The following is a 124,676-nucleotide window of genomic DNA, read 5'->3' as shown; positions in this document are numbered from 1 at the left end:
TCTCTAAGGTACATTAAAAGAACGCATTTCACATAACTGAATACAATTCAGGAGCTAAAAACAACTAGCAGCGCCTTCCCCTTACCGGCTCGGGTGCTCGCATCCGGTTTCCAGGAAGCAGTGGCGGAAGCGCGTTAATGACGTGGTGATTCAAAACATGACGCCTGACGAGCGGTAACTGCGCTGCGGTTTTAAAGCCCAGGAGCACCGATGATTGGATAGACTGGCCATCAATATCAATGATTAAAACAAAACAAAAACGCCCTCCCTGCCACATCTACCCCATCATTCTGCATCGGCGCCCCGACGATGGACTAATGTCAATTACCAAGACACCCCTCCAATTTACTAACTCCAAGGTCTAAACAAGGCTGAAATGCTATGGGTTACGATCCCAGGAGCACCGGTTACTCGATTCCTTACCTCTCCCACAGCCCGGGGGAGACGATGCAAATTCGAATGCTGACCTGCTCCGGCTCGGCCCGAGCGCCGAGGGGAGACCCCCCTCTCATTATGGAAACTGGGAGGAGTTTCACTTTCTCCCACTATAGGTTCTACACCCCGTTCCTCTGACTCCCTCAAAGCCACACCACCAGGAGGTGGGTCCATAGGCCATCGCTCTTCCTGTACCTCAAGCTGTGCTGGGCGCCCAACACCCCACGGTCCCATACCCTGAACAATCTGAGGAGTCTCTGGCACCAACAACATAAAATCGTCATCATACTCTTGAGGGTCATCTTGGGCTTCCACAACACCTGTAGGCTGATTGACAGGCGTAACGTCCTTCCGGACACAAGCCTTCAACAGAGAACGATGCACTCGGCGTACCTTGCCCAAATCTGAAACTGGCGCAATGGCATACACAGCACCTCCCTCCTCAGGGGACCGGATCACCTGATATGTCACCGAACTCCACAAGTCCTGGATCTTGTGGCGACCCCGCACTGCATGATCTCGTAGGTAGACTAACTGACCCTCTGACAAAGGTAGATCGCGAACATGTTGGTCGTGCTGCCTCTTGCGACGGTCAGCCGCAGCTTTCAGGCGCTCACGTGCTCCCTCAAAGGCAACTTGCAACCGCCTACGATGTTCTATGACCCAGCTGTGTACGCTTCCGGCGGCCGGTTCTGGCACTCTACCAAGCAAGAAGTCGATCGGCAACTGAGGTTCTTGCCCAAACATTAAGTAATGTGGAGACTCTCCTGTCACTTGATGGGGAGTGGTATTATAACAAAATATCACTTGAGACAAACAAGACACCCAGTCCCTCTTCCTAGAGCCCGGCAAGGTTCGCAACAAGTTGTACAAAGTGCGATTAAATCGCTCACATTGCCCATTACCGGCCGGGTGGTATGGGGTGGTACGAGATTTCCTTACCTGATAAAGCTCGCAAAGCTGCCGAATAAGAGCGGACTCAAAGTTCCGGCCCTGGTCTGAATGAATTCTGCCCGGAACACCGAATTTGTAAAACCACTCTTCAACCAAAATTTGGGCTACGGTCTCAGCTCTTTGGTCTCGTGTAGGTACCGCCATAGAAAATTTACTAAACACATCAGTCATCACCAATATGTTTTCCTGTCCGGAATGTGAGGGCTCAAGCACAGTGAAGTCAATCGCAAGGACTTCATTAGGCCTCGAAGCCAGTAAATGGCCCATAAAAGCCCGAGCTATTGGCCGATTATCTTTGGCGAGCTGACAACGTTCACATTCTTGACACCAAAAGGTAATATCAGCCAACATATTTGGCCAATAGCACCGCTGCCGAATCAACTCACTGGTGCGCTCCACCCCTTGATGCCCATGTTGTTGGTGGAGCTGCATCAAAACCTCTTTCCTCAAAACATCAGGCAACACTAATTGGTAACATTCTTCACCTCCGTCAGGACGAAATACTTTCCGATACAACACTCCTTCCCTCGTCTCTAATCGATTCCATTGTTGGAGGAGAGTCAAACATGGTTTAATCAACTGATGCCGCTCCTCGGGCCCCGGCCGCCGGCCCTGCTCCCAGAACTTTATTACCGGTCCGATAACAGGATCAGTCTCCTGCATAGATCGCAGGTCATGAGTAGAATAGCCTGGCAACGCACTCACTGCCCTCACATCTACCTGTGCTGCACATCCTATGCCAATGGCCTGCTGTAACAACTCAGGGACTACGACACCTGCAGCCAAACCCCCAAGCGGACCTCGAACCACCGGGTTCTGGCGAGAGAGAGCGTCTGCATTACCATTGCTCCTTCCTGACCTATATCTCACCTCAAAATCAAAAGCGGCTAGCTCTGCAGCCCAACGTTGCTCTGTAGCTCCGAGCTTCGCTGTAGCTAGATGACTTAAGGGATTATTATCCGTGAACACAATACACTTGTGCCCTAGAAGATATTCCCTGAATTTTTCAACCATGGCCCACTTGAGCGCCACAAACTCTAATTTCATTGAGCTGTAGTTGGTCATATTACGCTCAGTGGGCCTTAGGCTACGACTGGCATATGCTATGGGTCGGGTTTTCCCTTCAAATTCTTGGGACAAAACCGCCCCCAGCCCCCCATGACTAGCGTCTACTTCTAGAATGAAGGGTTTGGAAAAGTCTGCGTAAGCCAGTACTGGGGTGGATGTTAACCTTATTTTTAAGGCCTCAAATGCTGTCTGACAGTGCTCGGTCCAGACAGAAATCAGACTCTGCCCCCTTCGCTTACCTGACTTACCTCCCATCACCTCAGCAACTAACTTATGCAGAGGGGCTGCCAATTTGGCAAACCCCTCCACAAAGCGCCTATAGTAGCTCGCAAAGCCAAGAAACGTTCGTAACTCGGAAACGGTCTCAGGGCAACGGCATTTTGCAACAGCCTCGATTTTACCTGGATCTGTTGCCACCCCTTGCGCCGATATAACATGCCCCAAGTACTTAACTTCTGGCCTGAAGAAAGCACATTTCTCCAGCTTTGCCTTGAGTCCTTCCCTCTCCAACCGACTCAAGACCATCTCCAATCTCTCTAGATGCTGGGCAACGGAGGAGGAAAACACAACAACATCGTCAAGATACAGAAGCAGGGACTGACACCGCTGATCCCCAAATAGTCTCTCCATTAACCTCTGGAACGTACTCGGAGCGTTGCAAAGTCCAAAAGGCATACGGTTCCATTCAAATAATCCAAACGGCGTACAGAACGCAGTCTTGGACTTATCTGGCTCTGAAACAGGAACCTGCAAATAACCGCTGGCCAAATCCAGTGTAGAGAACCAGCGAGCCCCCCCTAGTGAATCCAAAGATTCCTCGATACGAGGAAGAGGAAATGCGTCCCTCCTAGTCTTGGCATTCAGGTGACGGTAGTCTACGCACATACGCAGACTACCGTCCTTCTTTTTGACTAGCACAATCGGCGATGCATAAGGGCTACAACTTTCACGAACTATTCCAGCCTCCAACAACTGGTGAATATGGGTTTTTACCACCTCATATTCAGAAGGGGGTATCCGTCTGTATCGTTGACGCACTGGGACATTATCCAATAAAGGAATGTCATGGGAAATGAGGCGAGTACAACCTAGATCGTTCTCATGACCTGAAAATACTGCTTCGTATTTCTGCACCAGAGCTCTAACCTGAGCCTGTTCTGATTCTGACAAAACCGATAAATCAATAGACTCCATCTGTTGGGACAAGGGACTCTCCTGCACACTATGGGACTGGACAGTGGCAATTACTGGCTTTATTTCAACGACTCCTCTTGGCAAACTGACTACGTAAACCTCCCTAAGGTTACCCACCACCGTGGTAGGGCGAAGCATCACATCCACGGTGCCGACATTCACTACCGGCACATAGACAGTCCCTTGAATTACACTTACCAAAGCAGGTGATGCTAAAAGCCCAGCTGGGAGGCCTGACTCAGGGGGCTCAAATAAAACGGTACTGCCAAAATATTGGGCCGAACAGGTTGCCGCCACTAGCTTGATAGTGCCACCTGGTATGCGACACACCCCGCGTCCACGCACCCGTACACACCCTACTTGATCTAAGCGCTCTCTAGCATTTACTTGCTGGCAATATTGCAGTGCACTCGACACACTTGGTAATTGTGTAACTACAGGTAAGTCGAAGAGGGAGGTGCCATGCTGCCCAAAAAGCTCCTTATAACACCGGCCAAGAATGTTCATCCCCAGTACCCCAGGGACATCCACACTCATGCCTCCAGGAGGATCCCGAACAACCAGTACACCACAACCAACGACAAGCCTGCCACAAATCTCCACATCTAGCTCCAAATATCCCATGTACGGGATAGTAAGCCCATTGGCTGCTCGAAGCTGTAGCCACTGACAATTTTGAAGACGATCCTGACCCCATGGTTCAAAATGTTGTCGAAAGCAACGTTCAGTGATAGTTGTTACCATAGAACCAGTATCCACCAAGCAGGACACTGAAACACCTCCCATAAGGGCAACCACATGTGGACAAGAGGAGATTAAATGGGGGACTGAACTGCGTACACCTATCCTACTTGAGTCAATTACTTCCCCACCCAGGCGGTGACTCTGCGACCTGGTGGGAACTAGTTTTCCGATGGCCGGGAGGGACGTAGCCGTCCATTCTCAGCTGTAGTGGGACCTGCCACCGGCTGGGAGGGATTTGGGAAATTACGTTGCCCATCACACTCACGAGCAAAGTGGCCCGGTCTCTGACACCGCCTACATATAACTGGACCAGAACGAGGGGAGCGACTACGTGTATTAGATGGATGGAGACGGGCAAAGGTTTGAGTAAGGTGATTCAACTGCTGCTGTTGCTGTCGTAACATTTCCCTCAGCTCACCAAACTCTGACTGCTGTGGCGACCCAGCTGTTTCAACTGGTGCTCCACCATGTACCCCATATTGAATACCATATGCTAGTGGGACCGACTGACTACGCCCTCTTGACCCTCCAGGCATCCCCTCCTGTACCCACCTAATTGCTTCACCGCGAACCTCCAATAAGGTAGCAGTGGGCTGGCGGCGAACCAACTGCTTCAGCTCTCGCCTAAGGGTGCTGTCAGCGACATGCTCTACAAATTGGTCCCGCAACAAATTTTCTGCATTTTGCATGACATGCGGCGCCCGATTCTTAACCCTTTCTAAAAGGCCCATAAGCGCAAGAGAAAATTCTAGCAGAGTCTCACCCTCCTGCTGCTTCCTGGAAAAGAAGGCCTCTTGTAACGCTACATAAGACCGGGAACACCCATAAAGATCACGCAGCGCCTTAATAATCTTATCAGGGTCTCCGCGTTCTAGATCAGGACGATACCTTATCTCTTCTCTTGCCTCTCCCTCTAAGTGGTCAAAAAGGAAGAAAGCTTGATCTGCATTTGACATGTGGCGCACCCTCATACACGCCTGTGCCTCCTCAACCCATTCGTCAACATCCAAACCCGATTTGCCATTGAATTTTGGGCAGCGTCGATCTCGCGGTACAAAAACAAATCGTTCAGGTGCAACCGTACCAAGTGGTTGAGGCGTCACAGGCGGAGCAGTAGAGGTACCGGGCAAGGCTGCATCAGGACCAGGCAATCCAACTGGTGCCTGTGCCTGCTGCAACCTTACGTTGTCAGCTCTCAACTGGGCTACCAAATCTCTCAATTCTTGTAATTCATCCTCCATTTTGATGTTAATTGACTTTTTCCTTTTTAAAGAAGAAACTTACCACTGCAAGGAAGAAGACACCAATTGGAACAACTCCGGCACAATGCACTGCTGTCCTGTTTCAAAAAAACAACCCACAAAACACAGAAAAAAAGAACATACAAAAAAAACCAATGTCTCTGACTCAAAGTTATGGTGAACCCTGCCGACTACGCCAAGATGTGGCGTGTGACACGAGGGCAGTGTACGGGGGCTTCTTAAAGAATTATAATTAATAAGATTGTATCATTCACATTCCGACTACGCCACTCTGGGAATTTCACCCAAAGAATTAGAATAAGCCCAACAAAAGGCACACACACAGGTTCGTATCACCTAATGAGGTCAGAGACATGGGTCATGGTACAAAACTTTTATTGACAATTCTAAAAAGGGAACAATAAAAAGGATATCAGGCACTTCGTTCAAATTCAATGAACCCCTAAAGGTTTAGAACCTGGTCGAGGCAGGGGCAAGAGGCACCGAGGCAGGGAGTCGTAGCATGCCACCCGCAGACGCAGCACCACTGCACTTCACTGTGCGCGCACACACACACACACACGCACACGTGTTAATATCAAGCACTGCACACGGTGAGAAAGATACCGTCACCAAAGGAGAATCCTCTGCCCCTGGTGCTCAGGCCCTGCCAACACACACACAAAGAATATACATCAAATACAGAAATAAAATAAAGAAAGGCACTTTACTAGTTGGAAGGATTATAAATGCTCAAAATCAAAGTAACCAAAACACTATAATTAATGAATTGAAGTAAACAGTTGGGCAAAAATAACCAGATGTCAATGGCAGCAAAACATATAGAAATCAATAAAGGAAAAACACAACTTCCAGCAAAATGGTTAAACAAACCGGTCCAACAATTTGGAATGAGTTAAAGAAACGAACTATTATTTCAGAAAATAATAAGAAAATAAAGAGTTCAACTTTAAAGCAAAATCAAATACAAATAAAAAAAACAAAATAGAAAGAACCAAAATATATTAGAATGAGAGAGGAACAAAGATGGCAGTTCAGATGTTAGCACCAATCTCTGTAGTTAATCTCAACTCGAAGAAAAATGAAAACTACATAAAGTCAAAGCGAAACTAAAAGAAATCAACTAAAGCCCCAACGTGCAGTTGGATCAGTTGACAGTAACAGTTGCAGCCGAATTGAAACAGGACAGCACTGCGGCAGTAAATGAACACGAAGAACCCCGTCTGGAATGAGTTATAGCCCTTTATGGACCTATAAACAACATAAGATTGTTACTCTGCTAGATAAATTCTCCAAATTAATACGCACGTAAAACTAATACATACCGATCGTCGAGGAAACAGAAACGTAGCTTTCTCTAGAAGGGAACTCAGGTTCTCACAACTGAGAAAGGGTAAAGATTAGGACATATTCTTAAATACGACTAGCACTTCAAAGGCACGCATGTCATGCAACAGCGCACGATTAGCAAACTCTCCCTACCTTCTCCAGCATCCAGATTCCGTACGCGCATCCAGTACACGCAAACAATAACAATCCTAACGAGCTTGTGCAGCGGGGGACAGCAGCACACTCTTCAAAGCGAAGCGGTGTCTCTAAGGTACATTAAAAGAACGCATTTCACATAACTGAATACAATTCAGGAGCTAAAAACAACTAGCAGCGCCTTCCCCTTACCGGCTCGGGTGCTCGCATCCGGTTTCCAGGAAGCAGTGGCGGAAGCGCGTTAATGACGCGGTGATTCAAAACATGACGCCTGACGAGCGGTAACTGCGCTGCGGTTTTAAAGCCCAGGAGCACCGATGATTGGATAGACTGGCCATCAATATCAATGATTAAAACAAAACAAAAACGCCCTCCCTGCCACAGTTGCATCACATGTTTGGGGTGAAGCAGCTTTTAAGGATAGTTCATGTTCTCATTGCGAGAACATGACTATCGCGGTGTTGAGATCGAGACTCGTGACTCGAGACTCGAAGGTGGAGTCCCCATTACCCCGCCCCACCCTAGGGTACCGTGTGGGATGGGTGATCAGAGGATCATAGTGATAGCTTCCCCGCCCGGTAACCAATTCATGTGGGCCCTTCACTCCTCTATCACACATCAGCCGGTGGAGCCCCCCTTTGAGTGTGCTGGTCCCTCTGTAATGGACTGACCAGCTGTTTCATTCGGGGCCCCTCCAGAGGACAGGATGCCGATTGCAGCATCGGAGGGTGAGCTGGCCTCTGGAGATGATGACTTGGCTGCGTTATCTCCCTCTGGGAGTGTAACGTTGCCCAAGCCAGATCCAGAAATGTCAGCTATGCTGAAACGGGCCGCCGAGGCTGTTGGGCTCATGTGGAATCCTCCACCATGTCCTGAACAGTCTCGGATGGATGATTGGTTTCTCAGGGCGGGCCCCTTCAAGCCTTCTGAGCCGGGTCCCTGTCCTCTACCTCGCTGCACCACCCCGGGTACGTCCCTGGTCCCCCTGGCCCGCTTCGTAAAAGCTTAAGCGGTGGTATAATGCCATTTTCACAAGATGTAAAATAAGTCTCTGATGTTCCCAGAGTGTGTCTGTGAAGTTTTAGGTCAAAATACCCAACATTATTTATATAGCATGTTAAAATTGTCACTTTTTGAGGGTGAGCAAAAACACACATTTTTTGTGTCTGTCCTTTTAAATGCAAATGAGCTGCTGCTTCTGTCACAGAGGGCGGAGCTTCAACATCTTGTGTCCTTTTACCTCACATAGACATGCACTGAACATTTCAAAAACTTTTAGCCTTTTATGTTCAAACCGGATTCAGACAATGATGGAGAGACTCAAGAAGAAGTGACAACAGGACATTTCTGAATGGTTAGTCAAATAATTTATGGAGCTGATGTGGAGTGGAACTATGTTCTAGTCATTGATTAGCATATTCTGTCATGATAATCTATAAATCGTGTTCCGGGGGCGGGCTTTATGTAAATTTTAGGGTTAGTAATGTCTCTATCCCGGGAGGAATGTCGTGTAGTCCCTACCAGCCGTTTGTTGTAGTCCTTAAAAACCAATTTCTTTAAAAGCAAATATCTTCCTTTGCTGTGAACTTTGAGCCTTGTATCTTTGCAGATGTTGTTTAAGCTCAAACAACAACATTACACACTAACTAAAGTTAAAAAAGTGAAATCATAATCAACCACCCCTTTAAATTGCTCCCAAACGGTCCAGCTGGCTCCTCTGTACCAGCATACTCGACTTACCATTCAGTTCGGCGGACGTCCGCCCAAGTCAGCACTTTCTACTACACTTCGGTGTTGAGCGAATGTGCCGCTGTAATAAGGATCCACTGGAGGCAAGTTTTTAAGAGAACCCATGTGCAGCTTTAATTAAACAAAACATGACAATAAACAAAAACCATGGCGTGGCATGAAAACAGGACATGGACAAACACTTACTCACAGTGGTTTACAGGAAACAATACTTGACACAGACACAGGCAAACATGAGGGCTTAAATACATACAAGACTAACGACCAGACAAGGGACACCTGTGAACAATGATCAAACAATCAGACACTAAACTCATGACAAGACACATGGGAGGGTCACATGACTACAAGGGATCACATGACAGACAAGGAAGCAGACATGACGTGAACAAAACCGTGACAGCCGCTGACAGGCGCGCAGACATCGCAGTCCTATTGTCGAAATATGCTATTGAGCCGGTCCCTCCAGCCAATATGAAGACTTGCTTCTCTAGCCAGTACTTCATCATACCCAAGAAAGGTGGTTAAGGCCAATCTTGGACCTGCGAGTCTTGAATTTTGATTTTCGAATGCTCTGTCCCCGAGATTGGTCTGCAGCGTTCGGCCTGAAGGATGCGTACTTCAGATCTCTACCTCACGACAGCCTGTGGCCCAGGGAGAGTGGAGACTCCCTCTCCAGGCGGTCCAGCTGTTCAGGGACCACTTCGGGGCCGCACAGTTACATCTGTTTGCATCTCCGCACTCGTCCCATTGCCAGTTGTTTTACTCCCTGACTCCGGAGAACCCTCGGCACAGAGACACTGGCACACAGCTGGCCCCGGGGCTTCCACAGAGTTGAGCATTGCCCCCCCCCCCCCCCCCCCTGGTGGCTGAAACGGGTAATTGCACTTTTTCAACAAAAAAAAATGCATTGTTTAAAAGAAAAAGATATATTATAAATATTTTAAATAACACAAAACAACTAAATGGGGGTAGGTAATACATCTGATTTCATATACTGCTTTAGTAAAATAAAAATATATCAGGGCTCTGGGTCATGTGACAAGTGACAGGCTAATGTAAAGTCCAGCAATTCTCAGCTAGTAATAGCTTTGTAGTTATCTGGTCGGACTCGTTACACCAAAATATGGGCATAAGGAGATTTTTAAAACGTCGAGCTCCAAATGACACAAATAGTCAGTCATAGGGATCTAAGGATACAACACAAACAACAGTAACCGATGATGACAATATGCAAACAGACACTGCTGTGAAAATGCGAAATATAACTTGTTTTTTAATCGCTCTCATTGCCACAATGTGTTTCAAATGTGGAGTATTGTGTGACTGTTCATTTTTCCCGTGTCTCAAAATGTTTTAAATGTTTCATGAAGTAGGCTACAACAAAATGCGAAATATAACTTTGCCACAATGTGTTTCAAAAGTGGAGAGTATTGTGTGACTGTTCATTTTTCCCTCTCAAAATGTTTTAAATGTTTCACGAAGTACCGGTACAACAAAATGGGACATATAACTTGTTTTTTAATCACTCTCATTGCCACAATGTGTTTTGAATAAAGGAAAGAAAAACTTTAAAAATCTTTTCGTTTTGGTTAAAGATAATATTTTAACAGTGCAAAAGTGTTCAACATTTCATTGATCCTAATTGTGTCTGAACAAAGATATGATGCGAAGTCAAGTGGTTGTTTATGCGAAGTTCTACCTGTTTACAAATATGATTGTATTGTTGTACCTTTTTTTTCTTGGGTTTAAAATAAATATGTGTTTATTTACATCTTTGTTTTGTCCATATGTGCTAGTGCTGAGTTCCCCAATTGATAGGCCATGCAGGTCCCAGCTGCTACAATGATTTTTTTTTTTGCCCCCCCGCTGGTTCGAATGTCAAACTCCACCTATGGCGTCCAGACCTCTGAAAACTTCATGTCTGCTCCCGAAAGAACAGGATGCAGAGGTTCTAGGTATTTACCACAAACATGTCGTAGATACCATCACTTCTGCGAGACCACCCTCTTTGAAGCATGCTTACGCCCTGAAGTGGAACATATTCGTTGAATGGTGTTCTTCTCTAACACTCTTCGAGAAGACCCCCTGAAGGTGTTCGGTCACTCCGTGCTGCTTTCCTGCAAGATGGCTTGGAGCAAGGCCTGTCTCCCTCCACCCTCTAAGTGTATGTGTACGCCTTGATCATCAGGTTCCTGAGGGGAGCGAGGATACTGAATCCGCCTCGCGCCCCCACTTTACCTTCTTGTGACTTATCTCTGGTGTTACTGCACGGCAGAGACCTTCCCTTGAGCCACTGCAGGCAGCTGAGTTAACCCTGTTTTTAAAGCAACAGTTCTCCTCCTTGCTTGCCTCTATTAAGAAGGTAGGGGACCTGCATGCATTTTCAGTCGACGAATCGTCCCTGGAATTCGGGACAGCCAACTCAAGTGCACCGTGCCTGTGTAGTGAGCCTCTCCAAAGAGAGAGTGTAGCTCCTTCCTGGGCAAAGACACAGGGTGCCTCGCTGACAGATGTTTTTAGAGCTGGGGGCTGGGAGACACCAAACACGTTCGCTAGAAAAATAGCCTATGTGTCGAGCCGGTTGCTTCCCATGGCCTCCCTTCATATGAAGCCAGTTTCACTGTAAGCCTGGTTCGAAGCATTTTCACAAGATGTACAATAAATCTATGATATCCCCAGAGTGTGTGTGTGTGAAGTTTTAGCACAAAATATCCCATAGATATTTTCATATAGCATGTTAAAGTCGTCACTTTTTGAGGGTTTGCAAAAACGCACCGTTTTGTGCATGGCCCTTTAAATGTAAATGAGCTGCTTGCAGAGGGCGGAGTTTCAAGAGCTTGTGTGTGTTAGCAGCTGCGATTACCTCACGCAGACACACTAAAATGACAGAAACTGTTCTGCCTTTAATGTTAAAACGGAGTCAGACAAAGATGGAGAGACTCAAGAAGAAGTGACAACATGTAGAAAGCAACAGGACGTCACTGAATGGTTAGTTGATGAATTTATGTTGCTGATGTGGAGTTAACTATCTTCAATTAGGATATTCTGTCATGGTAATCTATAAATCACTCGTATCGGAACTGTTGTGAGATGCACACAGAGTGACTTTCTATTGCATGTGAAAAGATGGATGCTAAAGTTTGAGCTGACTCACAAATGTACTCTTATACAACAACTCTCCCTCTTCTCAACATGGACTGTGTGTTCCCGGGGGCGGGGTTTATGTATATTTTAGGGTTGCTGATGTCACTAACCCCGGAGGAATGTTGTGTAGTCCCTACCAGCAGTTTGTTGTAGTCCTTTTCTTTAAAAGCAAATATCTTCCTTTGCTTTGAACTTTGAGCATTGTAACTTTGCAGATGTTGTTTATGCTCAAACAGCAACATTACACACTAACTAAAGTTAGAAAAGTGAAATCATACTTTACCACCCCTTTAAGAAAAGTGTTGGGTAATAGACCGTGTACAGGTGTAGCTATAGAATATATGTATAAACAAAACAAAAAAGGGACACTCTGTCATTGATAACGTATTTTATTTGAATACAAACAACATGGCAAAAACGTAAAATTGTTCAACAAATGTCATGGCGTATGTCTGATTACATGTAATAAAATCAGCATATTATTTGCAGATAATAGTAATTAGCGTTTAGTATATGTAAAATGCATTTTAGGTGCATGTTGTCAATAGCATGTTATCATTCAATGCAAACGTACGAGAGTGTGTGCTCTAACTATATTTTACATGCAAATACATACAACTTTTTAATAAGATCACTGACTTGCACATATAACTTAACCAAAATCACCACATCAAGCTATAACTATAAGTCAGTGAGCAATTGTGGCCCTTTAAGGCTACACAGGAAAAATAAAAAAATATTATAGATTAAATAAAATTTAATCTCAGCGGTGCAGATAAAGAACAGGCTGAACAAAACCAGCCAGTATATAACAAATCAGACCAGTGATCAAAAGTGTATGAATATGGTGGTTTGTTAGAATGGTAAATAATCCTGTTGTAGCAAATTGGACATACTGTATATAACAGTAGTAATAAGAACTAGAATGTACATTTCCAGAAGAAAATGTGAATGGTGCTTGCAGTGGCAAAAAACACGACCCGGTTGCACATGATTGTGTACGGAACAACAACCATGTCTGTACAATGTACTGGTGCTGAGATATGGCTTATTCATGTGTTTGTATGGTTACTAGGGTACTCTATATGGTTGCTATGGTGTGCTTATACAGTTTATGGGATGATATTTAAAGAGTAGTTGACAGTCTGAGTCAAAAAAGCCGAACTCCATGTTTCTCATGCATTCAGCATTGAACTCAGCATTTCCTTGGCATGATTTAGCACTTAGCTAATCAATATTAGCATGTAGCTATTCAATGCTAGCATGTGTAGCATGTAGGAAGTCCTGTTTGCGAGCATGAGTCGAAAGAGCCAACCCCCATCTCTATTCGATGTTCTGATGCAGAGATATACGTCTTGCTAAACGGTTCAATACTTGTTGCTAAATGTTCAATACAAAATCGCCTATGACTATAAATCCATAAGTCAATGGGGAAACTTTGGGCCGCTCCTGCCCCCCAGGGGTGCAACTTTTACCCCATTGTGAGGTATGTTCTTACAGAGCCTGCCAGTTTCTGCGAAATCCTCGCTCTGAGCCGTGACTCGTCAAAGTTTGTCACAATGTTAAGTCTATGGGATTTTTCGGCGACTCTTCCGCCCCTGGGGCGAACACCGTACCCCCGATCTCTTATAAGAGTCATAGCACACCATTCCAAACGAGGCCGCACGTTTTGACACCTCATTCATGGGTCTGTGACAAAAACTGCGGGTGGAGTAGCGCGTCAAACTTTCGGCGGGACAAAAAGAGCAATAGCAATACTGTTACTTGCAAAAAGCAAGCACCATTAATTATTTGAGACGCTCTTCTCTTCAGTTGATAGGTGTCAGGATTCCACCTTCACATCACTCTCCATTACCTCCCAGATCATCACTGACTCCTCCCACTCCTTCAATCACCCGTTCACACTCCCCTGATTACTGATTCCCATCACCTGTGACTCATCACCAGTTCCCTTTATAACCCAGCATTCACCTCACCTCCGTTGTCTGATCTCGTCATTACTTGACCACAGACCCACCGTGAACACTCTCCTATGCTAACCCGCTACTTACCCGAGCTTACCTGCATTCCTCCTCGGATCCCATCGTCTCGTCTCAGTCCAGTCATCAAGGCTCCTTCTCTTCAACTCCCTCTCCTGGATCCACACCTGAATACACATCACGGAATCAATCATTCAGCTAAGACTCTCCATATTTGCCATAGACTGTCTCACTTACCATTCCACTGTGTGTCCGCAACTGCATTGTTCAATAAAAGTGTGTTTACAACTTACGTCATCTCTCTCCGTGTTTCAAACCCTGACAGAAGATCAGACCAACAACATGCAATCGGATACACGAGACGCTGTTCCTCACCCAGTGCCCACCGCATCAGCGTCTGCTTCAACCAGTCCATCCCCGGATCCACTTCCGCATTCACCCGCTGCTTCGTTCACTGCCTCTTCCAGTCCCATGGCCAAACCAGCGCCTTACTCCGGCGAGGCGGAGGATTGCAGTGGGTTCCTCCTCCAGGTATCTTTATATTTCACTATGAATGAACAACAATTCCATAATGACGCCGCCCGCGTGGCTTTCATCATCTCGTTACTCACCGGTTCCGCCCTCCAGTGGGCTCAATCTCTTTGGAATTCCAATTCTCCGACCATTCGTGTATGCAAGGATTTTATTCAACACTTTAGGGATGTGTTTGGACAGTCCGTGGCTTCCCTCTCTATCCACGATCAGCTGTTCCATCTAAAACAAGGCCGTTCTTCGGTGACTGAATATTCCCTTCGATTCAGAACCCTCGCTGCTGCTAGTGGATGGAACGAACCCGCTTTAATTACTGCATATCGTCAAGGATTAACTCCGAAGATCCGTCAGCTGGTCGTGGTTTACGATGACGTCATGGGCATAGAAGCGCTCATTCAGAAAACTATCAGAGTCTCTCAACTACTAACTGCTTGTGACGTCAATATACCCACTGCACTTCCTCCGCCCCCGGCGTCCCAACCTGCTCATCTTACTCCTCCAGCACCTATTCCTATGGAAATTGATTCTTCTCGACTAACCCGTTCTGAACGACAACGAAGAATGCAAGCCCATCTCTGTCTATATTGTGCTTCTGACAAACATCTACTCAACAGCTGCCCCATTCGACCTCCGCGCCTTGCGGTAAGCTCAATCTACCATCCTCCTAGCGTTGAACATCTTATCAAAACTCAAGTCCATCTAATAACCCCTAAATTCTGTTTCCCCGTACAAGCCCTCATTGACTCCGGTTCCGCGGGAAACTTCATCTCCTCCCAATGTCTCCAGAAGATGAATCTGAACAAGAAACGACTTGAGTACGATCTCGCTATTCATACCATCCAAGGTAAACCGCTAGGAAGGGGTCGAATCCGTTACAGTTCTCCCATGTTAACTCTGCAGATTGGATGCTTACACACTGAGGAGATCTCTTTTATGGTGCTGGAGGAGTCTACAGCCGAAATCATCCTGGGACGCCCGTGGTTAATACAACATCAACCCCATCTCCACTGGAAGACCGGTGAAATCCTCCAATGGGGTTCGGACTGTCATTCTTCCTGTCTAGTCACTATCACCAAGGTTACCCCTTCTCCGTCATCCGCTGAAATAGAGAGTCCTTCCTCAGAAGTGTCTTCGGATATTATCCCTCCATCCTCGTCTGATGTCTCCGAAGTGTCACTGCATTCCACTTCTGTGGAGAGCCCTGAGACTCAACGTCAGTATGAAATTCCAGTGGAGTACCGGGCGTTCCAGGACGTATTTAGTAAGGCGCTGGCCACCAAATTACCACCACATCGACCATGGGACTGCGCAATCGACTTGCTACCCGATCCAACTCTACCTAAGGGCCGTATCTATCCTTTGTCCATCCCGGAACAGAAGGCCATGGAGGAGTACGTAGAAGAGGCATTACAGCAAGAGTTCATCCGACCATCTATCTCCCCTGCCGCTTCGAGCTTCTTCTTCGTGGCCAAGAAGGACGGAGGCTTACGGCCGTGCATCGATTACCGTCAGCTTAACTCTCAGACAGTGAAGTTTCGGTATCCTCTTCCTCTGGTCCCGGCTGCTCTGGAACAGCTCCGAGGCGCCCAAGTCTTCTCCAAGTTAGACCTTCGAAGCGCCTATAACCTCATCCGTATCCGCCACGGAGATGAATGGAAGACCGCCTTCGTGACTCCCTCCGGTCACTATGAATATCAGGTGATGCCCTTCGGACTGTCAAATGCTCCAGCAGTATTCCAGGGGTATATGAATGAGATCCTTCGCCCCTTCCTCAATCGCTTCGTGATCGTCTACATCGACGATATACTTATATACTCATCTTCCCAGGCTGAACATCATCATCATGTCGTTCAAGTGCTCCAGAAACTACGCGAGCATCAGCTTTTCCTCAAACTGGAGAAGTGTGAGTTTAACATCACTACTGTCCAATTCCTCGGTTATATCATCAGCCAAGATGGAATCCAGATGGACCAGAGGAAGGTGGAGACCATTCTAAACTGGCCCTTACCATCTACTGTAAAGGAACTCCAGCGCTTCCTAGGATTTGCCAACTTCTATCGACGTTTCATTCAAGATTACAGTCAACTCAGCTCTCCACTTACCACTGCTCTGAAGGGTCGGCCCAAGTCTCTGTCCTTATCACCTGCGGCTCTACAGGCCTTTCAGTCGCTCAAGGAAGCCTTCTCTTCTGCTCCAATACTCACTCACCCTAATCCTGATCTACCATTCATCGTGGAAGTCGATGCTTCATCCTCAGGAGTGGGGGCCGTTTTGTCTCAGCGGCAGGGGGATCTCTCCGTACTTCATCCATGTGCCTTCTTCTCCAAAAAGCTTGCCCCGGCGGAGTTAAACTACGATATCGGGAATCGTGAGCTACTGGCTATTAAGTTAGCCCTGGAGGAATGGAGACACTGGCTGGAGGGAGCTAACCATCCGTTTGAGGTCATCACGGATCATCGAAACCTGGAGTATCTACGAGAAGCTCGTAGACTAAATCCGAGACAAGCCCGTTGGGCCCTCTTCTTCACTCGATTCGACTTCAAGGTGTCATATCGTCCAGGCAGCAGGAATTGTAGAGCTGATGCTCTTTCCAGAATTCATCAAGTCCCTCACGAAGATAGTGAACCTGTGCCTATCCTCCCTCCAGCCTTATTTCTCAGTCCGATTGTGTGGGACATTGACAATCAGATCCACCAAGAAAACCGTCTCCATCCTGCTCCGCCGGGAGGTCCAGAAGGGAGTATCTTTGTACCGGAACATCTAAGAACTCCTCTTCTGGACTCAGCTCACTCCGTACCGGGCTCTGGACATCCGGGTAGCAAGCGTACCCTCTCGCTTCTCAGTCAACGGTACTGGTGGCCAACCATCTCCGAGGATGTAACAAGGTTCGTCAAGGGTTGTTCAGTCTGCGCCATTGTCAACACCCCGAGGAGACTGCCAGAGGGTAAATTGGTGCCCCTTCCGATTCCTCAGCGTCCTTGGTCCCATATCGGTATCGACTTCATGACCGACCTTCCTCCATCTGATGGTTTCACCACGGTACTTGTAGTCGTTGATCGTTTCTCTAAGGGCTGTAAATTAATCCCTCTACCAGGACTGCCAAAACTCTCTCCGACAAAGCACCACTGGTCTTACTCCCTTCCAATGCATTCTCGGTTACCAACCTCCTCTGTTCCCCTGGTCTGGGGAGTTATCTGAGGTTCCAGCTGTCGACTTCTGGTTCCAGCAGAGCGAGGGGGTATGGGACTCAGCTCACGTTCATCTCCAACAGGCAATAAGGAGACACAAGACCCAGGCTGATCGTCGAAGACTACCAACTCCCTCTTATCAGCCTGGGCAGAAGGTGTGGTTGTCCACCAGGGACATTCGTCTCAAGTTGCCATGTCGTAAGCTGAGTCCTCGATTCATTGGACCTTTCCCCATCGAGAGGCAGTTGAACGAGGTCACCTACAGACTTACACTCCCAAGGCAGTATCGCATCTCACCATCCTTCCATGTGTCTTTGTTAAAACCGTACGTTGACCCTGTCCTTCCTCTTCCTTCAGATACACCTGCCATTGACGTACCTCCTCCTCCTCCGGTGCCTGTGGAGGATGAGCCCATCTATAGGATCCGTTCCATCTTGGACTCCAGGCGGCGAGGTCCCCGTCTCGAGTACCTCATTGACTGGGAGGATTACGGGCCGGAGGAACGTTCTTGGGTGCTGCGCGACGACGTAATGGATCCCACTCTCCTTTCCCAGTTTCACGAGGAACATCCCAATCGACCAGCACCCAGAGGTCGGGGTAGACCTCGCCGCCGACAGCATCCTTCACAGGCGTCAAGAGCCGCTTCGGGAGGGGGGGGTACTGTCAGGATTCCACCTTCACATCACTCTCCATTACCTCCCAGATCATCACTGACTCCTCCCACTCCTTCAATCACCCGTTCACACTCCCCTGATTACTGATTCCCATCACCTGTGACTCATCACCAGTTCCCTTTATAACCCAGCATTCACCTCACCTCCGTTGTCTGATCTCGTCATTACTTGACCACAGACCCACCGTGAACACTCTCCTATGCTAACCCGCTACTTACCCGAGCTTACCTGCATTCCTCCTCGGATCCCATCGTCTCGTCTCAGTCCAGTCATCAAGGCTCCTTCTCTTTAACTCCCTCTCCTGGATCCACACCTGAATACACATCACGGAATCAATCATTCAGCTAAGACTCTCCATATTTGCCATAGACTGTCTCACTTACCATTCCACTGTGTGTCCGCAACTGCATTGTTCAATAAAAGTGTGTTTACAACTTACGTCATCTCTCTCCGTGTTTCAAACCCTGACAATAGGAGTGTATTATAAGACTAAAAACAAATTGATGCTGTACACACAGATGTCCAGACAGTTCATTAGCCCAGTGGAATGAGTTGTGGAGTTTGTAGATGCTTCAGGTGTGGTGAAGTTCACTGTAAAGTTATTCATCTCCTCTGACTTTTTCTTATCAGTTCAGCAACTTACAAAATATGGTAATGTAACCATGATCTAAATTTAAAATGTATACAATAAAAATATGGATCTATATTCATTAGAAATTGGGTTCATATACATTCAAGTGCAAAATATAATTGTGTATCATATTTCCCATGAATGGATTTCATTTAAATTGTTACTTCTGTCAAAAGAAGTGTCATTGTTGCAGTTTTGTTGTGGTTGAAAACAAGAAATTTAAATAAATAGAGTTTGGCACCTACAAAGTGAAAGCCCAGTCTCTCTGCATGTATACATCTCTGTGCTGTGTTATGTAGACTGACTATATATATATATTTATGACTTATGCTGCACGAAAACATTTACCGTACATGGAAACCAATGTATCAAACACTTAGCATGTTATATTTAAAACACAAAAAATCTGTGTTAATTCTTGGACACAGCTAAATAAATATTTGGAGGCATCATTAAGCTGCTTTAACTTGCCCGTTCTGGTAGAAACACACTATCATTTCGAAGAAAAAGAGAGTTTTACAGCCCGGTGCAGATAAAGAACAGGCTGAACAAAACCAGCCAGTATATAACTGATCAAACCAATGGACAAAAGTGCCCTAATAAACTGTTTTTTCAGAATGGTAACAACTCCTATGACTATAAATGGGACAAACATAATAACCATGCTCACAGTAGTTATTAGAATGAGATAAAATGCTCTTCTCTTCATGCAGTTTTCCTTCTCTCTCCCTCTCTCTCCTGGTCCTGACTGCTTCAGAGCTCTGAGAACAGCCACAAGACAAAACAACTGAATGGAGAGGAAGATGAGGAACTGCACTGACAACATGAATGTCATTTCTAAGTTTTCAGAAAATAACAGGCACAGAAAACAGGAGCCAAGAATAGATATCCAGCTTACAGTGCAGCAGATCACTCTATATCTGAGAGGTTTGTACTTCAGAAAGTTTACAGGATGAACCACTGCCAGGTAACGCTCAACACAGATCAGACACTGAAACACAGGACGGCCAGTGGCGACAAATCCTATTAAAAAGAATCTTACTGTTAAGAGACTAAAAAAATAAAATGACAGTGCACTGATCAAACTAGTCAGACAGACACCAAGCTCACAAACAGAGAGATTGAGGATGAAGAACTCTGATGCGACTCCACTTTCTGGTCCTGTGATGATGAGCCATATAACATAGGAGTGTGTTGGAAGACCAAACAACAAACCAATGGTGTATCCACAGATGTCCAGACTGTTCATTAACTCAAAAGATGTAGAAGAGTTTGTAGATGTCTCAGTTGTGGTGAAGTTCACTATAAAGTTATTCATCTCTGTGTTTGTCTTCCTCAGTTCAGCAGCTGACAAAACATAATAATGTAACTATGATTTATGAGAAGAGAGAAGTGTAAATTAAGTTCACATCCAATCTGTAAATCTACAAATTTTCCAATTTAAACTCAAAGAACCAAGAGCACATCATTGTTAAATCTGCAAAAAATGGTTATACAAAGGCAGTAGCTATTTATAGCCTACAAAAACAACCTCTTTCTATTCTTACCACTTGTATCACTTGAATGAATTTTAAATCAATTGTTATTTCTTTTCAGTGAAGTACTCATTAAACTTGCCCTACAACAACACCGAATCAACACATTTAAATGTTTCTGCTTATTAATTGTAAAAGCATGTAACTGACTCAACAATTTGAGTTTATCACCTGAAGAGTGAATGTCCGTGTCAGGACAAATACAAAAGGATCCAAAAGCAAAGGTAAATCAATGCAAAGTCTTTAATGTCCAACAAAAATCAGCTCATAGGTAGATAGCTCAAAACTGGAACTCAAAAGGTGCTCTCCAGGAAGACAGCTTCACAGTGGATACTTTGTCGGGAGAGATAAAGATGAACAGAACAAACTCTCAGATAGAATGGTCCTTGTAGAAGGCAGTCGGGCAGAGATCTCGTCACAACAGGTAACAGGAAACAGGGAACAACAAGGCGAATACTGCTACACAAAACAAGACATAGTAAGATATCCTTTAGCTGACAAACAAAAGAGAGCCTAACTCACACAATAATCCGACACAGAACAGAGAGAACAAACACTAGAAGTAGACTGAGTAATCAGACAAGACAAGACACAGGTGTGAGCGCAAAGCAGCGTGAGCGCTGATGTTTTAATTCCACTAAATATCACTGACTTGACTTGACATTTTACACAACATTTTTCATCTGCTCCTCAATGTCCGACAGCAACTGGATTATTGTTTTACATTGCATTTTATTTTCAAGCTTTTGGCAGACCTTTTTAAGCAGTGACTTATCGCACATTCAATTTATACATTTTGCTAGTATAAGTGTTCAAATCAATAATCACTCAAATTTGTAAAAAGGAAATTATCACTGGAACAATTTTTTGTTCAGTCCTCCCAAATCATATTAATTTATCTGACACTAAACAACACAGGTGCCACTTATTCAACACCTAAAATGCAAATTCTTAGACTGAGAATATAAAAGTTATAGAGAGGGAATAAATGCTTTAGACATTTGTGTTGACAGGAAGTCAAGATTATTACTATAATCTCTGTGGCAACCATCAATAGGGAAAAGGCGACACTGGGTCATGATGTGTTTTATTGGAATAACAATCTACAAAAAGTACATCAGTAAATCAGTTTGTAACATTGAACACTAAACCTGTTCTGAACCACTTTACACGTCCAAGACACATAAGCCACATTAAAGGTACATTTACACAGACTTTTCATTGTGAGGAATCACATTTAAAGCGGAATCACAATGTAACTTATGTGTTACGTTTATGACACAATGTTAAATCTAGTAAAACGTTGTCAAAAGTTGTAAAAAGAAACTCATATGATGGTTGTTGTGTTCATAAGAGAAATTGTGTTGTGGCCTACTACTCTGAAAAAGAAGTCAGCAGTGAGAACCCATTTGCAGCTTTATTCAAATAAACATGAACAAAATAAACAAGGACTTGAACAAAACCTAACACTCACCGATAGTGGTTACAGGGAACCACTGTAAAATGAGGGTTATATATACACAAAGACTAATGACTTAAGCTTAAGTTGTTATGCATTCCCCTGTGTGCTCCGGCACTGTTGAGAGTTTTTCATTTCCTGAAAGAGCAACATGGGTGTTTTTCAAGATGTCATTCCACCGGTGCGTTTCTGGATGCGGTCGTTCCCTGTCCCCCTCTGACAGTCACATTAGTTGCATCACATGTTTGGGCTTACAGCACGCTGAAGCAGCTTTTGAGGATAGTTCATGTTCTCATTGCGAGAACATGACTATCGCGGTGATGAGATCGAGACTCGTGACTCGAGACTCGAAGGTGGAGTCCCCATTACCACGCCCCACCCTAGGGTGCTGTGTGGGATGGGTGATCAGAGGACCTGCCCGAGCCAGATCCAGAAATGTCAGCTATGCTGAAACGGGCTGCCGAGGCTCTCGGGCTCGTGTGGAATCTTCCACTGTGTCCTGAACAGTCTCGGATGGATGATTGGTTTCTCAGGACGGGCCCCTTCAGGCCTTCCGAGCCGGGTCCCTATCCTCTACCTCGCTGCCCCACCCCGGGTACGTCCGTGGTGTCCCTGGTCCCCCTGGCCCAGTTCGTAAAAGCTTAAGCGGTGGTATAATGGACTTTTCACAAGATGTAAAATAAGTATTTGATGTCCCCAGAGTATGTCTGTGAAGTTTTAGGTCAAAATACCCAACAGATATTTTTATATAGCATGTTAAAATTGTCACTTTTTGAGGGTGAGCAAAAACGCACAGTTTTTGTGTCTGTCCTTTTCAATGCAAATGAGCTGCTGCTCCCGTCACAGAGGGCGGAGCTTCAACATCTTGTGTCCTTTTACCTCACATAGACATGCACTGAACATTTCAAAAACTTTTAGCCTTTTATGTTCAAACCGGATTCAGACAATGATGGAGAGACTCAAGAAGAAGTGACAGCATGAAGAAAGCAAAAGGACATTTCTGAATGATTAGTCGAAGAATTTATGGAGCTGATGTGGAGTGGAACTATGTTCTAGTCATTGATTAGCATATTCTGTCATGATAATCTATAAATCGTGTTCCGGGGCGGGCTTTATGTAAATTTTAGGGTTAGTGATGTCTCTAGCCCGGCAGGAATGTTGTGTCCCTACCAGCCATTTGTTGTAGTCCTTAAAAAGCAATTTCTTTAAAAGCAAATATCTTCCTTTGCTTTGAACTTTGAGCGTTGTAACTTTGCAAATGTTGTTTAAGTTTAAACAGCAACATTACAGTTTATGGTAACTCGATCAAGAGAGGTACTACTGTACAGAAACTCCAGTGACAGCAAGGTCTCTTCGGCAGGCATAGAGGTCAGAACCGGGCTGAGTCACGGCTGCAACACAGTGAGCTGGTGGGGGCAGTGGCATCTGGACGGGCAGGACTCGGGAGCAATCCAAGACCTCGGTTTAACAAGGCCCAGGGAAAGGAAAGGCGACAGCTGATCCAAGATGAGGTCCGAGCTGGGGTGGAAGAAGCCCGCTGCAGTAGGACAGTAGGGATGCGGCAGCAGGGGGCATGGACCCGATGGGAGCAGGTGGTAGACCGGAAGATATCGTGGACAGAATTGTGGAAGTCTGAGCCACACCGGATCAAATTCCTGGTTCAATCTGTCTATGATGTCCTCCCCAGTCCATCCAATCTCTTCCGCTGGGGCCTGGCAGACACACCACTGTGCCCACTCTGCCAGAGAGGAGGCAGAGTGGAGCACATCTTGAGCTGCTGCCCAAAAGCACTGGGAGATGGGCGCTACCTTTGGCGCCACGACCAAGTACTGAGGGTCATTGCAGAGGTCATCAGTACTGGGATCGCCTGCAGTAGACACCAGCAACCAGCAAGACAGAACATCGCCTTTGTTAAAGCCGGGGAGAAGCCACTTCAGCGCCTGAAGCAATCAGGGGGGCTGCTCGCAACAGCAAAGGACTGGCAGCTGAAGGTCGACCTAGTGAGACAGCTCAAATTCCCAGGAAACATCGCAGTGACCACGCTCAGGCCAGACATTGTTCTGGTGTCAGAAACAACAAGGCAAGTGGTCCTGCTGGAGTTGACTGTTCCCTGGGAAGACCGGATGGAGGAGGCATTTGAGAGGAAGAAGGCCAAGTACGAGGAGCTGGCAGGCGAATGCCGAAGCAGGGGGTGGAGGACCCGATGCAATCCCATCGAGGTCGGGTGCAGAGGATTCATCGGCCAGTCACTCATCAGGGCCCTCAAGATGCTTGGAGTGAAGGGACTGCACATCAGGAAAGCCGCCAAGAACATCACGGATGCCGCCGAAAGGGCGTCAAGATGGCTGTGGATCAAACGGGGCGATCCGTGGATCATACAAGCTACTCAGACACAAGCCAGGGTCTGATCAACCCTGGCTGGGTCGCCTGGGTTAGGGTGTATGATGTTGTGAGACCCGAAACACCCAATGAACCCAGGATACATCACTGATGATGTGTCTGAGTTGCACCAGAGGTGTATTTCAAGAACACACTAACTAAAGTAAAAAAAGTGAAATCATAATCAACCACCCCTTTAAATTGCTCCCAACCAGTCCAGCTGGCTCCTCTGTACCAGCATACTCGACTTACCATTCAGTTCGGCCGACGTCCGCCCAAGTCAGCAATTTCTGCTACACTTCGGTGTTGATCGAATGTGCCGCTGACAGGCGCGCAGACATCGCAGTCCTATTGTCGAAATATGCTATTGAGCCGGTCCCTCCAGCCAATATGAAGACTTGCTTCTCTAGCCCGTACTTCATCGTACCCAAGAAAGGTGGTTAAGGCCAATCTTGGACCTGCGAGTCTTGAATTTCCCGTGTCTCAAAATGTTTTAAATGTTTCATGAAGTAGGCTACAACAAAATGCGAAATATAACTTTGCCACAATATGTTTCAAAAGTGGAGAGTATTATGTGACTGTTCATTTTTCCCTCTCAAAATGTTTTAAATGTTTCATGAAGTACCGGTACAACAAAATGCGACATATAACTTGTTTTTTAATCACTCTCATTGCGACAATGTGTTTTGATAAAAGGAAAGAAAAACTTTAAAAATCTTTTCGTTTTGGTTGAAGATAATATTTTAACAGTGCAAAAGTGTTCAACATTTCATTGATCCTAATTGTGTCCGAACAAAGATGCGATGCGAAGTCAAGTGGTTGTTTATGCGAAGTTCTACCTGTTTACAAATATGATTGTATTGTTGTACTGTTTTTTTCTTGGGTTTAAAATAAATATGTGTTTATTTAGCATGTTTGTTTTGTCCATATGTGCTAGTGCTGAGTTCCCCAATTGATAGGCCATGCAGGTCCCAGCTGCTACAATGATTTTTTTTGTTGCCCCCCCTGGCTCAAATGTCAAACTCCGCCTATGGCGTCCAAACCTCTGAAAACTTCATGTCTGGTCCCGAAAGGACAGGATGCAGAGGTTCTAGGTATTTACTACAAACATGTCATAGATACCATCACTTCTGCGAGACCACCCTCTATGAAGCATGGTTACGCCCTGAAGTGGAACATATTCGTTGAATGGTGTTCTTCTCTAACGAGAAGACCCGCCGAAGGTGTTCGGTCACTCCGTGCTGCTTTCCTGCAAGATGGCTTGGGTAGAAATCCATGGGTAGCACGCCTTGATCATCAGGTTCCTGAGGGGACTGAATCCGCCTCGCGCCCCCACTTTACCTTCTTGTGACTTATCTCTGGTGTTACTGCATGACAGAGACCTACCCTTGAGCCACTGCAGGCAGCTGAGTTAACCCTGTTTTTAAAGGAACAGTTCTCCTCCTTGCTTGCCTCTATTAAGAAGGTAGGGGACCTGCACGCATTTCCGGTCGACGAATCATCCCTGGAATTCGGGACAGCCAAGTCTCATGATATCCTGAGACCGCGGCCTGGATATGTGCTCAAGGTTCCTACCTCCCCCTTAAAATGGGACCAGGTGGTGAGCCTGCAAGTGCTGTCCCGGAGGAGGCAGACCCAGTCCTTGCTTTTTTCTGTCCCTTCCGCTCCTTGCGGTTAGAACTGGACAGAATGCAAAGCTTCGGGACCGCAGACCAGCTCTTGTCTGTTACGGAGACCAGCAGAAGGGAAGGCTCTTTCCAAGCAGAGGTTGGCCCACCGGATAGTGGTTGCCATCATCTTGGTGTGTTTACCCAAGGTGCACTGTGCCCACCTGTGTAGTGAGCCTCTCCAAAGAGAGAGTGTAGCTCCTTCCTGGGCAAAGACACAGGGTGCCTCGCTGACAGATGTTTTTAGAGCTGGGGGCTGGGAGACACCAAACATGTTCGCTAGAAAAATAGCCTATGTGTCGAGCCGGTTGCTTCCCATGGCTTCCCTTCATATGAAGCCAGTTTCACTCCAAACTTTAATCGAGAATAGTAAGAAGAGTGCTAGAGCTTTAGATACTATTTTGGATGCGCCTAGCCTAGTGAACTCTTTACATGAGTCGGTTCCGGCTGAAGTAGAGCCCGTGCAGCAGGGCAGATGGGTGACAGTGAGGGATCACTCTAGTCGCGGATCAAAAAACCACTTTTCCGTTCCGATAACAAATCGATTTGCCCCGCTCAGTGAAACACCCACTGAGAATTATTCTGATTGTGCCCTAGTTATTGGCGATTCTATTACACGGAACGTGAAAATAGAGACACCAGCCACCATAGTCACATGTTTGCCGGGAGCCAGAGCGCCTGACATCAAAGCAAATTTGAAAGTGCTGGCTAATGCTAAACGTAAATTCTCTAAGATTATTATTCACGTCGGCACTAATGATGTTCGACTCCGCCAGTCGGAGATCACCAAAATTAATATTAAAGAGGTGTGTGAACTTGCAAGTACGATGTCAAGCACTGTAATTTGCTCTGGCCCCCTTCCTGTTCGCCGGAGTGATGAGATAGTTAGTAGATTGTGTTCACTCAATGGCTGGCTGTCTGGGTGGTGTCCACGAAATAATATAGAATTCATAGACAATTGGAAAAGTTTTTGGGGCAAACCTGACCTGTTGAAAAGAGATAGTATTCATCCCTCCTGGGATGGTGCTGCTCTTCTCTCTAGTAATTTGGCTCATAGTCTTAGAGATAAAACATGACAATCTGGGCCTCAGGTCAGGAAGCAGACAGACTGGCTTAACCGACCGTCTGCTAGCGGCCTCACGCCACCAAGGTCAGATAAATCCCATCACATAGAGCCTCTTTCACCTAGATATCATCATATAGAGACTGTGTCTGTTCCCCGAACTTGGAAATCAAAAATACGTTCAAACCCATCTAAGGTTAAAAATTTAATTGATCTTCAACAAATAAAAAATAGATATAATACAAATGAGCAAATGATAAAGCTTGGGTTGCTGAATATTCGATCTCTTACTTCAAAAGCGCTAATAGTTAATGATATGATTACAGATTATAACCTAGATGTGCTGTGTTTAACAGAAACCTGGCTAAAACCAAACGATTACATTGCTTTAAATGAGTCAACCCCACAAGATTACGGTTATAAACATGAACCTCGTCTGAAACGCAAAGGAGGAGGTGTTGCTGTAATTTATAGTAATATTTTCAAAACCACTAAGAAATCTAGTTGTAAATATAATTCTTTTGAAGTGTTGGTGCTTAATGTAAAAATATATAGTGTAAACGATAAATCACGTTTGAAAATTCTGCTGGCTACTGTATACAGGCCACCAGGGCACCATACAGACTTTATCAAAGAATTTGCGGACTTTCTATCAGAATTAGTATTGGCTGCAGATAAAGTACTAATTGTTGGTGACTTTAATATACACATAGATAATGAAAAAGATGCATTGGGATTGGCATTTAAAGACATTATAAACTCAATTGGAGTTAGACAACACGTGTCAGGACCGACTCATTGTCGTAATCATACTCTAGATCTAATACTATCACATGGAATAGATGTTGATGCCGTTGAAATACTGCAACAGAGTGATGACATCTCAGATCACTATCTAGTCTCGTGTAAATTACATTTAGCCAAGGCTGCAAAGCCGACTCCGTGTTATAAATATGTTAGACCGATTACTTCTGCTACTAAAGATTGCTTTATCAATAATCTTCCTAATCAGTTTCATCATCTCAGCATCCCGGATAGCTTAGAAGAACTTGATATTGCAACAGAAACTTTTAACTCTCTCTTTTCCAGCACTTTAGACACAGTTGCTCCGCTGCGCTTAAAGAAGATTAAAGAACATAGTCCAACGCCGTGGCACAACGAGCACACTCAGGCCCTTAACCCTTTATGACCTGCCATAGAACAATTCCGCCAGATTATATCTTAGTATTTTTACATGCTGTGCTGTCATTCTTTAGAGCATTTTCATATGCCATACATCAAAACAATCCTCACACCCCCAATTTGAAGGCTATCTTTGTAATAAATCAATAGTAACTAGATAAAAAGCTGAAAAGTGCAATAAACCAAAAAATGTTATTAAAATTGTTTATTTTTTCTACATATTTTATTAAATACAGAAATATCGCAAATGTCAACCTCAAACTTGTCAATGTAAAAAATGAGCATAAAACACTTTAAAACTACACACAATTGATTTGAACTGTTTACATAAATTAGTTTGTAAGATACACTCATTCATCGGGCGCAAGTAGCAGCTAGTGTGCCAAAACCTCCGCGTCCGTGTACTTCTCTAGTCGTGCAGGCATGACGTTGCGCGTGCGTGTGTGTGAGAATGTGCTTGCATTTGTAAATGTGCGTTTGTATGTATGTGTAAAAGAGTAATAAATGATAAAATGACGAAGCAATGATAAAAAAGACAATAACGAAAGTAAATCGCATCAGAGTAGCTATCAGGTAGCAATGGGAGTCAAATGTCGCATGTTGTGACGTCACAACATGCGACACACTCTGGGGTCATAGTGCATGAACGTGTATGAGCGTATGGGAAGACGTGACTGTAGATCGCAGATCTATATAACATGTGTGCAAAGGACATGCAATGCGTTTTAGTGTTTTTATTTGAAAACGCATAATATGCTATTTGTGCAGACTCATTAGAGGGTGAAAACAACGCAACAGGAGCATGTTGGAGGCTCGATCGGAACGTGTAACGTCTCTGGTTTTGTGTGCAAAAATAATTATTGAGCTAGCCACTTGGTTTCAGTTTCTATCGGCTCTTAAACAGAGACGCGCAAACGGGAGCGCCGACGCCCTACCAGCCGTTTGTTGTAGTCCTTTTCTTTAAAAGAAAATATCTTCCTTTGCTTTGAACTTAGAGCATTGTAACTTTGCAGATGTTGTTTAAGCTCAAACAACATTACACACTAACTAAACTTAGAAAAGTGAAATCATACTTTACCACCCCTTTAAGAAAAGTGTTGGGGAATAGACCGTGTACAGGTGTAGCTATAGAATATATGTATAAACAAAACAAAAAAGGGACACTCTGTCATTGATAACGTATTTTATTTGAATACAAACAACATGGCAAAAACTTAAAATTGTTCAACAAATGTCATGGCGTATGTCTGATTACATGTAATAAAATCAGCATATTATTTGCAGATAATAGTAATTAGCGTTTAGTATATGTAAAATGCATTTTAGGTGCATGTTGTCAATAGCATGTTATCATTCAATGCAAACGTACGAGAGTGTGTGCTCTAACTATATTTTACATGCAAATACATACAACTTTTTAATAAGATCACTGACTTGCACATATAACTTAACCAAAATCACCACATCAAGCTATAACTATAAGTCAGTGAGCAATTGTGGCCCTTTAAGGCTACACAGGAAAAATAAAAAATATTATAGATTAAATAAAATTTAATCTCAGCGGTGCAGATAAAGAACAGGCTGAACAAAACCAGCCAGTATATAACAAATCAGACCAGTGATCAAAAGTGTATGAATATTGTGGTTTGTTAGAATGGTAAATAATCCTGTTGTAGCAAATTGGACATACTGTATATAACAGTAGTAATTAGAATTATTTGAGACGCTCTTCTCTTCATTTGATAGGAGTGTATTATAAGACTAAAAACAAATTGATGCTGTACACACAGATGTCCAGACAGTTCATTAGCAGTGGAATGAGTTGTGGAGTTTGTAGATGCTTCAGGTGTGGTGAAGTTCACTGTAAAGTTATTCATCTCCTCTGAATTTTTCTTATCAGTTCAGCAACTTACAAAATATGGTAATGTAACCATGATCTAAATTTAAAATGTATACAAAAAAAATATGGATCTATATTCATTAGGAATTGGGTTCATATACATTCAAGTGCAACATATAATTGTGTATCATATTTCCCATGAATGGATTTCATTTAAATTGTTACTTCTGTCAAAAGAAGTGTCATTGTTGTGGTTTTGTTGTGGTTGAAAACAAGAAATTTAAATAAATAGAGTTTGGCACTTACAAAGTGAAAGCCCAGTCTCTCTGGATGTATACATCTCTGTGCTGTGTTATGTAGACTGACTATAAATATATATTTATGACTTATGCTGCACGAAAACATTTACCGTACATGGAAACCAATGTATCAAACACGTAGCATTTTATATTTAAAACACAAAAAATCTGTGTTAATTCTTGGACACAGCTAAATAAATATTTAAGCTGCTTTAACTTGCCCATTCTGGTAGAAACACACTATCATTTCGAAGAAAGAGAGAGTTTTACAGCCCGGTGCAGATAAAGAACAGGCTGAACAAAACCAGCCAGAATATAACTGATCAAACCAATGGACAAAAGTGCCCTAATAAACTGTTTTTTCAGAATGATAACAACTCCTAGGACTATAAGTGGGACAAACATAATAGTCATGCTCACAGTAGTTATTAGAATGAGATAAAATGCTCTTCTCTTCATGCAGTTTTCCTTCTCTCTCCCTCTCTCTCCTGGTCCTGACTGCTTCAGAGCTCTGAGAACAGCCACAAGACAAAACAACTGAATGGAGAGGAAGAGGAGGAACTGCACTGACAAGAACAATGTCATTTCTAAGTTTTCAGGAACTAACAGGGACAAAAAACAGGAGCCAAGAATAGATATCCAGCTTACAGTGCAGCAGATCACTCTATATCTGAGAGGTTTGTACTTCAGAAAGGTTACAGGATGAACCACTGCCAGGTAACGCTCGACACAGATCAGACACTGAAACACAGGACGGCCAGTGGCGACAAATCCTAGTAAAAATAAACTTAATGTTAAGAGACTAAAAAAATAAAATGACAGTGCACTGATCAAACTAGTCAGACAGACACCAAGCTCACAAACAGAGAGATTGAGGATGAAGAACTCAGATGCGACTCCACTTTCTGGTCCTGTGATGATGAGCCATATAACATAGGAGTGTGTTGGAAGACCAAACAACAAAGAAACGGTGTATCCACAGATGTCCAGACCGTTCATTAACTTAAAAGACGTAGAAGAGTTTGTAGATGTCTCAGTTGTGGTGAAGTTCACTGTAAAGTTATTCATCTCTGTGTTTGTCTTCCTCAGTTCAGCAGCCGACAAAACATAATAATGTAACTATGATTTATGAGAAGAGAGAAGTGTAAATGAAGTTCACATCCAATCTGTAAGTCTACACATTTTCCAATTTAAACTCAAATCAGAGCACATAATTGTTAAATGGTTAACAAAGGCAGTAGCTATTTATAGCCTACAAAAACAACCTCTTTCTATTCTTACCACTTAATTTTCTTGTTTCACTTGAATGAATTTTAAATCAATTGTTATTTTTTTTCAGTGAAATACTTATATACACTTCCAAATACTTGAATAACTTGCCCTACAACAAAACCGAATCAACACACTATAAATGTTTCTGCTTAATAATTGTAAAAACATAAAAACATGTAACTGACTCAACAATTTGAGTTTATCACCTGAAAAGTGAATGTCCGGTCTCTCTGGATATGTATAAATCTCTGTGCTGTGTTTTGTACACTGACTTCAGATGCCACATGTGTGTATGATTTATTCTGATGCACGTCACATAAAACACCAGGTATGCAAAATATGACATTTATAATCAAAAGGACAGATCGTCTTTTTGATTATAATTTCAACAGCAAATGCAGACACTTTTTTGTCAAATATTATTTTGCAGACTTGTGTTTTAATTCCACTAAATATCACTGACTTGACTTGAAATTTTACACAACATTTGTCAACTGCTCCTTAATGCCCGACAGCAACTGGATTATTTTACATTGCATTTTATTTTCAAGCTTTTGGCAGACCTTTTTAAGCAGTGACTTATCGCACATTCAATTTATACATTTTGCTAGTATAAGTGTTCAAATCAATAATCACTCAAATTTGTAAAAAGGAAATTATCACTGGAACAATTTTTTGTTCAGTCCTCCCAAATCATATTTATTTATCTGACACTAAACAACACAGGTGCCACTTATTCAACACCTAAAATGCAAATTCTTAGACTGAGAATATAAAAGTTATAGAGAGGGAATAAATGCTTTAGACATTTGTGTTGACAGGAAGTCAAGATTATTACTATAATCTCTGTGGCAACCATCAATAGGGAAAAGGCGACACTGGGTCATGATGTGTTTTATTGGAATAACAATCTACAAAAAGTACATCAGTAAATCAGTTTGTAACATTGAACACTAAACCTGTTCTGAACCACTTTACACGTCCAAGACACATAAGCCACATTAAAGGTACATTTACACAGACTTTTCATTGTGAGGAATCACATTTAAAGAGGAATCACAATGTAACTTATGTGTTACGTTTATGACACAATGTAAAATCTAGTAAAACGTTGTCAAAAGTTGTAAAAAGAAATCAAAGTTTAAGGAAACTCATATGATGGTTGTTGTGTTCATAAGAGAAATTGTGTTGTGGCCTACTACTCTGAAAAAGAAGTCAGCAGTGAGAACCCATTTGCAGCTTTATTCAAATAAACATGAACAAAATAAACAAGGACTTGAACAAAACCTAACACTCACCAATAGTGGTTACAGGGAACAAAGCTTGACAAGAGACAATAGTAAAATGAGGGTTATACATACACAAAGACTAATGACTTAAGCTTAAGTTGTTATGCATTCTGCTAAGAAGCGTCATTCAAATCCTCTGTACACTACAGCGCACTCCTTCATATCGGAGAGATTCTGCTCTCAGTTCAATGAGTCGAATACTTCCACCTTGAGATCGGCTGTCACCGCTTTAGTTCACTTGCGAATTGCTTCAATCGTACAAGTTTTTTTTAATTAATTTTTTGCATTTATTCTGCATTAATATTGCAAGACTCCAAACTCCCTGAAAACTGCAGTTGTCAAGCCCCTGATGAAAAAGAGCAATCTGGATAAGACCATATTAAACAACTATAGACCGATCTCAAATCTTTCTTTCATAGGCAAGATCATTGAAAAAGTTGTTTTCAATCAGCTGAACAAATTCTTAAGCTCGAATGGATACTTTGACAATTTTCAATCTGGTTTCCAACCGCATCACAGCACAGAGACAGCGCTCATAAAGATTATCAGTGCTGGTACTACTCGACCTCAGTGCTGCATTTGACACTGTCGATCACAACATACTTCTTGACAGGCTGGATAACTGGGTGGGGCTTTCTGGGATAGTCCTAAAATGGTTCAGGTCATACTTAGAAGCGAGAGGTTATTATGTGAGTATAGGAGACCATAAGTCTGAGTGGACATCCATGACATGCGGAGTTCCTCAAGGCTCAATTCTTGCGCCACTCCTATTCAACCTGTACATGCCCCCAATGAGCCAAATAATGAGAAAGAACCAAATCTCTTACCACAGCTATGCAGACGACACACAGATCTACTTAGCCCTATCGCCTAACGATTACAGCCCCATTGACTCCCTGTTCCAATGCATTGATGAAGTAAACAGCTGGATGTGCCAAAACTTTCTTCAGTTAAACAAAGACAAAACTGAAGTCATTGCGTTTGGAAACAAAGATGAAGTTCTTAGGGTGAACGCATACCTTCACTCTAGAGGTCAAACAACTAAAAATCAAGTCAGGAATATTGGTGTGTCTCTAGAGTCAGACCTTAGCTTCAGTAGTCATGTCAAAGCAATAACTAAATCAGCATATTATCATCTGAAAAATATTGCAAGAATTAGATGCTTTGTTTCCAGTCAGGACTTAGAGAAACTTGTGCATGCTTTCATCACCAGCAGGGTGGATTATTGTAATGGACTCCTCACTGGCCTTCCCAAAAAGACCATAAGACAGTTGCAGCTCGAACAGAACGCTGCCGCCAGGATCCTGAGCAGAACCAGAAAATATGAACATATCACACCAGTCCTCAGGTCTTTACACTGGCTTCCAGTCACATTTAGGATTGATTTTAAAGTATTATTACTGGTATATAAATCATTGAATGGCCTAAGACCTCAATACATTGCAGATATGCTCACTGAATATAAACCCAACAGATCACTCAGATCATTAGGATCACATCAACTAGAAATACCAAGGGTTCACTCTAAGCACGGCGAGTCCAGTTTTAGCCATTATGCCAGCCGCAGCTGGAACCAGCTTCCAGAAGAGATCAGGTGTGTTCCTACTGTAGCCACATTCAAATCCAGACTCAAAACACTTCTGTTTAGCTTTGCATTTACTGAATGAGCACTGTGCCACTGTTCGTCCGACTGTTTGTACAGTATTTTATTTTATTTTTTATTTTAAACTGTTTTAATTATTCTTATTTCTTTTGATTATTTTAACTGCTTCAATGTAAAGCACTTTGAATTCGCATTGTGTATAAAATGTGCTATATAAATAAACGTGCCTTGCCTTTCCTTGCCTATTTATGATTCATTCTGTGAGTAACATTTACAGTAATGTATCATCAAGTCTTATAGACATGTAAAATAGAGCTATAGCCTATGGGCAGAATGAGCTCCTCTTTCCTAAATGTAACTAAATTGAGTTGATCAAACTTAAATAAATTTCATAGATGACACTATAGATTAAATAACAATTCAATCATATATCACCATTTCATGGTGCACAAGAGCAGGACAATTTCCCAATGCGGTGCAGATAAAGAACAGGCTGAACAAAACCAGCCAGTATATAACAAATCAGACCAGTGATCCAAAGTGTATTAATATAGTGGTTTGTTAGAATGGTAAATAATCCTGTGATAGTAAATGGGACATATATGATAGCCATGCTCACAGTAGTAATTGACCGTTCGCAAAACCCCGCCCTCGAACGGTTCTCGTCCAATCCTAGCTCAGCAACTGTAACTAAGGAGAAGGACCTCCGTCAAACATTCCGATTTCAGCAAGATAGTGAAACGATGCGCCTATGGCAGTGAGGTCTGCACGGGCTTAAAACTTGCTGTATTTTATGATTGCTTGCAACTATTATAAAAATAGGCTACATGTACAAACACCGTTTCACTACGGCACTGCGGCCCCCTCATCAGTCAGCAAACAAGAGAAAAAAAAAAGAGAAAAAGCACGGACTTACTAATTACTGATGTGGTTGAACAGGTACACAGTCACAAATTCCTCTGGAACTCAAACATTAAACTTCAAAACAAAGTTCGCGCAGTTGCACAACTATTTACACAAATATATCCTTATCAGTCGGCTACGAGTTATGAATGAAGAGAACAGCATCGAGAGTTGATGGTTTCAGCGCATCCTCTGATTGCAGTGTTGTGACTGAAATAGCGCGCGCGGGAGCACATGCGCAAAACAGTTTTGTAAAATGATATATGATCAAATAAAAATGATTGATATATAATTTTACAAAACTGTTGTGTGCATGTGCTCCTGTGCGCTATTCTGTCTACACTTTCTGTCGTGCCCTGGAGGATATGTTTGCTGCATTACTCCAAAACCAATCACTTAATGTATGGATCTCAACCCAGCCATGTGTCTCGTTTTCAATTGTTTGACGGGCGTAGTAACAATAACTAAGGGGCGTGGCTTTTGCGAACGGTCAATTAGAATGATTTGAAACGCTCTTCTCTTCATGTGGTTTTCCTCCTCTCTCTCTCTTCTTCTCTCTCCTGGTCCTGACTGCTTCAGAGCTCTGAGAACAGCCACAAGACAAAACAACTGAATGAAGAGGAAGAGGAGGAACTGCAGCGATAAAATTTTTGTATGCATTTGTCCATTATTTGTCAAGTTAATAAATAAGGAACAGAAGCAGGAGCCAAGAATAGATATCCAGGTTACAGTGCAGAAGATCACTCTATATCTGAGAGGTTTGTACTTCAGAAAGGTTACAGGATGAACCACTGCCAGGTAACGCTCAACACCGATCAGACACTGAAACACAGGACGGCCAGTGAAGGAAAGTCCTAGTAAAAAGAGTGGTAATTCTAAGATTCTCTGGAAGCAAACTGACATAATATAAAACAAACAATTCAGACAGATAAAAAGCTCACAAACAGAGAGATTGAGGTTGAAGAACTCTGATGAGACTCCACTTCCTGTTCCTGTGATGATGAGCCATATAATAAAGGAGTGTGTAGGAAGACCAAACAGGAGATTGATGCTGAACATACACATTTTCTGACTTTCAAGTAACCAGAAATAATCAGTTGTGGAGTTTGTAGATGCTTCATGTGTGGTGAAGTTCACTGTGTAGTTGTCCATCTCCCTGTCTGTTTGTCTTCAGCAATATATACTGCAACTGTGATTTACTGGAAAAGAGAAACGTAAATGAACCAGTGAATATTTGAATATTTTTTAATGCATCTAGTTTGAACAATCCAGTTTAGAATTCTAAAAATTATTTGTTTACATTCAAATAACCAGAGAACTTCGTTATTAAATGATGCAGTCTCTTTTAATTCAATATCTCTAAACAATTACACTTGCCCCAAAACCCATGGACATATAAACACAATTATGCAGTTGATTATTGTTGACGGTAAAAAAAAGAAATTCAATCAAAAACAGAAATTTATCACCTGAAGAGTGAATGTCTGTTCTCTCTGGATGTGTATAAATCTCTGTGCTGTGTTTTTGTACACTGACTTCACAGCTGTCACAAGAATATATGACTTAATCTACTACACATCACATAAAACATATACTTCAGATAAATTTTTTTTTTTTTTTTTTCTGACATGAGATAGAGACAGATATGGATATTTAAAAGACACGCTGTATGCGCGGTAGACCAATCACAACAGACTGGGCCATCTGGCCAATCAGAGCAGAGTAGCTTGCGAAAAGGAGGTATTTACTGAAAATTATTAATCCATCCAGTCCATTTGAGAATCATTGAAACATGTGGTGATGTTCAATGTATATGTATATTATGAGAAAATGTTTTTGGACTTATGATGCATGTAAACCTGTTGTAGGAGGCTCCAAAGCAAAATTAGGAGCCTTTAAAATAACATAATAGGGGCACTTTAAATTAAAAACTGGGTCTAGGTGACCCGAAACAGACAAATAGTTGGTCCAAAATATGCCAGAGGGCAACTCTGTGAACATAAGCATCCAACGCCTGAACAGGGCACAGCAGATTGAGTTTTTCCTGATCTGGTGTAGTAAAAGGTGGAGGACAGAAGGCCTGCAGCACGATTGGGCCCGAAACATTAGTAGGGACCTTAGGAATATAACCTGGCCTAGGGTAAAGAAAGGCTTTCACCATACCCAGTGCAAATTCTAGGCACGGAGGAGCAACCGACAAGGCTTGCAAATCTCCAATTCTCTTGATAGAGGAAATAGCAATGAGAAATAAAGTTTTAGTGTAAGGAACTTTTCTGAAACCTCTTCAATTGTCTCGAAGGGAGCCAGAGATAGGCCCTCCAAAGCAACGGCCAAATCCCAAGCCGGTGCTCTATTGCGCAGTGCAGGCCTCCATGAAGAAAACGAGTAATAAGAGGCTCTCTCCCCAATGATGCACCACCCAGAGGAGTGTGGTAAGCAGATATAGCCGCCACATATACTTTCAAGGTGGAAGGAGATGGTGACCTCTCAGGTCTGGCAGGAAGTGCTTGAGAGCTCGAAACACCGGCATCATTTCTAGCCGATTTATGTGCCAAGAATGTAGATGGTCCTGCCAAAGACCTTTCGCCGAGCGACCACTCATGATCGCCCCCCAACCTGTGAGGGAAGCATCCGTCAATAGCGTTACGCGTCGACAAGAAGCCCCAACACTGGGCCTTGGGTGAGGAACCAAGGTTTGTTCCACATGACTAAGGCACGTAGGCATCGCCGTGTGACCTTGATAATGCGAAACGGTCCTTAGAAACCCCTTGGTCCTTAGAAAACCCCTTGATCCTTAGCCACCACTGCAGGGGTCTCATGTACAGGAGGCCAAAAGTTATCACGTTGGACGCAGCTGCCATGAGACCCAACAGTCTCTGAAACTGTTTCACAGTGACCCATTTATGGCTGAGAGAATCGAAGTAATACGTGTTGGTGACAATTGTGCCCGCATCCTTATCGAATCCCATACCACACCTAGAATAGTGGTCCTCTGAGACGGGAGGAGCAGACTCTTCTTGGCGTTGAGCCTCAACCCCAGCATCTTCATGTGAGACAGAGCAATATCTGCCATCTGCTCGGACTGAGCTAAAATCAACCAATCGTCGATATAATTCAACACACAAATGCCCTAGAGTCTCAGGGGAGCCAGAGCTGCATCCACGCATTTTGTGAAAGTGCGGGGTGATAAACCTAGGCCAAATGGAAGAACCCGATACTGGTATGCTTCGGCCCTTAAAGCAAACCTCAGGAACTTTCTGTGATGAGGATGGATGGATATGTGGAACTTAGCGTCCTTCAAGTCTATCGTGACAAACCAGTCCTCGGACTGAATTTGTAACACGGTCTGTTTGAGTGTAAGCATCTTGAACTTGAGTTTTTGAACCCTGCGGTTTAGTTGGCACAGATCTAGAATAGGACGCAGCCCCCCATCCTTTTTTGGGACAATGAAGTACCGGTTGTAAAACCCTGACTCCCTGATGGGAGGAGGAACCCTTTCTATAGCCCCCTTTTTTAGAAGAGTCTGTACTTACTGCTCCATAACCAGAGCCTGCTCGGGGTCCACCACTGTAGGGAGGACCCCTTGAAATCTGGGTGGATGTGAACCGAATTGAATTCTGTAACCCTTTCCTATTATATGCAGGACCCAATGAGAAATATTTGGCAGTAGTTTCCACGCTGCCAGAAAATCTACTAAGGGAACCAGTCTCTCAAGACTTGCTTCTGGATTTGGTCGAACAGTCACTTCGGTGCCCTGAAGCGGTGAACTGGCAGGGAACAACCGAACTGACTGTTCTACAACCCCCCTCGGAGGATCGTTGAGATGTGCAGGCTCGTCGGGGCCCTGAAGCGGCGTAACGGCAGGGAACAACCGAACTAGCAGCGCTGCGACCCTCCTCAGAGAGTCGCCTCCCGGAGGGAGACCACCCTCAGAAGCCTGGTAGGCTCGGCGTCAGGACTTCTTCTTTGTCTAAGCTTTTTTAGAGACCGATGACAGTCCTCAGATCTTGCCTGCCTCTAACCGGCGTCGACTGCGACCGCCACCCAGGCCCCCCGATTGTGGAGGAGCCCGCAAGGCGACGCTTTGTTTTTGTTGCAGTCTGTGCTGCGAGGAGCTCATAGATGGCCTAAAGTCCCCGGTCTAAAGTCCCCGAGACTGCTCCTTATTAATACCAGCAGTCTCGGGGACTTTAGACCGGCGAGGAAGAAACTCCTGAAACGCCGGTGATTGTTTCTTCACCTCCTGAAATCTATCGCCGACATTGTTTACAGCGTCGCCGTATAGACCCGAAGGCGAAAGCGGAGCGTCCAGAAGAACAGACCTGTCTATATCTTTTAAATCAGCTAGATTTAGCCATAAATGACGTTCCGTGGCCACCATGGCTGCCATAGATTGACCTATAGATTTGGCCGTCTCCTTGGTGGCCCGGAGAGACAGATCTGTTGTGCGACGCAATTCTTGAATTGCGTCAGCGCTGACTTCCTCACAATCGTCAATGTCCCTAAGCAGATCAGCCTGGTATGCCTGCAGTATTGACATAGTGTGCAGACATCCCACAGCCTGACCTGCTGCCGAATACGCTTTACCCACCAGCGCTGAAGTGGCTTTTAATGGCTTGGTGGGTAACGCCGGGCCTTTAAATGATGACGCTGACTCGGAAGAGAGATAGCTCACAAGCGCCTCTTCAGCCCGAGGCATTGTCACATAACCATAGTCTCTAATACCCATAACATTGCTATAGTTAGATGTCTGAGGATTAAAAACTCGTAATGAAACCGGTTTCTTCCACGATTTCGACATCTCAGTATGGAGATCGGGAAAAAACGTCAAACCCCGGCGAGGAGGCTGTGATCTAGATGGTAAAAATCTTTCATCTAGTAAACTCTTTTTACATTCTTCTTGTTCCTCGACTAGCCAGTCAATTTGCGAACCCCAAGATGTGCGTCGCCACTGTGCCTCGGCAGCAGTGGAACCCGCACCCTGGGGAACGCGCACCGAGCCGTCCTCCTCGAAGAGCGCTCGGCAGGAGCGGAGCGTCCTCACGGTAAGCTTCTCGCAATGCTCACAGTCAGCCCCCTCGAGGGCATGCTCCACTCCCAAACAAGCAACACAAAGCTGATGTGTGTCCCCACCCGTGATGAAACGATGGCAGGGAACAACACATCGCTTAAACTTTTGCTTGTTCACCATAATATATAGATAGATATTGTGCTTGCAATGACAGACAACAATACATAGAAAGGGACAATATGCAGAGAGCGCTTGCTGAAGGCACAGAAGCTGGCGCGGTCTGTTTTCAGGTGTGCTTTTTAGTATCAGCGGTTCCCAACAGGGGGGTCGCGGCCCACAAGGGGGCCTCAGCGAGCTCTGTGGGGGGTCGCGACATATTTTGAAAAGTTTTGAGCAATGAGCATTAAATAAAAGTCCTTAACTTTTTTCTGTTCAAAATGTACAAAATGTATATAATGAGCGAGTTCATCATGAATCCATTTTCCAATCCGTGTTTTTGTCTTATCCTGAATCACTATGGTACACCTATAATAAGTGTTTACATTGGGACTATTTTGGTTCGGATCGCTGCGGAGTAGTCCAGGACCTGCGTGACTCGTCATAGACGTACACAGAGAGAAGTAGTTCCGGCTACAATGTTCTTCCGAAAGACGCATTATTCTGTTATAAACGCAAGTTTATTATCGCTCGCTATAGCGCCAAAAGCCTAAAAAATAAAGCCTCACAAATAACATACAAGTATTGAGGCCCCAGACAGCAATCATTTAGCAATAGCCTTTTATTTTTTTTACCTACACACCAGTGTGAATATTTTTGTTATTACATTTCAAATAGGGCCAATTTATAGGCTACTCCTAGGCTTACGTTTTTAAATTACAAAGGGCCTACTGGTGTTTTTGTTGTTGTATTTTCAATATTATAGGCTATTATTTGTGCATAAACATATCTGGTTATAGTAAACATACCGTTTGTTTGAAAACAACATATTTTGTCATCCTTGTTGCAAGCTTACAAGAGCGATAATATCATTCAATGTGAAGGGGGGCCCTAAAATATTTTCTTGGGAAAAAGGGGGTCTCAGACAAAAAAAGGTTGGGAACCACTGCCCTATATAGTGCACTGTGTGCCATTCGCCATGTAGAAAATAGTAACTGTGTGAACGAATTGATTTCAGCCGCAGCTTCAGCGTCTATGTATAATGTAAGGGACGGGATGCTTTAGATTCTAGAGAACATTTGATTGGACAGAAAATCCAATGAGAGGCTGAAGAGCAGAGTGATTCTGCATTAATTTGAGGAGAGTCTCTGCATGAAAGAGCCGTGACTGCAGATCAACGTGCTTCTGCATTTCTCTCCAACACAGTAGAAAATGAAATGAAATGTGGAGAATTTTATCTTTGACAAGATGATTGACAGGTCAGATAGCATGACAGAATGCGACAGAGAGCGTCCGTTAAAGACGCAATTGTATGACGCAATAGTATGTCCCAACGCTGGTATATTCTTCTGCTATACACTCAAAAGTATGCACTTTTTCTTCACAAAAAGCGTACATACTTTTAGGGCGTATTATAAGTAGGCCAATTGACCTATTGCTAAGCCACGCCCACAAACGCGATGAGCCAATCACAGTGCGCATAGCTAACCAATACACTCGGACATTCTCTGCTTCCACGTCCATTAAAATGCATTGCATTTTAGTTTTAGTCAGTTTTCATTAGTTTTTATGTTTTTTCTTGTCATTTTAAGTTTAAAATGGTCAAACAGTGTGCATGGGGTACACGCAACTCCGACACTAGGTGGGCTATCCCGAGAGGCTGGGCGACCGTGTGTATTTTTGACAATTTCCCAAGCCAAATCTCAACCGAGATAAGTGTCTGCTCTGGATTAAGTTATGCGGTAGACCACAACACCAACTAAACGTGAATAAATTAAACAAGGATGTCTATATCTGTTCTAAGGAAAGTCAACAACGTATTTGAACGTTATCTTTAACATCTCTAACGTAACGTTAGCCTAACATTAGAAAACGTTAACGTTAGCTTCTAGCTGCGTTGTACATCATGTCACTTAGCTTCATTAACGTATCTGTAAATAACCGAGATAACAAATGTGAGCAATGTTGTGATGAATTATTCATGTAAATGATTCATGTAAATACTGTAGCACCAAACTAACGGAGAGGTAGGCTACTACTCTTGGTAAAGATGGTAAAAAGTATTGTCCTGGAAACATATGCAACTTAGACCTGTATATATTTAATTTGATCATGAACCATTAATTACATATTGAAGCACAACATTTTAGACACATTTCTACCAAAACAACGGGGGAACTTTGTGCTTTGGAACTTTTTTGTTTGCGGGTTATCACGTTTACACTGACCTGTAAATGTTTTGCCTGGAGCTGAAGCTTTTCTTCGACCTTCTCAACAATACAATTATTAATATAACCCTCCAATGCATAGTCACCTTTTTGTGACTTCAAGATGATATATAATCTTTCTGTCTCCAAAAATCATCAATTACCTCCTGTGAAATGTCTCCTAATGTGACAGAATGCCGAATATTGACTGTTTGTCGGAGTGAGTGGAGGGGGCGTGGCTTAGCCATAGGTCAATTGAGAGGCAGCACTAGTCTTCAGTAATGCTGTTTAGTTCCTGTCTAAATAGGAAACCCTCCTTTCCAAAAGAGCAATGTACTCTGATTTGCCGGCTGGACCACTGTGTTGTGATTGGTCAACCGATTCGAGTAGGTTTGGAAAATGCCACTCCCCTTACCATAACCGCAAGTTTCAACACACTACTAACTCATCTCAATCAGGCCTTGACCCATATTTTTGCGCATGCCTTAGGAATTGTTTAATTGAGGGATATTGTGACGTGAAGTTCCCAGAAAAAATACCCCTCAAGACTACAATCGATGACCAGAATGTGCGAATGATGATGTTCAGAAACTGTTTTATTGATATACAGAACAACTCTCTTTGGAGTGACTTGGTGCTTCTAACTTTGTAGACCTTTTTCATTCTCAAACAGCAACATTACACACTGAGTTGAAAATGTAAAAAAGCATAATAATTCCTCTTTAATAGAGATTAAATGATAACATCATTTTCACTTGTTTTAATATTTTAAAGTTTAAAGGCATCCTTCCTCAAAGGTCTATTTTTTTTCCTTAAAAAAAAAAGGAGTAGTTCACTTTGAAATGAAAATTACCCCATGATTTACTCACCCTCAAGCCATTGTATATATGACTTTCTATATATAGCGATTGCTATTTTCCAGAGACTCAGAAAATTAGAGTAACCTCAATTAACCTCAAAACTGTTTGACTGACTAAATCTTAAAGTCCCCCTGTAGTCAATAATTGTATCCAATAAAACTCATCTTTTATCACCAAAATCTAAATGTTTTTTTCATGTGAAAGAAAATGCCTCATGCCTTTAAAATAGGCTTGCATATAACTCTTATTCTACCCTTGCCTCATTTAGTACGTGGTTCTATGAATATGCAAATGAGCCCCGCCTCCACTCACTCACCCCAGCTCAGAGATCCGCTCGTTGGCGATCACTCTTTGACCTGTTTGGTTACAAGGTAGTTTGTGACGTCAGAAACACCTGCGATTTCAAACCATGTTTTTGAGACTGTCTTTGGTTCACTGCAGTTTTAAGGAGAAAATACTCAGCCATGCTGTTGACTTAAAGCATATTAAAAACACCACATAGACATAAACAACATTAAAAGCTTGATTATCCTGAATTAACCCCTGTTGATTCCTACATTTACCTTTATGCATGGCATTCATCTGTGCATCTCTAAAGTGCTAAAAATGCTAAATGCGTGGTATAGACTATCAATATGTTAATGATATTATTTAAACATAGTAAAATATATGTGGAAAATACCTACATCTTACTAATAAAATAAATAAAAGAGTGCAGAATAAACTTAAATATGTTTGTAAATAAAATAACTATTAGTTATGCAGTTATGCACGGAGGATAGTAAAATGTTTACACTGCAAAGGGAACATCATGAAACATAATAGCATGAAAAAGCAATAAATCAGAAAAAAAGTGACTTAGTAATTTTGTGTAATATTATTTGATTCATTACGAATCATTACTTCATTAAATAATTATATGAGGATGGTCAAATCAAAGGCAGGAGAGTTTAGTATGGTGCAGATAAAGAACAGGCTGAACAAAACCAGCCAGTAGGCTATAACAAATCAAACCAGCTCCAAAGTTTATGAATATATTGGTTTGTTAGAATGATAAACAATCGTGTGATAGTAAATGGAACATATATGATAGCCATGCTCACAGTAGTTATTAAAATGATTAGAAACGCTCTTCTCTTCATGTGGTTTTCCTCCTCTCTCTCTCTTCTTCTCTCTCCTGGTCCTGACTGCTTCAGAGCTCTGAGAACAGCCACAAGACAAAACAACTGAATGAAGAGGAAGAGGAGGAACTGCAGCGAGAAAAACTTTGTATGTTTTCACCGTTTTTAAAAAGTCAATAAATAGGCCTAAGTAAGAGATAGAGGATCCAAGTTTGGTTATCCAGACCGCCCCTGAATGGACCTCCCATTGATGGTCTCATGTTTAGCCACTAGATGGCAGGAGAGGAATTTAGTAAATATACAGTGTGCATTCAGACAGTTTAACACTTCCATGCCATTGTCAATGCTCTCCTATGCTAAAACTTATTATAATGACAGAGAGCGGGTTAGTGTGTGACAAAATAAGCTTAATGTGCATACTTACAGTACAAGTCCTTCCTCAGCTTGTCGTTCTTCAGCATCCAGACACTGAATTAAACAAATGAGAGAGAGAGAGAGAGAGAGAGAGAGATAGATAGATAGATAGATAGATAGATAGATAGATAGATAGATAGATAGATAGATAGATAGATAGATAGAATCAACACAGTCTGATAAAAATTGTATGTATTAATAAGCAATTATGAAACCATTGAAATCAATAACTGTATTGCATCCCCTTAAAATGTGTACATGACGAAAATTATAAAATAGTTTATTAATATTTGATGAAAAATGCTTACTCCAGTGCTCTAAAAAAAAAAGTAGACCCCCACTGCGATCATAAAGAAATATGAATTCCCGCCATTCTGAAATTAGCTGCCGTATCCTTCAGTTAACCCCTAATTTCCATTTCACTGAACCTCATCCACCCACACAGTTATTTTATGGTTTGAGATAGACCACTCATTGAGCTCCTGTGTAGTCATTACCGCACGCCATTAATGTCATCGCCGACCCATTAGTTTACTGGCTATATCCCGCTGGGAAAGGCCTCTGGATTTAAATGTGATGATAAGTCTTTTTTCAGCTGGCTTTCGTGACTAAATGTGAACGCTATAGTCTCAGTCTGATCACATACACACTACATTGATTTCCCACCAATAATACATGTAATTAATGCACTTTGATGCACATAAGCGAGTCTGTTTAGATTGACTCATTGGTTAATCCTTTAAGCAGGTTTGTGGTGTGACACTGGAGTGACTCTCGGAGGTGTCCTGTACACATAGCTGTGTTTGCAGACAGATGTCATATATCCACACATCTCTCAAATGCTGCTCTCAAAGACTCAAGGCTGTGTTTGGAGAACGAGCTGAAGCAGGAGATACTGTAGATGTCCTTTACATCTACTTTCAACATAACACGTCTATATATAAACAACACACTGAATTCTGAATCTTGAGAGATTTTCGAAATGTCAACAAAATATATGGGAAAACACAAAATATATGGTTTTGAGATTGTTATCGTGAGCTTGTGAAGGGCAAAACTGTATGAAACGAAGTAAATGTCAATATAGTGTTATTATATTGCTTATTTTATATTCCAAAATGATCCATGCAAATACAAATCATAATGTAATAGGGGGAAAAAACGTTCATGTAGCAATTTTGGCTAGACAAGGAATTGATACGCAAACGTTTCAAAGCTTCAAGTCGCCTTGAAACGATAGTCTTTCCCCCCCCTGTTGTGAGTGACGTATATCTGATATCTATATCTATAAAACGGCTTCTCGAATAAGAACACATGTAGGGCGGGGCTAGATTTTGTCCATCAGGAATTGATTGGTTAGTTGGATGGTTGTAGTTTGCTATTGGTGGATCTCACGTGAGTGACAGGTTGCCACACATCAGAGAAGAGAAGAGCTGCAAGAGGGAGGGGAAGACATTTTGATTAAAGATTATGAAGGTAATCAATGATTTATTACAAACAATATCTTACTCCTTCAGGGAACCATGAACCAGGCTTTATAGGTGTCATGAAAGCACGCATCCAGCCTGAGGCGTAGCAGCCATTAAACCTGATATTTACAATTTCTGCAAAACATGTGATTATCGCTGACACTTTACTAGAGTGTTGTGAGTGTTTGACAGGTCCTGCTATGTGGTTGCTTGGGTGATAATTGTGGTTGCTAGGTGGTACCCAAAATTTAAAGAGTGCACCTCAAGTCTCTATGATATTCTGCGTCCCATATATTTCCGGTTCTTTTCCTCCTAATAGCCGTTAAGTACCGTAGTGTAGCCTATACGTCTTTTTGTTAGATTTTAAAATATTTAGTTTTGCTTCATATCGTCATTTGTAATATTGTGATTCACATCGTAGCTGGTTGGTTTGATCCATGGCTTAAAACCGTTTATCTAAGACTTTTTATACATTCCCAGGAAAAAAATTAATGAAAAAAAAAAAATCCAAAACCAAGGCAGTCTGAAACGTGGGCATACACTGATGCACTCTATAGTCCAACAGCAATGTGACTAGTTTGCTAGTTTGTATCACTACGCTTGTCTGTTTGTGCGTTCCAGACAGACAGTTTGAGGTGGGGATTTTCCAATGACTCTTTCTGCATCTTACATCATTACACCAGTAGGTGGCGACAGGTGACTCAATTGACAGATTCGTTCAAAAGCACCGATTCATTCAGCAATGAGATAGCCATTGAATCATTCACCCAACTGATTCATTTAAAACGCCAATTCATTCAGGAACGAAGTCATTGAATCATTTACTCAATCAATTTGCAAATAAATTTGATTTGATTTGACTTTTAACTTATTTTAAACATTATTATTGTTAACATCATTATTATTAAACATTACATATTGTATATAAAATGTAAAAGTTTGTTCACAAGTCTGGCTTTACCATTGCTCAGTGAATTTAAATGGGAATCAAAAGTGAGGTAATAAGGTACGAGAGGCCATGCTGTATCGTGAATAAGTCACAGCTGAAGGGCGTTGTTATGCTGCGTTCACAACAAACGCGAATAGAGCGTCTGGCGCGAGTGATTTCAATGTTAAGTCAATGTAAAGACGCGTTTACGCACGTCTGGAGGTCCTGCGGCGCGAGTGAGGCGTTTAGCGCTGCGCGGTAGGCGCGAATGAGGTGTTTAGCGCTGCGCGGTAGACGCGAATTCGCATCAAACGCGCGTCCAGTTCGCGCGAATTGACGCAGTTGGTTAGCGCCACGTTAACCAACCAGGAGCCATTTCACTTTGGATGCGTGAATGCATTCAAAATGTTCAAGCGTAAAAGTGTTTGTTGTGAACGCAGCATTAGTCACGACGCAAAGCGGAGTAGGTCTACAATGAAAGCCAAAAATGTATGCAACTTTCATGAAGTAAAATCACTAAAAGCCTTCCTTCCGCTGGAAAAAATAGTCCCATGACCGTAAACAGCAACAGAAGTTACATACATTATTTCGCCAATAGATGGCGGTAAAGACTGTTTATGAGTGAGTCAGTCAGTAGAGAAGACTTTTACGTTGAAAGGACTCAAACTTGTGATCACGGAGAAGGAAGACGCAACTGACAGATGACTTCTATGGGCACGGGAAAACCCCTGTTAAAAGGACAAGATATCGCAGCGGACATTCAAACAGATTTTTTTATTATGAATAAAGGACTGATCTGAAGGAAAATGCCATGTCGACTGTAAATGCAGGTACACTCTCTTACTCGATCTCTCACAATACTTGACTATAGCTTCAATGAACTATGAGATCAAACATGTGTTTATGTTGCTAAGAGTGGTTGCTAGGGGTGTTGTGTAGTGATACATAGAACCATTGGGTGAAGCGGTCATAGCCGTGTTTTATCATGAATAAAACACAGCTATTGACCAATCAGAATCAAGGATCTTTAGCCCATGGGTATTTATTATCAATGTATTAGCATCAGAAATCCCTTTCTCACATCTCTCTCACATGTTAGAGCTAATAATAGTAATGTGTTCAGTGAACTGTTGCGTATAATGGCTGTAACAATATCAAACAGTCTTTTTGCTGTAGGCCTATACCTTCTCTGACTGCCAGTGGTGAGATGTCAAGCTGAGATAATGGAGGAGAGAAATGCTCTGTTCACTTGACCCCAATGTGTCATGCTGTGCACCTCAAACCTCCAACAATCTCCAGCAATATCAATGGGAGAAAAAGATCTTACACAGAAATGAGAGACACTTAGCACCAAACGGACAGGAGCTCTTAGAAGTGAGAATGAAAGAGACCCGGAGGTTTCCTCGGTGTGTGTAAGGTATCATGGGTATTCTCATTATGGGAACAGATCACAGGAGCAGCTTCATGCCTCACTAATGAGTGAGCCAGTTCAGGGTATGAATTATTATAAACACCACATGTATCATTCGACTTTCGTTAACACCTGATATAAGAGTCACGTGAAAGATATTTGTTTTACAGGCATTATAAAAAAAACAATCGCTTTTTTTTAACGCTGCACGTTGTTCAAAAGAAAATGTTTGATATTGCAATATTTCATTAAATGTAACAACCATCTAATTAATTCCTGATGGATACTATGTCTCAACCTACTTTTTTTCCCTTCTTCATATTTTCATTCTGAACTGTCAGATCATAGAAGTGCTTGCAAATGCCATTTCATATTGACTTTTAATATGTATCATTATGCAAATGGTGTGTACAACGTTGCATATTCCGTATGAAAAATGGTTGTAGCTGGTGCTAATGAGTAAACACCCAAACCCTCACAAGAACTAATGCAGGTTCATTTGTGGACTTAGGTTTAATGTAGTGTGGGCAATATTTTCTTTGGGTTTCAATGATGAGGCCATCCTGTTCATTTTGGAATTTTGTCTAGACAAGGAATTGATACGCAAATGTTTCAAAGCTTCAAGAAGCCCATAAAAAACCCATGACAATGGTCTTTGAATACATCATAGCATGGATTCTGCCAGTATGCCACACTTCATATTTACTGGCACACTTGTTAAAGTCCCCCTGTGGTGAAACTCAAGCTTTTAATGTTGCTTATATGTCTATGTGGTGTTTTTAATGTTGTTTTTAATGTGCTTTAAGACAAACCATGTACAAAATCATAAGTCAACAGCATTTCGGAGTATTTTCTCCTTAAAACTGCAGTGAACCAAAGACAGTCTCAAAAACGTGGTTTGAAATCGCTGGTGTTTCTGACGTCACACACTACCTTGTAACCAATCAGGTCAACGAGTGATCGTCACCGAGTGGATCTCTGAGCTGGTGTGAGTGAGTGGAGGCGGGGCTCATTTGCATATTCATAGAACCGCGTACTACGTAAATGAGGCAAGGGTAGAGTACGAGTTACATTCAAGCCTATTTTAAGGAATCAGGAAAAAAAATCCAAGGAAAAAACATTAAAATATGTAATTTTGGTAATCAAAGATGAGTTTTAAGGAATAACATTTTTGACTACAGGGGGACTTTAATTATACTTGGTGTTAGTTTGGAGTTGTGTGTGTGTGTGTGTGTGTGTGTGTGTGTGTGTGTGTGTGTGTGTGTGTGTGTGTGTGTGTGTGTGTGTGTGTGTGTGTGTGTGTGTGTGTGTGTGTGTGTGTGTGTGTTGTGTTGTTATGCTTGATAAATACATCACACTAAAGTTATTCATATGTCATCAACAGAACCACGGACTGCAAATACATTACTAACAAGTAAAAACACATTCTTTCCATGATTGTTGTCACGAGTTGCTCTCTCGTTAATAGACCTGATGATTTTGGAGTTAATTACTTAAAATGCAATTAACATTATGCAAAAAAACAGAAAGCACAAGCTTTTGTGTCATGTTGTTATGTTGCAATGCTAAATGTAATGTTCGAATTGTGTAAAGAGTGCAACAGTCGGGTCCTGGAATTAAAATCTCCATTCATTTTTCTCTATAAACTAATTTTAACTATAACTTATAAACCTTTAAGAAATACCTACCTTCAGTAACGAGGTTGTTAATCAATGGTATTTACTTCTATTGAAGCTGTCATCCTGCATTATTTCATAAAATCATACTTATAGTTTACTATTTATATATAAAAAACATAAAAACCAAAATGTAGATACGCAGCTTTTATTCACAAACAAAAATGTAATCAAATAAGCAATGACTTCTCCTTGTCATCTTTTTAACACAATATGTCAACAAGATAAAACATGTTGAAGAACATATATTGTACTCTATATATCTAGCATACATTTATATAAAAATGATCAAGCTTTAAAACAAAAAAGGTAATATAGAGATATTAACCATGAATATTATTGCAATTCACAATGGATATGTAAATATAAACACACCACAATAATGATAAATATATCTCAAGCATACATGAAGTCTGTATTTATAATATATGTATGAAGGTATTTTTTAAAGCATTATAAATCTTTATTCCTTATAACACACATTGCAATTTTATATCTTTACATAAAAAATATATACATTTTATAACATGGCTCTACAGAATATTTTATTCAGATAAAATATTTTATAATGGTGGCTAATTTATATTTCACCACTGTCCATGGCAGCATAACCAGTACAACACTTTTACTTTACTTTTTATTAATTTTATCTGTCTACTATATCTACTGTATCTATCTATCTAACTATTGGGCATAATATTACTAATACATTATATATACAGACTTCATGTAAACTGTTACCCATGTTTTACACTTGAACCAAAGCTTACTTTTACAATATCAATTCCAGAGAAAGAGAAAAAAGAAATAAGCACGCCTGTGAAATTCATAACAGTGATAAAAAACAAAACAATAATTGGTCCTTTTTGTTAAACACTCTCTAGTTTTTTAGAGAGCAGAGGAAGTACTGTCAAAAATCACGTCTCTTTGAAAAGTGCATGCTCATATCAATCACAAAAATGTCCGTATGAGCATTATGAGTCTTTATGAGTCGGAGTTGCAGTAATTGAGGAAAGCCATCATGCCTTGGGCCGCAGAGCACGTCTCCACTGAGTCTAAGGCATCCATCCTACTGTGGTCCAGGCTGTAGTTGAGGTCGGTTCTTCTAGTACGGATATTGCTTTTGTTTCTTCCCTGCGAAACAAGCGAGCCAAGTGCACAGCAACATGGCGGAGGCGGCGCCCGCCCCGGTGCAGTAATATGCCCAGCCGATCTGACAAGAGCCTGAAGACAAGACCGAGACAAAGAGTGTGGGCATTAGTGAACTTCTGAAAGCTTTAAATGACAAAGAATGAAGGGATCATATGTGTGATGGATGATGTTTATTAAGAAATGGTATGTGACAAAGATTTTTCTTTACTTAGATTATAGAAAAATTAAATATGGTTTAAAGTTGTCAAATTTGGCACACTAATTCAGAGATTGTTAATATCCCTAAAGTCTCTCAAACCTTATAGCATTAACAGTTTTAAGTATACTATAATTTTGAGCAAGTTGCTCCAGACACAAAAAATAACTCCTGTTTCCTTGGAACATACAGAGTTCAGTGCACCAACGCAATTTTAGTATCATTGATATACTATTACAGTTTATTTTATTACAGTTTATTTTATTGTTCTATTTTCTATTTTTATTTTGAATGTAGCTAAAATTTTAGTGATTTAGTTTTGTGTTTTTGTAAGTTTTATTTGTTTGTTTGTTCTATATGTTTTTTTAATAAAGCCAATAATAATTTGCAAACGGCAGTCCATGACGTCACACATAGAGCGCTCATGAGTATAAAAGGGCACCTGAGTTACACGTCATCAGCTTTTTTTGTCTTCAGGAGCCGCTTGTTTGTATGCGCGTGTAAGCTAAGAGCTGGTTGGATCGTTCGAGGAAGCTGAACATGCTTTTTGTTGCATTTGCGGTAAGAAGCTCTGTTCTTACTTGATTTTCTCCCAAGGGATACAAATCTAGCATTTGCACAGAGCACGTGCGGCGCTTGAGAAAGTTGGAGGAACTCATGTCTCAGTAAAGGCTCTGTTATTGCTTGATTCTCTCTAGAGAGATAAGAATCTAGTTTCTGTCAGGACCACTATCGTCAAATACGATTGACAATTAGCGTACAGTTGGGATTGGCGGTATGGTTCCGTTCTGGGCGAGAACTCCCTGCGCATCCATGCAGCCTAGCATGGATAAGAGCAGGGAGAGCAGCAATAACCCCCCTTAGGGTAAACAGAACAGAACAGAACCAACATGAATGAATGCAGATATCATTAATTTAAGATTTTAAAGTACAACATAGCTCGAGAATTTATTCTGATTCAAGGGGAATCAGAATGCCAAATCCTGACTGAGGAGAGGAGGAGCTGGGGATGGAGGAGGGTAATTCGCTCCTGAGAAACGTGATAGCTGTTGATAATACTGAAGGAGTTTATATATGTATACAGTGATAGGCGTCGTATTCCTATAGGTAGATGTGAATCAGCTGATGCGAGCTTGACTAACGTGACCTGCCAGAACTGACGCTACGCTTGATGTTTGCATGGAGCGCGTTCGGCTCTCGAGGGAGTTGGAGGAACTCATGTCGCTGCTGTTATTGCTTGATTCCCCTTAGACAGATACAAATCTAGTGTTTGCATGAAGCGCGTTCAGCTCTCGAGGGAGTTGGAGGAACTCATGTCGATGCATTCTCAGTAAGGGGCTCTCTTATCACTTGATTCCCCTTAGAGAGATACAAATCTAGTGTTTGCATGGAGCGCATTCAGCGCTCAAAGAAGTTGGAGGAACTCATGCTGATGCATTCTCAGTAAGGGCTCTGTTATTGGTTGGGTTCTCTAGAGAGATAAGAATCTTGCACTTGCACAGAGCGCGTTCGGATCTCAAGGATGCTGAATGCATTTATTGTGAATGCATTCACTGTGGGAAGCTCCACCCATGGCAAGGCAAGGCAATGCAAGTTTACTGATATAGCACATTCCATGCACTATTTTAATTCATTTCTGTAAAGCACTTTGAATTGCCATAATCACAAAATAAAAGCAAGGGAAATTAAAACAGAGGTGGATGTTATCAAATAAACCTGTCTCCTCTGCTTACCACCATGGGGCTCATGGCAAGGCATATGCAGAGGCAAGACATGCCTTTGAAATCCAGGCCTGTGAAACACCATGAAATCAACCAAGTGGGGCCTAGGATCCCCTGTGGCTTCCTTGGGGTTCAGAACATAGGTGATGAGAGTTATTGGGCAAACTCCATTATGTCCTTGTGGCGAGGGGGGCGTGGTTCAGCGCGGTCTGTAACGGGAGAGAGAGAAAGGAGGCGAGCGGTACGTAAGTAGGTCAAGTGCAAATGACGAACACCTGTGTCTTGTTGCAGTAATTGGCGTGGAGAGACCGGTTATAAGCCGCTGTCAACGGAGAGTGGGGGAGAGAGAAGGACTGAGGACTCGTACGCAGCACAGGATGATTTTAGTGGAAAGAGTTTGCCCCGGCCGTGGAAAGAGTGTGCATCTGAGTGGAAAGAGTGTGCATCTGAGTGGAAAGAGTTCGGGAGCTGACCCAGCGGAAAGAGTGATCCTGTGCATCTTGTGAGAGTGCTGTAGCGAGGGTACGGTGAAAGCGCTGTGTGCGCGCGTTTGTTTTATTTGTTGAATTTGTTGTAATAAAGTACGAGTCCCAGTCACGCCGACTCCGTCTTCTTCCTGCCAACAACCCTTGAACCTCATCACAGACCTTCTCCGGAGTAAAGATGCACACTACCCCTTGGATCAGTGGCAATACCGAAGGGAGGTGCTAATTACTGAGGATTTTACCACCTTGCATGGTCACTTTAGTAGGCTGCTCAAGTACCCTTAGGGTAGAGCTAAGTGAATTGACCTATAATGGGAAATTCACAAAAGTCCCTCTGTTTCGCTTACCTCCCTCCCCAACTGTTGTTGGGTCTGGAAGAAGGGATATATGCTCCCCTTTGGTGGAGTGCTTTATAGGAATGATCAGTGTTACAAACCAATGAGTAGAGGTGGATAACTAATGGTGTCCCCCCTTATCATTGTAGCAGTAGTTCTATAGTTTAACCATTAACTATAGTGAGTCCTGGAGAAGTGCCTTTACTCAAGTCAGGGTATGAGCTATTCTTCCCTAATCACCCTAGGGTCATTCAAATTTAGTTGATCCTCCCCTGCGGTAGGCTGCTACCTAAGAACATTGTCAAATACTGGTAAGGTGTGCCTGATAGAGCTGAGGTTAGGTTGAGTATTTTCCTTTTAGAGCCCTGCTCTTGAGGCCATATAGGGCTGAGGGATGTTCCAGAAGGGAGAGAGGAAGGTGTAACAGCCAGGAACTTCCCTTGCTGTTGAGCATAGTAGCTTTCCTAGTGGGGATCTTTCCCTAGTATATTTGCCTAGGGAGTAGTGCCACTATATGAGTCAAATGGGCGCTGACAGGCTTTTGTCTCTGGCTGGGTAGTCTGTAAAGTCAATTTATGCTTGTAACGCAGTTCAGATGCGACTGAATGCGATTGTTGACGACTGCTCGCCACAATGCTATGCCCTCTATGTTGCATATGTGCATATTCACAGTCTAGTGAGGCAGGCATTTCCTCAGCATGGGATAGTGGGTATTAGTTCCCCATAGCGCCAATACCAGATGCAGCAGCGAAGTTCCACTTTGAAAGGAAACGTCTCACACCGTGTCCTAACCAGATGTGATACGATAAGATTCCAGCGACAAGCAATTTTTCTGTCCACACCAGACGTGACACGACCAGGAGATGTGACAAAAACCCACAGCCAATCAGAACAGACGGGTTACTAAAACAATATTTGTCATAGAGTACACTTGTTTCTTCACAGTTTGAATGTTCTTATAAAGATAACTTTTATCGTGTATCGCAGTGTCGCGTCTGGTTAGGACCATAGACTGTAAAAAAAGAAGGACGACACCCCTTTGCTCTCTTCCATTGGTGAGAAGTGATGCCGCCAGTGTCCCGATATGGCGCTGACATCTTGTGACCTGAGTCTGCGCAGTAGCGATCTCGGTACCTGAGTCTGCGCACTAGCGATCTCGGGACCTGAGTCTGCGCAGTAGCGATCTCGGGACCTGAGTCTGCGCAGTAGCGATCTCAGGACCTGAGTTTGCGCAGTAGTGAGCAGGAAGTAAAGCCACAAAATCAAGGCCCCGCCCTCACTCTCGCAGAATCAATCGCATGTACAGTCCTGCACTTTTTTAAATTAATTATAGAAATTTAGATATTAAATTTATAGCTCCAATCTCCTCAGTCCTCCGAAGATCCCCAAAAAAAGTATGTTGGTGCTTCAGTGACTACTTCGCTCAGAGAACGTGTCAATCACAGCTGTCAATCATGACGTCACACCACCGCATCAAATAACTTAATAAAAACAAACTTATTTTAAAAACAAACACTTGAACTTACATCACGTGATAATAACTACTGTAAATGACAGAAGAAAGACTTTGGAAGAAAGATATTTGAAGTGTAATTTAATTGTTTAGTTGGTCTCACGTGCCGTTAAATAACATGGGGAGTTGGGGTTTATAACCTCTACTAGGACCAGTCACCGGTCTTCACTTTTCAGGGCTTGTGCGGCTTGATAGAATCATCGCGCGTCGCAGTCGTGGCTGGTAAGGACAAAACCTCTGATTAACATAAAAAAATATACCTTATATCGTGTATCGCGTTGTCGCGTCTGGTTATGACATGGTGTTAGGTTGCAACCCGGTTCCCTGAGAAGGGGAACAAGACATCGGGCCTGCATGCGCGTCTCCACTCTTTTATACTCAGCGCTCCGCATGTGACGTCATGGACTGCTATCTATCCATCTGTATTATCCAATGATGACAATTGACCTTTGTTTACATGTTCCTCAGACACTGGTCTTGTGATGGTCTTGTGATCCCCATAGCATCTTTACAAAACACAGCGTCTTGTTCCCCTTCTCAGGGGATGCATACGCAACCTAAGACATTTTAGTTTTTAGTTTTAATTTAGTTTATGTTAGTACTTCAACAACTTAATCTAAAGGATATGAGAAATGTTGCCTTGGCAACTAACTGAAATAAATACTGAAATACTTTTTAAAAATATATTATTTAGAGTAATGAAGATTTTATGGTTTTACTTTTAGTCTAGTACATCTAGGAACAACATATAAAGTTTTTAGCATTCATGCCAAAGTCAAATGAACATGGCTTCTAAAATCAGTGAAGTGTTGAATATTTTATTAGTACAAATGAAGCTGCTAATTAAAGGCAGAAAAACAGTGGCATCATAATGATGATTAATTACATAAAATTGGAGAGTGCCATGCAGTTATTTGCATTTATATAAGTTCAAGGGCATTCACGCTAAACATAGCATCAGACCGGTGGGAATAAAACAGACTGCAGCTGCTTAGTGGATTAGCAGGCAATTCAAATTACAAAATGAACAGAAACGACCAGATTCTATAACTTAAAAGAAAGAAAGACAGAAAGCAAGACCCTGAGGCATTCATTAAGGACTGTTACAGGTTCTCTACAGGTACATCAAAGGACCAAAACCTCTTGATATCTCATTTAAAGCGACACTCATAAGGAGACAGACAAAACTTCTGGGCCACATTGGTTTGTTCCCCCATTGCGGCAAATATTTCAAACAACTTTGACGCATTTGCCCTTAGCTTTCAAATCATGTGCTGCCTTTAAAATAGTAAAACTCCCCAGAGTGAGAGCAGACAACCTCAGGAAAGAAATATTCTCAATTCCTCCCAATTCTTTTGAGCCAGACCCACTTGATGTTACACTATAATGCAGCTTCTTACTTTGAAATCATGCAGCCCTTTTCACTCTTAATAGCTGTTGCAATAGCAACTCGATATTGTTTTTTTATTATGAAAAATATTCCTTCTGACAAACAGCCGAGGTCTGGGATTTTCCTAATGCAGACACAGTCTGTCATTTGTATTATAGTTTGGGCGCTGAATGCTAAACAAGCTCTCTACAAGTGTGAGTACTTGAATCAACGGTCATTTGTATTCTATCCTTTTCATGTTCCTGGTGACTCATACAGTAGTTTGTTGCAGCATTTAGTGTTGTTTGCTAAGGTAAGAATCACTCTAACTATCGCTCATACTTTGAACATGAATGATGCCTCAAAACTATGCGGCCTGTTGAAGAGAGCTGTGCTGTTACTGTTTAAAGCAATTGAATGCACAATTTTAATCTGATGGGTGCAAACAGGCAGCACATTTTTGAGTGAACTATACCTTGTGAAAAAGAATTGCACTTTAATGTGCGCTTGTAGTGTACTTCAAGTTTTATATTATTTTACTCAGATTTTATTTTAAGTATATATTTTTTTTAAACGTACAAATAATATAATATTAATTAAATAAAAGGCCACTTAAGCGTACTTTAAGAGAGTACACTTCCATGACTGTTCCTTAACACTCTTAAGTACACTTTTAAAAAGTGTTCTTTGTAATAATTTCTAATTAAAAGTTTTACTTTAAAATACATTTTAAATCTATGGCCTGGTTTCACAGAGAGGGCTTAGATTAAGCCACGATCAGGCCTTAGTTCAATTAAGACATTTAAGTAGCTTTTATAAACGTGCCTTAGAAGAAAAAAAAAACATTACTGATGTGCATCTTGAGATAAAACAATGCCACTGACATATTTTAAGATATCTCAGTGCAAGTTGTGTTCAGTTAAAACAGCTCAAACATGCATTGTAGTCTAGGACTAGGTTTAAGCCTTGTCTGTGAAACTGAGGGATTATGATATCAAATAACATTTTGTTATGCTTAAAAAAAGTACACTTATTTTAATGTGTTGAACATACTAAAGCACATGCAAAATACTTGTTAAATACAAAATACTAATTTAAAGTACACAATAACCATGTTTCAAAGACAATAGAAGTAATTTTAAAATAAATATATACTTAAACCATACTTAAGTGGGTCAAAAAAGAACTCTAAAGTTCAGCTAATTGCATTTAATATAAATTTAAACTATAATACATTTATATTGTATTGCAACTAGTATGCAGTTAACAACATTACATTTAGTCTGCACTTATTTACATACTTTAACATACCTATTTAAGTACATTTTAATAGTATTTTAAAAATAGTTTTTTTTTTTTTTTTTTCAAAGGATCTCTTAAAGCAAGGTCAATGGTACACGCCGTTTTTCAAGTTCAAATCCTCCCATGTTAATCTACTAACTCTCCTGACTGCTTTGTCAGACAAAATGGCGGATGGCGAAGTATGATTGGTCAGATCACCTGTCAATCAAGCTCCCTGCGAAGGGTAAATTGTTGGACATAGTGCATTAATAGTTCAATGCCATCACTGTGTAAATAATGTAGATGTTTGAAGATGTATATAAAGTTCAGAGTGAAGGTGCCATGAGGACGTACCAAGTTCAAACTGATCTGAGCTGTTGTTGCACGTCTGTCGGACCTCCTCACTGTCCCAGCCGAGAGGATATAGAGCACAGCCTGAACCGATGAGCAGACCTGCAGAAACAGACACAACGAGTCATGAGTGAACGTACTCATGTCATGTATAATAGACTATACACATGCAAACAATCATTAATGCCGCTTGCTAAGCATACAATTTGCTAAGGTTTTTCAAAGTACCAGCCCTATGTTAAACTTTAATCACAGTTGTGATAACTCAAATCAAGTGACATGTGCTAATAATTTTCTAAGACTTAGAAAAAATCCCATTAACTTAAAGTAAGCAGCCTGAAGTCATTTTTGTTCACTCACAACACATCTCCACTTACTCCCGATTTCTCTTAACACGAGGACAGGCTGTCAGTGGATAAAAGGGAAAACAAAGTAACTTCCCAGCAGGCAATAGCCGTCATTTCCCAGTCTAGGTTAACTATAGACCCGATATAGTCCAGCTATGAGTAACCCACTTCTAGACAAAATAACCTTAAATTTGGTTACATGTCGTTTTTGCCAAAATAACTTGCAAAATGTATGATATTTGTATGATATTCCATCATGTAAGCAAAGTCAACAGTGATTACAAGGTGTTTGGTTTCATTTTTTTCACTCATTTCATTTATTTGTTATCTAATTGATGACTAGTCTAATTCTTGGGCGATGGTTTAGACGTCTATTCAATTTCCACTGACAGCCCAAATTCTGCCTAGAAGTCTGGGCTGTGTTTGGACGGCTGTTATGCGTCTTTTAAACGCAAAATTGCTTGCTGGGTTGCGTTACTTATTTGAAAAAAGTAACTCGAAATTTTTTTTGTAAATTTAAAAGTAATGGATTACATTACCAGCTACTTAAAAAGTAATCTGATTACATTACTCGCATTAGTTGTAATCCGTTACACTAACACTGATGCATCTGATAGTGTTTAGTGTATGATACACAGCTTTTCTCTGCAATCATTTACAAAGTCGGCAAGTGTATGATGCCCAGTGTTTTAAAATCTGTTCCAGATTTCTATTCCAGCCTTTAGTGACAAAATAAATTCTACAAGTATCACACCAAAAATGGACTGGGATCAGTTGAATCCCTGCTGAAACTAGCGGGCTGAGGCCTGGTCCCCAGTGCCACAGGAAGATAGTGCCACTTCTCTGAAATTTCATGAGCCGGGGTCTTGACACAGAGTCCCCCTGAATCCAGCAGCTCTGTCTCTGGATAGATACCGGCCCGCAGGTCTTCTGCTAAGGGGCTTTTCTATCACATTAGCTTAATCCTTTTCAATTCGCCCCTCACATGCCTATCAGTTTTAGTGGGGCAAGAGAGAGAGAAAGAGAGAGAGAGAGCACTTTGAGGCGCGATGATTTACCCCCGTCACACCGCACACACTTACTGCGGTGGGCTGAGATAACAGACAGGAATTCATCTATACGCTGCTGTACATCGTTTGAGCGAGGTGAGAGATGTCCTCTCACACACACACACACACACCCACACACAAACACAACCACACAGATAATCAAATTCTCTGCGCTGCTCATTTTTAATATGTGTACAGACGTTGAGATATTAATCTGGACTTGAGAGAGGAAATCATAAAAGCCCACCGGAATGTATATTAAGATATCATCACAATGTGCTTTGACATTTGGAGGTGCAAATTATTAATGTCTCATTGATGCCCGTGTTTTTTAAAGGCAGGCTCTAAATGAAACTATTTCACACCCTCAAAAATGCATAACTGTATGGTTGCAAGATAAAGATGACAGCTTTTCATACTCTTGATTTAAACTCAAAGCAGTTTTATATGGCTCGCAATGACTTTTGTAGATGTAGTAGACCTTCTGATGCACAAACTTTTTGACAAACAAATATAGCTTATACTTTTGATGAATGATACATCAAATCACGCAACTTGAGAAGAACCAGTGCTTAATTTGTAAAGTGGGAGGTCCCGGAGCACATGAGGACATTGACATTTGCAATAATAAACATTTGCAATAATAAACAATGTATCATTACCGATAACTGATCGTGCAGTTTAATTACCCCTTGACTGGCCCCAAACATGTTTGATAAAAGAAACAGGCTACAGTGTGAAAATTATATTACATTATAATTGTAATATCAAATTGTATTACATTGTATTACATTTTAGCTCAAAAACAATTGTAATAAAAGATAGGATCATAAGATGCGCAATATATCGGGAGACATGGTTTTTACCACTTAAGTTTTGTTAGAATCGTCAGACATTATTTTTATCACTTCATTAAGTTTGGCTTTGTAGAAAGCCTTTCTTTAAAGTGAATTTTGTTTTGTATAAATTGTATCTTAATTTTAATAAATGTTTCATCAACCAATTGCATGTATTTAATAAATAAAAAGCAGATATAGCAGATAATAACCGTGACATGGAGGCGCCGGCGCGCCGCGTTCACTTGCATTGCATTGTTAACTGGAGCGCATCTCATCATAAATGAATGAAACTCAGCGTAGGCCCATGCCTCATACATTAGCATTAAATATCTTTGCTGCATCCTTTCTAGAACAGACAAGGGCTTTCTCTCGGCTCACATCAGCAGAGCATTGCATCGTCCATAGACCGCAAAACAATCAGCGGATGGCGGGCGGGTGCGGCTTTGAAAATTTAATGTCAAAAAACTTTGGTGCGGATGATGAGTTTTGTTTTTATTTTATGTCTGTATATTTTTTATTAATTTTAGTTAATTTTATTCAATTTTAGTTATTAGTTATTTTAGTACCAGTTAAACTAAATGAAAATGAGAAGTTTTGACTTGGCAACTAGCTGAAGTTTTTTTTAATGCTTTATTTTTAACAAAATGTTTTTGATACTTACACCTGTTCACATTGAATGCTCTTCTGTTTGTTTCAAATCTGTGTCAAACAGATGTTTCTTCATATTGTTATCATATTTATATTAATATATAAAAAAGATTTGGACTTGTGTACATGCCACATAACCACTCCGTCCACATTAGTAACCACCAACAACAGCCTATAGCATGAGTTTGACATTGAAAATCAATGTTATATCACTTATATTTTAGTGCATGAAAAAATCTATCTCCTTTAATAAGTGTTCATCATGCAAAATCATCCAAAAGAAAGTCAAGCTTGTAGATTTTTACGTTTAGTGTCACTAAAACTTTTAGCTCAGCTGAAATCTCTATTAAGTGTTAATCGTACAAAATCATCCAAAAGAAAGTCAAGCTTGTAGATTTATACGTTTAGTGTCACTAAAACTTTTAGCTCAGCTGAAATCTCTATTAAGTGTTAATCGTACAAAATCATCCAAAAGAAAGTCAAGCTTGTATATTTTACGTTTAGCGCCACTAAAACTTTTAGCGCAGCAGAAATCTCTATTTTACAAGTTTGAATTTATATAATCTTCTCTGCAGCAGAGGCACAAATGTGTTTGCCAGCAGCCCATGTTGTGACGCTAATGTATTCCTGCTGAATATTAAACAAAATCATAAATTCTCTTTCAAGTCGTCAGTAATGTCAAGAGATAAAGAGGCGTGTAATCAGCTTGAAATGCCCCGCAGCACTCAAAAGTAAAAACAAAAGGGGTACAGCCTCCACCGTCCTAAAAAATTAAAGGAATGCAGAATGAGGGATTTTTTAGGTCTTCATTAATCATAAAGTGGGTGTTGTCCTCATTTTTAGCACTGAGAGACATATAATACAGCTAATTAGCATAGTCAGAAAATTGTGTTTCTGTTATCCATCCGTCCTTCATTTTATTTTTATTTATTAGTAGCATAAAACATATTTGAGTTTAAATAGTGAGCAAAAAAAAAAATCCAATTATTATGTTCCGATTTATTCTGTTTATTCACTTGGGAAAATGTTTAAATAAATCAGTTTTATGAAACAGAAGGTAAAGGAAAACAGGAAGTGCAGAACAACAAAAGACTGTTCTTCTCATCCTATTCCTCAGCTGTGGCAGGATGACAAGGAGAAACGGAGAAAAGGTTTCATTGCCTGTTGATCAAAGGTTTGCTCCTGTCTTTTATCTTTTCATTTTCTTCCCTTTGTTCGTGCACTTCAGTCAGGAATTGTCTTCCATTGCAAAAATGTTAATGATGCATATTACTTATTGATTCAAATGAGAACGTGTGACAAATAATGATGGTGCTCCTGTGCGAACTCTCCACGGGAGCTGGAGGTGAGGCAACATGGCTAATCATCTCAAGATCTGAGGTGGGAAACCGCAAGAAAAAAACTAAAACGGCAGGATTTAAAAAAAATATCTGTCCTACCTGACAAGAGAAAACAGAGAAAAAAGGCAGTTGTCTTCCCTTTTGCCAAACAGGTAGGAAAACTTCAATACCCATAATGCACTGGGCATGATGCCGTACAAGGCCACTCCCACCAGTCTGCTATGGATATGCTTGACCACACTCAAATACCGCCTTGCTTTAGTTGGAAATACTTCTTAGCAAACTTTTAGTCATAACGGTGTCGACTTGTGTTGTTCCAAATGCAATACATTTCTTTCTTCTGCTGAACACAAAAGAAGATATTTTGAATAATGTCGGAAACCAAACAGTTGCTGGACTTCCATAGTATTTTTTTTTCCTACTATGGAATTCAATGGGATCTGGTTACCGACAGTTACCAAAATATATTTCTATCTACTTTGACAGATATTCAAAATATCTTCCTTTGTGTTCAGCAGAAGAATGAAATTTGTACAGGTTTGAAACAACTTAAATTTGAGTAAATGATGACAGAATTTTCATTCATAAGTGAACTATTCCTTTATTGAAAAATTGAAAAATGCTTTTGTTTAAAACACGACAAGATGCAATACAATGTCAATTCTGTCCACAATGACAGTGAAAATGCAACACTATCACAGCCAATCAGAACATGGACCAATGAAACGCCAAGGAGGGCGGGGCTACGCAAGACACCTCAGAAACAGGCTCGTTCAAAAATCCCCTGTAACTTTTCTAACTAAAATGAAAGAATTGTATGGAAGAAATCACTGATTGTTTGTCGCTTTATTGTGTATATTGGCTAAGACGAGCTGAGTTTGGAGTCTTGATCTCGAGGCTTTGGTCTAAAAACCTCTGGATCTCAAAACGAATGTTCTCAGACACGACTTCAGTCTATAAATGTCAATGGTATTTGTCTGAATCCTGGATGATCAATTCTTGATTCCAACTCAGTTTCAAGTCACCTATCTGTTAAGCAACCAGCAGGACACTTGATCTAAATTAAAATGACTATAGAAACAGTCTCCCCTCAAGGCATGTGTTAAAAGTAGCGCCGACCACATGCAGTCTGTCATTTTTCATCTTTATTTGATTGCATTTCATTAAGTGTTTTTTTTCTCCAGAAGTATAATCCTATCCTCCACACTTCCTATATGTGGATTATTGAAAGACTGAGATGGGTAGAGGAGGGACAGAGGGTGGGTGGAGATTACCAAGAATGGAAACAGCAACTTTATTGATGTGCCAAGAAACCACAGGGAGGAGGAGGATCTGAGCGCCAGCTATCAGAAGCTCTTGTTCACGGGCCTCCGAAGTTGCTCTCGAAAAAACTGGGCTATGATGTGTCTTGTCTTTCTGTTTCATCAAACTTTGTGACCTCTTTACGTCTGTTTTTCGACTTCAATGACAGGCGCAAACGAAAGCCCTGCGAGTGCATTGATGATTCACCTCACGTCAGTGTCCCAGATGTGCCTGCAATTACTTGTTTGAGGTGAAAAGCGTTGCGTTTTAAACCAGCGTAAATGTGCTGTAATGAATTCCATCTATTTCAGAGAGGTTTTGACATGCAACAAGAGGTGCTTTGGTTTTGAGAAGCACGGGAATGAAAATGAGTTACTCAATGGAAATCTACAGCTCTGTTTTAGTGACTGATGTTGCTGATGGCAGGTGTGGAGGTGTAAAACACTTGTTACACTTTATTGTGCACTTGTACAAATGAACAATCTCTCCAGGTCTGGCTTCCTACCGTGACAGAATGTCTTTTTAGTTTTATGATATTGCATTATACTGAGGGATAACAAAATTTCCAAAAATGCGAATAACTTCTGAATAAATGTGCCTATTGTAATGACACTGGTCTTAATATATTCCTTGGGTTATGCCGGAAACATATATACCAATTTTGCCATAGTCAGCCAAACGTCCTGTCCGCCATCTTTATTTTCATTCAATACCTACCTTTTCTAACTCCTTATAGACCGTTTGTCCGATTTTCACCAAAATCGAATCGTATCATATCTAGAGCGCGCCGACTAAAAGATAAGGATTTCATGTTGATGGACGAAACCGTTTCCACATACGGCAGCAGCAAATTTGAGGTATGATGCCAAAATGACTATTCAGGCTTTATCTCTGATGTGTTTTTATGATTTTTCAGCAATTTGCCTAGCCTAGAAATCTAGACACACCCTAGCAGCAGCCAGGGTAGTCTAGCAACTCTCCGTTGGCTTTCGAGCTGGAAAAAAAAAAACTCTAGTCAGGCCAGTCACATCGTGTATAGAGTTGGTGGGCGGGTTGCGACTTTTCCCTGCTACTTGAAAACAAAGAATGGCTGCTGCTGCTGGCGAACAGCGGTCTTTCGAATCGGCTTTGGCCACGACTCTGGAAGACTTGGAGTTAAGCTTTTCTTTGAAAAAAGAGCAAAGAACGGCACTTAAGTCATTCTTAAAAAAGGAAGATGTGTTCGGACTATGGCACCTTGTTCGTTGCTCTGGTTGGTTGTAGCGCTATCCTATCGCGTGCAGAGGGAATTTGAAAGACAACCGTTTATCCCGTTTATCCCGCCCCTCGGATTGAGCCATCCCAATGGTGAGTTACCAGACCTAACATCTTAATGTGGGTCTGGCTTGCCAGGCTACCATTTGCCTAAAATCTGAAAGTTATGGATTTCGTGTTGATGGACGAAACCGTTTTCATATACGGCAGCAGCAAAGTTGAGGTATGATGCCAAAATGACTATTCAGGGTTGTATCTCTGATTTGTTTTTATGATTTTTCAGCCATTTGCCTAAAATCCGCTTAAAATGTCTTTAATTGCTCAGTTGCTGCAGTTGGTCTGACACTCCCTGGCATGGTGGCATGTCGTATTGTCTTCTTTTTTCTGAAAGTGCGTAGACACCTATTAAAATCGTTGGCGGGAAAGTTATGAAATTTGGCACACATAATTTAAAACAAGAGCATTTTTATATCCAGAAACAAACTCTCTGTGAAATCAGATATCGGCATGTATCGGTGAAACAAGCTGGCATGGCAACCAGTAGATTGGGATTGTTGACAAGCAGGTGGATGTGGGTGAGATGATATGAAAAAGACTTCTGCAACAGGCGTCCACCCGTGTGTCAAGGGTCAACACAAACAATCCCTCGCTATCCATCCCAAATCTATGACAATCTCTCACCTTCTATTAAGATCAGACGCCTGCATTTGAGAAGACATCGATCGCCGGGAGTGTAAAACCAGTCCATTACAGGCTGCCATTAGTGTTGTCCATTAAAGAAGCATTCAATATCCGCCTCTGAGTGGGTCATAATGAGCCTGCAGTTAATGCGTGCGCACGCTCTGTGATTATCTCTCTAAGTGCCATTCATTCAGTCTGGCCTGAAAGCAAGCCACCCTGCCTCTTACATGCCTGCAAGTAATTCAATATTAAATTACATGATCATAATACCAAACAGCAGGGTTTAAGGTTTTAAGAGGAAATGTGAAAAGCACACACCCTAGACTAGTTGCCATTGGTTGAACTTAAAGGTGAGCAGTACACTTGTGGAAATCTGTCAGTTGGTGGACATCTTTGATTGATTGAACTTAATTACCGTAATAACTTTAATAATAATCTTTATTAACCGTGCATTTATATACTGTATAGTCATCATAATGCAGTCGCAAAAAAACATTTTTAGTATGCTGTTAAAGGCTACATTCAAATTTTTAAATTGGGCAAGGAAATAATTGTAACAGGATAGAGAAAAATTCTAAAACTCGACTTAAATTTGACTTGAAAGATATTTGACTTTAATTAGACTTGACTGGAGTAACAATAAACTTGACTTGAATTAGACTTGACTGGATTCTAAATAGACTTGACTTAAGTTAGACATGACTGGTTTTAAAATAGAAATGAAGACTTATATTAGACCTGACTTAAAATAGACATGGCGACTTAAAGCTGCAGTCCGTCGTTTTTCCTCTTTGTCGACATCTCTGTTAGAAATCTGCAATTGCAGTTATTCGCGGAATTACGTGCGTGGGTAGTAAATCGGCATGAAACAGCGCAGATGAACACACTGTATTGAGGAGAACCTGTCGCTGTCGCGTCGCTGTGGATACTGTACTGTCATCATCAGCAATCTCAGAGTATACTTTTTGAAAGTGTCAACATTAGAATTTTCATCGGAAAATGTCATCTGAACAAGTAAGTAACATTCACTTTTGTTCTGACCAAATTCGGGGGGTGGGGGGAAGCATTGCAGTAGGCTATATCATGCTGATTAAATCTAACGATTGCTTATCACGTCAAAACGTGAAAAATATATTTTTTCTGTAGCCACTCTGAAGTCCGAAGTCTTTGGGTTTTACAACTGGTGAATCTCCAGTTGTCACTGGTGATTGTCGCTTTAAACTTTCGAGATCCGCCATACCAAGTGCTAAGCTAAATCTCCACCTCCATCGTACGCTAGCCGGGGACTCCTTCTCTATGTGTACAGAAGTGACGTAATGATGCAAAGACATGCTCGAAATTCCCGCGGAAATCCACCAGTACCACTGGAATTAAAATCATTATTACAAGCTTACCGTTTTGAATCGAGGTAAGGCAAGCAGATCGTTTTGAACACTGGCTGGTTAAGGTTTTTTACAAAAATGTCTTTTTTATATTTTTAAACCCAAAAAAGTGCCGGACTGCAGCTTTAAATTGGATATGACTTAAAATAGACTTAACTTAAATTACACAAGACTTGACTTAAAATCAACATGACTTAAACTAAACACTACTTAAAATAGACTTGACCTAAATTAGTCTTGACTTAAAATAGACTTGACTCAAATTAGACATGTCTTGACTTAAATTAGACATGACTTGAAATATACCTAAATTAGACTAGACTTGAGGTAAATTACACAACCTAAAATAGACTTGGAAAAGTGTATATTGGGATCAAAACTCTGTCCAGCATAAATGGGAACTCCAATACTTAAAAAAAAACTAAAAAACAATCCAGGATGTATTTGATGAGAGTGGTTGACAAAAGCCCAGAGTATAAAGGAGGATGATTTTGAATCATAATGACAACAATGTAATAATATTATAGCTAAAATAAAATATAGTTGTTTTTATTTGTTTCACGCTTTGCTCACTATATAATAAAAGTTATTTCAGTTCCAATAACGACTTTAATATAAATCTAAAGTGAAGAATTAACTTTTAACAAGTACAGCCCTGCACACCCAGTTGGCACAGAAAGCTCTCGGATGGAAAGCAACAAAAAGCAGCCAAATGCAGTGTGAGACATCATTTTGCCCATAAATGCATTAGGGAGTTTTTATTCTCATGGTATTTTATGAGTTCGTGCATTTAAATTGAGTGTCATTTCCATCAGTGAGCACAAATAACTTTCCACATTCACACACAGTAACTTTCACTCACAAACGCCTTGACTGGCTGACGGTTTTTTTAAAGTTATGTGCATGACTGGGTCACATTTTATTCAGAGACTCTTTTAAACAAACAATTCAATAATCAATATTTGCGGTGTCTATGAAACGAAACCTAAGCACTCGTAAACTTCTAAATGTTGCTGGGATGCCAACGCGACTGAATGTTTGCCTTCACGCTGTACAGCAAAATCATGCAGGTTTATGAAAAGTTGGCCTATGTTTATCCACGTAATAAAGGTTGAAAGGTGAGTTCTTAATCCAGCCATCAGAGGTTTACGTTCTCTGCTGAAATCCTCTTTTGGAGTGAGAACAAGGCTTTTTCTTTCATCTGTCTGCCAGTGCTCTGTCTCGGGATCACTTGTACCTTTTGTCATCCTTTCCTAGCCCTCTTCAATGGCGCCTCAGGAATTCTGCGCCCCTGCTCTCTGGCCCACACAATACCATTCATGTTTAGCATTCAAAAGGGCAGAAAGGAGAGGGCAGGGCGGAAAGAAATAAGCCCAGTCGAGTTTTTAGGGAGCGAGCAGAATGGGAGCCGTGAATAGGTCACGTCGGAGCCGCTTTTAAAGGGCTGCTGTCAGAGGCTTTGAAAGAATGAGGAGTGCTGTGAAAAACGGCCCACCGAGGGATGAGGGCATCGCGGTGACTGTCGAGGTGAATGAACCGTCAGGACAGGACCTGCCTCTCCCTCAGACACTTTCACAGGGGACGAAGACTGATGGAAGGAGAACAGAATGGCCGGATGGAGAAGAAACAGGAGAAAAGAGGAAGTACAAGGAGCGACTGACAGAAGAAGACACATTAAGATGAATGTGAAAAAAACAGAAGAAGCCAAAGTGGCTACACAAAATAAGGCATATGATTTATATAAATATTTAAAATAATATGCATAATTTTACAAATAGGATTTACTTTTTAATATAGATAAAAAAATTATATAGTATTAATAGGGCTGTCATTTTATTGTTTTAAATTGTGTGATTAAAGAAAATATTTATATTATAAAGAATTATGCCGCTTGACTTATACATTAATTTGTCAATAATAATTTATCCTATAAGCATAACAAGACTACAGGCCAGTGAAAGTAAAGACAATTTTTTTATTAATAAATTAAATTCTTCTGCCACAGAAATTACTTTTAGCTTTTTTCATCAAATATGAATTAATTCTCCATATGTAATTAATTCTGCATATGTAATGAATTTATCACTAATTAGTTTATATCCATTATTTAGATATTAATTTGTTATTAGTGTTATTTTAGTATTATTGAGATTATTAATGTTTCGAAGTAGTTTTTATTTTGTTATAATTATTTTTACACATATTTAGTCATTTTGTTGTGCATTTTGTCACTTATTTAAAAAAAAACATGTCTATATAGTTTTTATTCATTTTTATTTAAATTTTTGTTCTAATAATTAGTTAAGTTAAACTAAAAAATATGAAATATGTAAGCATGAAGAATCTATTAATATTGATTAAAGATAAATAAATGATAGTATGAATAATAAATGTAATAAAATAAAGATGAATCTACATATTATGTAATAAATTAAAAACTATAAATCATCTGTAAATCATTTATATTATATATAATTTATAATAATACAATATGATAATTTATATCTTATAAATAATGCATATCATTTATTATTAATGATATATATATATATATATATATATATCTTTTACAGATATAAAAAAAACTTTTTTTTATAAAAAAAAAAATATGTAAGTGTGATGAATCGCAAATGGCTATTTCTGAGGTATTAAAGCTGTTGAAGAAGTCTTACCTCAGGTTACCGCACCCCAGATATTGAGATCCTATTCCTGCAAACTATGATCTTTAATTTAGCAATATTTCAAGAAACCATTATGCCTTCTTTATTTTTAAGGTCCCTTAAAACACATCAGGCAAAAGTCTTGTGTAATGTGAATATCTTTAGACTATTAAAATCGTATTTTCACAGAGTTTGTCAGGTTTGTTGCGATATGACTTTATTGCAAAGTGCTTTGATATTCCCCCGATGTTCCTGTAACATTTCATCTTCTTTTACAGTCCAGAAAGTATCAGAGCATAGTTGTTGGAGTAGCTTTATGCTACAGTGAGTTTATCATTAGAGAAAAGCTTTCCCATAATCCTGTGAGACAGCACTATGGATTCTTCTAGGGTCATTGAAAGGGTGTATTCCGCGGATTGGAGTGGGAGGGAATGGGAATGCGAATGGGGGTGGGCAACTTCGGTGGGAAAGTTTGGATCTGGAGTGCAGTAAGTGGAGGCTTGAGCGATTACGCGTTGAAGACCGGATAGTTCAAACTCTTATACCATTAGATGACTGGACTTGAGAAGATCAGATGTGTTATAATTCTGATTATATCTTCTGTGTGAAGCAGGCTGGGGATGTAGCGCTGGCTTTAGGGCATTAGAGGGAGAGTCAAAGGTCAAATCACTATAAATAAGCCATTGTTTTTCATTAGTGTCATCTTCATCAGTTCACACATACGAGAGAAGATCTGCTGTGTGAGAGAGAGTGAGATGGCTGTCAGCCCATGAGAATTGCTCTGAGGAACTACAAGGTCAGGTCAGACTGCATTAATCTCAGCAGGCACTGACCCAATGAAGACAGAGGTCAGAGCATGCTAATGAACATGACTATATCTATTTAAAGAAGTAGATCAGCCAAAAAACTCAAATTCTGTCTTCATTTAAGACCTTATGGAATTTACGGCATTACTGCAATATTTTTCAGTACATATGATTTGCATATACACAATATATACTGATAGGTCCTTAACTTAATCTGCTTGCAATCACATCATTCTCTATAGGGCACAGCTGATTGGTTCCTGCTGTATCAGTAGCCAATGAGCTCGCTGCACAACCTTCATATAGTGGTCAGCGTTTGCTGTAGCAGTTGCAGCGCGCTTTCAGAAACCCTCCACCTTCCCCAGCTCCACCTGTATGGATCTGCTATGGGTAAATAATGTATGCTATTGTACAGCAGCAGCATGTCTTACTTGCTCACAGCAGTGTGTTGTGTGTGTAAAGTGACAGTAGCAAGTCTTAAAATTGAGTCACAAATTAAAGGACTTGTGACTTGCTTTACTAAATGAAGAGAATGACTTGACTTGATGTCAGTCACACCGCTCCACTTCGCTCTCATGCTCTAATGTGGTACACTCCAAGTCTTCTGTTAAAATTATATTTACTGTAAGTCATCATTCACTTAAAATCTTTACCTTCATGGGGCTGTTAATCAAAAACTGACAGTGAGTTGAAATCAGGAATGAATCATTCATAACTGAATTTGTGAACCAGATCAGCGGATTCACTGACTAAAAAAAAACTAAAAAAACAATGATTTCTTCATGAATAGGGCATCGCCGCTTCTTTCATAAATACCCATTTACTATGTCGCTGCTATTCATATATAAATGCATATACTTGAGGCTGAACATTTTCTGAAAAGCTTTGCCACCCCAAAAATATCCAAGTATAAAATAAAAATGTAAGCAGTGCTTCCTGCAGCGGTGCTTTAATTCAAGCATACCTCTAAAATAATGGCAAAAACACTTCTATAAATGGTCCTAGTGGGTTGCATGCATCTTCATTAATAAACAAACCGGTTCTTTGTGAACAAATTGATTGTTTTCCCATTTGTCTGTGAATCTGAAATGTACTGATTCTCGGCTAACTCAGAGGTCCTCTGAGAAATTGAATCCCGTCCAGAAAGTATGTCCGTATTGTTTGCTCCAATTTGATCAAGGATAAAGGTTTTTTTTTTCATCCAACAAAAAAATTGAATGAAATCAATACGATCATGGAAACTAACAGTTCGGTAAGATTACAAGTACAATATGTAAGTTTATTCGCCGCTAGGGGTCGCTAACATCTTACAATAACAAAGGCGTAGGTTGATGACGCATTCAGCGGAATTATGGATCTTGTCGTCAAGCTGATGGATCTAATAATGTTTATGGATGAGTGAATACATTGATGTTTATAACATGTCTGTGGTATGAAGCAGGTCGCGACTGCTAATGAGAGACAGATATCAGCGCCACACGTGAGTCCCGCGGATATAAAGGAATAAAGACATTTAATTCTACCGAATTTCATTCTATTCATCTCGAAAACGCCACGCTGATATTTATCCTCGTTTTGGTTCTCCTTTTGTCCCAAAGTCTGCTTGCAATATGGTCCATAATGTTTGAACGAAACAACAACAGCATGAGCGTGCTGCTAGACATAACGCAGTTGTCCACGTCTGTTACCATGGTTACTATGGCAGTACGCGCAGAAACCAGGGATTACGCGGATATTACGAGCCATTAATAAAAATTTGAATTTCTTTGAAATTAAAAATCTTTGGGAACTTTTGGGATATTGTAAGTACACGACTGCAAGAAATAGGCTATATCACACTGTGCGAGTGATTTTTGGATATTTTATTAAAAAATTCTTACATATTGTTCCTTTAACTAGATTGAAACATTTATGCTGGCTTGTCTTAAAGGCAAAAGTCTTGTTTAAAAATGTAAAATACATTTATGCCAGAAAATATAGATGTTCTGTGTGTTTGCTAAAGCGTTGCTATAAGTGGTAGTTAGGCTCTTGTTATGCAGTTGCTGGGGTGTTGCTACAGTATATGGTTGCTAGGGTGTTCTGGCTGACCTTCCATACAGGCATTTCTACCTCTGTTAATAACAGTTTCAAGCATGATTTTGGACTTTTTTCATGGCAAATGCTTTACAATCCTATTCCAAGGAAGAACACGACTTGACAAGCAGTCACCTTTGGACATTTCTTGTTGTTTGAGTCATTACTGTCTTGTTTGCAAGCCAAGGCAGAATTAACCAAATTAAAGCCCCATTAAAAATGTTGGTATCTTACACGAAGCAATCGTTTCGGCAGTACAGGCGGCCAATGCTACTTCTCTCGAGATGGACCTCCGCAGTTCCTTGGCAGGAACTCAATTTGTCCGCATAGCTACTATGTCATTCCTGAAACCCATACCCATCTCTTTTCAGCAATTCCCACTCCATCTCCATTGATCTGTTGTCCACTGAACATGTCAGAGGTCTCCAGTCAATAGCTGGATTCATCAAATCGAACACTTAGTAAATCAGGCCTTGTTAATGATCTTAGAGTATAAATTCACACCAAATGAAAACACTTTAATGAGGCACTTTAAATCCAGTTTAAAGGGATGGTTCACTCGAAAATTAACATTCTGTCATCATTTACTTAACCTCCTGTTGTTTAAAAACTTGTATGACTGTCTTCCGGGAAACACCAAAGAAGGTGTTTTGAAGAATGTACCTAATGGTCTTTTCCATACAATTGGAAATCAACTGGTACATATGTAACATGGACACTGTATAATAAAGTGCTACCAAAAATAATCCTAAAAGTGGTCCATATGAGTTTAAAAAGTAACTAATTGCATTTGTCACCTTATTTGAAAAGTAATGTTACTGTACGTTACCTTTCTGTTACTTTTTTGAACATGAAACCATGAGCTTGAAAGCTCCAGTATCCATTAATAGTCAATGCATGGAAAAGAGGAACCAGTACATACTTTAGAATTTCTCCATCTGCGTTCCACAAACGAAAGAAAGTTGTGCGGTTTTCGAAACGACCTGAGGTTGAGTAAATAAAGACAATTTTAATTTTCCAATGAACTGTTCCTTCAAGTTCAACTGTATAAATTTTTTTGGGAGAAAGCTAAGAGATAATACGGCGTGTGGAATGATGATAAACGGCAGTCTCGCTGTAAATGACTTTAAGATTGATATCAGAAGCTCACAACTCTGATTTAACAGACTTCAGACGTGGGGAGCCATTGAGGTGCAGCTGGTAGGAACAGGAATGGTAAAATCCTTCAAACTAATACCACAATCCCTTCTACATATAAAGCCATTTTATGATAGTGAACTCAACGTCTCTCTCCTTAAGCCTCATTTCAGACGTGTCCAAAGAAGACTCGGAGGAGGGTGCATGAAGACATAAAAAGGAGGACTAAGGAATGCATTAGTGCTTGTGAAATATTCCACTTTTTCCTCCTTTCAAAAATGTCTGTCTGATTACTTTACTAAACTGGCACTAAAATCCATGCTGCGGTACGGCTCAAATAAGTCCATGTGAACTCCTACAAAGTGCAAGTGACTGAGCTATTAAGCCAATGGAGTGCTTCTCAATGCTTGAGGACTTTCAAATGCTTGATTTTGATTGATATCCACAGCATGAAGAGAGCAAGTCGCCGTCTCTCTGTCGCACAGATCTTTTAGTAAACACTCAGTTATTCCTTTGCTCTGAATGCTGAGAGCAGTAGCTCCATGTTGAAGACGTGATCGTTCCTCGGAGGGGTTTTCGCTCAGTTCCCATGACCCCACGCTTCTCTGACTTCCATCAATAATGGGAAAACTTGTAGCAGCCAGCGGGGAAACTAAAATGTAGAACTTAAGTCATTCACATGCAGTATTGATATGACTTCAAATGTATGCTAAGTTTAAGTTAAAGACTCATTGCTGCTGAGTTTCTGGTTGAGTTGGGTGTAATGTTAATAAAACACTGGTTAGCTAAACATCGCTTTCGCTGCCAAGCCTGTTTAAAGTGGAGCGGTTAGATGTTAGTGTTGACACTGTTGAGGGCCAGGACATGCAATTGTGATGAGTCGAATTGTTCCTTGTACAGCTCGTAATAACAGCTTGTAAACTGGGAATGTTTAGCTTCATTGTTCTTCACATACTTTAAGTATTACTAACAGCTGCATCCACAGAGGCGGCAGCCAATGAGAATGAAGATTCTCTCAGACGTTTAGTGAAACACTGCGGATCACGTCATTTCAACATGACGAAATACATTGAGAAGGGTGACCTGAACCATATAAAAGTTTTAAAAAATTATAGAAAATATTATGAGTACAGTCTTCATATCATGTGGGCTTAAACTATTCAGAAGACTGAAACGCAATGTATTTCTTAATGTGCAAAACTTTCTAAATGAATGCACCTTTAAAGGAGTAGTTCACTTCAGAATTAAAATGTCCTGATAATTTACTCTACCCAAGTCATCCAGGATGTTCATGTCTTTCTTTCTTCAGTCGAAAAGAAATTAAGATTTTTGAGGAAAACATTCGAGGATTTTTCTCCATATAGTGGACTTCAACTGGAACCAATGGTTTGAAGGTCCAAATTGCAGTTTCAATGCCGCTCCAAATGTGCACGATCCTAGCCGAGGAATAAGGGTCTTATCTAGCGAACCTATCGGTCATTTTCTAAAAAATAAACTAAAAATTATATACTTTTTAACCACAAATGCTCATCTTGCACGTCCACGTCTTCACGCATTAGGTAATCGCGTTGGAAAGGTCAGGCGGTAACCTGACATAAGCGGAAAATGTAGGGTAGAGCGAAAAACTCCATATCATTTTTCTCATTCAACTTCAAAATCGTCCGACATCGTTGTTTTTTCCTTTCATTTATTTTTGTCAATTGTGTTTGACTTAGTCTTTGCACGTTCGCTTTGTGAACACTAGGTCGGTATTGCTGCCTATGTCACCCGTGACCTTTCAACGTGATTACTGTACGTAATGCGTGGTGCATCGCAGAGTTACGATTTTTTTTTATGAAATAAGAAAAAAAATGATCGTTGCGCTAGATAAAACCCTTATAGCTCGGCTGGGATCGTGTAGAGCCATTTGAAGCTGCATTGAAACGGCATATTTGGACCTTCAAACCATTGGTTCTCGTTGAAGTCCACTATATGGAGAAAAATCCTGGAATGTTTTCCTCAAAACCCTTAATTTCTTTTCGACTAAAGAAAGAAAGACATGAATATCTTGGATGCCGTGTGAGTGAGTATTATCATTGCTTCCCCATTTTTCAGAGCTTGACAGCTCCTTTACTTTCATTGTATACACCATTTACTTTCATTGTATAGCAAACACATTGAATTAAAAACATACAGTTTTGTTCTCCAGGGGAAAAAAACCCATACAGGTTTGAAACAACATGAGGGGGAGTAAATGAAGACAGTTTATGGGTAAATTATTCCTTTAAAAATGCCTACTTATAAACCTTAACAATAATACTTGATCTTCACGCCTTGGGATAAGCAAAGCACAACACAATTCATCAGCAAGAAACTGTGCTATACTTGGCTATAATCACACCTCTTTCATCTCTGACGCACACAAGGCAGTTTTTTCCCCAGTGTTTTCAGCCGGGCTGTCAAGATCTTTACAACAGCAGTTACTGAGCACCGAAGAGAAGTCACTAAAACTGCATTTAATACTATTTCTACTGCCGGAGCCAGAATATACAGCGATACGCAACATCGGATGACGGTGCAGAAGTATTTAGTTTTCTGCAGTGGTCAACGAGGGTGTAATTTATTTGCCAGTTTTCACACTATTAGCCCACTGAGGTTTGTCTGAGCAAATTAATCTCAACCCCAAAAGGGCCTTTTTACCATAATATGTAATTTCACATTTCTGCTGCATACTTCTGTGTTACATTAAAGACCTCAGAACCGGGTTAATCCGCTTTGCTCATTTGGTCAGTCTTTGTAGCGGGCAGTGAACTATCAAAGTAAGCCTCTTTTTGCAATTGCTGATCAAACAGGCGCTCAGTTCAAAGTCTGCTGGCAATAAAAAACAGCTTAGATCACCAAATTGAGCTGACATCACACTCATTACTAAACTACACAATCACACTTTCAACAAGACATCCAATTGTCTTGCATTGAAAGAGGGTCTGTGACACATCTAGAGACTATAATATCACAGAGGGCTAGTAAACTACCACCTAGCAACCATCCAGCCCACCCTAGAAACCATATAGAGACACATTTACAATTACAAACAAACTTCCCCTGGAATCATCGTGGTGGCAAGCATTACACTACCGAAAATCTAGTTTCTATAAAAAGACGTTGAATGCATTTACATTCGCCATGGCTTACATAACCTTCTTACCTAAAGAACTGAGTTAATATGAGGTAAAGCATACTGAAATGTAATGCACAATAAATATGCAAATACGCATGAATATAAGAAGATCTAGCTACAGCCGCACTGTCTGTCGACTTGCCACCGTGATGAAAGCCATCATATGTGCTTCTCTAAGCCAACTCTCTGAGCTGCTTATGTTGGGTTTTCTCAGTTTCCATCGTTTTTTTGGGGGGGGGTTCTGTCTGATGTGTGTTCACATGGGCACATGACTGACAGCATGCTATTTTGGTTTTTGGGTTGTTTCAACATAGCAGAGGAACCTTTGGGTTTAAAGCCGCACACACAGAAATGTCTTGAGGCAAAACTTTTCCAAAGCAAACTCTACGTCAAGTGCAGGGCCCTATAAATCCTGACTACAAATCCTGACCGAGGGCAGAATGATGTAAAATTAGCACTGCTTTCCTGGGAGGGTTGATGGAGAACAAGAAAGTGTTTGTATGCTAATGGATGACTGGGTGTTTCTTCAACTTAGGGCATTCTTTTTATTAATTTTTTTTATTTTTATATACATTTTATTATTTTACTCTTGTCCCAGGCAAGAAGCTCATTTAGTTTCTTCTCTGAAGACAGACAGATAGATAGATAGATAGATAGATAGATAGATAGATAGATAGATAGATAGATAGATAGATAGATAGATAGATAGATAGATAGATAGATAGATCTATATTAAAATATTGAAAATCTATACTGAAAATATTAAGAAATTGTTTATATTTAGGATACATAAAATGTTAGCTAATGAAATCAGCCTTAGCAAGGCAAAAATGTTCATATGTAATTGTCCATATGTTATGAAACACAATACAATACATTTGAGATCTGGTGGAAAGTAGTTGAGCCATAGTTGAGGAAACACCCAACTACGTTAATAGTATTACCCTTAAATCCATCTCAAATGTTCCTTAAGTGGATTATCGTAAGAGGCCGTTCACACAGAGCGTGTTTGCTTTCCACTGTGCTAGACTGACATCTTTGACTGTTGTGCTTGCGTGCTCCTATCAAGTTAAAATAAGTTCAACTTTTAAAAGACACCTTGAGTTTTTTTTTCCCAATCCAGCGCTCTGCGTCTCATGCTTTTAAATGCAAAACCCGTGAACCGGCCCTAAATAAGTGAACTCGACTCAATCCATGTTTACTCTCAGTATCTCTCCAGATGCTCGAGCTTGAACTGTTTAAAGCCCGTCTGTGTGCGCCATGGGAATTATTTTCCATCACTTCAACCGCATTCCAAATCTACACGCACGAATCAGTATCTCTGCTTCGCCTCGCTTTCGCAGCTTTCATGTCCCAGAAGCCCTCTGCATGCTGATGCCTCGACACTTTCAAGACCACCCGTCTGAGCGGATAATTAATCCCGCTGCAGATAGAGGCCTGATGGGGCTTTTCCCTGCGCTCCGGGTCCAGCGACGGGAGTTCAGCGGGGAACAGTGCTCCATTACACCACCAGTCCCTGTGCTCCTCAATCACTTCAGCAGCTTTAGGACATCAGATCGCGTACCAGAGACACTGCATTAGGAACAGCGGTTGATTTGTCCTCTTTAGGGTGATGTGGATCCTATATATATATATATATTCCATGATTGTCATCATTTATAACAGATCTTGCTGGTAAAAAGTCCACAGTTTACAACCACAGACCATCTGCTGCAAATCAATTTCAGCTGAATCTCAACTTGAACTGTTCTCAATCTTGACAACGTGTAATTGTAATTGTGATGCCACATCACTGAGGTCATTGTTTCCATGATCCTATAGGCTCTGCGTCTTGTGATAACGTTTCTACCATCGATCATCAAGCAGCTTCAGGTTCATGTGAAGCTTTCCACAGCTGTCTTTACTCACACCGACTCATATAACATTGAGTCACAGGTAGGAGTTCAGGAACGCCGTAAAACAAGACACCTGGATCTGTTCTTTCTCCGTAAAGTGTATACGCAATGTCTGGAGGCAATTTAGTTCTCCAAAATAATGAAAATACAGGCTGAGAAAATGTTCTTTTCACCTATGGACTTCCATGAAGAAATCTGGGGTCAGACATCAGGTATTGGATTGACCCAGAGCTCCAGAACTTGGTTGCGAATTTAACACTGCATGAAGCCTTGGCGTTAAAGGAATAGCAGCAATTCTGTTCTTCTTTATTTACCCTTGTGAAAAAGAAGTGTTTAATTGTATTAAATGTGCACTTGTCGTATGCTTCAAATAAAATAAAATAAAATAAACATTAATTTTGATGTTAAAATCAATGCATGAATGTTTCGGCAATCATTATTACATATTAGGGTCTTTAGCGACCTGATCTATGTCTAACACAGATGGATCTCTATCTGTCATGATAATATAAAACTCTCCTGATATTAGAGTAACAATTACAGAAGAATAAAATAAAGCATATTTTGTTATTCTTCGGTTCCTGTGAGCAGATGTTTTATACCATCATCACTGTCCTCATCAGAGCTCGTTTCCCAGTACATTCAGTATCAGGCTCATATTCGCCATCTCAAACATATTCTCAAAACGTCATTATCAACATCTTCAGAATCAATATTTTGATCACTGACAGCTTCTTCACCAGATTCATCCTCAAGTGACAGTGGCACTATATGCGTCACTATATGCGTTTAAGCGTTAAAGCATATCATTATCATGTGCACATGGGAATGTGTGTGCATCATTTTAAAAGTGGTCACACTTTAAACCCTCTCTCTCTCTCTCTCTGGGTGTTTACCTTTGGTCTCTGAGCTGATTAGTGTGAGATTCCAATATCCAGACCATGAAAAAATACTTCCTATTAGATGAAAAATAAATGAAGTAGCTCATATATCAGAATCTCTTGTCTGCACAAACAGCCAAAAGCATCTCGTTTCCATACAGATCTGTTCATGTACAGCACACTTTCATTTGTCATCAGTTATTATAAACATTGCTCCGTATACATTAAGATACAAATATATTATTTATAAATAAATATGCTAATTATTTATATTACAATAACAGCATTATTCTATTATAAAATACCTACAATGTTTGTACAGTCATAAGTTTATATTTCTCTTGCAGAATATGCTGAATGTTTGTGTGCCTCAAATATCTTTATTTTTTGTTTCTGAGTCAAATGTCTTAAGAGAGCGTGGGGCAAATTCCTTCACAGATTCAGATGTGTGTCTGTGTGTGTCCCTGCACAACCCCCCTCTGTCCCAGACTGCTCATTAGTATTCCATGCATTTATGAGTTCACACACACACACACCCATCTGTGGGAATATGCAACCTTACCAAACCCACCAGGAAGCACCAAGACCGGCCCCCTTTCATATGAACAAGAACAATGAGAACCGCCCCAGTCCCTTAATCTCTCTCTCTCTCTCACACACACACACACACACACACACACACTCACAAACCGCTGTCCTCTAAAGCTCAATGTCACTGTGTCCTTACCGGCTCCATAAATGATCTTATGATCCGAGACGGAACATGGGAGTCGGTGTTCAACATTTGTATCACCACTCTGTGCTCTCTAAATGCATTATATTAATTTGATAATATTTGCATGCTAAATTATCTTACTTCACAGTGTGGATGTGCAAAACTAAATCAATTGATTTCTTTCTTGTATTAAAGTGTGTGTGTGTGTGTGTGTGTGTGTGTGTGTGTGTCTGTGTGTGTGTCTGTGTCTGTGTCTGTGTGTGTGTGTGTGTGTGTGTGTGTGTGTGTGTGTGTGTGTGTGTGTGTGTGTGTGTGTGTGTGTGTGTGTGTGTGTGTGTGTGTGTGTGTGTGTGTGTGTGTGTGTGTGTGTGTGTGTGTGTGTGTGTGTGTGTGTGTGTGTGTGTGTGTGTGTGTGTATATATATATTAGTGCTGGGCAAAGATTAATCGCGATTAATCGCATCCAAATTAAAAGTTTGTGTTTACATAATATATGTGTGTGTCCTGTGTATAATTATTTGTATATATAAATACCCACATATGCATGTATATATTTAAGAAATATTTGCATATACACTGTATATATATATATATATATATATATATATATATATATATATATATATATATATATATATATATTCATATATACACTGTATATATATATATATATATATATATATATATATATATTCATACATACATTATATTATATATAAATATACATATTTTATATTTTTCTTAAATATATTCATGCATGTCTGTGTATTTACATATAATTAATCGCAATTAATCGCATCCAAAATAAAAGTTTGCGTTTACATAATATGTGTGTGTACTGTGTATAATTATTTTGAATATATAAATACATACAAAATAATTATACACAGTACACACACATAGATTATGTAAATGCAAACTTTTATTTTGGATGCGATTAATCGCGATTAATCTTTGCCCAGCACTAATATATACAGTATATGTATATACACACACTTTATATATATAAACTCAAGGGGGCCACTGGGAATTTTAGGGGGTCTGTGAAAAAGTTCAGAGAAAAATACTGTAAAAATGTAAAACTAATAAATAACATTAATAATAATACCAAATATAATAAGTTAAAAATTATAATTATTCATAGCACTCACATGCTCAATACTCAATGTTTAATGATGTGCTTAAATAATGACTTCACTATCACCTCAACTATTTATGCGTTTCTATTTTAACATATCCATGATCACGATATAAACAGAAACTAGTTTCTGTATTGAAAAGTTGTTGTTGTATTGAACACGAGCGCATCCCATGGGGAGCTCTGTAGCGAGCTGTCACACTTCACACACCTCGCACACTGTTACAAACCATGATGTTTCATGACTTTTCCATGTAAGTCATAAAAATAATAAGTTAGATCCGTGTTGCAGAAAAATCCCCCAGCAAATATCTACAAGGAGAAGAGTGAGTAAGTGTTGGCACCTTGTTCAGAAATCCTGACGGTTGCTCTAATGATTCATAAATTATATTCAGGCAGCTCTTTGTTACTCACAATGAATCACTCCGTACAGAGGCTCACACTTCAGTCAGTTTAATGAAACTCAACAATCCCATCCTACATGAGCAGCTCAACCCAATAAATCAACTAGCACGAGGGAGGTTGCTTATACACAACAGTATGCAACTGACCATGAGCATGAAGGACAATATTTATACGTGCAAAAAGAGCATTTTTCTAAATTGTCTGGTCTGTATACCATTCCTGTATTCCAAATTAAGCCGCTTTGGATAAAAGTGTCTGTAATATGCATAAACCGGGTTTGAAATGAACACCCGACAAATGCGGGGGGAAATCGTCAGTGGGTAACGCATATCAACACACAAGCCAATTCGGCAGGTTATGATTCAGAAATTATGTTCTATCACTTTGCATGGCGCTGCTATAAGAGCCCTTTACCTAAAAGGAGCCTCAAACATTAGCAATGTTCGATGTCTGTCCACAGCGTCCAACTAGGACTCCAAAATAATGCATTCGTTGAGAAACATCATCAAATGACATGATGGGCATGGGAATTTTATCATCATGAAACTATATACTGCGGTATTATTGTCATCATATTTTGGTGATTGATTTTCATTATCATTATTGTACACCTACCTTTGGAGCGAACATTTAGCAGATTCTGCAAGGTGTATGTAAACGTTTGACCACGAGTGTGTGTGTGTACATAAGTCAATTCAAGTCTCAGCGCTTCTCTAGTCTAGTCAACCTGACCCAAAGCGAGTCCATTCAGAGGATAAAACATGAAAAGGTAAAGGTAAAGCTAATCTTTCTTGTGTCGTGCATAAGATGACACTTCGAAACCATCCTTGATACCATACCATATCTTCTTTTGTCAAATGCAACTTAGCCATTATTGATTGTTTTGAAGTTACCAGGCATTATAGAACATTGTTTTAAAATGATAAATCTTAATTTCCTCCAAGCAGAGCTAAGAGAACGAAGAAAAATTGTGCGTGAGCTATCAGAGCAGCACATCCCTCCTGAGACCTTGCTGTTATATATCAGAGCTCATCTTTTTGTTTCCACCATCAGGCTGTGGGAGAGATGCTTTGATCATGGGTGGAACTTTCTACAGCCGAGAGCACAAGAGGGCAAGAGGAGCTTCCATCCAACGGTGCTGAAGTAGATGAACGAGAAAATGAAGTGCAGAAAGTAGGACAAAGCGTGGAAAGAAAAGCACGCCTGGAATAAACACAGCAAAACCAGCGCCAAGAGCTTCAAATCAACATGTACTGAACCATATTTGAGGCAAGAAAGAAGAAAAGAAAAGAAGAGGGGAAAATACACTATATTTGGAGCTTCCCAGAGGGGGGAAAAACACTGACGGCTCTAGCTAAATAGACGTTCATATGGTGTCCAAGGTCAATGCTGACAGGAAATAAATTATGGTTTGATTAGGTATCAGTGTAAATCTGACAGTAATTCTTCCTCTTCTGCCCATGGTGGTTCCAAATCTAGGCTGCATTTCACTTTTGTTGTGCAGTCAACTGTAAAATAGGATTTCTCTTGGCAGGGGGCTTTAGCTTTTTAGAAGAGGCCGACGTATGATGCCAGGCATGGCAATGCAACACAATGGTGTAAAGAACAAGCAAACAAACAAATCCAGACAGCCCTCCTAAGGCATGTGAGCTACTGATGGCTTCAACAGGATTCAAAGACATCTGTCAAGAGTCAAGATTCATAGGGAAGGGGGGCGAGAGCATTGTTAAACGTGGTAACATGAAGCAAACTTCACTAAAATAAGTGTTGTTTTGAAAGGATGATATATTAAAGGATTTAAACGCTCTGAGCAGCATCACCGGGATGGGAGTTGGGCGCTAACAAGGACAATAAAGGCCGCAGCCTCTAGAGTCAGTCGCTAGTGTGCCTCTTGAAGCCAGAGGAGTGAGGTTTACTTGTACAGCTCTTACTAGCTGGCCTCCGTTATACTCACCCCTCTAAACCTCACTCCCATCTGGGTCACGGCACCAATGTAACTGACTCTACTCATACCACTCCAAGTGGGATTCAAACCAGCATCAACGGCATGGGAGTCGAGCACACTAACAAGTAAAGATCGCAGTCTATAGCATCATTCGCTAGTGTGCCTCTTGAGGCCAGGGGAGTGAGATTTACGTGCACAGCTCTTTACTAGCTGGCCTCCGTTACACTCACCCCTCTAAACCTCACTCTCATCCGGGTCACGGCACCAATGTAACTGACTCTACTCATACCACTCCAAGTGGGATTCAAACCAGCATCAACGGCATGGGAGGCGAGCACACTAACAAGTATACTAAAGATCGCAGTCTATAGCATCAGTCGCTAGTGTGCCTCTTGAGGCCAGGGGAGTGAGGTTTACTTGCACAGCTCTTCACTAGCTCGCCTCTGCTACACAAACACATAAAGATTCCCAAAAAGAAAGCAAAGTTGGAGACTCTTATACTTACAGAAGAAATACAGAAAGGAAAAACAGAAAAGGGGAAGCAACAAAAATTAACCTTTTGTTGCCAATAATTTCTAAAATCATAAGTTATGTCAGATCCGCTGTTCTGTATAGATGAATCTGACAGTTTGAGGCTGCAGGTTATGTGGTCATGTAAACACACAGCATTCTTACAGGATTTCTTACAGGAGTGTTTTGGAAACCTGTTCGAAAGAGTAATTATGTTTGCAGTACCATTTAGTGCCACTAGTGGTGCAGAAATTCTATGCTATGTATGCTATCATTTTTATGTTGCACTTTAAACTAAGCTTTATTTTTGCAAACTCTTTTTTCACACTTGCTGCTTGTCAAGTCTTCATTTTAGACCCCGAGGATGAAACATGCAAAACTATGTTAATGAAATAGAGAGAGAGAGAGAGAGAGAGAGAGAGAGAGAGAGAGAGAGAGAGAGAGAGAGAGAGAGAGAGAGAGAGAGAGAGAGAGAGAGAGAGAGAGAGAGAGAGAGAGAGAGAGAGAGAGATGTAACAAAGTAATCAAATGTGTGGGAACTATGCCAGTGTGTGGGTACCAATTATTGCTGAGGATGGTGGCAGAGGGATTAGAGATGCCCAGCGGGCACAGATGGCAGTGAAGTCCTATGGGTCCCATTCAAAGGTCATCCGCTTTACAATAACCTCTACTCCACCTCCAGGCTATTCATAATTTACACATCTCATTCCACATTTTCTCAAAGACAGCCTCTCCAAGTATTTCATCCCTCGTTTTCTCCACTAACAAACCCGTCAAAGTCAGGGCATCTGGTGTTATCTAGCGAACAAAACCTGCACTTTGAAAATACTCCCTCGCAGGTGAAGTGATGTCATTTCAAGAGACGCGGACTCGAAGGGGGCGAATCATTAAGACACTTGTGTAGACGGGGGGTGTTAGATGTTATCGGTGTCTTTTGTCAAGACATTTCATCAAGAGTGCCACAGTGAAATGTCACGTCCCCTTCAGGTCACGCCGGGGGGGCGTATGTCGGCGGTCGGCACCCGCCAATTGCGACATTATTGTAGTGGCAATTTCCTTTCTGAAGGTCATTCTCGGCCTGGCATGCCTCCTAACTCCCTAAAATGCCTTTGTCTTCAGAGTGACATGAGAATCTACTTCTCTTTGTCGCTCTGTCCATTCTAAAAGGCTTAAGATTGAGTCATTACCGTTACAGCTAATAATTAGCAGTTACTGTAATTCCCAAGACTTACTACTATGTCAGCACATTTTACTAATTTGTTCCCTTGTTTTAAGTAAATCATGCACACAATATAATAATTAATTCCCTCGATTTACTAAATCGTGGTCATGTTATTAAAATGAGTTTCCTTGTTTTAGTTAACTCAAAATGAGGGAATTAATTACTGTAGTTCAACATTATCTCCTAAAACTTTTTTTGTCGGAACAATAAATATATTTTTGTTCACATGTCATGTGCTGGGCTCCGTCATTTATAACCCAGTTCGATTTATATTCAGGTGCGACCTTTTGTTTTCTGAAAAATACAGTAGGTTAGTTGGACAAGTGGCTTATGCTAATCAGTGTAGCATTGTGTTGAGGTTTCATCAAGCGAAAGTGTGTGTGTGTGTGTGTGTGTGTGTGTCTACCCTGTCTGCTTTTGTTGTCTACCAAGTGTAGCATGTGTGACTGATAGCCTCCCTTTATTGTAGCGTGATAAATGTAAGCATGTTAGCGGGGTGATGAATAGATCAAATTTCCCCTTGGGATCCAAACCCTCTTTACGGCACTTATTACCACTTGCTCTCTGACGTCTTAATTGAACCTCTAGGGTTCTCATGTTGACCTTGTGGCCAAAGCCCATGGGACGGCACCTTTATCTTTACTTAAAAAAAAAAAAAAAAAACTTCCTCTAAAAGAATACAGCATCTGATAACGGATGATAAGCGACCGTCCGGACCACCCCAATTCCACATTCAATCTCCCATCTGTCAGACAGACATAAATCTACCAGAGGGAGATGGAATAAACCGGCACTATTGGTGTGCCTGCGTCTCTACATTACTTTCCCAGATTATTAGATAGCGCCCTGACAATGTATAACAATGAATTGCATTCATTGAACATGGAAAGCAATCATAGTAGACTTAGCAATGCTGTGAATATACGCAGAAGCTCCAGCGCGCGCTAGTGTGGTAGAAGCAAAAATACGCAGTGATTACGGCGGTATGCTTCCGTGCACTTTTTCTGTCGTATTTATAACCTTGTGGCCTGATTTAGATTCTCCATCTGGTCTTTCGCTGTGGGGATGTTTGCGGTCTGTCTGTCCCTCTCTTTGGCGACATGCACCTCTACCCTCAGTTTTTATTTAAGGAGCAGATCCTGATGTTTATTTTTGTGTGCTTAAGAGGTTGAGGTTTAACTTCACAAAAAATATATATATAATACACATACAGTATATATATATATATATATATATATATATATATATATATATATATATATATATATATATATATATACACGTTTCATGTTTACATGTTTCCCTCACCAAGACAAGCATTTTGACAAGTGCATTTGTCCGCTCATGTGCACAGTGTGTTACTGCGAGACAACAGTGCGCTTCACAGAGCATGAATGCAAATCTACATGAGCGCTCAAACTGATCCAATTAATCCAGTCGTACTTTGTATTACAGATACTGTAGAAAAACCTATTGTTAAAGTGTTAAAGTATAGATAGATAGATAATATGACTTTTTGATAACTTTTATATTACTTTTGTCGTTTATCGCATTGATTTGAATAGGATAATCCTACTTTATTAACTTACAATCTACTTCAGGTACTTCAGGTCTACTTTAGGTCAAAGAGGTTCAGCTGACAACAAATCTTGGGGAATCATATACAGTAAATGTGAAATGACACGAATTCATGTAATCAATAAAAAAAGTAACTGTAGTCTGATTACGAGTATTTTAAAACCATTTTAAAACCAAACATAATTTAATTACAAGTACTTCATTTTTGGAGTCTCATTATGTAATTCAGATTAAATGTAATTCGTTATTATGCAGCATTGATCGCCACAATACTTTTGTAAAGGTTAAAGGTGAAGGTGCAGCCTAGGCTGCTTTGATGGGGAAAATAACATTATGAAGACTTCAGGGTTCATAAATCAATACTGGGATTGTTTTTACCATTGTGTTCTCATAAGGAAACAGTATACGTGCATGATTACAATAAACTAGCCTGCATTTAGTGCAGTATAACGCCACTATTATTATTAACATGCACATTTGCTCCAGAGAAATTGAACTGGAAAGGCAGCAAGCGTCTGCATAGTGAGGAGTAAATATATCTCAGGCATATGGTTTGGCGCTTTTCTGATACACCACAGTGGTCAGGGCATCTTGTTGAGTTTATAGGGAGGAGGAGGACAACGTTTCAGTGCTTTATTACACACTACGGCCCCTTTACATGTTCCCTTTGCTTCTCAACTTCAATTAAACTCTTCCTCCTTTCACCATAAATCTAATTCACACAGTTTACCTCCCAAACATGGAGCTTTATTGGAAAGTATTGCAAAGGCCAATCTCATATTTCTCAATTCATTATTTTATGGATGATATATGCAACACTGAACAAGCCGATAATATGGTGTTGGTCACACAATAACCACATGAGAACGGCATCATTATAAGACATTAAAGACCAAATAAAAAGGTTTGACAAACATATATTTATTTTCTGTTTAAACAGGAAGTTGATGCAAACATTAGCATATATATTGCCTCAAAGCTAACCGCTGTATAATCTTTCAGAAGTACAACACTCATCTTAATAACAGCAGAGCTCACAACACCAAACAGCTCATAAAGAAGCATTACTGTTTATACCAGGTGACATAAGCAATGAAGCATGAGCCTCATTTCTCTTTATGCAATAAAGCAGGACTCTCATTCTCTAAGCTGGCTACTGGCTAAGCTAGTTGTTATTGCCTGTTAAGTGTAGTCATGATGAGTGGCCAGCTAAAACCAGCCTCAAACTCCCCAAAACAAACTTACACTGGTAACCAGTGATGATTTAAACAGCATTCATAGCTGTTCATAGGTGATATTTTATTCTTGTTGGGTTTCAATGGTAATTAAAGTAGCTTAAAGCAATTATCATTATTTTATTTTTTTATTTTTTTTGGAATAGCACACGTCAAATGTCCCTACAACCTGACAGTTCTCACTGAAATAGGTGTCGTGACAGCCCTAGGCTATAGAAACAGGAAACAATTGTGAGGGGAGCGCTTGCGTTTTTTATCGGCTTTCTGCCCGTCAGTCAGAGTGAGTTCGGATTTGTTGACATCCAGTTGGCTGACATGTCTGTGGAGGGCAGGGTTCTGTAGTGAGCCATCCATGGTTGAAGATAGTGAACTAAATGCATTTTAATTATGACATCTGAGTAGTTGGAGTGTTGAGGAATGTTAAATGTGCAGTAAGAGATTTCTGAGAAACGCTGTTGAAAGTGGATTGGACTGGGGAAGGATAGAGAGTGAGCCAATCAGCAGTAGGGGGCGTGTTCACTCATGATAGGGGAGGAGAGAGAGTGAGCCAATCAGCAGTAGGGGGCGTGTTCACTCATGATAGGGGAGGAGAGAGAGTGAGCCAATCAGCAGTAGGGGGCGTGTTCACTCATGATAGGGAAGGAGAGAGAGTGAGCCAATCAGCAGTAGGGGGCGTGTTCACTCATGATAGGGGAGGAGAGAGAGTGAGCCAATCAGCAGTAGGGGGCATGTTCACTCATGATAGGGGAGGAGAGAGAGTGAGCAAGATGGAGATTTGAAGAAAGACTGTAGAAAGAGAGATGGCTGAGAGACATAACAAAAGAGAAAAGGTCAGAGGAATCAGATCAGATCACTGGAAAAATTAGGGTTATGATCAGGCAAGAGCTTTAGGACCCACGTTGATATAGGAAAAGCTTTCCAGAGCTGAAGAGACCTAAGCGGGAAGGCCTGAAAACAGACTGCGAGGTCTGTTCACTCGTCATCTTTGGTTTATTTTTCATATGAAGCTATGAATCTACGATAAAGAGACATTCACTCTTGCATTGCGTGTTCGTGCATTTTAGGGTTGGAGCAATAAAGGTAGTGGTGTGTTTGTTTGGGTCAATTTCAAATATTAACATTGAAACAATGTATTTAGTCTTAGAGGATTTGATACTCATGCTGCTGATACTGCTGTAGAGCAAGTATGGACTTGCTACTGGCATTAGACACACAGACACTATTGTGAGTATGTAAGATATGCTGCTGCTGGCTGAATAGACATAAATCCTGTAGCAGATTTTGGCAGGTGGAGCTGGGGGAGGTGGAGGGTTTCAGAGGAACTCTAGCCAACAGCGAACACTTAACCAGACTATTTAAATGTTGAGCAAGCAATTTCATTGGCTGCAGGATCACCAGAGGCCAATCAGCTTGTGCCATGCCGTAATGATGTGATTTGACTAATCAGCCTGCACCATGTAGAGTTTCAAAACTGTACTAGAAATGAATGACATAAAATGCATTAATGCACATAAATTTTTTTTTCATTATTACCGCATTAATTTATGTCTTTCATTTTTTGTTAAAAAAATACATTAAAATATTTTGATTTTGGAGTGAAATTTACATATTTTGATTTTGGAGTGAAATTACTCTTCTTTTTTTTCTCTCTCTTGCAAAAGACCTTGCAAACTATCAACTTCAAGGCTATTATCTCTCACACTGATAATACAATATCATAGAGGATTCAACAACAGCTCTGTGAAAGGCCATTCTCGGAGGAACTGGATGGAAATACATTAACATTGTCAATTCAAGCTGAAAATTGTACAATAAAAGCTGGACTCAAATTTATTATTCTCAGTCCGCTAAAGAACTACCCGACTGCAGTCAAATGTCACACTAGCTCATGATACATACAAAATGCCCAGTATTACTTTTTTTATCAACATACAGTGATGTATTTTAAGTAGAGCTATCAATCAATTAAAAATGTAATCAAATTGATTTTGTGATAGTTTAATTAAAGCATTAAAAAGTATTTGTGTACAATATTTGCAGAAAAAGTATTTATTAAGATAAATTTAAACATTATTTATAATGCAAGAAAATGTGTATTTTGATGTATTATGTTATCTTTTAAGAATTTTCAATACAAAAGGTCTCAAAATCATATCTTTCAAATATAATCATAATTTTACAATTTTATAAATAGATGTTATGTATTTATATTACTTATCCTTTATAAACAATATGTACACTGTATAACGTACAGAAAATACAGCATTCCGTACCTAATACAAATCTGGTGGTAATATTCATTTAACAATGCGGAGATTAAGTATTCATAATTTATAATGCCGTTAATTTTAGAGACACGGGTCAAAAACAAGCCCATCCCCAACATTACTCTTCCCGGCAGTAACCGTCTGGTCATCTGGGGAACAGTCTGCCCTCTGGCTTGCTCCATGCTCAGTGTGCTGTCCTCCTCTACTGAAGACAGATGTGGTAATAAGGTTCAGTCTGGGGCTTCTCTGGACCCCCTGAGATCCGGGCACCAGGTTGTTGGATTAAGCATGGATCAATGTTGACACCCCTGGGAGGGATGATGCCCTGGAGGGTCCGCTGGTGGCACCCGACCCAGAAAACAGCTCCACCGTAATCAGGTATTTGAGACTCAGGTGATTTAGAAATGTTGACGCTCAATCGCATCGAGAAAGGGGGAGTAAACAACCTCAAATTGGAGAAAAAATGGTTCAGCACGTTGCATACCTGCTAGCTACTGTGGGGTTTCTCACTTCTACTTAGCTCAAAACAAATTCTGCCTGCTCTCTTCCTGTGCATAAATGGGTAGGAATCTATTGACATACCTGTAAACCAAGTCACTAGATGTGCAGTCTGCTCTTGACCCAAAACAATTAGCATGACAACTTCAAGGCTGCCCAAGGGCTAACTGATAGAAATAGTGACAGGGACAACAAATGTAGCTGTCTATCAAACTTGACCTGAACACGAGGTGTCTCTTCTAATGGGCCTGGGTCAATGTGCCAGAGTCAACCAATTATGAGGCCATTGGAGGACCACGACCTGAGCATTGTGGCAGTATGAGGGTAATTGCTTTGTAACTGGGAGGGGGGAACCGACGTGCTTCCTAACATTCTTAACAAAGGTTAGGTTACCTCAAAACTCCTTCCTTAAAACACCCATGCACATACTGTACATTCTTACAATTAGGTTCCTCAAATTGTTTTAGAGTCTGATGCCAACGAAAAACGTTTATAAACTTCTATTATGTCTTAGCAGATTTGTAAGGATTATTGGCCAACCCAAAAATTTAAATTATCATTTGCGTTACATATTCTAACTAGATGTTAGGAGAGATATTGCATTTTAATTGATCAAAACATTTGTGTTTGTTTTTCACAGAAAAAAATGAAGTAATAATCTGTCTCCAAAGTCACATACTAAGTACTACATTTGATGAAGAACTTAATTGTCGACTGTTAGAAACATGCATTCTGTACAGTATGAATGTGTGCAGTATGAATTAAATCCAGAACTACCTCATTGGACATGATGTCATTGTCATGTGGTCTACAGATTCACTGCCAGTCACGACTCCTCTTCCCTGACCTCATCATCAGATGCACACTTTGCAATAGAAGTGGAAGCTATAAGTCATCTCAGTGCTTTTCACATACTTTTCACCTATACCATGAATTAGGACACATTTTCGCCTAAATATATAGTAGGAAAGTAGGCATATTTGGTCTCAGGAATATATATTTGGGATGACATGAGAGTATGTAACTGATGATTAAAATGTTAACCTAATGTAAATATATATATATTACTTTCAATTCTGTTTAGAAAATCTAAATGGTGCTTTAAAGAAGGGCTTTACTTTTCATATTGCTCTTGAAAAGAAGAGGGTACTTTTACAGCAAATAACCACTGAAGACCTTTCTTTTCTTTTTTTTTTACAGTGCACTGAAGATCTGAAGCTTGAAAAGGGCTCAGTTGCTTGCAAATGAGAATTCAGTTGCCTGTGAGTAGAATTTCAGTGGACACATATCTCTCTTCCTCCAGACAGCAAGTACACCACCAGGTTTTGTATCTGAGTGCGTGTGCAGCGAGCCAGAGCCATCTCACACCGGTGACAAATAGACGGTATCCCTGACTCTGCAAATGGACAGGACAGGGAAGAGGTAGATCTCTTTTTACAGATCAGTAGTGCTTGAAAGTGCTGGTGTGGAATTGCCCCAGGTCGTCGGCCTCTGGGAATTCTGGGAAACAGAGTTCTGAAACTAAAGAGCTGGTCTCAGCAGGAATCAGTTCATGGAGAAGATAAGAGCTTTGATAACATTTATAAAGCCTCGGTTCTCCCTCTTTCTCTCTCCCTTTGATTCAATTTACTCTGTCAGCTAACAGGTGTCTCTAGGGAAATACCTTCCCAACATTGACACATCACTTAGATTACCTGAGCATTTTAGCCCGAGACATTATAGAACTACAGAAGTTCATTTTGAAAACAGTTGAAATCTTATTACTGAATAAAATTGAACTTCAAACTCACACAGTACCTTACAGCAACAGACTCTTGAGACGGTTCTTTTCAGTGAATCCTAAACATACACAGTGACCAGTATAAACAAATGACTTCTAGTTGTTTTAGGTGAATATAATACAAAAAAAATAGAGCAGAGCCAGTGTTGACTGATTCCCAAACCAACTGGTTCAGGTAATTGTCATTTGCATCAAAAACGTGGGTTTCATCCGAAAACGCGTACTTCCCTACTATATGGTAAGTGAAAAAGAGTATGTGACAAAAGTAGTCCGAATTCACAGTACTCATAAAAAAGGAGACGGATTACCTACTTCTTCCAGCGAGATTCTGAAGTGTGCACACGATGGACATTTTACATTTGGCAGACGCTTTTATCCATTTCAAGGTACACAATTGTTTTATTTTTACATTCTTATCAGTTCTTTTCCCTGGGAATCAAACCCATGACCTTGGCATTGCAGACACCAACGCACTACTGTTTGAGAGTTGAGCATTGTTCAGAATAGACCAGGGGCCCCTCCAGACCAGGGGCCTCATTTATAAAACTGTGCGTAGCAAAAATGGTGTGCGCAAAAAAAATATTCAGACTTATAAAACCGTGTGTACGCCAGAAACTGCGCAGAATTCACTTTATAAACCCGAAATAACCATATATGGAGCTTACAACGCCTAGTTTTACTATGCATATCCTCATCTGCATATCATTTGCATATGATTATTCATCCACGTGATAACATGTTTAACGGTACAAGCCATTAGGAAAATATGAAATACGGATGTGCTGTCACATTACATTAATAAAAATAATTTATCCCATCCTTGCCTTGTTTTTGAATAAATAAATAAATAAAATAGTGTAAAATACATTTCAGAGAAAGTTTTTCTCAATCTCTTCCACTGACCAAATAGTATTTTTAATTGATTTATATTTTTAATGGAAACAGATAGACCTTATTGTGCATTATATTTGCACAATCTGCTATTATCATGATAAGCAATTATCTCTGTTAAAACATTAAAACACAGCATGCCAAAGGAAAAGGGTTCAAAAGCATTGCATCCACAACAAATATTTATAGGCTATTTATTGAATATTATTATTATTTTAACTTTTCAGTAAATTGAATGTAGTTTAAGTGTTTAACTCCATTAATGAGAATGGCATATTTAATCTAAATGTGTATATCAGAAGTAAGGCATAGTTTAAATAATTATTTTATTTATTTAAACTGTTATTGTGAACATGCACTGTATTTATGATTAGGACTCATAATGAAGATTTACGGTTTTACTTCATCTGCCGCTAGATATGTCGCTGGCGCGGACATTTAAGGTGTGGATATTTGCTTTAAGTGATAGGCTTGGTGAGTGAAATTATATTTGTATTATCTTTCTGTATGTATAATTTTCTTTAGATTGTCTGTCTAAAAGTGACCAAAAAGACATTTAACTCCAGCTCACCATCGGTGTCGCCAAACTGCTCCGTCTCCAAATGTACGCATGGCTCAGAGTTTGTGTGCAGGATTTTTCCCGTCAAGTTTGTTTTTATAAATCACAATATATGCGTCGGAAGTGGCGTATGCCTCTTTCAGGGTCTACTTTGTGCGTACGCAACGGTTATAAATGAGGCCCCAGGCATTTTTCCATCACAGTATTGTAACGCTCATAACCCAAACCGGCCTCCTCAAAGCTAGGAATAACTCTTATTTCAGCCAAAAAAGTGCCTTACGGTCACATTTTTTACTTTAGTGCTGCAAGCCAAAGCTCACATAGCTGGAATAACCTGATGGAAAAACCACATGAACCACACCCACATGGTCCCCTCCCATAATGTATCTGGTTTGGGCATTAGTAAACTCTGTGTTTCCTCTTACATGTATTGAATGGCTGAAAGCTGTCTCTCCATCACCAGCGAGGCCTAACTGAATGTCTTTTTTCGAATCAGAGTAGGTCCTCAAAAAAAGCTCTGCTCAATTTGCTCTTGAGTGCATCATTTCAAGGAAGTGGAAAGAGTGGATATTACCTTACAAACAGTGTAAGAGTGCTATGCATTATTCTCCTTTCTCCCTTCACTTGATTGCAAAGATCTGAACAAAGACACGGACTATATATTTATGCCAAACCTAGCCCATGAATTAGCCGAGAGTTAGGGGGAATGTGTAGTTCACACAAACCTGGAGAATATTTAGCCCTCTGGCTCAGTCAGTGCTCATTATATAAACACTTTCTCAAGTCTTAAGAATGACAGGAATCCCAAATCCAAACACAGCATTTTGCAGGGCTTAGAGCAGTCTGCAGAGCCAACGTAATAACCTGCCAGACTTTCGCATAAGCCTTTGACATTTCATTTGCTTTTGTTGCTCTGGCTGAAGACTTATTCCCTCATTAGATGGGATACCTCACAGCAGAAGTGAATCTCAAGGCTGTAAAAGGTCATAGCGATGCTTAACTCTGCCATTTAAACATCACTCCTTCACTTATCAGCCTCTCTTATCTATGCAAATCTGAAGGTTGGCGAGTATGTCGGGTGGGATGTGAGGAATAAATGCGTGGTGAAAGTGAGAAGTGTGACTCGTACTGTAAGTCTTGAAGCAAGATTCTTGTTGGGGCTCATTGGTCTCAGGCAGTGGTCTCAAATCCTGCACCTGAAAGGCCACTGATCTGCAGAGATTAGTTATAATCTTGATCCAACACCTGCCTGGAAGTTCTAGTAAACCTGAAGACCTTGGTTGTGTCTAAAATAGCCCCCATACCCTTAAATAGGGCATTATTTGAGGGGACAGCCATTTGTATCCGATTTGTATTTGTATCCATCGGTATCCAAAACCATTGTGGACGTAATTGAGTGTACTCATTCAACCCCACAATGCACCGCAATAACGAGTGTACAACCATTGTACGCTCAACGGCTATAGAATACCCATAATGCACTGTGAGAGTCGCATGCAGAATGAATTCTCGCGTCTCACAAGATGGCACCTGCAGCTGAATCATCCATTCATTTTCAAAACCGCTGGTCCAATGTGCCTACAGCATAATAGCATACAGGTATAAATTCATTTTTAATTCATTATTAAATTGTTTGATTAAGGTTTATACAGAGTTCAAGATAAATCTTCATTACTACTGGAGCTGCCAGTTTGCAAAGTTTCAAATAATTATTAAACAGCAAGCACAAACTATGCAAAAGCGGCAGCACTTCCGACACACTCGCACTTGATTGATTCACTCGTTTTCATTCACTCCTTCAAGTGGACTATATTAGTGGAGTAATGTAGGGAATAGTGAATGAGGATATAGGGGTCGATTTCGGACACAAACCTAGATTTGCTGGTTCAGGTGTCTAATATGTGTTGGAGCTAAACTCTGCAAGAACGAGATTAGACACTCATGGAGTAAGGGCATGCTTTTTGCTTTGGGTGTCAAAAGTTCTCGATTAAACAAACAATTAAAATCCCAGATGAGCATAATTTTTGAGCACTAGGAGTAAAGATCTGGCAATGAGCGTGAAAGGTTGTTAGATTGAACTTAAAAAAAAAAAAAAGATCCTTCAATGTGTTACCATTGTGCCCTTGATCAAGGTACTTAAATCATAATATTCCTGTTAATATGGCAACTTAGCAATTTCCACCAGTATCAATTGCGTAGCAAAAAACAAAACAAATTCTGAACTGATTTAAAGAGAGAAGAGTACCTGTTTTGTGCTCTCTGTAAAATGTAATAAAGTTTGTAGAGCATTTGGAGAGCTTTGAGAGGAGATTCTTTGAGAGTCAATGCTATGGGAGTCAATGATATCTCTTCATCCCAATTGGGTGCTTACCTACATGAAATTTCCATTATATATGATCAACCCCTGGATGCCAAGTACCCTTCTCTTCCCGTGTGCAAGCACTGTTCATTCCCATATACTCAAGACAACACAAACCCAAGCAAGACATTTCACAGTTTGAAAACACTGCCATCAAATACAAAACACATTGATATGCATGTCCCAAAAGCATTTAAGTCAGTATGCAAATACCAACATCATATTGCCATTGTGATATCTCACCCTCCTCCCGCACGAGAAACTGACCCGAGCTGTGGCCTTCGCAAGCGCCTTCAATGGAGAAACTGAATGGCTGGAAATGAATGAAATATGGCTCATAGGATTGCAAAGCCCATAATGATGGGAGATTTGCCTCTACAATAGCCGAGGGGGCGGCCCCAGGCACTATCAAGGGCTCCAAGACCCTGAGTGTGTCCTCTTCTCTTATTATCAGCCTCTTAGCCCCAAACTTCCCATTTAGGCATTAGTGGCCCGCCGTGATTGAGTGCATCGTGGGCCTTCTAAAAGAACCAGGCTTTTGAGTCGCCTCCCCTCCCCACCTGCATCCCACTGCATGGTTATCTCTCTGTCTCAGAGAAGGGAGTCATTATCGCAGAGGCCACATCCACAGCAGTGTAAATGCCTATTATGCTAGGACAAGGGTCGCTGCTATGGGCGGCTGGGATAAATCTGCTCAATTTAGGGTGAAAAAAGACAGCAGCCTTATTTGTTTGCAAGTTGCATGAAGTAACTTTACGGCACTGATGCAAAACATGGATTTTTCTAGAAACATTGGTGGTGCATTATCATCTTGTAGTGCAATTTTTCATTTACAGTGTGTTTAATTATCGTCATGGTACATTTTTTGTCTCATTTTCATTGAAAAACTACTACAACAAACATTTTCGTCTGTAATTTCATTGTTAAGGAACTCCCAATTCATTGTCTTTGACCTGTCCTCTTCCAGACCAGATAGGTTTCAGCTTCACGTTTTCAACACCAATTCTAATCCTGATTTCCATTCTGGAATGAGATGATAGCTTTCCATTCTTTGTGAGATGATGGATGAGAGTAGTATAGTGTCAGGGTTGAGGAGGGTGAGAACCATCTGGCAGGGTGATGGGAAAGGTGAGTATGCTAAAGTAACGCTAATGAAATTCTCTTCGAATGACAGCCTAGCTAATAATAATATCTTCGCTCATGCGAGAGGATGGCTCTCATACAGTGAAACCCTGAGCTTCTTAAAAACATATGTCTCTCTGGAACTAATGACAGCTTAATTAATGACTACCTCTATTTCCAATAACAACTAGGGAGGCTAACATTTGCTGAACCATCTACTTCATGAAGCTTTTAGTTTTATATTTTTCACATATATAGTAGATCAGAGCAGTTAATATCAAAGGCGTCCCTTATGATATCTTCAGGAAATATGCAATACCAGTAGAGCTGCCTGCGGTTGCATAACATGTAAGAAAGATGATGAAAAACTGCAGTGGTTTGTTCCATCACTGCTAAGTGCTAAAGTTTTTCTTGATATACAAAACCTGTAGACTATCCCATCTTACACTAATATAGAGAACTGCTAAATCATTAAAAAGTTATTTTTTCTTTGGTCTTATCTTATGCGCCAGGATTGCTACAGAAAATTGGTGCATGATGCTCGTCCACAAACACTTAATCATGTAAGAGAAAACACTTGAGTGTTGTTTGTCAAAATTGCTTTCCTGACATACATTTAGCATTGAAATCCCAGAATTCATTATAATAATTCACACACAAAAACAACAGTCCCTTTTGTACTATTGAAAAGGTGTCAAACGCATGGTCTATGGATTATATATACAAAGTTCTGTCATAAAACTCTAGACGGCGCATGCTAATAAGTTCTTAACTCAATCTGCTAGCAATCACATTTCTCTATAGGGCACAGCTGATTGGTTCCTGCTGTATCAGTAGCCAATGAGCTCGCTGCTCAACCTTCAAATACTTGGTTAGCATTTGCTGCAGTGCGCTTTCAGAAACCCACCATCTTCCCCAGCTCCACCTGTATAGATCTGTTAAGGGTAATTCATGTGCACTATATTGTACAGCAGCAGCATGTCTTACTTGCTCACAGCAGCGTGTTGTGTGTGTATTGGCAGTAGCAAGTCCCGTACTCGCTCTGCAGCAGCAGCAATAACCAACAGCAGCAGCAACAGCGTAGCAGATCTACTCCGCCATGACCAAACATATCAACATTGTCATACACATTACCATGCCAAACACTCAGAGTTGCCATGACAGAAATATTATTTAGCTACAGCAAAACTTTAATAGAGCAAGTTTTTCATTTGTTTTGTTAACTGTGTATAGCTTGCACCTTCATGTGGTAGAGCCTCTCATCATTTTGGTTTGGCACATGTGCACGAATTTGTGCTTTTCAGCTGAAACTGGATCCGTGAGTGAGACATCTGTCCCAGGGCAATGCCGCAAATTTTTTCTACAGTTTTTTTTATTTTTTATTGCACACTGTAACATTGATAACATGGACAGATGCAAAGAATTTTAGGAATAAGTACATTTCTCCACCAAATACTTTTTTCTTTTCAATGTTGTTGGAGTAATATTTCCTAAGTACTAATTTTTGTTTGTTTAGTACATTTTTTGTTTTATCTACAGGCTTTATCAAAATGAGTATGTGCTGCATTTGTGTTCCCAAAATATTAAATCCTGAAGTAGTAAAGTTGATTCTGGACTGGCAGTAGTTCTCCTCAAAAATAAAAATTGTCATCATTTACTCATCCTCGTGCCATTGCAAAAATGTATGAATTTTCTTTCTTCTATGGAACACAAAATTAGGTATTTATAGCAGAATGCCAAAGCAGCTTTCTATAATGAAAATCAATAGTGGCCACAGTTGTCAAGCACAACTTTCAGTGAATAATTACTTAAATTTCAGTCTGCTCCTCACAAGTCTGAATTGAGATGACTTATAATACAGTCATGTGGGCCATTTTTATTGTGTTCCTTTAGGAAAACATCCGTCACATCACGTTACACTAAGTGAATCAGAGTTATGTAATCAGATTACTTTTTCCAAGTAACTAATAAAGTAACTCATTACTTTTAAATTTACTTTTTCAAATAAGTAACAGAAGTTACAAGTTACTTTGTTTTCTCATGTATTGACTGACAGCTCTCCTGTCCCAATGTTGAGAGAAATCGCGAGTAAGAGCAGAGGCGTTGTGTGCGCTGTGTGTGAACGATGATTATTGTAGACTAGACTAAATGTGAACATGCATTTACTCATCTCACTTGCTCAAAAACACATTCAGTATTCCTCATAATGAATAAAAACAGTAAAATGCAAATTTAGAATATTATGCAAACACATTTATATTTATATTATATACATATATAAGAGGCTTTTTTTATTTTGGGGCCAACTATTCCTTTAGTTTAGTGGATGTGATCATACTGATAACGGAAAAACAACTTGTAAAGACATGCTTCAAGTGCATGGTATTCATATTCATGGTACAATATTCAGAATCTCAACAACACCTCTAATAATGCTACAAGCAGTTTCATTAAAGTTGAGCAATTCAGTAATTCTGGTTTTACAGTTGCAGATACCCAAACAGACACAACGTGGAACATGCAAATGTGCATCTCAAAGCATTTCTATGTGTTTTGGTAACAAACATGACCAGCAGTTTCTTACTGTCATGAAATAGTTCTTCAGAAAATCAGGTATGACTGGCAGACTGTAAATCAGTTGTCTCTGTCTGAAATATTTATTGCTAAACATTGGTTGCCACCAGCATTCTCGAGGCAGATTTTGGATTTGATTGACAGTTCATAGTCATTTCAGACTCAAAAGCTCCATCTGGAAGAGTGTTTATGGCTTGTTACAAGATATAGACAATAATTGTGCCTGCTATGTGCGGCTGTATCTGTCAGAAACTGTTTACTTGTTATAAAAAACCATCCCATCTGGCAACACTTGGAGCACTTGACCTACTGTGGAAAATAAGGATTAAATATGGATTGCCCAAAGACAACAAGCACGATGGAAAGAGAAAGAGAACATTGTCCGGTGCTTTTCATTTAGACAGGTGAAAAACAGCATAGAAAGGAAGAGAAAGTTCCTGCGTCTCACATTTCACCCAAACTATAAATACAGGTCGTTCCACAAAACAAGCAGCTGGAGGAGTTCAGGAGTGACTGAAATCAAACCCACATCTCCATATCCCCGACTGAAGTTCAGGACAAAAGCACTGGCTGTTCTTCAAAACAACGAATGTCACTTGTGCGCCACTTTTACAAAATCTCATTCCAGTCTGGAGAAACAAATGAGATATTTCTCCTAGTCTACACGCAGCTTCAACCTCACGTGTTCCACAGATCTTCTGAGCAAAACAACTCATATACAACAAACAAACCAATGTAAACACATGAATTATGGAAAGGGCCTTTAGGGTCATTTGCTGCATATTAAGCTGGTGGATTCCAGGAGTCTTGCGTTACGGGTTCACGGGTCTACGTGGGTCATGTTTTGAGATGTCGGTTTTAAATATCTTCGTGTTTCCCTGCTGTGGGCGGTCAGGGCAGGATCACAAACTCAGCATGTATTATTGGGAATACTATCCGTATAGATGGCTTATTATAACAACTCTGCTTCTACTAATAATAACCACATACAATAGCCCACACACAAGCATGCTCACAACCCAAGAGAAGTATTTTTTTGAATGCTTAAGAATATTTTTATTTTGAACATTCCAAAGATGTTGGCATATAAACATTAATGCACTACTGGTTTCTAATATTTTTGAAATACTTTTTATTTATTTTTTTTGCTGAGCAAAGCTGCATTTTTTTAACGTAATTTATTCCTATGATCAAAAGTGTATTTTCAGCATTATTACTAGTCTTCAGTGTCACATGATCCTTCAGAAATCATTCTAATATGTCAACTAACTCTCATTAGAGTATTAGTGTGTGTTTGCCTAAGTATAATAAGTTGACCTGTAGTTGAAAAGTTACATAAAGCGTGTGAGAACTGAACTGAGTTCTTTCTGCTGCCTAATTGGGCTTCAATGGTTAAATACACATACTTATGTCAAGCATTGACAGTTTGCTGGACATGATCAAGTATCTGTTCGCACCAACTGTTGCTCACCCACTAGACGTCTGTGCCCTCCTGCTACCATGGAAACAAGATCCCATAATAATCACAAGCCCACCCAACTGCTGTCCATCAGCGATTGGGATCTGGAGGGCCAGGAGAGGAGAGAAAGAAAACAGATAACAAGAGACGGATGATTGAAAGTCCTCTGTAATCTTTAATCAAAATTACTTCTCCTGCCTCTTGTAGAAACATCTCTTCTCTGATGATGTGTTTACTGGCGCAAGGGCGGGGCAACCTGTCACTCACATGAGATCCACCAAACCATCCAATCAATTCTCAAATGGACAAAATCAAGTCCAGCCCTACATTTGTTCTTGTTTGAGAAGCGGTTTCACTTGGATATACAGTACGTCACAATAGAGAAGAAAAGATTATTGTCATTTGAATTTTAAAATTCAACTTTGTAGAAATATGTCAACACAAGAAAGAACATTTCATGGGGTCTTTGAAGTATTTGAGTGCCTGTGTTATGTTAAATGGAGGTCGGTCACTAATGCACTGATAAAGCTCGCCGAAGCTTTTTACATCTGTCGCACAGAGCTATACAGTGTTATATTATCTTGCTGACAAGTATACATGTTCTGCAACAAAATGGTATTTCAAGAGCTTATTAATGGAAATGAGTGTGCATTGGGGAACACAAGACCTTAACACACACACACAAACAAACATGGTGCCTACATACTGTTGCAAAGTCTCGGTTAGCTGTCTTATAGCCTCAGTCAAAAGGTCAAACTAAGACGCGTCTTTTTACGTACACAGCTGGCGGCAATTTATGCCACCTCTAACCTCTGAATGCGTATGACATTTGAACCGTTTCCTGTACGGTATCTCCAAACACCTGTTGTTCTAGGTGTGAGGACTCGCGGGCCGTTCGAGGTGAAGTTCAATAAGTCTAGCGTCCCACTCAACGCTGAGTGATTATGTGGAGGTAGAGGAGTGAGTCAGCAGGTATTGCTTTCTGAAATGTCATTATGTTCTACAATACTAACACCATCATTGTTATTATACCTGAAGTGCTGCTATCTGCACATCAGGACCAGTTCGATTTTCTCTCACTTTCCTTTGAGCCAGTTATTCAAATGTCTCTCGCCCCATCTATCACTCTCACACGCAAACCGGCAGCAGAAGAATAATCAAATAGAAGATCTCTTGAATGTCTCTATTGTTGCTCCAAGAGTGCACTGATATTAAATGGAGAGCAAATGAGGACGTTTGCTTTAATCTCCTGTTTCTAAGATGTTCCTTATAATAAAAAGGCTCTTGTAATAAATAAAAACAGATTTGAAGAGATCTCCACGATGTCTCATTGTTCTCAGATTCAGAAATCGACAAATTTATCAGTCAAAAATTATATATTTTTCATCAAATTCTCAACAATAATTCTCAACAATGTTCTCAACAATGTCTCATTCTCAACAATGTCTCATTCTGTGCTTAGTTTAGCCAAAGCACTGAATTCTGCCATTAAAAGTTAGAGATCTCAATATGACCTCATATATTTCTCATTAATTCTCATATGAGTCTTCTCTAAAGTTTTTGAAGTCAATGTACGCACTCATACTGTGCTCAGACACCAAAGTCTACAATAATAACTCAATTTGAGTTCTAAATTATGAATATTTCTCAGCAAATTCTTCCAAGACTAAAATATGTAACGCGTGTCTCTTCTAAAGCTTTAGAAGAGATCGCAATTTCTCATAGTGTGCTAAGATGACATTTGCAAATCTGCAAAGTCGAAAATGTAACATAACATCAATTATGTCCCATCGATTTCTCCTATGAACATTTCTCACATGAGTCTCCTCAAGAGTTTAAAACATATCAACAGTCTCACGCTGTGCAAAGTCAACAATCTCAATTTTAACTTCCAAACAAATTCCTACAACACCAAAATATCTCACGTGTCATTTCTAAAGTTTTTAAAGAGATCTTTACAATGTCTCATTTTGTGCTCAGATTTGCCAAGACATCAACATTTGCAATTAAACTTAAAAGATCTCAATATGAACTCAAATATTTCCCATCACATTCTTCCAAGACCAAAATATCTCACACGTGTCTCCACTAGAGTTTTTAAAGAGATCTCAATGTCTCGTTCTGTGCTCAGTTTTACCAAAGTCTGCAATTAAATGTTAGAGATCTCACTACGAAACACTAATACATCTCTCAACAAATGCTTCCAAGGCCAAAACATCTAGTATGTTTCTCCAGTAGAGTTTTAGAAGAGATCTTAACAATCTCAACAAACGAAGCCTGCAATAAGTCAGAGACCTCAATATGAACTCTAATTATTCTAATACCAATTACAAGTTGTCTTATTTGCATCAAGCAATTTTAAGAGAAGCATCAAAGAAAAAGGTTGAAAGTTTGATTAAACATAATTGAGAACTCCACAAAATCTCCGGAACAATAAAAAAGCTCTCATCAGGGAAATCATCCTCTACAATGATTGCTGAAATATAGCGTTGAAATGTTCGTCTTGACACATTCGACACACACGGTTTATTCCCCGACATGGCCTAATGCAGCTCTAGCTGGGCTCTGGCCGAACAACACTGAGATTTGCCCTTGAACAGCATCTCTCTTTCAGCCCTGTGGAGTTGCATCACAGCAGGTCACGTCAACACCTCTAAAATTACTAGTCCCAAACCAATCACACAGACATTTAAAACGACAAGAGCACACGATGCCAAAACGGAGACTGGGGGTGTGTTCACACTTCAAGTTCAGTTCTCTTGGTTCTTTTGGACCGGACCAAAAAAGAAAATTATGCATTTAGCCCTGGTGAAGCGGAAAAGGATGTTAACACCAAGTCAAAAGTACATATTTGAACATACGGCCGTGTTCGACTGCTGAACTGTAAACCGAGAGAGGTGGAGCGGTGAGTGTCTTCCTCTCCCTCACTGTGCAGTGACAGATGACTGAGCTGTCGGGGCTCTCCATCGGCTGCTGGCAGGACTGTATTTCACTGTAGTGGTCACCACAGTGCTCCTGTTCTTTACATGGAGGCATTGTGGAGCAGTGCAGGACAACAAAAACTGGCTGCTCTTTTCCATGCAATGAAAGTGAATGAAGCCGTCAAACCATAAAATTTACAAAAAGCACCATAAAAATGATCCATATGAGGCATGTGCCAAGTTTTTTTTAATGTACTCTCTGTACTCGGGTTGGTTTTATGGTTTTGAAACTTTAAAACAATCATATTTTTAAATGTAAACTTTTTTTTTTGGTGTGTGTGTGTGTGTGTGTGTGTGTGTGTGTGTGTGTGTGTGTGTGTGTGTGTGTGTGTGTGTGTGTGTGTGTGTGTGTGTGTGTGTGTGTGTGTGTGTGTGTGTGTGTGTGTGTGTGTGTGTGTGTGTGTGTGTGTGTGTGTGTGTGTGTGTGTGTGTGTAAAAATAAAATAAAATATGAATTCTTAAATATCATAATCACAGTCACAACTTGACGTTTTACAACCTCTACAGCGCATTGTTCAAATATTATTTTTCTAAAAAAAATATATGCCAAATTTGTTTTGTTTGCAAAAATTTCATTATTTTAATTATGCTTTTTTTTCATTATAATATCAGAAAAGTTGTAATACCTTGAAAAAATTCTAAAGAAAAATCAAAATAAATTTTCATTAAAAGGTATGTATTTATTTATTAATTAAAAGTAAAATATTAATGTATTTATTGAATGAAATGTGTGGAATATTAATAGATCCAGTGTCATTTAAATACTATATATTTGCTATTACAGTATTTATTGACATTTTAAATGAGCTTTTATTTTTATTTAATTTATATTGTTTAGTTTAGTAAAGTAGTTTTGGTTTTAAATGTCTATTAAAAAAAAAATCAGTTTTAGTAATTTTAGACTTCAGTTTTAAAGTCAACTACTATTTATATTCTATTTTATGCTAGCTTTATTTTAAATAATGAAAAATGATTTTTAATCATTTTTTAGTTATAGTTACCAATAACAAAAGGAGCTTCATATCATTGTCCTCATCACACAATCTATTCCGCGTCAAGGAACACCCTTTTATTTATAAAAAATGACAATTGCACAGCCTCTCTGCTTATTGCTTTAATACAGTGCATTCCCATCGGCCCAGAGCTTTTCTGCCCAAGGTGATTTTATAATAAATATGTCAATTACAGGCAAAACACTTCTATACATCAGCGGAAAGAGCTTTGAATTGCTTTAATGATCCACCTTCACCTCTCGCTTTCTCGAACCCGTACAATTTACTTCCATAAAACAGAAAGCTGAAAGCACGGTCCATAAATCAGCTATGAAACAGATTTTCCCCACTACTGCTCCTTTCATTTTAGGGTTGGCTGTGCAATAACAATCCCCCTATGTCAGCGCGGCTCATTTTGCGTAGTGCTGAGTGTGAGGTGGAACAGGGGTGTGTGGCGCTGAAAACAAGGACTTAACAACCCAAAGCGCTGAAATAACACTTCCTGCCTGTCCTTTAGAAGGCCAGACTTCCTGTTCGTCTGAAATAAATCTTTGCTTAAGCTGGACATTCCTCCGTGAGCTGGTGTTTCTCTCGCTCTATGTTTCCGCAAGCTCTCTCTTCCTCTGCTTCGGTTTTATTGTCTCGTTCTCTCTCGGGCTGCTCGGCTACCCCATGGGTGACAGAGCTGTGAGTGAAAGAGGTTAAAGAGAGCTGAAATAGAGGGCTGGAGATCAGGTCACAGAGAGATAAGACCTCCTGAACGTGGGTAATTGAAAAGTTTAGAAGGACAGAAAGGGAAAGAAAGAGCTGGTAAACGACAGAAGAGAAAGACAAACAGCACAAGGTCGAGGGTAAATGAAGAGGCGGGACACAAGACCAGCTGCCCGTCATGTCACACCTTCGAAAAGCTCTCCTTTCGGAAAACATTTGCATTTCTCAATGTTTAAAATATAATAAAAAAAGTCAAAAGGGGATTTTTTTTTTCTTAAAATGTACGATATATTGGTGCATTAAGGCTATGTTTACACGGAAACGATCTGAAGAGAAAACGCAAAAGTGGCGTTGCGTTATCACTTTTTATTCTGTGTTTAGACGAGCGTTATGGGGGGAAATCTGCGTGCATATGGTGACGCAAAAGTGTGTGAAATTCGATGTAGTATCCACTCCAGACGGCTAGGTGGCAATGTGAAGCACTGCCACACAACAACACCAAGTCCGCGCCTGCGTACAACCTTCCTTCTACTTCTCTCCCTAGTAGACTTTTGCGTTTTTACCCTTTAGACGGGAACGCGGCGGTGGAGCGTTTTTAAGATTTCCACTCTGGAGGGTGGTTTCACTTTTTGGCGTTTTTAAGCCCCAAAAACGCCATCGCCGTGTAAACGGAAGGCACATCTGATAAAATATTTTTACGTTTTCACCCGCGAGTGTTCAAGTGTAAACAGGGCATAAATCAGCCGATAATCGTACAATTACTTGTACGATTTTTTTAATGAGATGAATACTTTTATTCAACAAGGATGCTTTAAATTGATCAAAAGTGACAGTAAAGGCATTTATAATGTTGTAAAATATTTCTATTTAAAATGACTGCTGCTATTTTGAACTTTCTATTCATCAAAGAATCCTGAAAAAAAGTTGTATATCAGTTTCCACAAAAATATTAAGCAGCACAACTGTTTTCAACATCGATAACAATAAGAAATCAGCATAGAATGATTTCTGAAGGATCATGTGACGCTGAAGACTGGGGTAATGATGCTGAAAATTCAGCTTTGATCAAAGCAATAAGTTACATTTTACAATATATTAAAATAGAAAACAGTTATTTTCAATTGTAATATTATTTCTGGGTTTTTTTTATCTAATAGCCTTGGTAAGCAAAAAAAAAAAGACTTCTTTAAAAAAAAACATTTTAAAAATCATACCAAAAATATTGAACGTTAGTTTTTAATGAATCAATATTGGAATTGCGCAAACAAATAATGGAGGAGTTTGCGAAGGTATGACCCTCACTTATTAAGGCTTGAAACCTTAAAGAGACAAGTTCGGTATTTTACACTTAAAGCTCTGTTTTCAGATCGTTTCTGATGAAGTAGAACGGTTAAGATTAAAATTTGGACACATGCTGCTGGCCCAAGAATTGTCATTTTCTTTTGCTTTCCTCCCCCCCCCCCCCCCCCCCCACCTCCACAATGGCTGCATAGGTGCACAGGAATAATCCTTTCTAAAACGCATTAAACTTTCGTTTACAAAGACGTGAAACTCACCGAGTGGTCAGGGGTGTTCGCTGATATGCTCACACAAAAATCGCTGCAAAAGATGCAAGACATACTAGAGACTTTCATGCAGGTGTGTTGGACCTGGTTGGAGCAAAACTCTGCAGGACAGCGGCCCTCCAGGACCGAGTTTGGTGACCCCTGGTCTACTGCATCGGGATGTGCTCCGATAGCAGCCACGTACACTTTCAAAGTGGAGGAAGAGACAGCCTTCGCTCCAACCTCTCCTGCAGGAAGGAAAGCACAGAGCTGATCGGGCATTTACGGGGATCTTTTGGGAAGAACACTAATCAACGAACAGACTCCACTTCAAGGCATAAGCTCACCTAGTAGAGGGGGCTCTGGCTTGAGTGATAAGGTCTACCACCACCTGTGGTAGGCTACTTAAGTCTGCCGCGTCCCGTCCAGAAGCCACACGTGGAGGTTCCAGAGATCTGGACGCGGGTGCCACAAGGTGCCCCGTCCCTGAGAAAGCAAGTCCTTCCTCAGGGGAATCCACCAATTGATCCGAAATGACTCACTATCAGCTTGACCACCTGGGGGTGGAGTCTCCATTCTCCCGGGAATGTAAGCGCGTCAACTCTCCAGAAGAGGAGATGGTAGCAGCTTCGGGCAGTAAAAGATGCCTTCCACAACCGTCCATCATGCACCTCCTACCGTGCAGCACATCTCACTCATCAATGTCCATTGGCTTGTTTTGTTGCCACTTGAAGGTGATTGGGGTCCCAAGTGAGATCCCACAACGTCAGTCTGTCAATGTAATGTCAAGCTTTGCTGACTGATAGGGAACTCAAATTTCCACACAAGCTTTTTTCAATTTAGAGAAAGGGCAATAACATCACGCATCACAGCAGAAAACATTTTATTCGGATGTGACTCAGTATATTTTGACTGCTCCAAAACAAATCAACTATTCAATACAAGTTATTTGGCCCCTTTCAAACAGTATACGGTCAGCAATTCATCACAGTTTGAATCATAAAAGCACCCAACAATGAATCACTTGCTGTTTTCAGCATGACGAACACGGACGTGTCAAAGGGGGATGTCAGACAGACAGATAAATCTATAATCTAAAAGTTTAAACATGAAAGGGAAAAATGAGGATAATTTCTGTACTTTCAAGAACAATTCGCTCATGGTGAGCAATTCTCCCAATGACTCATCGTTCTGTCTAACGTGTTTTAGCCAAAAGGACACAATACACACCACAGCAGGAAGAACCTGTTCTCGGATCCTCAGTATTTAGTCCCAATGTACTTGTCAAAGAAACATGGGAATACCTTTTCCTTAGTAATATGCTGCTGAATTGAAACTAAAATGAATTAAAATCCACTACAACGCCGGAGTAATACGTCCATTAGTTTGACTGAGGAGGTTTTCCATTAGGTTTTATTGGTTCAATTCCAGCTGGCAAACACACAAACAAATTTCAATACACACAAACAAACACACAAACAAACACACACACACACACACACACACACACACACGCAATGCAATTACCAGTGCCTGTTTATCTTTATCCTGTGAAAAAAGACACATGCTGGTACATTTGTAATCCAGGGACATTATTAAGAAAGACCATATTTTGAATAGAGAAAAAAATATTTTTTTTTTAGTACTTCAATTTTAATTTGTTTTATTTCAGTTTGTTGCCAAAACATTTTAATTTGAGTTTTAAGTTTTTCATTGAATATTTATATTTTGTTTTATTTCAGCTTTATTTCAATTAACAAAAAAAAAAAAATGTTTTCAACATTGATAATAATAACCAGAAGTGTTTCTTGAGCAGAAAATGGATCATGTGACACTGACAAATATTTTCAATCATGATGCTGAAAATTCAGCTTTACCAGGAATAGTTAAAATAGTATATATATAAAAACAGTTACTTTACATTGTAATAATATTTCACAATATTACTGTTTGTACTTAATTTGTTATTAAATAAAAGCAGCCTTGAGCAAATGAGACTTCTTTCAAAAACATATAAAATAAAATAAAAACTTTTGACAGGTAGCCTATACTGCATGTACATTATTAATAGTAATAATTAACTAGAGCATTTTTGAATTATTGAGTAAACTATGAAAGTGGCGCTCCCAGTCCCCCATAATTCATATGCATTTTCAATTTATAAAATAACCTTGATGCATTTCTGACCAACTTGCCCATGACAAATGAACCACTGAATTATAATAGATGAGATTAAACTGCGTATTTCTGGAAGGGCTTTCCATTACTTCACAAAGGGAAACATCATCCATCTCTGAAAGAACAAAGATAGACTTTCGAACAAGAGGGCAAGAGGAGGGCTCTAATCAAAGATGCTTTTGGTGACACATAAAGGGCTTATCAAACTCATTATCAGCAAAATGGGCATCAGATGAATCAATGTGAGCCGCAGGGAAGTGTTGTCTTTGCCAAAGCCCCGCTGTTCAGAGCCCTCGCTTCCAGACAGCACTCATTAACACACCACAATACAAATGAAAGGGACTCAATTGGCAAGGACAAGCTGCGGTCCAGTGATTTAACATCAGGGTACTGTTCCGTCTCTCTCTCTCTCTGGGTCGCTCGTTTTTCTCTTAACCCCTGTCTGGTGCTTTTCACGTCTCTCATTCAGTCTTGTTCAGTCGCGCATACTTCAATTTAACGCCACGCTTCAACTCATGCGGCTAGTTCAATGTCAAGAGTTCAGCCGCTGCTGTTAACTTCCAGGAACTCAAAACGAAATATTCAATACATACATTATGACCACACTGGAATCTATACACTTACATGACCATAGGATAATTCCATGTTTTTTAGACTATGGTATCTCATTTAGTATCATTTTGTACCCTTTCAATGTGTAATTTCATGGTCTCTGGGCATAAATAAAGTACAGTAGCTGTACTATAGTACAGTGATGGTATCAAATGGTAATACTCTAATAAATACCATTGTGCTTAAATTCATAAAGCATGGCGTTAACATGGTCCTCAGAAGCACGTTCAAGAATATCACGATACTACATGGTACATATCACAAAAAATATATACTTTTTGCTACTTTTTTAGTGACTTTAGAGCTCAGTTACGCTTTATTTGAAGGTGTCTTTGTTATGGTGTATATATACTGAATAATATTAATTATTAGAGCGTACTATACGGTTAGCATTAGGTTTAGTTGCTTGTAATTATGCATAGGTTACTTTACTGTTAATACTACAGTAACAAGGAGACTGTAAAATAGTTCTCCAAGTACATTTTATCAAAAAAATACCATAGTAATTCCATGTTTCACTGTAATTCCATGGTTTTATTATGGTAAAACTGTCACTATCAAACTATGATAGACTATGATCTTCTTACCATGGTAAATGTTTTTAAAAAAATCATAGTATGCTATATTTTTGGACGTAATAGAATACGCGAAAGTATCTTGCATGGCCATCTAAATATCTTGGTAATATTGTTTTTGGGACAAACTGCCATGGTTAGCAAAAGTAATAACACTAACAAAAAAAGTACTGTGGTGGTATCAGATGGTAACACTGTGGTAATTTTAAATATACCATGGTGCAAATGACACATTTCGTATTATCAATGTTAAAAACAGTTGTGCTACTTGGGCACCTTTTGTTCAGGATTCTTGTAATAATTACACATCTTTACTGATCAATTTAATGCATCCTTACTGAATAAAAGTAAACTACTTGATCTGTAGTGCACTAGAATAGAGACATTCAAAATGGCTACTCAGCCTAACTTATTCTCTCCAGACCAACAAAAGCCCAACGTCAGTTCAACTGACAGAAGGCCAGTTTCAACTACACAACTAAATGTCAGTTTCCATTGATTGTAAGTGAAAAAATGCTGATGAGGAGTATGATGCTTACATCATCACTCTGTCTGATGAAGGCAGTGCTATGAGCAACATGACAGGAAGTGATGCGTTCAGCAGCCCTGCAGTCCTGTAACCTCCTTGTGTCTGGCTCTCTTAAGTCAAACGCCGCGGTCTGCTAGTTAGAAGCGACAGTGGACACCTCAGCTGAGCACATGATGACGCACCTGGATGGCTAACTGAAATCTGCCCTGACACTGTTGGCTTTGGGGCCAATTTAATGTCACAATAGTTATTAGTGCAAACCTCACAGGATTTATAGGAGGACAGCACATGAACGCACATGTAAAAAAATTGAAGACAGTATTTTGAATGCATTTGATACATTTACTACTTCATTTTATATCAATATGCTTTATGCAAATTGTTCGCATAAACATAAATTTAAAAGGGTGAGTGACTGAAACACAAAACCATTTTTTTGTCCCCCTATTTGAATTCAAAATACATTATTTCAGCGCTCCTGCTGAACTTGTTGGTTCAACTTAAAAGCATATATTTAAAAAAAACTAAACTAAGTTGTAACAGAAAAGCTGCTTTGAGATACGTTGCTTATGTTCCTGAACGGTAATAACTTCAGAACAAACTGTAAAAAGTTGTATTAGTGTAACTTAATGTTTTTAGGTTGATTCAGTGATATTCAATTATATTTTTCATTTGAATAAAAGTTGCTGCCTTAAATTAAGTACAATCAACTTGGATGTTTAAGTCATTTCAACTTAAATTACATTAAACTGACTTAAAAAACATAAATTGTCAAATTATTGATCATATTTTTTTACAGTGACCATATGAAGCTAATCTTTTAGTAAGAAACTACAATAATCAAGTCAAGTTTGGGGGTTTTTTACGCATTACGTATGCACTATTATATTTTAAGATTGGATTGCTTAAAAGTTGAGAACATGAAACAATGTTTGCAACCCATTTTACAGTCTTAATGCATTTCCAGTTGAAACAGGATATTCAACAAGACAAAAATGTTGCAAAGCTGATTGTGTCCATCAGCAAAAGTAAAAAGAGGCTGTTAAGCAGATTATGGGGAACTGCAACACCAAGGTTATGGGTTCGATTCCCAGGGAATGCATAAACTGATAAAATGTATATACATTGAATGCCGTGTAAGTCGTAAATACTGTTTGAGCTTCAAGAAAAGCAAAATCCTTCATGAGGCAGAGCAAGTTTTTGCATTTTTGACAAGCATTTTTATGATAAATTCCACACAATAAACCAAGAATGTGCATTAAAGTAAATAGGCTCCATTTCAATTTCATGTCGTCTTTCAAAAAAAAAGCAATCAGCATGAGCATTTGCACTTACACTAAGCTAATGAGAATGAAGATGAGCTATTGTCACTTCGGCTGACACACGAGACAAATGAGCTGAGTTCGTGAAGACAAAGCATTTTGAAACATCATGAGTCCAAGAGCCTGACGCTTTGAGTCGCTGCAGTACACAGAAAACTTCCTTCTAAGACGCCCCACGCAGTGTTTGTTTCACCTTCTCTGCCGAGTGCCACAAGCCCTCAAGACTATCAGAGCAGTAAATAAAAGGCACCTTGCAGGCGAGAACCAAACAAACTGAGTTTGGAATTACAGACCCCAGCTTCCAGTCTAAAACTCAATCAGCTTCCCTTCCCTCTCTCCTCGCTGAGGCAAAGGCACCCTGAATTACACCGGCTGGAATCGATGCTCACTGAACTAGAGACAAAGAAAAAGGGGCTTGTACTCCATGACCTTATGATATGAATATGACTTCTGTCTTGTGTCTAGTTTGAGCACATGGCGGATGAGTGTGTTTGTCTGTCATGTGCTCTGTGTGTGTGTGTGTGTGTGTGTGTGTGTGTGTGTGTGTGTGTGTGTGTGTGTGTGTGTGTGTGTGTGTGTGTGTGTGTGTGTGTGTGTGTGTGTGTGTGTGTGTGTGTGTGTGTGTGTGTGTGTGTGTGTGTGTGTGTGGGTGTGTGTGTGTGTGTGGGTGTGTGTGTGTGTGTGTGTGTGTGTTTTCCTGGCTTCTGTCATTTTTGTTTGTTTCTGTGTGCCATGTGCTCTTCTGTCAATCTCTAGTTTACACCTGACAGACCTTAGAACAGATTTGCATTAAGCGTATAATTTTGGAAACATTATAACGCACACAAAGTCAATTCATAAATCAGTTATCCTTAAGTCTGTGTGTAGAATGTATACACTACCATTCAAAAGTTTGAGGTCAATACGAATGTTCTTATTTAAGACATTAACTTTAATTCAGCAAGGATGGAGAAATATGAAGCAGCAGAACTGTCTTCAACATTGATAATAATCAGAAGTGTTTCTCGAGCAAGATTTCTGAAGGATCATGTGACACTGAAGACTGGAGTAATGATGCTGAAAATTCAGCTTTGATCACAGGAATAAATGACATTTTGCAATATATTAATATTAGTGCTGGGCAACGATTAATCATGATTAATCGCATCCAAAATAAAGGTTTGTGTTAACATAATATATGTGTGTGTACTGTGTATAATTATTTAGTATATAGCTATAAAAACACATATATGCATGTGTATATTTAGGAAATATTTGCATGTATATATATATATATTTATACATAATTTATATTATATATAAATATTTGTATATATAAATAACACATTTTTCTTAAATATATAAATTAATGTGTGTGTATTTATAGATACAAAATAAGATTACGATTAATCGTTGCTCAGCACTAATTAAAATAGAAAACAGTTATTTTAAATTGTAATAATAATTCACAATATTACTCTATTTTTTTATCAAATAAATGCAGCCTGGTGAGCAGAAGAGACTTCATTCAAAAACATTACAAAAAAAAAAATTATCTTATAAACCCCAAACATTTGAACTGTAGTTTACTTAGGATGGCTATTATTGCTGACCTATTAAACTTATAACCTTAATTACATTATTATTTCAAATATCAATATAAATACTTATGTCGGCTTTACAGTATAAAACAGTTTAAATATTTCCAATAAACATGCATGCTTGTAAAGCGGTTATAGTGTAAATTTGAAAATCAGGGAAAAAACGATATTACAGTAATAACAGAGATACAAAAATTAAATAACAAAACAAGAAAACAAACAAACACATACATTGCATTACAGTATTGAGAAGTTTGAGGTAAATCTGTGAAATTGTTGTGAACACAAATATAAATCCATTTTTTCCCTTTCAAGTTTGGAACGATATGCGACCAGGACGTGTGTTTGTGAGTTTCCCCTGAACTTGTCTGCATGTAAAGATATCTGGATAAGTCTGTTACTCACCTCCAAGGAACTGCATGCCCCCTGCTGCGCGTCCAATGGTTCTGGAGATGAGCTCTGATATGCAGCATCCCATGAGCGCCGTGAGCGCCACCAGTAACAGCAGGCCGCACCCCACCCCCGTCACCACCGTACAGATCCGCCACTCCACGCTCGGGATGCCCTGAAAGCTCGCGTAGCGCCCGCACTGCTCCAGCATGACCGTAGCCTGCCTCTCCTCGTCCCGCACGGGATACGAGCACCGCCGGAAAGTGCCGAAGGACACCGGCTTCTCCATCTGTGAGCCCAGCAGCCAGTAGGGCATGAAGAAGCCCACGCATGAAGCTGCCGCGCTCAGCAGGGACACCAGAGCCCAGATCATCCCGGTGCACGTCAGGCTGGATGCCATGCTGGACAAATGCGTTTAAATATTGGACACGCTTCCAGAAGAGAGCTTGGGGGAAAAAAAGAGGATGTCACGAGAAATACTTCCTTTACCCTTGTTGGAAAGAGGATGTCTATCTCCATACGGTTTCCACCATGGTTCTGCCGTCACCTGAGGAAGAAGCAATAAAACACACTGTCCCATCAGTCTTCAGAATGTTTCGAATAACATTTAGCAATCAGTAAGAGTCACAATTCCTGTTTTCTGATGCAACAACATTCATATAGCACTTGGGCAACTCTGGCCATTGAGATCACTCATCTGCTTTTTTAATAATCCTGAAGACCTTGATTAGCTTGTTCAGGTGTGCTTGATTAGGGTTAGAGCTCAAATCTGCAGGAAATTAAATGGTTACACAACACCATTTTCAACTAAAAACTTAAAGTCCCCCTGTGGTGAAAATCAAGCTTTTTAGTGTTGTTTATATGTCTATGTGGTGTTTTTAATATGCTTGAAAACCATGTACAAATGCATAAGTTAACAGCATTGTTGAGTATTTTCACCTTTAACTGCAGTGAACCAAAGACAGTCTCAAAAATTTGAAATCGCTGGTGTTTCTGACGTCACAAACTACCTTGTAACCAATCAGATCAACGAGTGGATCTCTGAGCTGGTGTGAGTGAGTGGAGGCGGGGCTCATTTGCATATACCGCGTACACTAAATGAGGCAAGGGTGTAGAGTTACATGCAAGGCATGTATAATTTTTTTCAAGAAAAAAACTTTAAATATGTAATTTTGGTGATTAAAACTTTTTATGTGTTTTGGACGTTCAGGACAATAGCATTTTGGGGTAGGCCTACTGACAATGCAAACTTTAAAAAAAAACTCAGGTTTCAAAGTGAAAGTTTTTGAAAACGATACCGCTATCGTCTCTGTGTAAACTGCAAAAACGGAATTTGTGGAAATGCTGACATTATGCGGATTACGTGTTAGATATATAGGCGCATAGTTTTTCTTTACAAAGTGACATCGCCATCTACTGGCCTGGCATGAATAATACACATTTTTTGCCGTTTTCACAGATCTGTGTGAATGGGGATCGTGACAACGTTTTCGCCTGTATGTGAAAAACGCAAAAGAAAAGTTTTTCGTTTTAGTGCATCGTTGTCGTGTAAACGTATACCCTAAGTGGACCTCGAAGGCCAGAGATGAGAACCTCTGGTATACACTTTTGTTTGCTTTACTTTTGCCCTGTTCAAAAGTTTAGGGTCAGTAAGATTTTTTTTTTTTATTATTAAAGAAATAATAATTTTATTTAACAAGGATGCATCATACATTTATAATGTTACAAAATATTTAGTTTTCAAATAAAAGTTCAAAGAACACAAAAAAGTAAAGCAGTACAACTGTTTTCAACATTGATAATAATAATAATAAATGGTTCTTACGCATCAAATCAGTATATTATGATGATTCTGTAAAAGACTGTATAAAAATACAATTAAATAAAAATGTGCATGAATAAATCAATAATAAACAAACAAGTAAACATTTCCATTCCTGTTTGTTCTCCTAAGAATACTTCAAATGAATGAAGGAATGTTTAAACATGTACATAACACAGTACCTGCATGAAATTGAACAAATGATTTTAAGCTTCTGGAGTTTAACTTGATGTTTGTTCATCAGTTGTGGTTAATAAAGTTGCTACTCAAAATAGTGCAGGAAGAGTGAACATTACTCCATATAAGGCTGACTCAAACATCTAATCTTTGCACAAAAGATTGCAGAGGGACACTAGCAGAGGAAAAGAAAAGAAAAGAAAAGAAAAGAAAAGAAAAGAAAAGAAAAGAAAAGAAAAGAAAAAAAAAAGTTTAATGTTTAAGTTTTATGTGGTAACATCTTGATTTTATTAGTCAAAAATAATATTTGATTTGCTAAACAAATCTGAATATCTACAGTAAAAAAAAAAAGTAAATTAATAAAGCTAATTTTTATTCTTGTCGGAAAAACTCCTAAAACTGCACATTTTCACTTTTCACAATGAGAATCTTTACAATAATCAGTTCACGTTAATAAATCATAGCCTATAGTATGCTTAACAGATCAGCTGCTCATAATGACATTTATATAGCCTTTATGAATAACATTATTGAAGGGTGTTAAGGATTATTTAGCTTAATGTAATCATATTTATTGATATGAATGTAAATTACTAAGTGTTTGCTATGAGGGGCTATGTTAGGGGCCCAAACATCTAATATTTCCAGAGAAGGAAAGAAAAAAAGAAAAAAGTTTTTGGCAAAGCTCCTCAACACTGATCATCTATGAATAGTGGCAGTGCCAATGATATATTTATGCTATATAAACTCCTGCCATGCAAAAGACTAGCACGACATCATGCAAAACATGAATAACCATATAAAAATAAAACATATTGTGTGATAACTTACATAGATAGGCCTATATTCTGACTGGCGTGTTAATTCAAACTCCGGTCCAGCTTCATATGGGACCGTGAAGAAGAAATAAACTTTGTCCGCACAACGCGCACGCAGAAAACGCGCGTTAAATCCCGTCAAATGAGGGTCTGCTGAGGTCCGCTTGCGTCTTTCTGTTTAGTTCACTGTCACTCCTGCAGGAAAGTGCTGAAATAATCCCAGTGTCATTAATAAGAGACGCGAAGTACTGAGCAATGTGTCCGTATCGCTGCATTGAGCGCAGTGTGGCAGCAGTCAGACTCTCGCTCGCTCTCTAACCTAGAAGAAGAAGCTCCGCCCACCGGCATGCTGCCTCAGAATCACACCGGGGCTAGTTGTCACACTTTTTACACCAGTAATACATCTCAGGGTAGATTTATTTTAAAATCAGGTTCTATACAGACACATGCCTTAAAGTCTTTACTACAAAATACAATACATTCTAACATATCCTTTGTTAATGCATAATGAATATATCAGACACACATATAACTTACTGGGAATGTTGTCATGGAATATGGTGTCACAATGGGAACCTGTTTTTAGTTTTTTACAGCAGGGACCCCCAGGGGCCACAAGAGAGTACTGGGTGGTACCTGGAAAAGTTTAGAGAAAACAAACAAAACAAATCTAAAATAAATAGATAATACAATAGGATTATAACTAAATAAATAGATTCAAATAAAAACTGATTTAAATAATAAACAATATGTAATAAATACATAACAAATATTTATGTAGGCCTAATTAATAACGATGTAATAAATAACAATATTTAATCAATAAATAATCTAACAGTAAAGTAAAAAAAGACATAATAATATAACATAATAGAAACCAAATGTTTTACAAATAATATTCAAAACATTTTAAATAAAATTGTTTCATATATAAATTGAGTGTTTATACATAAAAAATATTAGCAACTTTTATACATTTTGGAGGGAGGCTCCCTCGCACTAGGATTATCATATTTGGGTGTCTGTGGCATCTAAAAGCTGATCTAATAGAAATAAAGTAAAGAAAAATATAGTAGAACTCTCCAACATCTGTGTTTTACATGTTTTATAGGCTTTTTTCAAACTAAATTTATACAGTAACACAATTATGAAAAAAATTAATTCATACAAAAATCAAAAAGTATCATAAAATATCAAAACCATGTTGTCAATATAGGCTAGCTACTCAAACATACTCTGATATACTCTTAACAGAAACATTGATCAATCTTAGTTCTATTCGTTTACAGGTGTGTGTGTGTTTGGGGTGGGGCTACTGTATCTGATATAGCATATCACACTAGCATGAGAACAAACAAATAAACAAGCAAACAAATTAAATAAATAAATAAATAAAGTTAGTTAGTTAGTCATAAGTAGGCTAAGTAAAGTAAGTTATGTATGGTGTGGCAGTCAATCTAAAGATTCTTTAAATATTTGATGTCACTTCTTGCAAACAGTTCCTCAAAAGCACTTGCATCAAATCGAACTAACACCATAAAACAAACAGGGACCTGGAGGAGCCGACGGAAACAGACACTGTGGTGGAGCCGACGGTGGGAGGAGCCAAGGTGAAGCTTTGGCAGAATGTCCATGCGGAACCCGGGGACCGACTGACGGAGGCAGAACCAAGGTTCATGGACACCTTTACGGAGCAGAGAGGCCGACAGACCAGGGCGACATCCGTGGCCCAGAAGCCCTAGATGGAGCTGCTGGCTCGCGGGACCGAGGCGGAGACAGGGATCGGCAGACCGGGGCATCCACTGAGGGAGCAAGGACGGGGAAGCCGATGGGCTGACAACAAGCCGAAATGGGAGGTGGAGACAACCCTAACTCTAACCTTAACTTGTCCGAGCAGCAGTTGGGTACTCGATCTCATGCTGAGCTGGTCAAGGGGTAGCCCGAGGCGAAGTCGAGGAGCCGAACGGAGCAAGCGGCGGGGCAGAGCCAAGGAGCAGGACGACACCAGTGGCACCGACGGATTCAGGGAACTGGACGAAACTAGTGGAGGAGATGTGACCAGGAAGTCAGGCTGGTACATCGGAGGAGGAAGATCTCCAGACGTGACCGGAGAATCCAGGACGCTAATATAGTTATCATTATAGTTATCTTTTTTTTATATTGTTCTTGGTGTGAAAGTACGTTTAGATTTTACCATGAGAATGAGAGCAATTGTTCTGAATAGAAATTCAAATTAATTCTCGATTGAATAATTATTACGGGTGCAGCCTTCTGACTGAGCAGTGCAAAATAAGAGCACCTCAGAAAAAAAAGTGATTCTGAGAGGACAGAAGAGATGCAGCATGTGTGCAAATCTCAGGAGATGCTGGTGTAAAGTGTGGCGAGCTGGAGGAGTGACCATAGCTGTGAATAATTCACAAAGACTCACATCCTGAAACACTACAGAGAGCGTAACCCTGTGCCCCACCACTTCTCTCCTTTTAATCCCTCTGAGGAGAAATGGGCTGAAATTCAATTGTTTTTGCCCTCTCATGTGCAATATCTGTAGTTGTTGTGATTGTTCATTGTCAAGGGAACTCCCCATTTCCCTCTGGCAAGGCGAAGTTAATGTCAAGGCACTGGTTTGAAGTGATTTGTTGTATTTTAACAACAGTAATAGGCGCAATTTGTTAGGCAATTAATTTGAAAGAAAGGTGTGTCAGCTCAAAAGATCACTGTTTTATTATGTTTATGAACTAAAATGATAATCTGGTTAAATCTCCCAAAAAGCTGAATTTACATCAGAAATCTTCTTCTCAATGAACATTAGTTCACTCTTCTCATTTAATACAAACCTTTACTAGAACAACAAAGGTTTATTGAATTTGAAACAGTTGCAATACCAGAAAAACAAACTATTGTGCATTGTAAATGAATAAAGTGTAGATAAAGTGTATTGCAGAATAACCTCCTAGATGAATGTGCAATTCAACAGCATATCTAACACTTCAGTCCTTGTATTTTGGGTTAGACCGTGTCACATAAGTACTGACTGGCTCTCAATTGTGTGTGTCTGAGAGGTTATTTGACCTGTGGTTGATTGTGTGGGTGGTATCTTTGGAATTGGATCATTCACTTTGTTTGGAGCATGGATTACCTCATGACCATTATGATCATAATGACTTGGCAGGCTCTTTCACAGATAGGAGGTGTCTGTGGTTTCTCCAATCTTTCTTTTCACCAGACAGGACGATGTAAGGTCTTGGTTCACGGCAGACTTCCTTCACCAATCATTTGCCGTCATAACCACAAGGGGTTTGCATCCTAACTACTTGCCGTTTTGAGAGTGCACTCAGTTGTTTACTTGTTTTGTCATAACTGTTCTTTTCACACAGTCTTTCTTTGTGATCTGTGCATGAATCTCTTTGGAGGCCAGAGGAGAAGGTTTCAGCAAAGAGCTGTGGAGAGGCAGGGTGGTGCGGGGTTGTCTGGGCATTAACTCTGAGCTGGTGAGCCAAGCTTAGGATCTTGTGGGACATTTCGCAGATTCAGTAGGTTGAGATAGATATCATAACCATCTCGTTTGGACTTTTCCATGAGTTGTTTAGCGATATGAACCGCATGCTCTGTTAGGCCATTTGATTGAAGGTAGTTTGGACAACTGGTTTTGTGAACGAAGTCCCAGATCCTAGCAAAATCTTCAAACTCATTGCTGACAAACTGTCTCCCATTGTCTGTGAAGAGGGTTTGGGGTGACTCATGAACAGAGAAGTGTCTCTTTAGCTTCAGTATGACACTTGCTGAGGTCAAATTGTGGAGCTGATCGATCTCGTACCAGCCTCATTAGCAGTCGACAAGTACCAAGTATTGGTGACTATTCCACTCAAAGATGTCAGCTGCTACTGTTGACCATGGTAGGCTTGGTACACCGTTCCGTGGTTCTTTCTGTTTGTGTGCTTTGGTGCTGTTGCATGTGGCACAAGATGCATTAATGTCTTTTGTCATGGTAGGCCAAAAGTATATGCCATGTGCATGTTGTTTGGTGGATTCAGCTTCAGGGTGACCCCTATGTACAATTTGTGTGTATTCCAGCTGAAGTGTTGACAACTTTGCGGCCTTTCCACACAATTCCATCATCTTTGACCAGTTTGTGTCTGTATGGGTGAAACAACCACATTGCTGGGGGAACACTGTGCAGTTTGGCTGGCCATCCTTGTCTGATTGCATTCACGTTTATGTTCATCCATGCGTGATCGTGAGATGTTGTAGACATTCATTACCTCAAAAGTGTTTTCCTCCTTGGACTGTTGCTGTACAGGTGCTTGTGGGGCTTGTGACAAGGTGTCTGCTATGTGCTTTCTTTTTTTGTAGACTAGGGTGATGTTGTATCGTTGGAGCTGAAGCAACATTCGTTTGGAGTCGGGCAGGAGTGCTGAGTATCGGACGTTTGATGATTGTCACCAAAGGCTGGTGGTCTGTTTCAATGGTCACTGGTTTGCCTTGGATGTAATTGTTGAACCTGGTGCAAGTGAAAACTACAGCAAAGAGCTCTTTTTCTATTTACGCATAGCAAATTTCAGTTTGCGTGAGGACCCATGAAGCGTAAGCAATAGTCTTACTGTCCTGCAGGCATGCCGCTCCTAAAACAAATTGTGAGGAGTCGCATGTTAAGGTGATGGGCTTGTCAACATTGTAGTAAGACAGGACAGGGGGGCATGTTAGGCACTTTCTCAAGGCATTGAAAGCATCCTGGTGCTGTTGCAGCCAACACCATACTGTGTCTTTGTGAGTTAGCTGGCGGAGAGGGACAGATATTTAACTGAGATTAGGGATGAACTTGCCCATGTAGTTGATCATGCCAAGTGGCATTTGTAGGCTCTGGTATTTCACGGATGGCTTTAGTCTTTAGATGGCATGTACTGTAAGCCATCACTGCTGAAGACATGGCCCATATAGCTCACTTTGTCCTTCTGAATTTGCATTTCAGAGGATTATGCCTGAGATTTAGCTGTCTGGCCCACTCCAGCACTCTTTCTAGGTTGTCGTTGTGCTCCATTTCTGTGTGTCCACCAACCAATATATCATCTACTATGACAGCATATGGGTATCAAGCTAAAACATTTTCCATTGAACCTTGAAAAACTGAATACAGGCTGCACACAGTTTTTACCTTGGCATAGATAGCTGTCGTTTAGGGGCCACTCTTGATCTAGCAGTGAGGAATGCCACTTCAACATATCCCTCAGGGTTTTCTGGTTGTAGATACGCAACATAACCATGAGCCTTTTCTGAGGCATCACAAAAGATGTGAATTTGCTGAGTACAGTTAGGAACTGTAAAATCTGCGAACTGACATAATTTCAGCAATATAGGCTTCTGCCCTTTGGGGGTCTCTCATTAAGCGATTATCTGTGCTGCGGAGGTTAGACATCACACCTTACTTTGTAGCTTGTAGTTTAGCCATGTGCCTTACCCTGAGATGAGGAGTGGCATAAAGCTGGATCCCATTGATGTTGATCTAATAGGTTAATTGCCTCCTGGTCTTGCTTTGATCTAGTGACAAGCTTCTCA

At 40.2% G+C, this 124,676-nt stretch overlaps 3 protein-coding genes across 3 annotated transcripts; all 3 read right to left on the bottom strand.

Annotated features, from left to right (window-relative positions):
* Window positions 1-26,088: 26,088 nt before the first annotated feature.
* LOC306996843 (uncharacterized protein) lies at window positions 26,089-31,533 on the bottom strand (the record flags this gene model as incomplete). Its single annotated transcript, XM_079609747.1, has 2 exons — window positions 26,089-26,337; window positions 30,886-31,533. 2 exons carry the CDS (start codon window positions 31,531-31,533, stop codon window positions 26,089-26,091), a joined length of 897 nt encoding a protein of 298 aa, XP_079465873.1.
* A 1,831-nt stretch (window positions 31,534-33,364) lies between these two features.
* LOC306996842 (hydroxycarboxylic acid receptor 2-like) lies at window positions 33,365-36,684 on the bottom strand (the record flags this gene model as incomplete). The annotated part of the gene is made up of 2 exons (XM_079609746.1): window positions 33,365-33,372; window positions 36,021-36,684. The coding sequence occupies 2 exons, from the start codon at window positions 36,682-36,684 to the stop codon at window positions 33,365-33,367; spliced, it is 672 nt and encodes a 223-aa protein (XP_079465872.1).
* A 14,994-nt stretch (window positions 36,685-51,678) lies between these two features.
* On the bottom strand, window positions 51,679-119,439 carry LOC306997803 (LHFPL tetraspan subfamily member 6 protein). Its single transcript, XM_079611295.1, has 4 exons — window positions 119,140-119,439; window positions 116,325-116,856; window positions 59,192-59,290; window positions 51,679-52,009 (listed from the first exon to the last, which is right to left on the bottom strand). Exons 2-4 carry the CDS (start codon window positions 116,707-116,709, stop codon window positions 51,891-51,893), a joined length of 603 nt encoding a protein of 200 aa, XP_079467421.1. The 5' UTR covers window positions 116,710-116,856; window positions 119,140-119,439; the 3' UTR covers window positions 51,679-51,890.
* Window positions 119,440-124,676: the final 5,237 nt, after the last annotated feature.

This window comes from Phoxinus phoxinus, assembly GCF_949152265.1.
Source record: "Phoxinus phoxinus genome assembly, chromosome: 4".
Taxonomy (NCBI): domain Eukaryota; kingdom Metazoa; phylum Chordata; class Actinopteri; order Cypriniformes; family Leuciscidae; genus Phoxinus; species Phoxinus phoxinus.
The sequence above is the reverse complement of the archived record's forward strand: the minus strand, read 5'-3'. Positions and strand labels throughout refer to the sequence as shown.

Excerpts from the sequence above, each read along its gene's own strand:
- LOC306997803 (XM_079611295.1), bottom strand. The coding sequence starts at position 116,709 with ATGGCATCCAGCCTGACGTGCACCGGGATGATCTGGGCTCTGGTGTCC. Across the intron at positions 59,291-116,324 it reads GGGCATGCAGTTCCTTGGAG|GTCTGCTCATCGGTTCAGGC; the intron begins GTGAGTAACAGA and ends CTGTTTCTGCAG. Across the intron at positions 52,010-59,191 it reads CTCAGATCAGTTTGAACTTG|GCTCTTGTCAGATCGGCTGG; the intron begins GTACGTCCTCAT and ends TCTTGTCTTCAG.